This window comes from Tinamus guttatus, unplaced genomic scaffold (assembly GCF_059628265.1).
Source record: "Tinamus guttatus ecotype Peru unplaced genomic scaffold, ASM5962826v1 Tinamus_guttatus_pri_ptg000112l, whole genome shotgun sequence".
Lineage (NCBI taxonomy): Eukaryota > Metazoa > Chordata > Aves > Tinamiformes > Tinamidae > Tinamus > Tinamus guttatus.
The window spans coordinates 1,281,748-1,408,064 of NW_028288646.1; the positions used below are offsets into that span (position 1 = coordinate 1,281,748).

Here is a 126,317-nt window from a genome sequence, read left to right on the forward strand (position 1 = left end):
GTGCCAGCAGCCTGTGCTGCAATCCTGCTGACCATCCAGACCTCCTTGTTCTTCCTCGACCTTTAACCAAATTGATTTAACTCATCATTTTATTACCGAGGAATAAGCCCAGATGATAAAACACAAGTGTTTGCATGTTGTCCTGCGGTTACTTCCATTTATATTTACAAACACGGCCCATTTCCCACACCTCTCTATGTTCGTGATTCTCTGTGTTCTGAACACAGTGAGATTCCTGTAAGGCAGCAGAGTATCCAGCAGTTATTTCAACATAGCAAATATACCTGTCTCCTTCCACCGCACACTGCTGGAAGGTAGAAAAGCTAACACGTGGGGAAAATTCGGTTAGAAGAAATACAAGTTCACACTTAGATAAGAAAGGAAAATGCAGAGACAAAATGGAGAACAAGTGGTTAAAGAGCACTATGTAGAAAACGGTATAATCTGATGCTCAGTAATGCAGCAGATGCTGTTGGAAAAAAAATCCCCAAAACTCAACATGCTATAAAAATACAAGACACATTAAATAATGCTTTTGCCATGGGCAGTGTCTCGGGTGGAGCACCATGTCCAGTTCCATGTGATGCATTTCTGCAGCTGGAAGGATTACAAAGAGCAGTGAGGAGGATGAGGAGGGGGCTCCAAAAAAAGGATCTGCGAGGGAAGGTTGAAAGGAGACTCACTCACTTGGAAGAAAAGAGAGAAGCAAAAGGTAGGCACACAGAGGAAAGGCCCAATCTGTTCCCCATAACAGACCTTAGAACAGACATCCCAAAGATATGGACAGTGAACTGCTAGGAGAGACTGACTGGAATGCTCATGGAGCCTTTGGCATCACAGGCTTTTAAAAACTCTTCAGGCAGTTTCTTATCAGGAGTGGCAGTCTGGATGAGCCTGCCCCAGCAGAGACACAGACTCTCAAGGACTTTTCCAGCCCTTTTTCCACCCCCCAAACTCAGCGACATCTCCTGCTCAGGCTTCTAGTGCACGTCATGATTATCGTCTCACAGTTTCTAAGTTAATAATGGGCTCTGCAGACAACATTCAGGAGAATGGAAAATGAAAGCAGGATTAACAGTAAAAATGCTTGTGGTTGGTAAGTATTTTTGAGGATCTTATTTGGCCTCTTGCATTGGCAAAGCCTTTACAATACCCTAGTTTTGTGGATATAGAACAGGCATGGTGTTGCTCATAGTATTTAGAGGGAAAGTGCAGGCAATATTTAGTTGAAAGAACTAAGGGTAGTCCTAGGCTTTCAGTGGAAAATAGACTCGTACAGCATGAGTTCCCAGTGAGACAATTCCAGTTAATGCAAACCTGTGCTCCAGATGAAATTTTCTGAAAGTGTTGCAATTTCCCAATAGCTCCTAGAAAATTGATTTCCCTTCAATTCTGAGACTCTCTACAGAGATAATGATTTTGGTGTGTCAGGGAAACGCAAGGGCTGTATTTGAGTGAGCAGATGAAAAGCTGATGGAGATTCTTGAACAGCAGGGCAGCGCGGAAGACTTGCAATACTTTCCAAAGGCAGCAGGTGACCTGGAAAGTCGGCCCTTGTCCTCTGACTGTTTGTCAAATAAGGATCACCCACAATTGCTCCACAGAGGCTTTTGCCCAGCACGCCACTGTGGCTAAGCAGGTAGCAACTGGGAGAAACCAGGCCAGCCTGCATGGCAGCAGGTGCAAAACACAGCAAAGCCAACGTGTTTCTGTTTCAGTACATGACAGAAGATTCTTATCTAACCTTTTCCACAACTGGCGATCCAGTGGTGAATGAAGGACAGAGAAATCATTCATTACTCCAAAAACCAGTTGCATGGTGCATACCGTGTGTTTTCTATCACTCCAAGTATACCTCAAATTCCTTACTTGGTCGTACTCAACAGCCTGGGATAACAGGAAGCATCTGCTGGGTGGAATACACATACAAAAGAGCCTCACTCTTTTCCTTCCTGATTTCCAACATTTGATAATTTTCTCAGAGTGTTTATAGCATATTTCATATTAAATCATTACCCAAATGATCTGGCTCTTCTGTTTATTGCAGTCTGGTAAGCCAGGTTTTCCTATCAGCATTTGAATATTGTTTCCTTCTTTTTTTACATTTAAAAATGCACTTTACAAAAATGACGCAAAATGCCACATTTACAGCAGTAGCATCTTTTGCAAACAAAAAGGTTTTGAAAAGATAGGACGCTTTTTAGAGAAATACTTCACTGCTTCACAAGTGTGCTGGTTCACAGCATGTGGACATCAGTGTCCCACAACCAACCCTATTTGGCCAAGACCAGCCCTGGAGGGAGGGGGTGGGTGGAAGCCCCATGCTGTCACTCCATGGGGTGCATTTCCAGCTCCCCGGAGTGTGGGAGCACTTCCCGAAGCAAGGGAGCCCCAGAGGATGGTCTTTAACCACTATGTGCACAGTACTAGGGAAGAGTGGGGAGGTGCATGAGCAAAGAGAGAGCAGTGAGGTGTGCAATACAGATGCCTGATTTTACTCTCCATATACTATATGGAGACAGTACAGCAACTTAAAACGGTGTAGTTAAGGACTAGGTGGGGAAAAGTCACAGCAGGGAATAGACCCCTGTAGCTCAAGCTGGTTTATCTGAAGCAAGCTTATTCAATTAGCTCAGCAAGTCTCTAATCAGCAGGGATCTTAGTTTAACCACTGCCTGCGTCACTGCTGCAGGAAGATAGAGCTCCCAAGCCCTCTGCTCGGACCATGCTCACACAGAGCTGCGTGTCAGCTAAATGCTGCCATCCCCACTCCAAGGATATCAAGTGACAGATTAGTTGTGTGTGAAAAGCATTATAGGCTTATCCAGGCGTTTGCACTGGATACCTGCCCAGAAGAGTTCTAAGAATTTACTTAGGCTGCCGTGGCTTCTGTAGTACTTCTGTGCTGTGATCCCATACAAAAAGTGACACAAGACAGAGCCACCAACAGTACTCAGACCTCCAAAGCGTCCCGTACACACTGCAGGAGGAGGTGCTCAGTGTGCCATCACACATGCAGCACTCTGCAGCAGAAACCAGAATCGAGACTCTTCCTATGGATCAAAGTCATTCTGTGCTTCTGTGCCATGGATTTTGGTTTGCTGTTTTGCATTAGAATCATTGAGAACATTCTTATAAATAATACTCCTGTTCAAAATTGATTTACCCAGCAAGTTCAGCTATACAGCTTCATGATTTTTGCTGCTTAATTCTTTTAAAATGCTTCACATTCATTGCAAAAGACCGAGCTGAATTTATAGAGCAGCTGTGTATATTAAGCTTAGAGACATGGTGTTAATGCAAAGAATTGCACTGTAAAAATAGAAATGTAGGTTCAGAGTTTCTCTGAGCTCATCCAGATTTTACTCAGACAATTCTAGTTTACTGTGGCCACTGAGGCGAGGACTCAAAGACTGCAGTACATAATCATAGAATCACAGAATGTTCAAGGTTGGAAGGGACCTCTAGAGATCATCTAGTCCAACCCCCCTGCACACGCAGGGGCACCTAGAGCACGTGGCACAGGACTGCATCCAAGCGGGTTTTGAAGATCTCCAGAGAAGGAGACTCCACAACCTCCCTGGGCAGCCTGTTCCAGTGCTCTCTCACCCTCACTGTCAAGAAATTTTTCCTTAAGTTCCTGTGGAACTTTTGGTGTTTCAGTTTGTGGCCATTACCTCTAGTTCTGTCGGTGGCCACCAGTGAAAAGAGGCCAGCACCATCCTCCTCACTGCCTCCCTTGAGGTACTTATAGACACTGATTAGATCCCCTCTCAGGCTTCTCCAGGCCGAACAAGCCCAGCTCCCTCAGCCCCTTTTCACTTTTGATGACAGACAGTAGCAGGTTTCCTTCATATTAATGCACTGGGCCATCTTAGCTCCAGTGTGTTTCCATTTTAAAACATTCTCAAGCATTTACTGCTGTGACTGAATGCCAGCTATCCAAGCATACGCTCCACCCCACTCCCAACCTTACTCCATGCTTGAAGAGCTGCTTCCAAATGTGAACTTTAAACGATTCAGGCTTCAGAGAGCACGCAGGAGCTCTGTGCGACAGGTAGAAGTATAATGTATCTCCCTTCTCAGAACTGCATCTCATTTCTGTCTCCTCCTGGTCAGAACCCAGATTTGAAGGCCTGAACTTTTCCCAGAGTAGCACATGACACAGCAACTTTGTTCCAACTTACTAAAGTGGCTTCCAGAGACCTCTCTTGACCAGAGATGGGAGCCAGTGCAAACGGCATGACCTTACTGAGGGTCACTCTGAGCTGGAATATTAAAAAGTAAACCTTCTGCTTACACTTCCACAGTTGCATTAATGGCTTCATGGGTAAATTACTGCAAGTAATATAAATGGAAAAAATACTGCACCTACAAAATAAAAGGATGATCACACATATATATGAAAAAGAATGCAAACTAAAACTGTTTCTATATTTGTAGAGAAAACACAAGGGCCTGTAGCAAATATATCATGATTTTCAGTTGTACAGTGCCGAACATCATCTGTACCTGAATCATGAATACCTTTTTAACATAAACTTTATCTATGGAATACAAACTTACTACACTTAATATTTTCCAGACGTTCAGCTAAAATGCTTTTCCTTGCAAGGCAAGCATCAAAAAAAAAAAAAAAAAAAAGGCAGGAAACCATAGAAAACTGTATTAAGAAATTTTCACATCTTCATTGGTTTGGTTGATTTCCTATTATTATGCTCCATTAACACAAGAATATGTTTGAATTCAGTCAAAATAAAGCCCTGGCATCACTGTTAGAGCACACAAAGTAAAACATTGCATTTTAAACCTCCACCTTTGTCTTTTAAGCTGCATGATGAAATAATTTAACAGCAACACAAAACATTACTCTCTTATCATGCACAGACCAAACCAGAACACAGATATTCCCCATTCCTTACCCTCAGATTTCTACTATTTGCATTAAAAGCATCAAAGCAAGCTGCCCACCAGCACATTCTTGTGAATTATTAAATGCAAACCTATGTGTGCAATACATGCAGTCTGCAGTTTTCATTTTTTAATGTAACAGAATTATGCATGAGGTAACAACATTTAGCATTGGGTGTGCATTAACAGAATTCCTAATTCTATTAATTCTATTTCTAGATCTATGGAGGGTAACAGCATTATCGAAGTATTAGGCTGTCTCTTTCCCCTTTGTATCTCCCAGTAAATCTATGGCTATTCCCAGCCAAAGGTGCATAAGTTAGTAGGACAAACGTCACATCTGCACAGCTGGCTCAGGAGGGGGTGAGCACAGTTCTGAGGTGCTTTGCAATGCACAGCCCTCCTCGCCAGTTCTTTGGGAGAGTCTCATCACATAAACCACACTTGAGGGCTCTTAGTAATGTGTCTTCACAACGCCTCGGTGTGGTCAGACTCTCCTGCGACAGGCCCAATTTATAAATAAAGGGACTGAAACCAGCATATTGGAGCTCAAATTGAGTGTGAAGATCAAGACCTAAACATCACAAGAGGCTTCTACCATCTCTGAGAACCAGACTGCTAGACTTACCGAGACTCCTAAACACAGATTTATAAACTCAGTACTGAACATTATGGAAAGCAGCAGTACTCCAGGAGGGCTGGGGCATGGGACTTCCAGGCTGTCAATCCAAAACATGGCCCTGTGGTTTCAAACTCCTCTTCCAGGGTCAACAGTCTGAAACCTGGCTGCGCAGGCCCAAAAGCCACACTCGGAAAACAGACCTTACAACTCTGAGAAAATGAAACTCTTGCATTCACACCATTGACATTCTTTGTCATGGTAGTATCTCAGGTTCTCATTACCATTGTTGAAAAATCATGTTCCTCTCCATATCTTTGTTTTCCAACCTGTGGAAAAATCGGTTAACAATCTTTCACTATTATATTAAATCAAAAGAGAGGCTATGAATGAAAAAGCATATGTGGTCAGTATAGCTACCAAGTGTAATGGCTATTTCAGGAATGGAGAATATCAGCAGGAATCAAGGAAATGATGAACAGCAATTTCCATGGCCCCGAAAATTAAGTGGTCCACAACAACCAGAAAGCTTTCATGTTTGGGCTTTTCTTGGGAAAGCCTCAAAGATGAATTGCATGTAAAAATCACTGCCTCTGAGCTCCTGCCTGTCTCCACGAAACTTCAATTAGCACAGGCACATTATACCCACAACGTTGTTTTGCCAGAAAAGCTGACCCTCAGGGAAAGAGCTTCCCTGTAAGCCAGCACTGCATACAAAAAGAAAAAAAAAAAAAAAAACACTCTGAAATGAGACCTTTTGTGTGTAGTAGCACAAGGACTGCTCAACAAAGCAAGAGAGCTTTTCTTTCTGTCAGCACCAGTCTAACATGAAGCATGCAAGTGCAGGCCTTGGATAAACGCCAGCTCTTTAAATAGCACTGACTGCCAGCAGAGGAAGCTAAAGACGTAGGTACTAAACTCAGATTAACAGAAGAAATAAAAAAAAAAGTGTACATTTTCATGGCTTGGTCTTAAGCAACTTCTCCCCCTTCCTTTGCCCTACAACAGAAGAGACCTTCACGAGTTTGAAAGCAGAGGCAATTTTTGTTTTGCTCTCCAAGCAAAACTCCGGGCAGCACTGGCACACCAAGCTCCCTCCCGGCTCTAAACAGGGGTCTGCAACACCCACGGTAACAAAAACCAGTTCCTTCAATTCTCTCGGATGTCAAGCACAAAACCACTCATGAAAAACGAGGAAATTCACCAAAAGACAAGCAAGGTACATACATCTGATGTTCAGCATGCTGCATCTGGTGCATATTTTCCTATTTCATATTTATACTGTTGTAGGATCATGCTTTATGATGTAAGAGCACATGCCCCAAGCCTCTTTCTTCTATGTTCTCTTGCTCTCGTATATGTTCATAATTTCAGTGGGATTTCTTCCTGCCCTCCCATCTCCATGGAATATCAATGATTTCTTTTATCAACCCTCACAACAGCTGGATAAACATTTCTAGGCTCATTTCAGGCACAGGGGATGTGGGACAGAAGGGCTGGGTACTCACTGCAGGCACTGAGAAGAGCAGCTGCAAATGCCAATTCCTTTGTCGCCTCCCAGGTACATGTTGTGCTCCTGCCCGCACTTGTTGCTTCAGTTTAAAAACTTCAGCTTTTAAAACTGAAGGACAGCATAACCTTTAAAGAAAAAAAAAAAAAAAAAAAAAAAAAAAGAGAGAGAGAAGTATCAGCCACCATGTGCAGCATAACCATGGTGATTTGCATTTAGAGCAGAAAAATAGGTGGGCTCAGTTTTGGCTGTGGGAGTGTGTCTTTCCCAACTCCTTCATGCTCTCCTTGCTTATGGGCATCTAAACATTTTTAGCTGGAACTGTGTACATATGTGTGGATGGCCCTGACAGGAATTTTGCTGTCATCTGAGGAACCACAGGCAGAGGAGCATGGGACTAGCACATACTACAGAACGGTTCAGAATTTAACGCAGACAGAGGGGATCTGCTGCTACCCAAGAAGAACTTGAAGGGTGGATGTGATTTCTTGGCAGGGCCACTACAAAGTGGCCTGATCTCGCAGCACCTCTGCAATCCTTTACTTATCCAGGGATATCCAACGCTGCCTTGGCTGGGCATCCAGTCAGCAAGGAAGCCAAAGACAGCAAAGGCATCTGACATATATGGGGGTTTGCTTGCTCCTTCAAATGTCAAAACTGTGTCAGAACTATGAGACAGCAAAATTAGGCTGAGAAAAATCCTCGGGACAGCAGCTAATGCGATTAGCATAACTGGGAGCTGGCGAAGCAGAGCGGGCAGAGGTCCTCCCTCACCACAGCTTCCCAGGGTTACTTCAGGCCAACACAGCAGATTTTTCTGCCTCCTCATAGCATTCTTACTTGTCTCCCTTCCCACAAATTCAGATGTCCTTCCCTGCCCCCGCACTTTATTCATAAGCTAGGGAAGGGGATTCAAGGATACAGGAGATTGCTTCCAAACCCAGTACCACTCCAACCCTACAGATCTATGAAGAAGGAGGCACATTTTGTTGGGCTCATATGTGACCCCTGTGCTCTTTGTTGCTTATTTGTTTAGTGACAGCCTCTATTTGGGTTCTTGCAGACAGTAACTCAGTGGTGTCTGTAGGGTGCATGGAATAGGAGATCAAAGCTTCCACCTCAGGCCATGCTCTGCAGCAGATGCATAAAGTGGAAAAATAAAAGGAATAGGTTAAACATGTGGGAATATTTCAGTATTGTAGACCCAACCTCCAGCAGTCCTGGCTGAAGGGCTTTCTCCTGAGCCAGAAGTGCTTAGCAGCCCTTTCGGCATTTTTCCGTGACTCTGTGATTGCTATTGCAATCATCGAGACTTCTGGCATGCAAGACATCCTCAAGCAATAAGTTCTACACACACTGTGTGAAAGGGAACTTCCTCTTGTTTGTTCTGACCTTGTCATCTCATATTTTTTTGATGTTTACATAACTCCTGTAAGCTGAGAGACAGCAAAGTAGAACAAGGCAGCCTGAGGGATAAGAATTTAAGCATGAGACAGAAACCATGGAAATCCACTTCACCATAGGTTATGATCCAGCCCAACTCTACAGCACTCACAAGGGGATGAGAGCAGCCAGGCCGCAGACCCTGTCCCAGTAAATGTCTGTTCTGCAGCCATCGGTGGGAATCTCCATCACTGGGGGGGTTGAGTAACAGGGTGGACAAACACCTCCCTGGAGCTGTGCATGTCTAACTAATCCCCTCGTGTCACAAACACTGACTGATTGACCTCTCAAGGTCTTTACATACCTAAGATTATCTGTCCTCTCTCTCTCTCTCTCTCTCACACACACACACACACACAAAGAAGAAAAAAGCCTTATTTTCCCTGAGCACTTCAGTGGGAGGCATTTGGACAGAACTTCTGCTACAATCCTTCTCTGTTTCACCACATAAAACCAAGCAATCCAAACTCAGAAGCTGGATAATAAATCTTAACCCTCAGAAACGTCCTTTGTCACTCAAGTCCTTTTAATTCTTGCAGAAGTGGGGTGGATAAAGTTGTCAGCAAATCCTTATTAGAAAAAATAATAAATATTACCTGTGCTGGGATCTGGCCTTAAAAAGAACAGCAGGTTTGTTTTGGTGACTGGCAAGTATCATGAGCTTTGGTTACCACACTGCAGCTTAAGGGGCCGTTTTCCAAAATGACATCTCTTAGTGCTGTTGCCTGCCTCCTTGGCAATATTTTGAACAGTGCTTTGCACAGCTGGGAAGCCAAAAAGCTGATACATCTGTTTACTTATAATGACACCTTTATTCCTGCCATTCACCTGCAATATTTGCAGCAAGGTTTCCTTTATAAGCACAACAGAGGGTATTCCTCATTTAGTGCCTACATCTGTTGGCTGCCCTAATTTTAAGGATGACACTGTCACATGCCACATGTTCCGAAGATTATCTTTTCTATTGACGAAACCTCCTGGGGCTCCCACCTTGTTGCAGCAAGCTAGAAAGCACACAGCAACAGATTTAAACTGCAGAACTCAATTTCAGACTTCAAAACTTTTGTGGCACAAATGTCAGTTTGAAAAATGGCCACCACGTGAGTTGAACGTGACAGGATTAGCAATTTTAATGATTAAAAACTCAGAAGACACGTGCTGCTGCTGTGGGAACGCTGATTATCTGGGGAGAATAGAGCTTGTGGGCAGCCCTGGACTGGCCAGGAGCCCAGAAAGGCCATCTCAGTCACACAGGGATGGCACCACGGGAAAGCTCTGGCCTCTCCCAGAAACAGCCTGAGCAGCGTCTGCGCCATCAGCTCCCGTTCTGCCACCTACCGGGGCATCTCCAGGCAGCACAGGCACACAAGCACCCCCGCCGAAAGCTGCGCAGCTGCAGGGCGAGTGTGAAATCTGGGAGGGGATTTTTTTGTCTGTGTGTCTGCCCTACATGCACACTCAGGCCCTTCACTGGTGCCTGCAATGCCCGTGTCTGTCCTTGCACTCACCGATCCCAACCCTGAGCCCATCTTGATGGGGCCCCTGCCTCGTCTCCATGGCCTGGGCCCTGGGTGCTCGGCTGAGCCTGGCCATGGTGCCTGCACCCGCTCTGCTCACCTGGCATGGGATAACATCCAACCGAGAATCACTGGCCATGGGGAATAGGGTTGGGAAGGACCTGCAGCCAGCCTGTCACAGGGCAGCATCCCAAGAGGCTACATCCTCAGGCAGCATCCTTGCATTACAGTTCTTATCTCAGCAGCTTCAGCCCTGTTTTTCCTGAAAAACAGCAGCGACTCCCTCATATGTCCCCCACTGGCAGGGCTCTAGGTGAGCCAGCTAATGAATAGAAGGTCACAGAAACAGTGGGCTTTGGGGTTTGGTTTCTGTTTTTTTGCTACACAGCGACCCCTCTGCCTGCCTGAAGAAGAGCAGTCAGCTCTCCTTAAGTAAGAGCTGTGGGTGTGAAATGACAGAAGCAGCAGGAATCCAGCCACAACAGGAAGAATTGCACACGCTGTAAACAGTGGGGTATCAACATCTACATTTCTCCTGAGGATCAATTTCTAAGCTAAAGACCTTTCTTCCCTTCTGGAAAGTGATGCCTTTGTTTGGGATATTTTTAATCTATCTAATTTGCTTCATTTTTTGTAATTAGCTCAAACCTAAGCTGGCTAGGCAGCGCCACACAGACACACATGCATAAGCTGGTCTCTCAAGCAGGTGGCCTGGACCCTCTAGCCCTTTGGGCAGCAGCTGTCCTGCTCTCTGCCCCACACGTGCCTGGCCCCCAGGCACTTAACCTGCCCACCGGCTAGTCCAGCTGGGTACTCGTCAGCCCTCACAGGAGACGCAGGCACCCATGCTTGCTCCAGGCACAGCCCCTGCGGCCTGACTCCAGGCACCAGCACCAAGGCCCCCGCACATTCAGGCAGAAACAAAAGAGCCCGTCACTTGGGAAAAATACTTAAAACTGGGGTTTAATTTTTAATGACAAGACGGAATTGACTGCGCTGACCAGGCACAGAGCATGGCCAGATGAGCGTACTGATGAGAAGCCTTTCATAGTCAGACAAGCGTAATGACTAGCAATGTTTTCACACATGACCAACTCCTTTTATACCTTATCCTTCCACTTTTCCATGCTGGTTCCCAACCAAACCACCTTGATCCCTCCCTTCCCGCCCCTTTGCTTTGGTTCCTCCCTGGAACACCCCATAAGAGGCCTGGTGCGATCCCCAAGTGCTCCTCCCCTGCGTTCCACAGCCAGTGCCACCCCGCAGGCAGCACCTCCCTCAGTGTGCGAGGTGCTCCTAAACACATCTTCCTAGCGAGAGTCTGCAGACTCATGCCCAGAAAATCCTGCTGAAATGATATTAAAACCTCCCTCTGTCTGGAAATACCTGTGACTTTCACCAGCCCATAGGGATTCACACATCTCAGGGATGAGGTGTGCTGTCAAGAGAACCTGCCACAACATTGAAATGTCAACTGGCATCCCAAACGCCCTCTGCTGCAGAGGAACTACCCTTATAAATAGCCATGTTAGAATGAATTAACCCTGGCTCACTGCAAGAGATGCTTGAAGAGACTGCCTGCACAAAAAGCAGTTGTAGAGCACCACGCTTTTCTTCAAATTATGCTGCTTTCTGAAAAAGATTTTTTTTAGTTTATTTCCAAATCTATCCCTTCACAAGATACATGTCATATAGTTATCCGTTAATATAGCATCACAGGGAATTCTCAGCAACAGTATCTGAGAAGTGCTCCTTGCAAAGCCAAAACCAATTAAAACACATCCAAGATTAGTCCTGGGATTTATTCAGGGTTGTCTGAGTTTAAATCAGCTTGAAAAACAACTCATTAAAGTGGTGCCAAAATTTTACATGTCAACATTCTTAATATCATTTAAACCTTTTTTTAAAACTGGATATTGATTTAGCTGAACTCCAAAGCTAATTAGTGTTCAGACAGGAGCCTTGACCTATTTAACTAACATTTCTAAATCATATCTCTCATTTCACAGCTATAGCTGTGAATACAAAAAAGATCAAAAAGCAAAGCAATTTTAAGGGCCATCTACCTTACCAGTAGTGGCTAAGAGCTTCTGCCCTGAACCCCGGAAGTGGAATCAAACACTGAATTTTTAAGAAATTTCAATATTACCATATATATAGTATATATATATGTATATATATATATATTTCTAGAGCAATCTCTTCAAAATAAAACCAAATGAAGAAAATCTATGAACAGGATGTTTTTACCTGCATATTACAGAAAAAGAGCCAAATGTTCCCCTGTCACTCAACCCACTGCTAAAGATGTAAATTCCTCTTTCTCCACAGTAGAAAGGCTTGTAAGCAGAGAAAATATCTTTTATCAGGCTAGCTGGTACTGCAAAACAATACAAAATGAAAATCCATACGGTTTGGGGCAGAAGCCCCTTCCTCAAGTCTGAAACAGCAGTAACAGTCTTAAAAATGAAACCTTGTAGAGAACTATGCTAATAAATACAATTAGACAACATAGCCAGCTAGATGGTCTGAAAAAAAAAAAGCACTGATACTTATGGAGCAAAGGAGAGGGCAGCAGGGGAGATAGAGATAAAACATTAGCTCCTCTGGCATATACAGAGGAAGCAACAAATAACTTACTGCCAACAAAGAGGTGAGGGACAGGGAATTGGATCCTATTTCCCAATACCACTCTCAGCTCCATTATGTCTTTTGAAGGAATTTAATCAATCTCCCCCAAGAATCAGGGTTCAAGGGAAGACTATATTTATTCCCAAATGTAACAGGCTGTTGCAGAAAAATATGTGGAAAGGGAAGAAAAATAGTTACCTAGGATATTATCTCTTTACTATCCTGCTTGCACCTCAGCCTGATGGCTGGGTTTCTCTCAAATCACTGGAAAAATAAGAGAAATGTGATTTTCTTTCATGCTCCAGTCAGTCCTTCAGCAGGCACAGGAACGGTGCCCCCAAGCACACCCTACTCATTTTACCCGAGGAGCAATACAGGACTCTTGCAGCTTAATTCTTTGTCCTTTAAAAGGTACAATTTGCCTGGGGAAGGCACAAGTCACATCATGACGAATGCACATAATGCCCGTAACTACAAGACACCAGGAACTATTCTGTGTGCCACTCTCCAGGAGAGTGAGAGCACAGGTAACACTGCAATCGTCCTTACAGATGATGGAGCTCACAGGGAGATTCCCTGCAGGTGAGCAGGCAGCAGGTGGAAGCAGCTCAGGGCAGCCAATACATCATGAGGCTGTTAATAGTGTGAACACAGTGGATGACATGGAGGCCTGAGGACACCCCTGGCTGCAGGGGGGTGGGATACAGACCAGCACTTACTAAAAATGCCTGCAAAAGACCCTGAGCCTTTCTCCTTGAGCAGCAAAGTCACGTCAAGGGCAGTAACGAGATTCACGTGCAGATCGATGGAAGATCAGCAAGAGGAAAAAGGTGGTGGCTGCTGCTGTTGCTGTGCAGATTTGCAAGCTGGAGTATATGGAGCCCAGCTACCCTGCTAAACCACCTTCACCTCTCCACGCCAGGCCTTAGACACTGTATAAGCTGGGTGTGCCCTGAACATCACCAACTGCACATGCTGGAGCTGCCTTTGCAGTGTTTATGTTGGCTGCTTACAAGTCTATGCAAAGCAAGTGGTGCATTCTGGCAATTAGTGGGATTCCTGGTAGGTTTCCTTGCTATTTCCCCTCTCCGCCAGCACACGGCGGCACCTCTCCGTTAGAGACGGTCCCACTGACACGTGCAGGAAAAAACCAGCACCTCTCCTTTAGAGATAGGAACGCGGTTCCTGCTAGCAGCGAACTCCCCACCTGCCCAGCGGCGCCTCCGAGGGCAGGCTGGCACCTCACGCAGCGCTGCCCGTTCCACCAGGGAACTCCTTTGTCCGCCAGCCGCCTACACGCGGCAGCCGGAGGAGGGGAAGGCGGAGAGGTGCGGGGGACATAACGCCCGGCTTTCCCGGCCCGCTCGCCCGAGGAAAGCGCCATCTCCACACGGCGCCAGCACCGCTCGTCACCCCCAACGGCCGCCGCCGCCCCTTAACGGTCACCGCCCAACGGCGGCCGCGCGCGCGCGTGACGTCAGAGCGGCGCGGCCGGCGGCGGCGCTGATGACGCGCGGGGCCGCGCCCGCTATATGAGCCGCGCCGGGCGCTGACTCGGCCCTTTCCGCCTCGCTCCCGCCCGCTCTCGGGTCGCTGCGCAGAGACCAGCGCCGCCGCTGCCGCCGCCCCGCGCCGCCGCCGCCATGATCATCTACCGGGACTGCATCAGCCGTAAGGGCGGGCAGGGGGCGCGGGGCGGCGGGGCGGGGAGCAGCGGCGGGGGGGGAAGCAGCTGCGCGGGGCCGGCGCGGCCACCGGGCCTGGCGGCGCCGCCGCGCATGTGCAGTGGGGCGGGGGGGTGGGGGGGAACAGTGCGGCGAGCTGGAGCGCCCGGAGCGGAGCGCGCGGAGCGGAGCGGGGCAGCGCGTCCGGGCGGCCGCAAGAGGCGGGCCTGGAGCGCGGAGCGGGGCCTCACGCGGCGCTCTGTTGTCCCCGCAGAGGACGAGATGTTCTCGGACATCTACAAGATCCGCGAGGTGGCGAACGGCCTGTGCCTCGAAGTGGAGGGCAAGGTGAGTGCGGGCCCGTCCCGCGTCCCGCCTCGGACGGGGCGTCGCGCCCCGCGCAAGGAGGGGCGCCGCGGGCGGGCAGAGCCGTTAAGTGTCTCGATGTCTCCGACTCTAGATGGTCACCAGGACAGAGGGTCAAATTGATGACTCTCTAATTGGTGGCAATGCCTCTGCCGAAGGTCCTGAGGGAGATGGAACAGAAGCCACGGTCATCACCGGCGTCGACATAGTGATCAACCACCACCTCCAGGAAACCAGCTTCACAAAAGAGTCCTACAAGAAGTACATCAAGGACTACATGAAAGCGTAAGTGCTGGTGCGGTGCGGCTTTGGGTTTTTTTGTTTGTTTGTTTGTTCGTTTTCCTTAAACCAGGTTGCAAAATGTCCAGGTCATCAGGACTACTTTTTTAACAACATCTACTGAGGATAAAGTTTACCCGTGCTGTTACCCATTGCCAACCTGGCTGTGAACTTCAGGGGTGTCTTAATACTTGGCAAAACAGCAGCAGTAAAGAGTTGATAGCGGGATATCCAAGTTTGTCTTGGCTGAATTGCAGCACAGGCTTGGTCATGTGCTTTGGGTGTTATTTGTAACCTGGCTGTTGTCTTTCTGATCCCTCCTGTGCCAAGCCCTCCTGTGGAGAGGGATGGGGTAGCAACGAAAGCTACCAGAAATTTGACAGCTTGACACCGAAAGCAACCATGACAATGTCTATGACCGGATGTTTTGGCTAATTCAAAGGATAATTTCTAATGCTCGCCTCTAAATTAGAGTAGGGTGAAGGTACTGTCTTTGTGACCCTGATAGATCAGCACTCTGGCTGGTGTGAAAATGGCTTGCTAAGGTCTGTCCAGCCCAGATCTAAACGTAAAATGAGCCAGATGCGAGTGACAAAGGCTGATCCGCAAGTTCTCTCCAGGCAAAGTTAAATTTTTGGCATCTTACAGGAGTGGGGAGGCATAGCCAGACTGAGCAGTTTCTCTGCTAGCGACTATTTCTGGTACGAAGTGATGCTGCACAGTCAAGTTAACAGACGGATGTTTTCAAACTCTTCTCCTAGAATCAAAGCCAGACTTGAGGAACATAAGCCAGAGAGAGTAAAGCCTTTCATGACGGGAGCTGCAGAACAAATCAAACACATTCTTGCCAACTTCAAAAACTACCAGGTAAAGAAACTTACGTTCACTCACAGCAGTGATATGAGCTGAAATCAGGTTAGTTGTTCAAATAGTTAGTTGACTTTTGAGGGCTCCTGTTATAAGGACATCTAATATACCCTTCCCTTAGAGTATCAGAGTGCTGAAAGATAGGAAAAATATTGAATGGCTTAAAAGTTTCGAGGTTATCTTTCAAATGTATATCTTTAGAATATAAAGTTGAAAAGTTTTGGCAGGCCACGTTGGTCCCTGCCCTCTTTTATTCTGCTATTCACAGCAATGTGGTGCTGACACTTGTTGAAATGGATTTGAGGCTACAAGTTGCAGGAGGCAAAACCCCTGCAGTCGGTCAGGGTGACCTCCCCCTAAACTGAGCTCAGAAACATAGTAGCTTCTGTGTGTGCTGGGCACTGTCTCCTGCAAATAGCTCACTGGATGTGTTAGTAACATGTTTCTTTGAAGTTCTTTGTAGGTGAGAACATGAATCCAGATGGTATGGTGGCTCTCCTGGATTTCCGTGAGGATGGCGTGACCCCATATATGATTTTCTTTAAGGATGGCTTAGAAATAGAGAAATGTGTAAGTACTGACCTAAGTCTAGCTGTGGTCATGACAATGGTTAGCTTTTCAACACATCACTTTGTCTACTATGTTCCTGTTGAATTTTATAGTAGTTACCAGTTTAAGAACATAAAGCTCATGTAAGTACAGCCTGATTGCTGCTGTATGCTTTGCTGTGTAGTGGAAACTTCCCTCCTATACTACAGGATTGTACTAAAGGGGAGACATATTTTCGCTGCAGTGATTCATAGTGATTTAATAGTCAGGAAATGCAGAAAGAGATGCATTGGTGAGATGGGTATTTGGTTTTGAATTGTTAGTTTAAAGACTAAAGTATCCTCTGAATTGAAGCACTTCTATTTTGGAGCCCTCCTGGGTGGGTTATGGAGCACCTTAAATGATGGTTTTCCATCCTCTTTCACTACTTAATCTGATGATGCTCTTATTTTTTTACAGAAGAGCAGTCTGTTAAAATATTGCCCTAAATTTGAGCACACAGTGATACTTGACTGAATGCTTAACCTTATTCTATCTCCAGCTGTCTGCATTGTCTTAATTATTCTGGATTTGCCTGTGGTTGCAATGAAACAGTGTTCAGCTTTTGAACACGTGAATATTTTTGCCTTATTTCTGAGAGCTGTGTGATTCAGTAGTGACTAGCAGTGTGGGGTCACCAGTCTTGCCTTGCCCGGTTATTGCAGACTTATGAAGCCTGTTTATAGCCAGCTAAATTTATCTGTAAAGCCTCTTGCAAGCTTTTTGGTATGCGTGTCATCTAAAGATGAACCAACTTGCAGTTGGGCACAATAAGCCACTAGAGGAACACAATTTTATGGGCAAAAATAGACATAGCAGCTCCTGCAGCCTGACTTGAGTGTGATGTCTGTCATGGTCTCCAGACCAGGCGGTGACCTGGAAGCAGCTCCTCGGAGCAGAGCTTGTGGGCAGACCTTTTGGATGTGTAATGGGAATAATCACATTTGCTTCTGGATGGGTTAATTACCAGTAGGCCATTCCAGGGGGAGAAAAATAAATCTGCCACAGCTTCTTGATTTAAATTATGAGAAGCAGAACATAAGTCATAAGCTGTAATACCAGTGGGGGACATGCTGTTATTAAAGGGGAAATGTGAAACTTTGTGTCAGGCAAGAAGGATGTGAATGAGCCTTCTCTCTGGCTTGGCCAAAGGCTGCTGTTAGTGTCTGCTTGGTGCTCAGCATCCTCTGATAGACCATGAGCAATTTGCCTGTTGCTCTCTGGTTTGCACTGAGATGCAAAAATAACTTCCTTGCGCTTTCTGCCTGCCTGACTGTGTGGCAGCTCAGATTGAATTAGGGAACACACAAATGAAGTTACAGAAGCTGAACATGATTGTCGTGGTCCCCAACTAACAACTGCTGCTCTCGTTACAGTAACGAATCAAACAGTCTGATTTTTGGATCACCCGTCGTCATAGCTGGCTGCTGTTTCTTCTTCATCAGCACAACACCAGGACTCGGCAATGTCTAACAACTGGACTGATGTCATCTTGAGCTTTATTCACTTATTTTGACCCTGATTTGGAGTGGAGGCATTGTTTTAAAAAGAAAACAAAACCAAACATCTGTCATGTAGGTTGTCTAAAATAAAACTCATTTAAACCCATTCTAGGTGATGCCTTTTGGTCTAGTGTGTTTCTTAAGGTGACTTTCCAGGACAGGTTGCTGCAAGATCTTTACCCAAGGATCTGATACTGCCACTAGCATAGCCTGGTCCTGGGTCACTGCGACTTGACTGTCTTCAGATAGACTTCATGCAGTTTCTACATGTGGCACTGGAGTGCAAGAGCAGGCTGAGGTGGATCAGGCAGAGCTCCAAGAAGTGTCATCAGAAGGAAGTGGACCTTCATCTCTCACAATTGTACAGACTTCTGTCTTTGGAAGAGGTATCAAAGCTAATACAAAGAGAAAACCCAAAATGGAATGTGCTATTCAAGCTGAGTGCTGGCTGAGCTTCTTTGTCAGACAAGGATCTTTGAGTCTGTCCTCAGTTACAGGATGGCTTCTTCAATTCTCCTACTTTAATCTTGGAGCAAGAGTCCACCACCAGCACTCTGCCTCTGAGCACAGGTAGTGGGAACACGGTGTGGGAAAATACTGGCTTTTGCACTGCCTAAACCACATGCCTGGTTGTGGTACTAGTTCCTCTGCAGTTGGCAGGTATTCAGGAGTGGATTAAATAAACTCAAAAGTCCTGTAACTTCAACTCTTTCCTTGCTTTTAATTCAGGGAGAGAAATGGCTGAAGAGTATAGGGCTCTCTTGGGATTATTAATTATGTAGAAGGGTCATGTCTGGCTTTAAGGTTTACCTGAGTATTTATGATCTGCTCTTCCAGCTGCGTTCCACCCTGGGCAGTGCATCTATTTGACAGACCTGGAGCAAACATCCGTTGCTCTTCTGGTTCTTGAAGAGATGCAACAGTAACAGGTTCCTTGCGCTTTCTACCTGTCTGGCCTGGTGGCAGCCTGGATTGAATAAAGGAATACAAGTGCTGTTGTAATGCCCAGATGAGGAAGAGGAGGGTTTGCTGCTGGTGCTCGACAAGAAACCCATGGCTGCCTGCCCTGAGCAAAGCTGTGCTTGTTTAAGGAACATTGCCATGAACTCTTATTTGCCACTACAGCGGTAGTGCTACAGGAGATGCAGCTATTTAAAATGGGGAGGGCATGACTCACACATCCTGTGTTGATAGAGGCCTCCAGCCTTAAGATATATTGGATTTTTAGCATCTTGTCAGGCTTGCGTGAGGCATTTGCCCTGCCTGAGGGCTGAGGTACAGGCAGCTGCTCCAGGGGTGAGATAGGCTGGAGGCAGCAGACTGCAATGAGAGCGATACCGTCTGCGGAGGTGGGAGCACAGGGTGCCCGGAAGGGTTATCCCTGGGGTTACCATCTCTTTTAAACATGCCCTATTTTAGTTCTGTGAGGGCATTTCCTGTAGCTGCCACAAGGAAGGGTCTGGAGCCAGCGGCACGTGGGGCCGTGACGCTGTTTTGGCGTAACCTGTGCACGCGGATGAAAGCTGCCCCCTCGGGAAGCAGCGGGAAGGCAGCTGGGAGGGAGTCCAGATAACCCCCCGGGAGTCTGTTCTGGTCCCTTGGAGGAGGCCTGGCTTAACCAGGACGGTTAATTCCTGCCTCCCCTGGCTGCTCGGTGAGTTCTGCCAGGACTGCAAACCATGGGCAAGGCGTCAGGCGAGGGCCTGTGCACGGGGAGCAGGGGCTGCCCTGGCAAGGGGATGCTGAAGAGAGGGGTGTTCGCACCTCACTCTCATGGCAGTATTTAACAGATATATAAACGTGCCTAACAAGCTTGTGAATCTCGCAGTGGGGAAGTGGGAAGTGGTTTTCCTGTTGGCTGCACCGTACTTGCCAAAAATGCAGGGCTGGCTGCCGTCCCTGGAGGAAAGGGGCAAGTGTGGCCGTGGCAGTGCCAGGCCGCGAGTCCCGCTGGACGGAGGGTGGATGGTGCCGCTTTCTGGTCCGCGGAAACCTCTGCTTGCAGGGGTGGGCAGGCCATGCGAGAAGGGGGAGGAAAAAACCCAAGGCCAAGAGAAATCCTGCCCGTTTGGCTGGGCGCTTCTCATGCAGGGACGTGTCGGGGCGCGTGTCCTGCCCGGCCCTGTAGCACCCGCTCGCGGCCTGTCCTCCCGCGGTGCCTGTGCGGCCCAGGGCCTTTCTGCCCCGCCGCGGCTCGGCCTGCCACAAATCCCCCCTTTTCTCCCTCCTTTGCCCTTTTAAAGCCCCCTCGCTGGCCTGCGGCAGTCGGTGCTGTGTGCTTCACTGGGCTACAAGCTAGTGGCCATAAAGGCCGCATGCCCCGTTAGCCCCTTTAGGCACCTGGCTTTGCAACCTGGAGTGTTGAGGACTTCTTTAATTTCATTTTTATTTTATTTTTCACGTGGCTTAGTTCTAGGGCAGGCAGGGCTTACTGTAAACCTAGGAGATGGTGGTTGCTAGAGAAATATATATATATAAATACATATATTTTATATATATATATATATATATGTCTAAAAAATAAAATTTGCTCTCCTCCCATCAGTAAGTCACTGGTGGTTGAGTTGTGGCAGCCCCCTCTCTGTCCGCAGCCACAAATAGACTCTTCTCAAGGCTATTCCTGTCCAAGGACATGGGATACAGATTGCAGGAATCCACACTTGGGTGTATGAGAGTCCCTCATGAGAGCTAAAAAAAAAAAATAAAAGTAAAACCCTTAAATTAGCCCTGTGAAGCCCAAGGTATGGCTGGCATCTGGTTTCACTGATCTTCCAAGGCATGCACATCCCTTCCTATGCTTTTATTGCTTCAAAGTGCACCAATAATGGAATGTTTGCTTTGAAAGTACACCCATTATTTTATTACCATGTGCCTAAGTGACATGCACATCTGTGGGACACGAGAGAAGGCGACAGACGTGCTCTAAAATCTCACTATTTTGTTGGCAGGCTTAATGGAGTACTGGCGCCTTCATCACTGTTTTCTTTACTCTTTTTTTTTTGCCAAAAGTTTAAGAAATAAAGTCACCCCATCCCAGTTCCCCCCTTCCCTTCTCCCCACAAGGGGCTGGACACATGACCCCTGAAATGTGCTTTTGAAAACTGGGAAAACAGAGACATGGAGACATAAAGCAATCTATCTTCCTCAAAACATGGAAACCCAATCGCAAAGTCACAATAAAAGCAAGGTTTTAAAAAGAGTTTTATACCTACCTTATCTAAATCATAACATATTTTTGGTCAATAACATAGATCACCACGTGACCTTACCTTATCTAAATCATAACATATTTTCGGTCAATAACAGAGATCATTACGTGGTACAAATTAAAATACCGCTTTTATTGATATGCTCAAACACAAAACATGGGTAACATTTTAAAAAACAGACAAAAGCTGTATCTGTTCCTTGATGTACCTAATTGACCCACAGTCCATTTATTTTTCTCAGGAATCACATGGAAGAGATCATCTTCCTCACTGACTTCTGTGCCAAACAGCCTTTGTTTTTTTTTTCTTCCCCTTTTTTGTATATGTTGCCCTGTGTTCCCATGAAGCCTGGCAGTGCAATGAGCACCATGGCTGTGGCTATTTTTCCCAAAGCCTGATCCGCAAAGGAGCGTAACGTCCGTGAGGACTCCCAAGCGCCTCCATGGAGCCTGTGGAGGTCGCAGCAGGAGGGAGCGAATAAACTGCTGCCACTGGAATGCAAAACCACAAAGTTTTGGCTTCCTCGGGGACATATTTTCCTTCAGAGTTATCAAGGCTTAAAAAAACACCACAAAGCTATATTAATAAAAAAGTCAAATCAGAACTCAAAAGATCTCCAGTAAAGATAAATCTAATAGCCGTTTATTCTATAAATATTTCTTTTGTTCAAAGACAAACACTTATAGAAACTTCCAAGAAATATTCTTTTAAAAAAATGAAGCTAGAGGAAATTACAAAGTATCAGTTGTTTTAATTTAAAGGTAATCTGGCAGAATTGAGCTGCGCTCAGTCCTGTCTGTAAACCCACATCAGTTTCCTCAGTGCAATCACACTAATCTACAGTTCTCTTTTACTTCATAAACAGTTTCATTAATCGCTCTTATCTTCTCCTTGATAATGTCTGTATTCTGGCTTCAGCTCCCATGTGTTTTTGTGGGTCCCCTTCACATTGTAGATGCCTATTTCTCTCAAAATTTCTTTCAAGTATATCTGAAATAAAACAAAATATGAAATTACAAAGGCAGGTGATTACCGTAGATCTTACTTATAACTTGATTCCACAACATCTGGCAAATCACATTTACTGAATCACAGAATGGTTGAGGTTGGAAGGAACCTCTAGAGATTATCTAGTCCAACCCCCCTGCTCCAGCAGGGTCACCTAGAGCACGTGGCACAGGGTGGCATCCAGGTGGGTTTGGAAGATCTCCAGAGAAGGAGACTCCACAGCCTCTCTGGGCAGCCTGTGCCAGGGCTCTGTCACCCTCACTGGAAAGTTCTTCCTTACATGGAGATGGAACTTCCTGTGTTTCAACTTACACCCGTTACCCCTCATCCTGTCACTGGCCACCACAGAGAAGAGCCTGGCCCCATCCTCCCTACAATCACCCCTCAGGTACTTGAACATGTTGGTCAAATCTCCTCTCAGTCTTCTTTTCTCCAGACTAAAGAGGCCCAGCTCACTTAGTCTTTCCTCATACGATAGATGCTCCAGTCCCTTAATCATCTCCATGGCTCTCCGCTGCACCCTCCAGAAGCTCCATGGCCTTCTTGTCCTGGGGAGCCCAGAACTGCACCCAATACTCCAGGTGCGGCCTCACCAGAGCTGAGCAGAGGGGCAGGATCCCCTCCCTCCACCTGCTGGCAACGCTCCTCCTCATGCAGGCCAGGAGCCCATTGGCCTTCTTGGCCACGAGGGCACACTGCTGACTCGTGGTTATCTTGTTGTCCACCAGGACTCCCAAATCCCTCTCCGTGGAGCTGCTTTCCAGCAGGTCAACCCCTAATCTGTCCTGGTGCCCAGGGTTATTCCTCCCCAGCTGCAGGACCCTGCACTTGTCCTTGTTGAATCTCAGGAGGTTCCTCTCTGCCCAACTCTCCATCCTGTCTAGGTCCCTCTGAATGGCAGCACAGCCCTCAGGAGTGTTGGCCACTCCTCCCGTTTTGGTGTCATCCGCAAACTTGCTGAGGGTGCCCTCTGTGCCCTCGTCCAAATCACTGATGAACAAGTTTAACAGCACTGACCCTTATGGGACATCACTGGCCACAGGCCTCAACCAGGCTCGGCCCCATTTATCACCACCTTCTGGGCTCTGCCCTCCAGCCAGTCCTCAATCCACTTCACTGTCCACTTGTCCAGTCCACACTTCCTAAGATTTCCTATGAGGATGTTATGGGAAACAGTGTTGAAAGCCTTGCTGAAGTCAAGGTATAATTACATCCATGGCTTTCCCATCATCCACCCAGCCGGTCACCTCATTGTAGAAGGCTATCGGGTTCATCAGACACGACTTCCCCTTGGTGAATCCATGCTCCCTACTCCTGATCACCTTCTTTTCCTTCACATACCTGGAGATGGTCTCCAGGACAATCTGCTCCATCACCTTACCAGGGATGGAGGTGAGGCTGACTGGCCTGTAGTCTCCTGGCTCCTCCCTCTTGCCCTTTTTGCAGACTGGAGTGATGCTGGTTTCTTACAGTCCTCAGGCACCTCCCCTGCCCTCTCTAGTACCTCCCCTACCCTCCATGACCTCTCGAAGATGATGGAGAGCGGCTGAGCAATAACCCCCACCAGTTCCCTCAGCACTCTTGGGTGCAGCCCGTCCGGGCCCATAGATTTATGGGTGTCCGGTTTGCCTAAATAATCCCTAACCCAATCCTCCTCAACCATCGGAAAGTCATCCTCTCTCCTGGTTCTCTCTCTTGTCTCTGGGCTCAGTACATGGGGACTGGCCGGAGCACTAAAAACAGAAGCAAAGAAGGCATTTAGTAACTCTGCCTTCTCTGCATCCTCCGCCACCAAGGCACCCATCCTATTCAGCAGCAGGCCCATGTTTTCCCAAGTCTTCCTCTTGAATTTCCTCTGATGTATTTGTAGAAGCCATTCCTGTTGTTCCTACATCTCTCGCTAACTCTAACTCCAAATGGGTCTTGGCCTTCCTCATCACATCCCTGCATTCCTTGGCAATGTTCCTATATTCTTCCCATGTGGTTGGGCCCTTCTTCCACATTATATATACTCTCTTTTTCTCTTTAAGTTTTCCCAAGAGCTCCTTGCACATCCATGCAGGTTTCCTGCCCCTCTTGCTTGACTTCTTTACACTGCTAATGAAAACAGCACCAAAACAACCTGACAGGCAGCAATAACACGTTCCTTGGTACGGCTGAACTGTCAGATTTTCAATCCCCAGACGATGACACAGATTAAAGGAGCACTGGTTTAACAGTGGAGCTGGAGGCCGAGGGGAATGCCCGAGTCCTGGACTGGAGTGCTCGCGCGCTGGCCACGGGCATCCCCGAGCAAGAGGGTCACCAAAAAATGCCCGTTATCTCTCATAAAATCATGGAATCATTTTGGTTGGAATAGACCTTTAAGATCATCAAGTCCAACTGTAAACCATCTCCACCATGCCCACTAAACCATGTCTCTATGTGCCTCATCTACACGTTTCTTGAGCACTGCACCACCATTTCTCTGGACAGCCTGTTCCAACGCTTCATGACTCTTTCCGTGTAGGAATGTTTCCTAATGTCCAACCCAAGCCTTCCCAGCGCCACTTGAGGCCATTTCCTCTTGTGCTATGGGTAGTTATTGCTAACACCTCGCACCGGTGCAGCAGAGCAGCCTCCTCACCTCAGACCTTCTGCACCCTGGGCCTCACTGGCTCCTCTGTGCCCAGCAAGCCCCAGGCTCTCGGCTTTTTGACAGCGTTGCAGTGCTTTAAGCTTCTCATTATTGCCTTGTTTTTAGAGGAATGTTGAGGCGGTGCCAGAGAATCCTCTAATATATTCATATATTCAAGCCCGTGAAGTGAAAAAAGAGGGAAAAAAAAAGCCATGATAACCAGTAGTATAATCTTTGACACGAGACAGCCCACAAATATCACCCTTTATCATAAACACCAGTAATTTGTTTATTTTTTCTTTAAAAGAACCATTTGCCTGTTTGTTTAAATATTAATCAGCAGGGGCTTCAGTGGGTTGCCATGGCAACCGCAGACCACGGTTGGAGAATCTCCAAATTAAATTTATAATTGCTTTACTTTGGGCAATTTAATCCCCTTCGAAAACCTATACTAGACTGGAGCTACTGGAAACTTTGTATTTTCTGTATCTACAATTACACTAAATGGTATTATCAACCTAGCCCAACTCATAGAAAAGCAGTTATTTGTTGATGACATCATGTAAAAAAAAAAGGGGGACAGATTGCCCAAACTCTTCTTTGTACTCTCCTCGTTCTCGCCAAATAGGAATACTGTGAAATAAATATAATTAGAGGAGGGTATGAGTAGGAGGGTATCAGTAAAGAACAAAAAAAAAAAAAAACAGTTTTCTTTTAAAGAACCTCCTGGCTGCTCTAGTCACTCTCTTCTTGCTATAATATCATTTAGACTTGCATAGTGAAACAACTCTTAAATAGCTACCCCATGTCAGAGAGGGCTATTTAAAGACCGCTTTGTCTTTTGCGTGAGGAAAACCAGCAGAGCAGGCTGCATTTCCAGAATGTTTTGCTTTTTATGCTCTTCCCTGAATTCTTCGGCTCCAGCGGCCAGCGCTGGAGCAGAGCAGGGCAGGCGGCGGGTTCATCCTGCGCGGCCAGGACGGCTCCTGGCGCCTTCGACGCCAGCCCCAGCAGGTGGCAGCAGGAGATCAAGACAGAGATGTTCAACACACCTCAGCGCGGCTGCTCTGCCGCTGAGGTGCAAAACGCAAGAAACGGCCCACACGGAAACACCCGAGCAGCTGAGTGGCATTAAGCAGGTCCACACGCAGCTCCCCGGGTGGCCTCACGGACATGGAATCACACAGAACCGTTAAGGCTGGAAGGGACCTTTACAGAGCATCTAGTGCAACCCCCCTGCACCCGCAGGGTCACCAAGCGCGGGAGCGGGACGTCGCGAGTCCTCCCTGCTGTGATGTGGCGGCGGGGCCATGGGCTGGCATGGGGCACGGTGCTGTCCCCACCTCCATCCACTCGCTCGGGCCTCCGAGCCATCCGCGCTGATGAAACACGGCTGCTTCTAACAGGATCCCACTCCTCTCGGGGAGAACCTCCCAATTCCAAGAGTGCCAATGCCCCGGAGTAACGGAACTGACCCAGACGAGCCCAACGCGGAGGGCCACGCGGCGCCTGCGCCCGGGCGAGGGCAGGTCACGGCTGGCCCAGGGCCGCGAGGCGCCGCTCGAGGGCCTGTGCGGGAAGGGCCGCCCTGCGTCGCGTCAGCGGGAACGAGAACGGCCGCGGTGCCCGGACAGCTCCCGCCGGGCACGCTGCTACCCTCGCTGGAGAACAGGGCAACATGGCGGTTTCCTACCGTGGCTTTTCTTCCGGGAAGCAGGAGCTCCACGCGGCCGCGCTCCGCTGCAGCCGCGGCCCTGCCACACTGCACTGCGCTTTTACACGGGGACGTGCAACGAGGGCTGGTCCCTCTGACAGCAGGGACACCTGCAAACCTGAACACGGCAAGCAAGGCTTTGTTTTTTGTTTGTTTTTTTCCCCCCTTTTTTGATTTTTTTTTGCCTGTAATGTCACCATAAGCCATCAGAGGCCAACACTTTGAGGAGCATTTTTGAAGGACGTGCATGAGGGTGTCAAGCTTAACAACACACTTAAGAGTCCGTTTTAAAGACTGATACGGAAACAGTTACAAGTCGGTGAATTCACTGCAGTGTTGCAAGAAAAAGAATAGAGACATATATATGTATGTATACATATATATATATATGCTAGGACAAAGAAAGATGTGTGGGCAACAGACAATGTTTTAAAGAGCATCTTAAAGTATACTGCTCAGTCAGATACTATATATCATCTTTCCATCAAGAGAAACTGTTCATTTCTACTTTCTTCATGGAAATACTGCCTTTTGGGCTCTGGTTAACGTTAAAGAGGGATCCATAATCTCATCTGGGAAAGGGATTCTGTAATATTTATGCATATCATAGAATCATAGAATCATAGAATGCTTAGGGTTGGAAGGGACCTCTAGAGATCATCTAGTCCAACCCCCCTGCATACGCAGGGACACCTAAAGCACGTGGCACAGGACTGCATCCAAGCGGGTTTTGAAGATCTCCAGAGAAGGAGACTCCACAACCTCTCTGGGCAGCCTGTTCCAGTGCTCTGTCACCCTCACTGTTAAGAAGTTTTTCCTTAAGTTCCTATGGAATTTTTGATGTTTCAGTTTCCGGCCATTTCCTCTAGTCCTATCAGTGGCCACCACTGAAAAGAGACCATCCCCGTCCTCTGCACTCCCTCCCTTGAGGTATTTATATACACTGATTAGATCCCCTCTCAGCCTTCTCTTCTCCAGGCTGAACAGGCCCAGCTCACTCAGCCTCTCCTCATAGGGCAGATGTTCCAGGCCCCTGATCATCCTTGTAGCCCTGCGCTGGACTCTCTCCAGCAGCTCCACCTGTATATATATATCCACCTGTATATATACCTGTAAGACAGAAATTAAGTCTGTAGATAATCTGTGGGTATATTTAAGGCATCCTCTGTTCTCCTACACCTCTGCTTATACCATATTTAGGATGACCAAATAGTGAAAGCCTAAATGTAAGAAAAAACTGCAGGCAGACACTATTTTGAAAAGATGCAGTCACATTAGACCACTAGTTCCACTCCTTATAAATATTTGATTACTCACATACAAAAAGAGCATATTCTCAGTCCAATCCAGAATTACTGCCATGGTTTCTATGGAGCTCTCAGCATTTACCTCTGGGCAGGTGACAAGAGATTTGCCTGCTACCACAATTGCTTGTGTTTTTTTTTTTTTGCTAAAAACATACAAAGTCATACAACTTCCCCTAATAAGGTTGTAGTTTGTATGCAGAACAGACTTACTCTGTGATTGCAGGATCTCAAAGGAACAACGGCAGTTCCTTCCTGTGTAACCTTTAGCATATTCTGTAGCAAGGACTTCATTTACTACTTACATTTTCCATTATGCAGGAAGAAAATGCCCTCATTTATTTGTTACTTCACTAACAAGATTTTGTCTTCTTTAAAAAGTGCATTTTAAATATCACTAGCCAGCGGTGTAGGCATCTAGAACTTCACTGTAACGGGGGTTGGAGAGGCAGCAGCAGCATTTTTTTCCCCTTCACTTCTGAAAATAACCTCAATACTCAGAAATTCAGAGGAGAAATTACATACCTAGGAAATCTTAAGACACTATGAGAGAGAAAAAAAAAAAAAGCAGAGAACACTTCAGCAGAGATTAATTAATAGCCAGCCCTGCAGCATGGGGAAAACAAGCCTACTTGACCAATTGGCATTTTATTTTTTTTTATGAAGTATAGCAGCTCTGTGAACAATAATGTCACAGGGGGCATTAGGAGCAGACACTTTGTTCTCAGAAAAGAAAAAAGTTCCACACCAGAGGCTAAAGTCTGCAGCACGAAGAAAACCTGTGAACTGAGTGAAAACTGCAGGAAACTACAGCTAATATTTTTAAATGCAAATGAATACCATTAACAGCTCCTTTTGCAGACATTTTTAAGGGGAACCCAGTTTTATAAATAATGGTAGATTTAGATGAGGGTTAGACGGGTGTATTGAAAGATAATTTTAAATTCACCACCATATTGGCTGTCAAATGACAAAAGAAAGACATCAGGAAGAGGATTTAGTTCATTTATCTTCTCCCAATATCTGATCACAATCAAGAAACTAGAAGGGCATAAACACTTATGGCAAAACACAAACTTCGGGACTTTTAGCCATGGCTACAGACACTCATATAAGAAACAGAGATGCAAAGATATTGCCCAAATAAAACGTAATGTTGGGTCAAATTAGTAAAGGATTTAGTTTTAACATGTCTGAATTACTCTAGTTGTTGAAAGTAACGGTTAGGGTAGCTAAGATGAAAGTACATAAAACAGACCCCACAGCGCTATGGGCAGAATATGGTTATCCAGGAATGTATCATAAAAGTAGCAGTGAGCACACAGATTGGTATAGAAATTCATCATAAATGCAATAAAAGCACTCATGAGGCTTTCTCTAAACACAGAAGACAAAATTACCCTATGTCGTCCAATCCTTCAAAGCAGTGAAGAAGACAGAAGTCTGACTCATTTTGCCCAGCTTTTGGTGCTAAAGAAGAAACTTCTGTCAGAAGCCCTTTTTTTTTTTTTTTTTCCAGGCTCCTTTGAGTGAATTCAGTAAGGCAGGTATATCCAAGAGGCAAATCACATCACAGGAGAAAAAGATCCTTTTATTCCCCTCTGATGGCTTAAGTGGGAGTTGAGGGTGACATTTTTTCTAGCTGGTGGACCTCTGTTATTTTAGATAAGACAAATCTGCACCTACGTACATCAGGATAGTGACTATAACACCTATCTTCTATTAAAAGAACTCCTGGAATTTTCTTGCCATTCTTCCCACATGTTCCTCCTATTCCTTCTTCCTCCTCAGCTTCCATGTCCTACAAGCCTCTCTGCCACACAGATAAGGAGCTGACTCATTAGGTAAGTAAATGAAATAGAAGAAAATAATACATTATTTTACAGTTTATGCTGAAGTACTACAGAAAAGTGGACGTACGAGTATCTGAATTGAGTAGTATCTTTGTGCAGCTTCTCAGACAAATGGATTGCACGTTTTATATAATTCAAATCCTCTGATTTAGAGCCACTTCATCCTTAATATGAATTTGAGTGAAACTAGTAAGTATTTCCATCTTTTTCCTGTCATTTCCAAAGGAATCAGAGGTTCTGTAACCCATTTGTCATTGTTCCTTCATCTGCCTCCCCTCTACTTTGAAATTGCCAGTTAATTTAAACTCAAACATAATTAAGTTTTCTGAAAACCACAGCTGCGTTGTGTGGACAGATATCAAAGTGATTGGTGGAAAAAGCTCAAAAGAAGCAACGATACCAAAACCACAGGAGCAAACAAGCAAGCCCAGCTGCTCTAAGTGCTGTTCAACAGGAGCCAGCTGATCGATAACCACGGGGGCAGTTTCACTCTGGATGCAGGAGCATGGGAAGGGAGCTGGGAGATGAAGGTGGGTAAGGTTTAAGGACTGTAAATCTCTAAATCTTTGGAAAACAGGCTCTGCTAGTCATACAAAAATAGCTGTTTATACAAATACATACATATATATACTGATTCTACAAATTCTGAATTATTCTGTTAGACCTTTGCCTCCTCGGGTGCCCATTTGTGATAAAACAAGCAGAGAGGAGATAAAGACACCGACAAGGAGGTTTCCTGACCTGTCCTCCCACCTCTGCTCCAGGACCACAGCTGCTGCAGCTGCATTTGGCTGGCAAGCAACAAGTGACCCTCTTCACGTGTCACCGCCTGCCCTGCTGCTGCCTGGTCTGCTCCAGGAAAGCAGAGCAGGAAGGACTGGAAAGAGTGGAAAGCTGGAGAGGGAAGGATGGGAAAGAGCTGGGAAATTAGGGTTCACAGCTAAAGGGGGCCTGGAAAGCGCTGCAGGATAACAGACCCATCACAGACCTATCACGTGAGCACATGTGATGCTTTTTCCAGCTCATTTATCAAAACAGTGTTTAAAACCAAAACCACACAATCCCCAAACATCAGATCCCCAAACTTCAACTTCCCAAATCCTTCTATCTGTAAAGGAGATCAATTGCTTTTGGGGGTCTCGGCATGATGCCTGAGCTCCTGGCATGGATAATGGGTGCATTTAATACTCATTTTATGAAATCTGAGGCAACACCAAAGTTTTCCAGACTCACAGACAAGAATAACCCCTCTTCCTGTGCCAAGGCGGAGGTCAGACCCACCTACTTAAGTACCCAGTTGATGACAGCAGGAGAACCAGGTTATTACTTCAGTAAGGACAGGAGTAGCGTCGGAGATACTGGAGCACTAGGGAATTTCAGTTCTACTATTACACAGAACCCCAAAAAGACCTTTTATGTTACTTGAACCTATTTTGCCAAGAGACAGCAAGCTCACTGCAACGAACTAAGTATCCTACCACAGTGCAAAACGTGATGATTTCCATTTGCTGTAATATTTAGAGATCTGTTTCAAGGGCATGAGATATGTATTAAACTACCTGTAAAACATGGAAAATATACAAAATAGTTAACTACTGAAAATAATTGTATTACAAGACTACTAATACATACCACTGGCTGTTTGGTTATGTCCACCAAGTCTTTAATGTTGTAATACTGATGTTTCTCAAAGGCCGAAAAGAGCATGTCCAACACTTGCTGTTTATCAGCTCGAGCCCGTTTTCCATCTTCTTTCTTTTTCTTCTCATATTCAATCTATCAATTAGATACAAAACACGTTTTACAGACATTCAGATGTAACACTGGATAATTCTCAGTGCTGAACATTGAGACACAAAAAAGCTATTTAATAAAACACTACTCAATGACTCAGTGCTTTGCATCTGAAAAATTTTCTCTTGGGCACTCGCATTCTCTTTATGAACATAAACTAAGCATTTTGTGCTCAGCACAATGACCTTTTCAGATAAGTTAAGATCTCTGTTTTAACAAGTTTAAAAAAACAAAAAAAGCAAAACAAAGAACACAGAAACAGAGCCTGCAAAATGTGTCTAAATCTGAAGATAAGACTAACAGCAGTACAGGAATCTGAACTGAGCTGGTGTTTTCATTCCACCTCTCTTGATATCAACTTTGGAAGTACCATCACAAATGCTAAACTAAGCATTTTACAAATTTCCATATTCAGGAAAAGCCACAGCCTGGCCCAGCGCTATCCACAGTCTCCACCGTCACTACCCGAAGCAGTCACGGATCCTGGTGTTGTACAACCCAGCCTGCAGACTCCACCTCATCTGTTCCCTGAGGCAACCACCATCCATACAAACACAGCCCCTACCATGTTCAGCAAACGGGTGTCATCTCTTCAGGAGAAACCTGAGCAGCACGAACTTACTACAGTCCAAGAAGAAAACTCCAAGAAAGAAAGAGAGAAAGAAAGAGAGAAAGAGAGAGCGAGAGAGAAGGAAGGGGGGAAGGGAAAGGGGAAGGGGAAGGGGAAGGGGAAGGAAAGGAAAGGAAAGGAGAAAACTCCAAGCACCTCATTGGCAGATTCCACCCTCTTCTAAAATATATATGAAAAACTATTAAACTACATTTTTGTAAAGCTTTTGTAAAGCTTTTATCTATAAAGCTTTTATTGCCTCCAACAATATTTCTTGCATTTTACCATGCATATCATTAGAGGCAAGGTTTTCACACACAGAAAACAAACCAAACAAACTTCAAGCATGGTAGAGGAACAAATGCAAAATTGCCAATACGTGTCCTTCAATAAATCCCTCAGTAACAGAACTATCAAAACTCCTTGGAACTGACCCCTGTGTCCCAGAATTTAATATATTTAATGTAATCACCAAACGTTTTCAGGGAAACTACATGGGTGGATCCAAAGTAGCTCAGCACAACAGCCACATAGTCAGTAATGGCCTGGTTGTTGGTGGGGTAATATTTTTGTGAAAAAATCATTCTGCCTCTGATGTCTCAAACCTTATCTTCAAGGAAAACCTTCAGAGAAGAAGCCTAGCAAGGAAAACTCATGTTTCTACAGGATGCTAAAAATCTTATTTCTCACAGAGACATTAGTTTTATGGCACAATTTGATTTTTCCCATAGCTCATCTGCAGTTAATGCCCTCCTATGCTCCGAGGGCTGCTAACAGCCTGTCTCCTGGTATTGCTCCAAAGAGGCTAGAAACTATCACCCTTGCTCGTAAGTCCTTGGCCAGCAAACCCCCTCTTCCAAATTCTGGAGGGAAAACAACCGTTCCCAACCTACAGTCTAGTTTGTTCTGCTCACAACGTGAGGATGATCAGCTTGTGTTTCCAAATGCTCTTCTCCCTTTCCAGCTTTACGACAGTGTACCTAACAAAAGACACGACCTCTCTGCACAAATCCACACAACTGACCTTCACCCAGCAACATATTTTTGTGTTTGATTGTATCATAATGATTCTTTACACCTGTAGTTTCTGCATGTCCAAACAGACGTGTGAAACAGAAACTACTATGCAACAAAAACAAACTGCAGCATCAAGTAACAGAGCTTTACGTAGCACCATCTTGGGTGCCATGATCCAGAGCAGAACAACCACTCTGCAGAAACTAGAGTAGAAGCACAAATCTAGGACACTGGCGTTGCTATAAGTAATAGGATATTGAAATGTTTCCTCTCTTCTCCAAGTTCAACTGACGATTCATCAGGACTCTCTGCTGACCTTGAAAACATTTTAGTTGGGAGTTTTAGAAGCCCTGATGTGGGTTCCGTTTCATTTTCTCTACGAGGACTGTCTCACTATTTACCCTTAAAGAAGTACAGTGCAGGTAGACTGTATTGATACATACTGCCTATACATGCAGTATAACTACAATGATGCTCTAAAAAAAATCTGAACAAGGCTATTCTGCCAGAGCCACAAATCCCAAACACGATGAGAACCCACTATTACAGTAGAAAATCCCCGTGCAGATGAAGAGCACAGCACATTTTCCTGACTCTACGCTGAGTTATTTACCAGGCAGCATGGCCGGAGGTGTACTCAGGGCTACCTGCCTTGCAATTTCACCAGCAAAGCACTTGGATAGATCCCTACTGGGTACATTTCCACAGTCATAGAGGTACCGAAGAAGAAAGAAAATTCCCAAATCATCCAAAAGTCTCCTACTGGCTACGTTTGAATAGAGATGAAAGATTTGAGGCTGCAAAATGCATCACTACCAACCTCCTGGTACAGTAACAAGGATTTCTGTATGAAGCAGCCAAAGAAATGATCCAATGACTAGGAAGGAGGAGGAGATTGGCCTGTGATTGCATGAAACATAGGATGAAATGTGAAGCTAAGTGCCAGCTTTTTCTGCTACCTGCAACATAAATGGTACAGCCAATCTCCGGTTGATTGCCAAAAGTTCTTTGCATCTCATTTTCAACTGATCTGACACCAGCCAAAGTTTGCAGTGTTAAAAACATATTTATCTTACACCTGGTTCAAGTGAAAAATTCTTAAGAAGGTCTATGATGAACACTTATTTTTTTTCCTTCGAGAAAAAGCATTTCTCAAGAGCAGTCATCTGCTAATTATCCATTTACCACTGTCATGCTCTAACTCAATACAAAAGTGTAGGGACTTGCTACAAGGACATGGGTGCATCCTGAGCACAACAAAGTATGCAGGCAACTAGAATGCATTTTAAAATTAAATGATAATAATAAAAATAAAATAAAATAGAATAAAATAGAATAAAATAAAATAAAATAAAATAAAATAAAATAAAATAAAATAAAATAAAATAAAATAAAATAAAATAAAATAAAATAAAATAAAATAACATGATTTTGTCACATCTGTATCAGCCTACAGTCTAAAGTTTTTATTACATGCTGTCTTTGGAAAGCACTGATTATATTCTGGAAGTTTTTATTTCTTTTGATACTTCACAACCTAAAAGAGGAATTGCTGTCCTGTAGGATTAATCAAAATAAAACCTGCTGCAGAAATGGATCCACAGAATTTTCTGGCGAAGCGATGAGTCTCTGTCCCAGCTAACAGCACCAAAAGCACCGTCCTGACTTCCCTGTAGCTACCTATTCCATTCAAGACCATGGCTGTGGGACACTGGAGCTCGGGGACATCGGCTTCATAATGGCATTTTTAAACCTATGGACATGCTACTATTTTACAAGAGGAGGAGATGGATTATCTGGCTCTAAGTTGTTGCCGAAAGGCACCTGATGCTTCCGGAAGATAGCGGGGAAGACGATGCCATCTCTGCTTGCAATGTTTGCTGAGCTCTGGCTTCTTGTCAATATTTGAGGTTACTCTTCACTGTTAAGATCTCTATTTTTCTTCTACTACTACTTTTTTTTTTTTTTTTCCCTCTGTCTCTGAGGCTGGTATCTTTCCCTGACTCAAAAATCAAAGTTGAAAGATGTGGTGTGAAAGCTGAAGACAGGCTGCATGACTCTGCCAGGAGGACAGCTAGTATGTCTGTTCTTACCAGCCTTTCTGCAATTCTCTACCTCTCCAAACAACAAAACCAAAATGAACTAGAAGAAGAAAAACAGAAACAGAAACCAACTACAACCTCTTTGGGTGGAAGGTTAAGCCTGAAATGAAGGAAGAAACCAATCTCATCCTTTTTTGCTTTTTGTTTTCTTTTTAAGTAACAAGAACAAGAGGTAAGTGCCAAGGTTATTTATTCTGTATTTGGCACAGCTATCAGAGTAAAGGGTAAGTATAATAGCAAAAGGGGTATAAGTTAAAGTGATTATCACAACAATCTCTGAGAACAATTAAAAAGATCCAAGGTATTTGTACCTCTCCAAATAAGATATAGCAACAAATCTGCTTAGCTAGAACTTACTTCCACATGGAAAAAACAAGCACTTGTATTTCATGTTGATGCTTCCTACACAAAGGAACAAAGCAATGACACCGAAATCCCCCAAATTATCCTCACTGAGGCCAAGTCTCTGACAGGACTGGTTCATGGGTGTCAAAGCCCAATGACCTAAACAATACTCCACTAGAAGAAAAATAAAGTCATTTTAACTGAAACACTGCCTTTATTTGCTAGTAAACCCTAGTGCTCAGCATTCTTCTTTCTCTGTTATTTTAGCAGCTCAGTGAACTCTTCCCAGTAGGACTTTCTATTTTGCATTCTTTGAATTATCTAAAATAACTTGAAGAGGAGTGTTTGCATTCCCTGTATGTCTGCGATGTGAATATTCTAAAATTCAGAAATCATTGGTGTATAAAAACAGCTCACATGAAACTGAAGCGAAGCCCTCCCTTTGTTGAAAGCACGATGTCTGCAATTGGGGGCCCAGTTGCCAATATTTTAATTAGCAACACTACTATTTGCCTCCAACTGCAGCAACAGCTCCCACTGTTGTCTAAAAACAGAGAGCATTGTGAAATGCTCTTTCAAAAAAAGCATGGTATCTGTTGCTTTCTTCTTTTGTCTCGTGAATACGCTGCTCATACCAAGTTACAATGCACCCTCTCATTTTCCTGCTTTCTATTTTCTTTGTAAACAAGATGTTTTATGCAGTAGGCTCAAAATACTTTGAGAGCCACGTTACAAAATGCATGTACACTCAGGACTGATTTAAGTTTACTTAAAACAGTGTAGTTTTTAAATTAAAAAAGCATTACAGTATGATTTCATTTCAAGGAAGGACCACTTTGGAATAAGCTGTCAAGAGTAGAAGTTGCTACTTTATCCCTGCAAGATTTCACACAAAAATCAATTTCTCTTTGTTTACCTCACAGTATGTTGCTAAGCTTGCTGAAAATCTGCCAAAATTGCCTTCGTGAAGGTATCATTAATACAGTAACTATGTACTACACTTCTTTGGCAGACAGTTAATACAAAGGTGATAAAGAAAGCAAGGTAAGTGAAACCGAGATCTGAAGATGTTCAAAAAAAGTATTAAATCATCTTATTTCCCCCCCTCCCCCCAGAATTCCTTGAAATTGGAACTGGGAAGGCAAAGCCTCCTTTCTTTTTTTTTTTTTTAAACCTGTCCCAACAAAAACATTAACCTCACTCTGAAATTCAGAGGACCACCACTGTCAGCAGAATACTCTAAAGACTGACCAAGGTTAGAAAACAAATGTACAACAGCAAACAGTACTGCAGCTCCAGATGTTCATCAGGCCCTCATGAGCTCCATGGGAAAAAAAATCTGCAGAGCTTGGTATATGTCTTCTGGAGATTTCAGGGAAATTGAAAATAACAGTAGATGGCCATAATTTGATTATACATTCCTCCATAGTTTTTTATAATTCTTATTATCGTAGAAGTAATTGGAAATGGTTGGACAAAATCAATTATTTTGTTCCCTTAAGGTCACAAATACTCTGCTCTACACTAATATGATTTAAAAAAAAAAAAGTATGATTATTGCCTGTATATGATCCAGATATTCTGTTTATTTGCTGAGACGTGATCTGAAAGTGATGGCCCAGTTGGGCCCAGAGAAATTTCTGTTGCAGTATGAAACATAATTAAAAAATCGGAAGATTCCAGCTGAAAGAACATTAACATTGCAGCCCTGTAGACATGTGTATCATTTATGGATATATAGAAAACGAAGGCCCCTTTCTCTTACAAGAAAAACTGTTATAATTACAGTATACATTGTGATAGAATTGTAATTTCTGCTAATAAAAAGACAGATTTAATATAATTTTTGAAGAGAAAATACTCACTTTGCTTTTCCTTACTAATGGCAAAATTAGTATTCAAACAAGCTATTGTGATTTCCTACCTACATGGCTAATTCCTTTCCTTCCTTTTATATCTTATCTTCTTTAGGGGCACACGGAACAGTCGCATTTAAACCCCATTTAATATTCTCTCATCTCTGCCTTCAGGAAATTTTATCTCTTTTTGGGTTATCAGGTGCCAATTCCTTCCTCAGAAACCCTCTGGAAGACAACTGAGTATTTTCAGACACCATGTGTGGTTACCTGTACCTTGCTGTTTTCATCTGGTGAAAAGTGTTGTCCCCAACAGAGCTTTCATATAATTAGAAGCATTCCAAATTTGAAAAAACTGCATTTTGAACAAAGCAGCAGCAGCTTCAAAACATCAGAAAAATCAAAAGCTGGTGGAGCTGGTCTCCCAATCTCCTGCCCTTCGAGCCACCTCACCTGAACAGAAGACGTAATAAGAGGAAAGATGCTGGAGGAAGGGGGATGATTCAAGCACTAGCATGTCCTATTAGACTTGCCCACTGAAATGCCTTTAGCCAGCTTCCCCCAAAAACGTGCAATAAATGGACAGCCACATAATCATTAAAAACATTACCATTAGCATGCATAAGCCTCATTTTTTTTTTTAAGGAACCTGGTCACACAGTTATCCTCTGAATCTGAAACAAGACTCCAAATTTTATGAGGCTAACAAGCCATCAGTTGGCAACCAGATTAAAGATTCACAAATTGCCTTCAAGGTACAGTTATACTGCTAGTGTCAACGAAATGAGAGAGATGCCCAGCATAAAGAGAATTTGTGAATCACCATAGCTTATTTTAGAATTCAAGAAGGAAAATAACAATAGCATCACAAAGCATCCTTATATTCATATAAAATTGCATTCACATAGCAGGATATACTGGAGTGACTATTTTGATTAAATGTCATTCCCTTAGCTGATGAATTATATCAGTATGATCATCCATGTATAGATCAGACTTTAAACAGTAACTACTCCAAAGAGTCCCATGAGAGAGAAATGACTATTTTTGGTTCTGTGGCAATAGATTGCCTTTCAGAATAATGCTTAAATATCACACAGTATATTGTCATTTGTTTTATGTAAATAAAATCTTAATAAAAAGTGTAAAAGTTTAAATGACTAACATGGTGACTCATTTTCAGTATGACTTAACATTCCTCACATTTAAACAGCAACAGTGATTATATATGCACACATATAAACTACCCAGGATCTTTAAGAAAAGGGACATTGCAGTTTGTATATACATCAACTGATCTGTAACAGCAGCGTGGGTGTATTATTGACAAAGCTAATGATGCAGGTAACAGGTACTGTGAAGGTATGAAACTGTAAAAAGTTATATCAGTTGTTATTCTTTTCTACTCAGGTCAGTCCCTGCAAAAGACAGGATATTTTTCTAGTCATTTACCCACCTCCACATGATACTTTATTTGGCCCAAAGGACTGCTTGCACATCCCATGGCCCAAAGGCAAAACTGCCTTTCATCTTCAGTTTTTTAAAATGACATTTCCAAAAAAGACAAGAGGAAAAATGTAATAAAGAAATCAAAAAAGGCTGGTGTAAGGGAGGGAGATCTGCCTGCCCTCAGGTAACACGAGAGAGCTAGAATTGGCAGACCTTGGTGATGCAGGTCTTGAGAGAGAAAGAAGATATCCAGAAAACAAACTAAGGAAAAAACAAACAAAATAAACAACAACAAAAAAATCACACAAGAAAACAGATTGTCATGGAACATTTCCATGGATAGCAGCCTGCTCGTCAGTGAAAGGAGCGCAGCAAGTCTGGATAACAGGTCCATGGAGATCCTGAAGCCCCCAGGGACTTGGACTGGCTAAGAGAAAAAGTGCAAATGTTTAAAGTTACTTACATTATATTGATGATTAGCCACAGGTTTATAATTGGTGGTTACAGCTTTGTCTAGTTGCTGGGATAGCCTGACAGGTTTGGAAGATTCTTCTATCTGCAGCCTGCAGAACAGAAGAAAGGGAGAATTAATAGAAGCTCCAGACAAGCACACACACAGAATGAATGCTCAAAATCTGCAAGTCAATCCGGTCCTTATCAAAGGTTGGCTGAAAACAAATAATAAGGTAAAACAAATGCACTTCTATGAATTAATTTTCTTACTCTATTTCTGCTTGAAAGCACCATGGATTATTAGGCCACTGTGTGTTACAACAGATATTGAAATGCTGAAAGCTAAGCACTTGGAAGGGAAGAGAAAGCTTCACCAAAAAAAGCTTTTGAATACAAATTTTATACCCAAAGCCTCCCACTCAGGGGAAAGAGAAGCCCTTGCTCTTAAATAAAGCCCCAAACCAACCCAAACTAAAGAAAGATCTCCCAGATTACTCTATGAAGGGCTCAAAAAAGCTCTCATTTTGCCTCTACAGACCTTCAGGCAACAGTGAACATCAGACTTCACGACTGTTTCTCATATATTTAAATGCAAAACAAAATCCCTAATCTTTCTTTTGGCATTGTCATTCAGCAGTAGAGTCCAGGTTAACTGCTTGAAAAGCACTTAAAAAGAAAAAAAAATGAATAAACAGGACTCCATCCAGGTTCAAAACTACATGCAATCAAGTCTCAAAAGAGTAGTGGCTAAAGCTGACCCTTAGTCCAACTCCTGGTCCAACAGTGAGAAGGTCTGTGGTTGAACAAACGCAACCACCCCACCCCTGTGTAATTTAAATATCACTTAACGATCAGACAGAATTCTCCACTTACTTCAGTTTTGGCACTGAAGAATTACTCTCTGAAATGAAAGCACAAGAACCCTGGCTTTAGAAAGCTGCAGGATAATGTCCCTTCAGAGAGGTCTTCATGACAGATCCTATCGATATTTAGATAAAGCTAAACTGTTTTCATCAAGGAAGGGATTTGGTTTCCAAAGCTATATTTTATAGGCAGAAGAATCAGTTTTCATGAGACGCACTGCAAGGTTTTTACAGAAATAAACGCAGTAATGTTTGGGATTCTTTGGAAAGAAAAATAAATATGATGACACTAATGGAAATAGTAATGAAATGTTTATTAATGTAAATAGAAATCAGGCAATACTTTAATAAAAAGGAGAGAAATGCTAGAGCTCTTTTTATTTCAGCAAAAAACCTAAAGTATCCAAAAGCCTCTATTTAAATTCACTGCACTTGACACTTGAACAACCTAAATAAATCACATCTGAAATAAGTGTTAAATTCAGAAATAGATTCATTGGCCATAGCAACTGGAAATAAAACCAATCTCTCTGAGCTAGTATCTCTGAACAAGAGTTCATTTCTTTTCTTATACATAGGTAAGTATCTGCCTCCCGTTGAGTATTTGTAAAGTTCTGATTTGTTTTATAGTTTTAACTATGCTTAAACAACCCTGTATTCTAAATTTCTAAATCATGAGAAGGGATGTCAGTGCCTTCTCCTGTCCAAAAGGAGCATGGTTTTTCCTAGCTTGACGGAAAATCGATCCCTGGGTAAATGAGCAGCGAGCTCTTTTTACCACTGCTCTAGTAAAGAACGGTAAAAGTTTTTTTATCTCAAGGGTTCCTCTTTTGGCCTTTCATCTAATTAAACAATTTTGCAGATTTTATTGATTTTGTTACTAAAAGCCTCCTGAATGCTTAAGTTTTGCAAAGAAGGAAGCACTGGACATTACAAGAAAGCTGAATCAGTATTTTCTTTCCAAATCTGTGTTTTCCCCGACTACTTCATTGTTTAATCTTCTTTTTTGTTCTCAAAGACATCTTTGAGTTTATTTATTTGTTTTTATAAAAGCCTCATCAAAAAGCTCAGGTTTATATTTTTTATCATCTCCTCTTGCAGTTCTTTCCCCTTTTTTCCTGCTGTTTAGCCCTGGGAGTTTTTGAGTCCTCCCTTTTCTCAACTGCATCAATCTTTCACCTCACTTCTTCCCCCTCACTGTTCTCCTCTCGGGCAGTAAAGCAGGAATAAGTTTCCTGCTAAACCCTTTGGCTGGTATTGCCCTTAGTCACAAAATAGGGGTTCCTGGGGAGGAAGTAGGCATCCAAACCCACCCTGCTCTGAAAGCAAAGGAAAACTGGATGCAGGATCTGCTATGAGGCCACTGGAACCAGCTTCTCTGGAGCTGGGACCCTGCCTTTCGCTGCCCTTGCGGCAGTGGAGGACACAAGCTCTGCTGTTGTCCTAGTGAGCACCAGGACATCGTGGTCCTACCCGCACGGGTTAAGCTGTAAACCCCAGTTATTAATAAACCCTAGTCATTTATTTGCTAGGATTTGTTTTATTTAACACCTATTCATTGGTAACATCCATGGAAGGCTTCACGTTTCTCTTCCGACATGAACTAACGAGGCCTAACGACTGCTCATCCCATGGAGAGTCGCCAAGGCCCGGACAGGCCTCGGTGCCTCGGCCAGGGCAGGATCACAGCCCAAACACGGAAAACACGGGCTGTTCTTGGAAGGAAGAGCTTTGTAGCTGCTACGAGAAACCCCTCCTTCATCTTAACAAACTAGAAATCTTTAACAGACACATAATTGGGAACTCTTAGCCTCGAGGCCTCAAGGCTTCTCTAGCCTTGAGACTCTGCCATGAAATTAGGACCACTGTACGTTAAAGGTCTCTCCCAGTTTTTAAAATTAAAATGCAGGAAACCTCACTGCACATTTCAGTGCATTTTCCATAAATTAACCCCCCCCCCCCTTTTTGCATAAAAGAACATCAGTATTTTTTCTTAACATTTTTCACTCAGAAAGACTTGCTGTGCATGATACACATTCCAGTATCCTTTTTTTTTTTTTTTTACTGCAACCTATAGCTGCTAATTCCCAAAGCAATAGCCAACAAAACATGTAGGAGAATTAACACTTTTACGAGAGATCTTCACAGGTTGATGGCAGCGAAGTTCCCCTGAACACAACACTAAAGCCAAGAAAAACTTCTTGCCTGTTAGGAAGCAGGAGGGAACCCAACTGCAGGGAAATGGAAATCTGAGCTTGCTTGTGAGATGCAGAAAACTTCAGGAACATCTACAGAAACATCAGCTATACTAACAGATATATATCTAACAGAAATATCAGTGCAGGTATCTCTGATGGAGATAGCCACAGATGTCCGTGCTGTAATTTAGTATTTCTTCTCCCTGTGCCAAAGGTTTCCGAACTATGATCTACAGATCTCAGACAGCCTTTAGAAACGTTACTGCTCCTAACTGTTAAATTGCTGTAGAAAGAACTAAAAACACATTTTATCCCCGGTATTACTTCTTAATGGAAGCAATTACAGCAGCCGCCACATGACAACATGGGAATGGAAGCGGGAGGCGCAGGGGCTCGGGAGGCAAACCTTGCTATTGAAATGCATTTATTCCACACATGCACCGTGCTCCTCTTCTCCCTCACGGCTGCCTTTCTCATTTAAATTTTCCGACGTTTCCAGAGGCGCTGGCAGACCATGAGATTGCCTTCCTTCCGTGGGATTTCCTTGCTCCACAGCAGTCACGAGCCCGCGGTCGGAGCAGCCTCTACGCTCGGACTCCCAAGAATGCGCAGACACAAAACGGGAAAGGCCACGACAAATGCAGCACGTGGCCCAAATCAGCTATTTTTTTTACTGGGTGGATAAACACCAAACATGTCCTTAGTGCATTACAGGGTAAAAACGTATAGCCAGTGATCATTTTGCCCAGATTATTTGTTGGTACCAACACTTTCTGCACACCAAATATGCTGTGGAGTTTTTCAAAAGCCTGCCCTAATTCTCCTATATTCCAAAAGCAGCATGTTGGTGGAATATAAGTGTCCTTTTAAACATGTACTGCTGTTGTTTAGAAAAGCTAACAAAATATACATTTACATATCCTAGCAGTTACGCCCTCCAAAATTTCCAACAAAAGCCACGCACTTGGCATTATATCAGCCTGCCAGACTGACGCTTTAAAACGATACAGATATAATTACTTTAACAAGCAATATTCAGCCAAATTACTATGAAGCTTATACGTAAAAATAAGGATTTTATACAGGTTTTTCTCAGAGCAGCTCTGTTGAATCTTAATTGAAACTGTTGGTAGGAATAAAAAAGAAATGAAAAAAATCAATAGACCTTCTGAGTCACTGCTGACACTGATTTAAAGGAGCAGTGGATTTTTACCCTATCGCTTTTTATTATGATTTTCACGAGTGTGACAGTCAAAAGCCTTAGTTATGGATCAGAACTATACAAAAGTCTCTGACGATTTAAATTCTCCACATGACTCTTGTTGAAATAGCTAACGCTATAGTTCGTGCTAATATCTGGCCTGAAATATATTAACAGAATGTAGACTTTCTCCAAAACTGCCAATAAATTAACAACATGAAGCAGGCACCAGCTTGCACACTGTAGTTTTCTCCTCCACCCCCAAGATCAAATATAGCTCTTCTGCCTTGAAACACTGCAAATAACCAGCATGGCATCAAATCTACCACAGTCATTCCCCAGTAAAATACATCTTATATTGCAACCCTGATTTGTCATTATAACTACAGCTTAAAAAGGGGGAAAAAAATCATTGAAGCAGGTTAGAAATAATTGTAGGGTACTTGTCAACACGTGGCAAACTCATAAGAGACAGAGGAAGGCAATATGTATACTCCTATGAAGAGATGCTCATTGGTTTTAAAGATACTAATTTTCCGGCAGCAAAAATTAAAACCGAAAGCTTGAGACTAGCCAATTTCCTCTGATTAATCCACATGAGTTGCAAAGATTGGAAGCAGGTATTAATCAGAAATGTTTATAGAGCTTCAATTTTTGACATTTTTGAAGACACTGTCATAAGACACGACTGAAAAGCTTTACTACCTTGTTTTGGGCTTGGTTTTATTTACACAGGACACCAGTAGATAAGGACCCAGCCTTGTCGATGCAAATCAATGTCAATGTGCTTCTCTTTCAGTGCAACACCCTACTACCAAGCCCCCTGTCATCCCAGCTGAGAAGAGCAGATCTGCAACCCAAAGCTTGGGAGGAGGAAAAACCCAAACTGCCAAGTTCTGCACAATTCTGCAGGTTTTATTTCCGATTCCTCACAGAAGTTGCCAGCACTTTACCAAAGGAGCAATGCTCTTTCAGGCCCCTGTTCCATACTTTGGCACTTGAACCCCACACAGGCTGCATTACATGATGATTCAGGACACCCGCTGAGAGCATCAAAGTCTTTTTAGTTGCCTTTGTATTTTGCTCTGTGGCCCATGCATAAGAGAGGCAGGTATTCAGCTTCCTTTTCCTGCAAAATCACTTCCAAAACAAGCTATTAAATTAAATAACATATGTAACAGTACAGCTTTACACCCACTCCTCACTTAGACTCCCATCGTATCTTTCCTAACTGTTTTCCTGAGCAAGAATATAAAAGCATAAAACACGTGTGCTGATGACAGATGAACACTCCTAAGAGATGCTGAAAATTCCTCAAGTTTTCCTAACTCGGGGATAACTAAGGGACCTTGGTACCCTTCTAAAGCAGCTCTATGAAACATCCCAAAATGTCGAGGAAATGACAAGAACAACTTTAAATGTGAAAATGCAGGTTAGCTAATAACAGTCATGGCAACCTGTTGCTGAAGTACAAAGCACTCCGTCTATGCTATGAAAAGTTACAGCTCGCAACGCGCAAATTGAGCAAGCTTTGTTTTGCTGAGATTAACACCACAGCATATGATTTGCAACTAATTTAAGTCATGAAATCCTGGAATTTCAAGAAAAGTGCTGCAATTACGCTGGGTTCAGGAAACCTCTTAGTTTTTTTCTGAAGTTGGCATCTTGTGTATGTTGAAGGCTGAGCAATGAATCATTGGAATATACAGTATGTTCCGATCTAATGCAGAGACCTAATCCACAGTCATAACTGAAACTCCAATTCTATACACTTTCTCTGATATAACACAAGAGATTAAATGAATGACAATTCAACAGTAAGGAATAATTTCTTATGTATTTTGTTTTGCAGTTTCATAATATGGGAGTAATTGATTAAAACTACTGAAATCCCACTTGGAGAATGCGGAGATAACTAGTGTGAAAATAGCATAGACTTAAACACTCTAGGAGTGACACAGTTGACTGATAACATTCCCCAGTGTTATGCACTTAAGTGACCGCCTAGTGCAGTTAGTGTGAAGAAAATTAAGCGTGCATTGGCATCACGGATATGTTTTATTGAGCTTAGCTGTGTCCAGCGGATACTTCTCTACAAGTGATCCGAAGGTGATGGACTCAAGATACTGGCCCGTGGTGGGGACATAGTGGAGGTGTGTTGTTCAAGGGGGACCTTGGGAAGGAATGATATTCAGAGACATCTTTTATGAAATGTGACCATTCACCTTGGACAGCCAGTAACTCCACAACCTCCTTGCCCTTCCAGGAGGGCCTGGGTCAATCCAGCACAGTCGCTGAGCTCCTTGCACAGTCACCGTGCTGCACCTCTACGGAAAGGCCAATCACTCTTAATCAACCTTAGCACAAAGAAACTAACATTTTCTTGTTGCAATTCACCATTGGAAGGACAGAGGTTTTTTTTCCAGTTCTGCAGTTGTAAACGTCAGGATTTTGCAGTGCTTTACATACTGCAGTCATCATATTCAATCAGCCAATGCCCACAAGGGAAACGAAACCTTTGCATTGGCTTCTACTGTATTTTCAGTATTTTCTTATTAACACGCACAGCACAAATCTCTCTGCTCTGTCAAGCTCTGTCGAGTTTTCAATCTGACACAAATCCCAGCACAAATGAAAAGATCAAATCCAAGAATAAACAAAAATGGAGCGAGAAGGAACAATCTTCTCTGAGACCCCAACCAGGGTGCAGGCTCCACCACACACAGCACTCCTACACACAGCAGCTCATCTGGATTTCTAAGCTGGCAAAACTGGAGGATACACAGTCATATCTACTACCTGGCTAGCTACACTTGTGGCTCATTCCCATGGAAAAAAAAAGAAAAAAAAAACTAAAATCAGGTTTAAAAAAAGATCTGAAAGTACTTCTGTGTTGTCTGGTGCATGCAAGCTATCTTAAGTAGGCACATGAGACACGGCAGAAAACTGGCAGAGTTACAAGAAGAAAAGATTAGGCAAAATGTTAGAAGAAATCAGAACAAAGGCAAAATTTAGGATAGACCTCTGAGGAGCCATAAAAAATATACATGAAGCACTTCATTTTTTCACAGAAAAAAAAACTCTGGAAGGCAGCACAGAAACTGGAAGAGAAGCATGGCCAAACAGGAATCACGGAATAGGACAAGAAGTAGGACATATTCTGCAAAAACAGGAAGGGAAAAGAAGATTGCAAAGTCCTACTTGCCTTTGGGTTTATTCAGTTACGGTTTCCACGCAGGAAGGATCCAGCTAACCAAACCCAGGCCTTTACCTCTGAGTCATCCTACATTTTCTTTACGGCAACCTGCACAACACACGCAGACGTCTGTATCCAGTGTGGGAGGGAAACGGCTTCCTGGCCTGGAAGCACCAGGTCGCTCACAAGAGCACTACGAAAGCTACAGAAGGTAAAGGCTCAAGATCCAGGAAAAGTGAATCATTAGCCATCTAAGCAGCATAGATGTAGCACGGTCCTTTAACTTTAGCACAAAGACTACCCTCTTGGATTAAAACCAGATAAATTCCTTTAGAAAGAATCACACATAATTTAACTGCATACATATGCATGCACCCATATTTTGGCTGTTCCTATAAAAAAGGAGAAAAGATCCTTCAGGAAACAATTATACAATAACACTTTTTCCTCTTTTATGCTACTAGACGATTTAAAAGGTAAGCTAGGGAAAGAAGCAAATGACCTAATGGCTATGGTGAGGAGTTAGACTGCTTGCAAATGCATAAATGATCTCAAGTAATGCAGAGGCAATATTAAGAAAGTGATTTTAAGGGAGCAGAGTAAGAAATACCAAGTCTTATCTGCTCCACTGCTGGCTGCGGACTTTTTTTTGCTTCACAGAGCTATGGTAGGAGAGATCTTATCACTTACTAATGGGCAAGTTTATTTTAAATCTTCAACAAAACGTTGCCAATCGCTTAACCAAGAAGTAAAACGCTCAATACATGTTTTTGACAACTACCGACAAAATTTAGACTGCTAAGCAAAGTCAGTGTAGGTTGAACCCATGGCAGAAAGGGTTAAACCCTGCCCCTGCTGAGCACCTGAGTTTTGCCATGGGGAACAAGCCACGTCGGTGCCCCCAGAGAGGCTGCCAGGCTTCCGGACAGGAAGGTGGGACAAGCCTCTCCGAAGGGCAGCGCTGCTCCTCGCTCCGCGCGGCTCCACAGCACGAGCCCGTGGGCATCCTGCTCTCACGCGGAGAGCACCGAGCAGACGTCCCGGTGTGGCACGGCAGCTCGGAGCGCTGGGAAGAGCGGGCACGCGGCGAGGGGAGCGCACGGGGGCCCGTGAGCTGAGCGGCTCTTGCCCCCTTCTCCATCGGGGTCCCCCCTCCAGCAGCTGAGGAGGCCGCGCTGGGAGCCCTGGCGGGGGGCAGGGTTCAGGTCGGCCTCGGCTACCCCGGTGCGCCCGTCTGCCCCGCTCTGCCCGCGCTGAAACGAGTGCGCCCGTTCTCAGCGCACAGCTCTGAATCGTCTCCTGATTAAGAAAAGCTTCAGCTCAAACAGTTTCTCTGATAACGTAAACCAATTAGTGCCAATGTTGCACTTGGATGCCTGACTAGATAAGAGGGAAGAAAAATCTGACTTCCTAATGTAAAAAGCAAGACAAAATAGATCTTTAAGAATGAAGTATTCAGTATTCACCTACTTTAAGCACTGAAATGACCATTAATGACCACAGTCATCAAATGACAAGGATTTTCGTCCTGTGTACTAGTGACTGAAGAGTGTTCAATGATATCTCAAGCTCATAATTTCCATTTTATTGGCTATGTCATTTATAGAAAAGCATCCTGTCAGGATTCAAGAAAACACAAATGAAGAATCAACATATTCCCACACCTTTCATATTGTATTTTTAAAAGTTTCAGTTTTCAGGGACTTCAATTTTCCTTCGTCTCTGGGTTGCTCTGTAACAAATATATCTTTTATTTGATAGAAATTATGTCAAGCAATTTAGATTTTAGATCAGAAATTTAAAATCCTCAACTATTTATTATTTCTAAAATTAAAACAAACAACCAAAAAAATTTCTCAGTCTCAAAATCATAAAATCTGTATTTTCCTGCCAAAAGTAATCTGCGCTGCTTGTTGTTACTTTGGAAACAATGGCACGAAGTGCCAGGACCACTAAGTCTAGTCACCAAAACCCAAACATTTCTTGTCCGCTCCTGCAGATCCAGAAATCATGTAACATTTTGCTATGGAGAGAGGATAACTTGAGGAAAGAGCATCCTGGACCAACCAGCTGCATCTTTACCCAGTACCAAAAGCCTCGGCTCTGAAGTGATGCTCGAGGGCTAGATGGCTTCCAGGCTTAGCCAATGTGCTCTGCAGCTCCTTCGATGGAATTGCTCGTGTGGCTGAAGATGAGCTGGAAAGCAAGAGGCTGTTGGCTCCAAGTCCCCACATGAAAATAAAATCTGCAGCCTCTTTGCTAGGCTCTCCTTGATGTCCAGGCTCAGCTCTCTGCGCCGTGCTGACCGAACCCCAAAACACTTTTAGGGGTGAGTTCCCCGGCCCCGTGAATCCGGCTCTGCCCTCTCCGGTCTCCGCTCTGCAGCTACCTCCTGGTGGCTCTGCACACAGCAACGGCGGCCGCCTCCCTTGGGCATCTCCCCCTTGAAATCTACCGGGAGCCATTTAAGAGTTTGTGACAATCTGGGACGCAGTCGGAATACTATCCCAGCAAACCTGGCCGGCTCACACTCCTAGGGTTTTCCTCAGCCTCTTCCCTCCGCAGCCTGGAGGCCCGAGAGGTGGGAGCGCAGAAGGCCCTTCCGAGGCACCCGTTCCATTAAACAAACTTGGAAGCCACCAGCAAGAGACGGCTGCAAAGAGACTCGACGTGGTGTTTAGGGAACTCTGAATCCATCCTTAACACAAAGCAAATCAGCGTTAAGTTAAGAAGAAAAGCTCAGCAACTTCAAGCATCCTGCACTGCAAATAGCAGGGCAGACACACAGAAAAAGAAACCCATTTTTCTCCTTGGTGAAAAAGCAGTCTTGCCTCTCCTCCAGCTGGAAAACCCGTCCGGTTCTCCTGCTGGCTGCAGAAACAATGAAATGTAACACAGCAAGACAAAGAGCTGGTGGAAACATGCATGCCGAGGGAGAAAACATTATTTTTTTATGTTTGGTCATCGTATTCACTTTGCCAACCGTACAGCTGTGCTGTATTTGCTCAACTAGTGCAATTGTGTTTTACCCCTGCTTATTTTGCAAAACAAGACGCTTCCCAGCTTATCCCCCCACACGCAGCCCTGCCCAGCCCAAGCCAACCCCACCGGGCTGCGGAGGGAGCCCCGGCTCCGTCCCTGTGGACCTCAGGGCGATGCCTTCCCCCAGGTCTGCTCCTTGAAAGGCTGCTGCAGTGGGAAACCGTCTGTTTCGTGCTCGTTTTCTTTAAAAGCTGGAGTTGCTTTTGTGCATGGTCTCCGGGGCTGATAGCGCTCCTCGCTGGCACGTGGTCCTTACCCATGTGCCGCCCTCACGCAGTATTTTCCCGTTACCTTCAGGGTTCGCATGGGGTGACTCAGGATTCGGCATCAAGCTCTGCTACAACTTCAAACAAACAATTCTTCCTCACAGGCCTTAAAAACCCAAACTTCACCAACACACTCACAGCGATGACCAGAAGGCAGAGCTGGGAGACGGCGACGCTTCAAAACAACTGAGCACAAAGCGCAAGATTTCGTTCTGAATTTTTAAAACGTATTTTTACAGCTAACCAGGCCTTTGTTTTGGAAAATAAAACTGTAACCTTGGTAGCTCAGAATATTCTCTTCTGAATGTCCCCAAGACAGATTATTTGTTAAAAAATAAACTTAGCCCCTTGTTAAAAAATAAACTTAGCCCCATGCGCCTCTGAGTTCTGCTGCATTAGGATTCTCCCCTAATCAGAGTCTCTGTAACTTGTGAATAGGATAAAGCCCACCCAGGCTGTCTGAAGCACTACTTAGCCTGCTATTAAATACTGCCCCCACCCCAAGATTTGATTAGAGAGTCGTCTGGCACCACAAATTCCCCAACCAGTAATGGCTGGAGCACAAATGCTGTCTAGCTTCCCTAACAGGAAGCCCTCTAATTGCGTTTGGCCCTGGGAGCCGTGCGAAAGCCGTCTCCAGGCACGTGCAATTTAGCTGCCTGAGCCCTCCGACAGAAACAAGGCCTCAAAGAAGCTCCAGGATCTTTATATCCTAAAGCCTGCTTCACATAACTTTTCTTAATGACACTCCAGGACGTTTTTCTCGCGCTCCTGTCACTGGTTGCGTACAAAAATACAGAGCATCTCGAGGAGAATGGGCAAAACAAACCATCTTTTGTGGAAGTCACAACATTTGACAACTTTGGAGCTGGTGGACAGGGTTGAAATTGCCTGAGAGAAGATGAATTTTTAAATTCTACCCCTCAGCCCTCAGGAGGAAAGAACCCTGTGGAGAAAGAGCTGGAAAAAAGAATCACTTAAGAATATGCAGCAAATATTTCATTCAGAAATACGGAGAATAGACCAGCAATCACTTGGAAATGTAGGCAGCCTCACAGGTTTCTTCCAAATTGACACACTGGTATCAGGTTATTTCTGCAATATTTTTCAGAGTACTTGCTTTGCTCCGCCACACACTTTAATTTTATTAACTCTACCAGGCTTTGGAGATTCTCACATCCTTCAGTGCAGGAGGAAATTGAATATAAATTGCGTGTCGCCTTCCATCTTTATTGCCTGCAACATCTGGGGCTGCAAGCATTTTTTTGGTTATAGTGGGGAGAAGGAAGCTGCCTCTGAAGCACTTTTCTTAAGTTTTACAGAGACCGAACACTTCTGTGGCCCTTCATCACTTCATCCTAAGCAGCTCCTGTTTTAGCGGCTGAAGAATTAGACTGAACTGGAGGAGGCTGGAGGAGAGAATATATACTGAATATATACTGAATATATACTGAATTCTTTTCTGCATTTGGCTTACCCAAAACAGAACACAAACAGCTCTTGCTGGTTATGATCTTGATTATTTTAGGAAAAGCCCTTCGTTCTGAAAAAAAAAAAAAACAGGACATTCCTTTTTTTACAACGGGAAAAATGCCAAATTAAGAGAATTTCTGTTCTAATTAATTTGAAATTCCTCTCCACTTCCCAAATTAGGAAAGTAATTTGCAATCATTTCTTATCAAGTGCAAATTTTGGTAACGACCGCAGAGGTTTGCAAAAAAAGCTGGCAGTACACAATTTTAAATAAAAAAAAAGAAAAAAGCAAAAAGAAAAAAGAAAAAAAAAGAAAAAAGCAAAAAGAAAAGCAAAAAGCAAGCACCAAAACACGAAGAACACAGCTTTGTGCATTTAAACACCACGCCTTTACAACAGGGTATTTTGGCATGTGATACCCACTGTAACACATGAAATAAACACCTTTCTGCAGTGAAGCACAAAAAACCTGGAATGGGACTTTTCCCTTTGCACATGTTCCTTGACAGACTGGTCTGGAGTGGTATCTGCTGCAAACCAGATCAAATCAGTTTTAGAAACTGAATTCCACCGATAAACAGACTGCACCATCTGCTTCCACCAATGCACATTAAAGAATGTGTATTTTCCATATCTACTTATTTTTGCCAAAATCTAAAGACTACAAAAGAAACAGGTATAGCTTAGTCACTTAGCTTAGAGGCATAGCTTAGACTGACTGAAAAGCATCGACATTTATGGATTTCAAGGGTGTAGATGTCAGGCTACGTGAAGGTCATGTCATGAAGCAATGAAACAAAATTGAGCAAAATAAAACTAGAGATACTATCAGATACTGCAGCGACGAGAGAACACAAATGCAGAAGGACAGACATAAGAAAGTGTCTACTGATAATATGCAGGAAAAAAAAGAGCAAAAAAAAATCTCCTAACTGAAGGGTTAAGTAGAGCTGTCTGCAAATCCAAATTTTTATTGTATGATTTCTGTGCTTTCAGGAAAAAAAAATCTTGAATCAGGAGGTAAGCCAACATTTAAAGTTTTCATGCAACAGAAATCCTTACAAAATTTTGTTTTGGAAAGCCAAACATGATGCTTCCAAAACAAAATATGCTTTCCCAGTATCCTCAGCAGCTGCTGACTGAAATTAATGCAATTCCTGTCATCTCACAACTGCTATTTCAGTGGATTGCTGCAGTGACAGAAAGGATAACACGCAGCCCCGGCGGCAGCCAGCGCTGCCAGGGCTCCTGGCACAGCTCGTCCCTGCAGATCCAGCTGCACGAGCTGCCCTGAAACCCCTCAGATCCCCAGGGACCGACCGTCAGGGCAGCCACTGGCCCAATTCAGAAAACCTGGAAATTCTCACAGAGAAACCATCGTAGGCTGACACACTGCATGGCAACTCACCTGATTTGCTTTGGAATCGCAGAATCCCAGAATGGCTGAGGTTGGAAGGAACCTCTAGAGATCATCTAGTCCAACCCTCCTGCTCCAGCAGGGACACCTAGAGCACGTGGCACAGGGTGGCATCCAGGCAGGTTTGGAAGATCTCCAGAGAAGGAGACTCCACAGCCTCTCTGGGCAGCCTGTTCCAGGGCTCTGTCACCCTCACAGGAAAGAAGTTCTTCCTCACATGGAGATGGAACTTTCTTTGGTAAACAAACCTGATCTAAATGCTTGAATGGCCAGGGTAGATTTCAAACTTATTCTTCTGTTCATTCTCACTGGTGAGGATGTCACAGCCCACAGCTGGTAACTGTAGTTAACTGAACGATCGTTCACCAAAGGACAGCAGTCGTCTCCATAAGCACAGTACAGGAAACAGGACCAAAACATTATTATGCCCCACCACAAACTCGTGGTGCTCCTGCACAATCAGTACAGCTCTGTCTCCCCTTTCCAAATAGGCTATTTTAGAAATAAGATGGTTTTAAGCAGGCCATCAAGAATGAGCAGAGGTACGGGACCGGTTCCATTACAAAGAAAAACAAAGGCTGAAAAAGGGAAAAAACAAGGGATGAAAATCTGGCTGAGGTCGGTGAACTCATTTGATCCGTGAAGAGGGTAAACAAGGAACAATGGTGTGAATGTCCGAACTGACAGGCATTAAATAAAACTAGAAATTATAGGAATTCAGAGCAAATACAGGAAAGGAGTTGTTCACACAACTGTAAATAAACCATGGAGCTTCTTGCTGCAGGATGTTAGAGTTGCTAGAAACTCGTAACGGTTCAAAAGGATAAACTTCTGAAATTATTAAGGGCTATTAAACAGCAAGATATCTCTTCTCTTCTTGAATTACAAACCACGTCCAAAAAGGAGGTTATAGTGTCCAAAAAGAGGATTATGCTGAGGAATTATGTGCAAGGCCTTGCCCTGTTACATCTTCTCCAAGTCCGCCGGTACTGGTGACTCTCGGGTGACAAGATACTTGCCGAGATGGACTTTTGCTCTGACAGAGCAGAGTCATTCTTAAAGGCAGGCCTGCAACATGTTACATCCAGTCACAGGACCATCTGTACTCCAGATCACGTCAAAGTCTGTCGACCCTTTGAAACTGGCACAACCACTGCACGGCCACAACCAAGCGTGCAGGAGACATGAATCTGGGGATGTGCTAAGCGCTTGTTGCAGCTACACAAAACTGGCAAGCCAGCGAGAGGAAATGTCCAGGATGCTGTTGAGATTTCTGCTCACTCTGTTGGAAGGACAGTCCTGAGAAACGTTAACTACTGCTACAGTAAATCAAACGTCATAAACTGCTAAAGTAGATTAGGAAAAAAAAGAGAAAGGGGGGTGGGTGGGACAGAGAGACAGCAGAATTACATATGGCCCATACAGATAGAAAAAAACTGCGAATCAGGTTCTGTATGAAGCTTGAAAACGAAATGGAAGTTCACAGAGATTGTGGCAATGCAGAGGAACAACAACAACTCGCTGCCCAAAGCTGAGCTGCTCAGCTCCTCCACACATCTTGAAAGCACAGGATAACATTAATTCTCTACAGCGCAATGCCCTTCCTGACCCCTGGAGCAGAAACATCTCACAGAGAAGTAATGACCCCCACCGGGCTGTGTCTCGGCCGTGCAGACAGGCAGAGGTGCCTCTCCCGAACAAACCGCAGGCTGAGCCCATGAGGCAAACGGGCAGGAAAGGGGGAAAAATGGGAAACATTCACTGCTGCTGGAAAGTGAAACCGCGGAGAACAAGACGGGCATCCACAATAAGGCGGGTTCTGATACAATAACAAAAGCATGTCACAGAAAAATTGGGAGTTTTTTTGGATTTTTTTTTTTTAACAATCAAGAAGACACAATTCCACAAAAAAGCGGGAATTTCTGCTAAGAGGAGTAATGGAAGGAAACGGAGGAAAAGGAGTATCTGACAAACGTGGAGAGAGAGGGCACACAGAATGCAATCCACAGTTGTTAATGTTCTGTATTCACATAGCCAGCTAGGGACAGCAGACAGGCTTTTGCTCGTGTATTAAGGGTTCTCAGCAGAAACACATCCATCCGCAGGACAGGGAGAGTGAAGCTGCTATTGCCCTTTAAACATAGTATATTCAAGCTATTCCAGTGGCGTACAGAAATTCCTGACGGCATAAAATGTATTTTTTCCTTGTTCTTGCTTGCTTCTTTTAGAGAAATGTATATAGTGGCATTTTCCTTGGACGGGCTACTAGCTGCTTCTTTGAGTCATTCCCTCTGACGGAGATGTTTCTGAAAGGCTCCTCTCGATACAGCCAGAAACTACATTTGAACAAGACGTTGCTCATGTCAGCTGGCATTTGTATAGCTCAACCATCAGAACCTGCCTTTTCTTTCCCTTCTTTATTAATATTACCCAGAACTGGAAGCACTTCTACATCTTCCAAAACCTTAGTGCGTTCAGGTTTTTCCCTTTTAAATTAGGAAGCATTCTGAGCAAAACTAAACTCCCTTTTCATTTGTTATGTTTTTAAGAGTAAAGATGCCGATTCTTTGATTGGAAACCACTGATTTCTCTCTACAGAGGCGACTGGGGATAACCTCCTGGTCTCTGAGAGCTCAGATGAGATGTCTGTGTTGAGCCTCGATTCCTGTTACAGACGATTCCCAGTTCACACTCACAACCAAAGATTAAGGCAGGTTCAATTTACTTCATTGCGACAGTAACCAAGTCCAGGGCACCTGCTTGTGCTCAAGGTGACTAATGAAGGGAGAAGACACACGTGTGGAGCAAACCCAGTGAGCCAGGTTATCTGAAGAGCACTTGGGGCTACAGAGAAACTCTTAATCATCCTGAGTGCAGTGTTACAGGATGGGCGGCCTCAACCTTGCATTGAGTTTCAGAAGGAAAAAAAATAACATATTTATATACACACATACACACACACACAAACACAACAGCAATATCTCACCTGCCTGCATAGCAGAGGAAGGTTAGTGAGAAAAGCCAGAAGTATTAAACAACCACAAAACGCAGCTAAGACATCAGATTCTGCATCACTATTAAATTTAACACAGCTGTGGGAGTCAGTGGGAACCTTCCCACTCGCTTTGGGAGGCTTTAGGATCAGGCACTAAAGGCTCCTGATAACCACTTGCTTGACCTAACACGTCATGACACAGCAGCTAATTCAAAACGTCTCTTAATTTTTGCCTTTTAAATATTGCCACAGAAATATCCTGTCCATGAGTCACTTTTTATCCAGACATACGAATACTTCAAAAGGCCTATCCAGACAGGAGAGCTAGGAAGACTTTGTGCCTGCTGCTAGAGAGGCCAGGGATCTTTCTGAACACGGCAAGGGCTTGCACATTTGCTTTCTGGCAGTCTGTGATGCATACCTGTGAATATTACATCTATTTGTATTTACCACGTTTTCTAAATCCTTATTTGAACTCTCTCTTTATTCTTACATTTGAACGATGGCGTATGAAGCATTTGCACAAGTTCATTTATAATTGTTTCTGGATTATATACAGGGCACTTGTGCTTCACTCATTAGTTTCCGAAATTCCGAAACTATGCACTTCCAAGTTATTTCACACAAAATTAGGCACTTTCCTGTTTTCATTATTCATGTTCCCTTCTATAATATTTCCTCAATGCCGACCATACGACAGCCCAGGTACAGACTGGAAGACACCACCAACCACAAGTGTTTAATTTGGCTGTATTCTTCCACATAAAAAAACATTGTTTTCCAGTGCCTTGTTCCATCCTCATTACCCAGCTGTTCAGGGACCAAGAAATCTCTAAGGTGTATGAAGTCATTGGAATTTACTAACTCTTTCATAAAATAAAACCAGAAGTGAAATATGTACTACATTTACTGTGGGTATTTATATCTAAAACATATCATCCTGTATTCCTAAACCTGGCAACATTATACCTGTGATTCCCTACATACTTTTTGACCATTTTCTATTTAACTATAATGCAAAACACAATGTATCTATATTTTATCAATTTGGAATTTGAAATCTTTGTCAGGAAACATTTTCAATAGATAAATTCATAATTCATCTGCTTTTTTCTCAACAGTTTAGATGAAAAATTGCAGCCCTGCTTAGTCCAAACAGTCTTCACAAACCATACTTTGCTTAATAGATCTTAATTTCTAATATATACACACAAGATAATGATACAATCCAAAAGGAAAAGATACGTTTTCACATTCATTACAAAATGGCTTGAATATGAAAGAACTATTTTGCTAGATTTGTCCTTGCAAAGGTGCTGCAATCCAATTTATTTTGTGGAAAGCATTTTTCCATCAAGAATGAGGAATTGAATATTTATCTGCTTTTATTAAAAAACAACAACAACAAATCCTTAAGTTTTTTGTTTATCCTCAAACTGCCTGGAGTATCTTTCCAGGTCTATACTGCAAAAATAAAGTGTATTTTATGTTGCCTCCGATTTGAGGATAGGGAAAAAGGTTTTAAGCATAAATTTGAATTCTGGTACATGCTTAAGAGTGAAGGCAGATGCTTCCATTACACAACAACTTAACAGAATATATCTGAATGATTCAATTTCACAGGCTGTGTGAATATAAATCCTCCAGGGATTTAATTAGCTGCATTTTATCATAAATCGCATTCCCATAGACAGACGCTGCTACTGCATCATGCTGATTTTAACAAAGACCAACTGACACTTTCAGACACTTTCAGACAATATCTGAAACGTGTTTTCCGAAGACATTAGGTACACTAAAAGAATCATCAAATGCTACCAATTTGACATATGAATGGTTTTCCCAATTCGTTCACCATACCCATTTGCGGGGCAGTTTATTTTATACAGTATAAACAAATCAGACTTCTTCACTTTTTGCTAATCTGCAAACAGCTTTTTTGACTTCTCACACCAAAAACAGCGTGTATGAAAATTCTTAGTTTGCTGTATCCACAGTTGTGCTTTAAGGGAGCCTACATACAAATGCTCATTTGTTTTGAAAAATCATCATTTTGATCTATTAACTGCTTGTCAGCTAAAAGGTCATTTTTGCAATATGACCATTTCTTGGTGCATCAAGCATTTTGATCGCAGATTCCAATCTTTACTAAGGAGGACTGATTCCCTGAGTTTTAGTTCTGAGTAAGAACACCTCCCTTTAAAGGACTTTGTTGAAAAAAAATCCCTTTTCAATGGGAGCCACCAATTGGAAAGCAGTTGAATGATCTTGACTTTTCTAAATAGTTACCAAAGACTACAACAGGAGCCAATGTCTGAGCTGAAATTAGAATTAAAAATTAAACGATGATTGGAAAATTATTGGAAAATTATTCAAGTTTCTTATTTTTGAAAAGCATTGCAAAAATACAGATCCACTGCATATTTAACACTTAGATAATATCACATCTCCAGGTATGTGTCCACATACCAGTGTTGATTTCCATGTTGTCTGCTATTTTTATCATGCATTTTTATACTCCCGCCTACACTCACACTGAAATTGCTCTTTCAAGATGACTTCTCAATTCAAAACATATTCTAGAAAGCTGGGATTTTCTTTTTTTATGTATATATATCTAAAGAAATCTGGCCATGAATCTTTTGGGTTTCCGCTTCTTCTGTCTGTTTTCCAGTTAGTGAAATGGAGGAATCTACAATAATATTCAGCCTTGTAACAGGTTTTGAACATAGGGCTTTTGTTTTTGTAATCCTCCAAGACAGAGCTACAGTTCACACTGCTGGAAAAGGAGGATTCTTTCTTTTCCTCTTGCATACAGGACACAGGAACTTTTCTTGGTGAGCTCAAGACATGTAGTATGTGTCTACTTGCTGCTACCCCAACCAAACAATTTTTACCAAAACGATTTCACAAATTACTTTGTGAAGTAATGCTGCTGCTGCGGCTGCGATGGTTTATGGATTAGCAAGTCAGGAGAAAGATCTGGGTGTCATGGTGGATGATAAGTTGACCATGAGGCAGCAGTGTGCCCTCGTGGCCAAGAAGGCCAATGGGATCCTGGGGTGCATTAAGAAGAGCGTCTCCAGCAGGTGGAGGGAGGTGATCCTGTCCCTCTGCTCAGCCCTGGTGAGGCCACATCTGGAGTATTGTGTCCAGTTCTGGGCTCCACAGTACAAGAGGGATGTGGAGCTGCTGGAGAGAGTCCAGCGCAGGGCTACAAGGATGATCAGGGGCCTGGAACATCTGCCCTATGAGGAGAGGCTGAGGGAGCTGGGCCTGATCAGCCTGGAGAAGAGAAGGCTGAGAGGGGATCTAATCAGTGTCTGTAAGTACCTCAAGGGAGGGAGTGCAAAGGATGGTGCTGGTCTCTTTTCAGTGGTGGCCACTGATAGGACTAGAGGTAATGGCCACAAACTGAAGCACCAAAAGTTCCACAGGAACTTAAGGAAAAATTTCTTAACAGTGAGGGTGACAGAGCACTGGAACAGGCTGTCCAGAGAGGTTGTGGAGTCTCCTTCTCTGGAGATCTTCAAAACCTGCTTGGACGCAGTCCTGTGCCATGTGCTCTAGGTGACCCTGCGTGTACAGGGGGGTTGGACTAGATGACCTCTAGAGGTCCCTTCCAACCCTAAGCATTCTATGATTCTATGATTCATGGGGAGAAGTTAATATCTTGTATTTGTCTATCTTTCATGTTTAGATTCTTCATATATGAACTGTCATGTTTGCACCTTCTTCTAACCAGAGCTACCAGAGTTACAAGTGGTTCTGCACAAAGACAGGAGTCCATCTGCATCTACAGTCTCACAAAGTCAGAGCCATAAGTTACTGATAAAAATGCAGCCTGTAAAACCCCAAACTTCTCTGTGTCTGTTAATGGGAGATCTGTACTCGGAGGCTGAGAACTGAACACGGTCCAAGCGCAGAAGGAGCAGAGGAGAGCTCATTGCTGAGCTGTTTCTTTTCCTAATTCCCAACTCCTCCTTCTTTGATCTTCCCCTTTGGCAAGCTCTCCGCCAGCACTCGAGCACATACACACAATCTGAGGGAACAGCAGGGCAGTAATTCAAACTTGTACTGCATGCTGCAGGGTACAGTTCCTCCTAATTCTGACACCAGCACTGAGAAAGGGCTTAGCTGGGTATTTCTGCAGAAATAACAAAGCATTCACAAACCCAGTGTGGACATTTCATGGGCACCAACTTCGGCCACAACCAGCAAAGGACTCTATTCACACCTCTCTGTTGCTGCCTGAGAGTGTCTGTGAGCAGAAAGGCAGTCCTGTACCTGTTAACCCCTGCCCAGTCTTTCTGCACCTGCAGCAGAGGAATGAATTCTACAAAAAAAAAAAAAACAGCCAGGATGGCTGTACTATATTAAGAAAGCTGGGAGTTTGATCTCTCTGCCATAAATTTGTAAAATAACACCCAAGTTGTCATTAATACCTCATTTGTGTCAAATGCAGTATTGCACTGCTTTGTACTGCGAATTTACAGCCCCTTTTTCTCCTTTTGGTTATCAAGTGCTGTGGGAGAGAGTTTGGAGGAACACCTGTTTCCCACCGGGTATAATGTACAGGCTACACTGCTTCCTGCCCCTGAAAGGTATCTGTGACATGTCTTTATATTTAAATGAAGGCTTAGAAAATACAAAGAGATCGAAAACCATCATTTTTATAGAACTGTTAAATTTGTGCCTGTACACGAATGTATATAAGAAACATATTCTCAACTATAACCCCTTCTATTTTTATTTTGCCGTCTTCAAGCTGTGGAAAGTAACATCCTGAAGAGAAGCTTTTTCTGAAAAATAATACTAAAAAGGATTTGCACTCGATTTTGCAATCCAGAGAAAACCTCTGAGATTTTAAAGTTCACTTACAACTCAGGTACAATTTGCTGACCTCTAATACTGACAGCCTTGTTTTCACTGTCCAGAAAATTCAGGAGGTTGAAATTGGAAGGATGTTACATATATACGGAGATACATATATATATATGGATATATGCAAACATCCATTTGCACGCAAACAAAAGCAACTTACTACTCCATCCTTTTTATAGTGTTCATTTGAATTCAACTCCTAAGCCATTAAAAAAAAATCCAGAAAATATATACATACACACACAAAAAAAGCCAGGCACTGGCACGGGCAAGTGTCTCTCAATATTCTCTCCTTCAGAAAATGTTTCAGGATCATGGCCGAGACCGAGCTGATAGCTGCAGTGCTTCAGTATCTTGCATGGATCCCGGCACATCTAGAGAATGAAAGATTCCCCTTTAAAATGTACTGCTGAGACTGATTTTTAAAGCTGGGATCTTTTCCCTTTAGAGAGCCGACGAGGAGCAGCAGATATCCCCGTGAGCTTCCCCAAATGAAGAGCTGCCCCCGTGCATTTCTAGGAGCTGAGACACCACTGGGACTTTGCCCCTGCTTCAGAAATTAAATCACTCAATGCTCAAAAGGAATAACCTGTGTGACAGGCACTGAGGCTCTATAGATAGATATTATTTCACAAAACAATAGTAATAGTAATAATAGGAATAATTTTTTAAAAATCAGGAATAGAGGAAGGGTGGCCTGTCATTTATGAACTTCATAGAATCATAGAATGCTTAAGGTTGGAAGGGACCTCTAGAGATCATCTAGTCCAACCCCCCTGCACACGCAGGGTCACCTAGAACACGTGGCACAGGGTGGCGTCCAGGTGGGTTTGGAAGATCTCCAGAGAAGGAGACTCCACAGCCTCTCTGGGCAGCCTGTTCCAGGGCTCTGTCACCCTCACTGTTAAAAAATTTTTCCTTAAGTTCCTGTGGAACTTTTGGTGTTTCAGTTTGTGGCCATTACCTCTAGTTCTGTCAGTGGCCACCACTGAAAAGAGACCAGCACCATCCTCCTCACTGCCTCCCTTGAGGTACTTATAGACACTGATCAGGTCCCCTCTCAGCCTTCTCTTCTCCAGGCTGAACAGGCCCAGCTCTCTCAGCCTCTCCTCATAGGGCAGATGTTCCAGGCCCCTGATCATCCTTGTAGCCCTGCGCTGGACTCTCTCCAGCAACTCCACATCCCTCTTGTACTGTGGAGCCCAGAACTGGACACAATACTTGTTCTGAACTTGGCTACAGCCATGCTATATGCTATATGCTGGAAATACACACACCTAGTCACACTTCAGACAACTCAAAGGTCTCCTTTGAACACCAAGGATTTCAGAAATATTTAGATAATCCAGGGAATCACTACCCAACCAGCTGGGCTTGTCCCCTGGTCATTCTCTGATTCTGCATGGCACAACTTTTAACACTCAATGACATTATACAATTTTGGGAGCGACTTGGCAGCCGGATAGCTGTCGGCCGATACGGGTCTGCCCATCTCTCACAAACCACCAATACCATCCATAGCATGTGGACAAAGCTGCTTACAAATAGAAGCTGTGCTGTGGTGGTGACACCCTGCACACTGGGTAACTTAGAGCGAGCGGGTCTGGCGGTGGCCGAAGCGGCTCCGCAGCACGCAGAGCCCCTCAGCACAGCCAGAGCAGCCAGCACGGTGGCTGGAGAAGAAAAACCCCCACGAGCTCTTCTTTGCAATGGGAAGAGGAAGGTCTACCTCTACCCAAACCATGTCACTGATGTGGAGGTGGCCTTGTATCTACCAACTAGCACCCCAGCTCCCCTGACAGGGTCAAGCGTGACGGGAAGCAGAAAGAACCGAGGGTTACAGTGGCTGCCAACAGGGACAAGCCATGACAGCTACACCTGCATCCTCCTCCAGAGGTTTCCACCCCAGGGAATTAGAATATGACCTCCAGATGTTTCAGTAGAAGATGAAATGAATGAATCATGCTCTTCATACGCTGCTGCTGAAGTCATGGGACCAGGAAGGGTGTCCCTAAGTGATGAGCCCAGTCCGTACTAAACAAGCACCGGTTTGAACCCTGGAAGGAACTTTGCCCAAAGACGCATCTTTGTGTGGTAGGGCTGGTACCAGAAAGGCCCTGGTACAGCTCACCTGCACTGTGCAACTCCGGAGACTTCGGTTCTAAGGGCAGGTACCCAGAACTGCCACGAGTGAGGATTTATCTATTTTTATTTCTTTGGAAAAAAAAATGGCTATGACTGGAGCCTGAAGAGACTGCCTATTTTTAACCTCCTACCTTTCAGTAGAGAAAAATGGAGAAACGGATGTTTCTTAGGCTAATTAGCACAACGGCAAACTAGATATCAGATACCTTCACATGTGCAATGCCTCTGAGAGCAGAGGAATGGGAGCAGCACGACCAGTAGAACAGAAATACTGTCTTTTGAAGTATTGGCCAACGAGATGGGGACTCTTGGATTAAAACTGTTGACTTCCTTCCCCAGGAAGGACACAGTCACATAATATTTTCCATAAATCCTTAACTAGGACAACGGGTAACCATGCGCCTGTCCAAGATGCACAGACAGCAGTTGGTGTGACCACCACTCAGGAGCACAACAGCCTCCAGAGGAGAAAACCATCTCTGTGCTATTTGTCCTCCAGAAGAGCAAGGCAGGGAGGGAGGGAGCAGGATGATTCTGGGAGAAACAAATTTCAGTTCTATAAATATATTTTCTCTTATCACAGGATTCCCATTCTGGAGAAACGCAGGTTTGTGCCTCTCACCTGGAAATAATGATATTTAAAGACAGAAAGGTGGCAAATTTCATGCTGTATCATAACAGACACTTTTAAGGTAAAACTAAAAGGGAAGGGCAGGTTATTCAGCAGGAAGCCTGTTTCTCTCATGCTGTCTCCACGCGTTTTCAAGAAGCTTTCAAGAGAAAGGAAACTCAGAGGCAACAATTTATACGTGCAAAACCTAAGAGTATCAGTTTTTCACACTTAATATGATCCATATGCTCGGAAGTATATAGTAAAACAAGGGAAAATTGTTTTTTGTTGTTTGTTTGGGTTTTTTTCCCTTAAAGCAGCCTTTATATGCTTGGCTACTTATAGCTAAAGACACCACGGGAACAAAAGGAGATGTTAATCTTAACCCTTAACCGCAGTTATAAGAAATACAGGATAAACATCTGCTCAATTGCAAATAGCAGCTTATTCATTCTCTATTAGCATTATTATAATGGCCAGAAGCAGTGACCAAAACTAGAACCTTGTTCCCCTCCCTTACTCTATTCCAAAAAATGTGCTATATGGAAGGAGAAACGCAAATGCTGGCCCACATACTACTTTGCTGTTCAGTTGCTCACAAATAAAACGGTATTTGCTTCATTTATATAAACAGATGGAGGCCTGGGAATTTAATGGAGATGTAGAATCTCAACATTAACCCTTACGAACATGGTTGTTATATTATTCTCTGTAAACTGTAGGTTATACTCTGGAAAAATTTAGAAAGGAAATATCTACAACACATGGGAAAATATTTTTTGTACTCCTTGACAAGTCAGTTTAAACCTAGGTAACCTAGTTACTTAAACCCTATCAAATGGCTTTTTATATTATGCTGAAATTTATTTCAAGACAAAGAAATTGATCTTTGATACCTGAAAATCATGGTTGCGCTGAATGACAGCAGATGCAATCTCAGCTGAACATAAAAACAGCCTCCCACTTCAAATGAACTGAGCAGCATTTGTGCAGCATTTTGTGGAAAAACGCAAAAATATAATCACATATTATTATTTTGGAAGAGAAATCATAGTCAGCTGAGCATATTTACGGAAATACGTAAGTAGTGGCAAGACGGTCAAAATATTCATTTTCTTTTGCTAGTAGGGGGCATTTGGAAAAAAACAGCATAATGTTCATTTTCACCAATATACTGAAGTGTCAGTCAGTCAATACTCTCAGTGTATTTTAGAGAATAGGAGCAACCACTGCAAACAGCCTACACCAAATAAGCTTCACGCACCTGCCCTAGACCATCAAATGTCAGGACTTCTACTGGCCTAATTAATATGATTATAAACAAATGTGACTTTGTAAAACGTGGAACTTCATTAATTATTCTAGAGCAGTTTACTACCCAAGTCTATCATGTTTATTTATTCCACCAGCTTTTTCTAAGGGCTTTTAGCAAATTCTCTGTAGAAAACTCTGACAGAAAAAGCAAGAACACACACCAATTTCCTCTGCCTTGTTATGAGCTGTTGTGATGGCAAATACCATTTTCACTAATGATACCTGAAGAGGTATTTTTAAGTAACTTGGGAAAATTAAAGCAGAGTATCAGCCTTAGTCTGGTAAAGATTACAAATATCCAACCTGTCAGATCTTCTAGAAGTCAGCTCCTCTAGGCCTTTGAAATCCTGAAATTTCTCTTTTTTTTTGGTGATGTATGAGCATAGTATGGGAGGGTTTGGTAAATTAGATTACATTTATTTGAGGCAAATTCTCCTCAAATCCATTTCTAAAGCATCAAACACTGCATCCATCGATCTATCAATCTAAAGGACTTAAACTATCAGCTAGAGTCAGAGCTTTGCAGAAGACTTTCCCAGGGATTTTGTTTTAAACTTTTCCTCCAAATGAATTGCAGTTTGAGAACATGTGACACTCGGTGTGCTCAAATTATTTTTGAAGAAGAGACTGCCCAAACAAATGTGTCTCTGAGGAAAGGGAGAAACAGAAGTAAAGAGAATGAGGAAAGGAGGATCAGAAAAGAATGGGCAAGGAGGAGGTTTAGCTACAGTCAGAGGCAAAAGACAGAGGGGGTGAAGCTGAGAGGACCTGCCCAGAAATAGAAACAGGTAATAAGGCCGAGGGGATGAGAGACGGGTCCATGCCAGTCCCCTGTCTTCTCTCTTTAGGGCAAAACAAAAGCCCTTCAGGAATACCAGCATCTTTTTCTCAAGTGGTCTGATGGGACCCTGAGGGGGGTTTGAAGGGGTCCTCTGCTTCTGAGCCCCCTCCTGCCCAGTGCACAAGAGCACCTTGGAGGACCTCCCTCTTCAGGGGGTCCTCAACTCCGAGGGGATTGAGCACCAGGACCAGGAGATGAAGGTGATGGAAATGAAAGTCTCCGAAAATTCAGGGACACATTTTGCCTCCTCGTGGTGGAAAGCCAACAGAGAAAGGGAGAAGATGCTGTATTTTGGAAGAGCCCCTCAGGGTGGATGTGCAGCCTGCTTGAAGGAAGCCAGGTAAGTCAACCTACATAGGTGAGCAGCACGGTGAGGGCACGAGACCACTGCCAAACACAGCATGGGCTCTGTAACCTATAAACCACACACGCAACCCAATCTGTGACACACACCTTCTTCTTATGTGCTGTGGGATGGGGCAAGAAGGGAAGTATCAGCCAGAAAGAGTATCTTCTGTGACCACCACACAGGAAAGTCCGCCACAACCCAGGACACAGGTTCTGTCGGTTTTTTCCACCACAAATTCAAAATATTTTTAAGCAGTGTCATGAAACCCACTCCCACCATGACCAAGAAGACAGAGATTGGGAGAGGTGCCTGGAAATCACATCCTAATTTTCACCTAGCTGCAGTAACGTCACCAGCAGTGACCATAAATGTGTAACTAACCATTAAAGTGTTACAAACAACAAATTTGTCCTTAATAAAAACAATTCCAGGAAATTCAACAATGTGAAGACTCACTCATGCAGGACTGCAGCTGCTCCATGACATTTGTTCCCCCTCGAGGATTTCAAGTTCAGCAAGATGAAAACCAAAATAATAAAAACAACACCCTGCCAACAACAAAAACTTCAAAGTGGAAAGTACTCCAGGAAGGTAGCTGGCCACACACTTGCTCTACCTGTGCGACTCGCTGTCCCTAGACACATTCTTTGTTACCTCTGCTTTGTTCTGGCTATCAGCTGTCCACACAGAATCACAGAATGGCTGACGTTGGAAGGAACCTCTAGAGATCATCTAGTCCAACCCCCCTGCTCCAGCAGGGACAACTAGAGCACGTGGCACAGGGTGGCATCCAAGCGGGTTTGGAAGATCTCCAGAGAAGGAGACTCCACAGCCTCTCTGGGCAGCCTGTTCCAGGGCTCTGCCACCCTCACAGGAAAGAAGTTCTTCCTCATATGGAGATGGAACTTCCTGTGTTTCAATTCGCACTTATTAGCCCTTGTCCTGTCACTGGCCACCACTGAGAAGAGTTTGGCCCCATCCCGCCTACAGTCATGCCTCAGGTACTTGAACATGTTGATAATCTCCTCGCAGCCTTCTCTTCTCCAGACTAAACAGGCCCAGCTCGCTTAGTCTTTCCTCCTACGACAAATGCTCCAGTCTCTTAATGATCTTCTTGGCTCTCTGCTAGACCCTCTCTAGAAGCTCCAAGTCCCCCTTGTCCTGGGGAGCCCAGAACTGCACCCAATACTCCAGGTGCGGCCTCACCAGAGCTGAGCAGAGGGGCAGGATCCCCTCCCTCCACCTGCTGGCAACGCTCCTCCTCATGCAGGCCAGGATCCCATTGGCCTTCTTGGCCACGAGGGCACATTGCTGCCTCATGGTTAACTTGTCAGCCAGGACTCCCAAATCCCTCTCCGCGGATCTGCTTTCCAGCAGCTCGACTCCTAATCTGTCCTGGTGCCTGGGGTTATTCCTCCCCAGGTGCAGGACCCTGCACTTGTCTTTGTTGAGAGTCATGTGGTTCCTCTCTGCCCAACTCTCCATCCTCTCTCCACCTTCCCCATAATCCCACGTTAAGGCTGCTCCTTGGGGAGAAAACCCTACAACCTGCTCCATCTGACATGGCTTTCACCCATAGGCACACACCATCTAATTCCATGCCTTTCTTAGCCACACATAGGCCCACGTAGCACATTTATCTCCCATCCAACTGCTGGCATGATGAGACCATCCCTCTGCTTGCTCATGGGAACAGGAAAATCCAACACAGCGCCGCACCAAGATCTCCACCCACTCCTTGCCCTGGGCCACGTACGCAGCCAGGTACAGGGAATCCGTATGTGCATTTAATACTAGGGAGGCATGTAATTCCTTGTAGTTACTGCCAGCTTCCAGGGAAAAAAAATGAGCACAGTTACTGGAGTGTGCGGCTTAACTTCATTTTCTAGATCTTCAAAGTCTGAGGCAACTGCATTTGTTATTTAATTTTATTTCCTTCCTGAACTCAATTTACTATTATAGCACTTAAAGCCTACACAACAGATTCGCTGTTTTATCAATATTATCAATTCCACCCTTGGAGCATTTCTGTTGTGTAAAGCACAATAGTAAATAAAAAAATGAACTAAAAAGATTTTACATAAAGCCTTTCTATAACTTATGCAGCTTATCTCCAATGTTTTTGCTTATTTTTAAGCACAAACAGACCCTGCAGCACACTGACAGGGGGAGAGCGCCAAGGGAGTGAAGAGAAAAGTTCGATTCTGCTACTCAAACACCAGGAACATTATTTGAGCACTCACCAAATCCTCGGAGGCTGTGATGGCTAGATGTGCTAAATCTCATGCTGATTTCCAGCAGATGAGGAGCTTTTTGTTTGTTTGGGATTTTTTTTTGACTTGACAGTCAAAGATCAAAAGTCCCTACCAAGAGAAGAAGTTAAAATCTAAGCACATACACGACGTGACAGTGCTTCTAAAGCACAGAAGAAAAAACCAGCACTGCTGTCAGTTTTCGGCTCCCCAGCGCTTCCTAACGCAGACCCTGCTTTCATGTCCATATCCCGGTGTGCTCCTCCAGGGGTTCCACCTGACACCACGACGTTCAAGAGGGGCTGCATGTGTCTGTGCATGACAGAGAGCGCTGACAAATTTAAAGTCTGAGTAGACATGCATTAAAATTGGCTCTCCTGTTTTCACCTCCTGCTGCAGCGAAGCCCCGGGAAGCTCCTTGGATCAATTAATCCAAGAAAGCACTCGGATCAGGCAGCTCGTGGTTAAAACAATTACGAACTAAACACACTCTACACACTGTATTCATATATATTTAAATTTGTCAGATTGAAATGACTTCTGTTCTTGTAACATCGCGGTTGGTTCATACTCCATTTCACACTGATGACAAAAATCATGAGAGCAATTATGAAACACAGATTGAAATGAGTTCATTGTACATGAGCAAATATATGGCACTCATTTGCCAGCAGCTATAGCGTAAAGCCTGAAAACTGAATAAACACTATAAAAATATTAGAACAGTTAAAACACAGAGCAGCTTAATAAAATATAAGATATCATAAGCATGGTATAGAAGATAGATCAGGAATTGTGAAAAATCACTTTGCCTTTTCTGCATTTTTCTGGGGAACCAAACACTAGGCTACGTGGCTCGTGATTCCCTTTCTGAAATTTCCTGCCTTGCATTTCGCTATTTACAACAAAGTCATAATGTAAGAGGGTGATTTAATTAAAACAAACATGCTTTTAATGCATAAGTATGTATTTAACATAGTGCACAGCTAAACTCCAAAGCTCATTAATAGAGAGCATCACTAAGTTAATTATCCATACAACACATTAACCACATGTTGGCGTGTGAATGCATCCTTAGGCGCATTGGATGAAATCTTCCAAATATACTAAATGATACTGTTTAATTTATGTTCAGTGGTTTCCACATCCCTTCTGACAATTTCACAAACTCCCTTTTTCAGCAATCCTCCCATTTAGATTTAAGACATTTCTTTAAACTCTTTCCTGTTTTGGCCATTTTAAATGTATTTTCTGAGGGCCTCTTTATCTAGCATGTTGCAATATTTCCTTAAATGTTTAGCAGAACTAAATTTGAGCAATCTGCACAGACACCTATACAAAAATATCTGTCTTACCAAGGCTAAAATAAAACTTTAAGCTCTCTGTAAATTCTGCTTTAATCACACTGGAAGCAGATATGAACAGATGCAATGTGTGCTCCAGCAAGTTACACACCTGATGGAAACTCTCTCTCCTGTCAGTACCAAGGGCAGGTCTAACTCTCCCTCCAGCCTTCACTCCTTCCTTCTGCTAATTCTACCCCAAAAGGATGAACAGTTCCAATCCTATACAAATCCTACATAATACCATGATAATACCAAAGTCATTTCTCCCCAGCAAGATAATAATAAAACCATCAGAATAAGACTCCACATACCCATTCATAATAGAACAGTCCTACCTTTTCAGTTTCATATAATTCTCACTAGCTGCAGGTCTGCACTCAGCCCGTTGTACCACTATTCCTTCGAGGGCAAGTTTGTCTAGAATGGAAAACAAAGCAATACGGCGCATTAAAATAAAATTCATCAACAAAGTCAGCATTTGAATTATTTTTCTCTAATGAAGAGTTTATCAAACATAATGTAAGTTCTCAAATCTCTGCTACTTTGATACTGAAGAGGAGAAGCAGAAAGAAAACACCTGCAGAGGTGGCATCTCCTACGCATCCTCATTTTGCCATCAGATGTTTTACATGTTAGGAATTAATCATAAAGACTAATTTTTAATAATAAGCTAGGAGCCGCGTAGTCCTCCCTTTTTAGTGTTGCATTCTGCTTACCTAGGAACTGTTTTCTAGAAATGTACATTGAATACACCCCATATCTTTGAAAAATAATCTGTAAAGGGCACCCAATCAGGGTACCCAACATCACTGGAAGATAAAATGAGAGCAAGTTTTATTTCTACCCTGTCTGACTTTCGTCAGAAAATATGGTAACCCATTTTTAGTTGTAAAACAATAAAAAATATTCTTCACCAAAGGAGTGTAAAGCAATAAAATAATAACACATATGGTAACACCAGGGAGAAAAAAAATCTTGCAGTTGCTAATCTAGAAGTTGGCCTGCGTAAGAAATTTTAGTTAACACAGTTCCCTGTGCATCCACCTCTGTAACAGCCTCTTTGCAATCTGCTGTCAGCACCTTTTTGCCTAAAGCAACATTGCCTGCCAGAGCAGTGCAACAGCAGCAGCCTCCACTGTAATGCAGGAAAAGCCTAAAAACCAAAGCAGCCTTACATGGAAAACACGCAAAAGTGACCTTGGCTACGCTCCAAGGTCTTTCTCCTGTATGAGTGGGTCGATTCAACGTCCTCCTTGGGGCGCAGACAGCACGGTATGTCCAAACTAAACAGCCCTACAACAGCCCTGGGCAACACAAACGGAGGAGTTTCCCAACGCCAGTGAACTGATTAACTCTTACTACTAAAAATGTCCTTCCGAAAGAATCCCACCTTGCTGCTGGTGTAGGGGACAGCACTGCCAGCTGGCACAGAGGATAATAGAAAACCCGGAAAACTGAGGCAAGCAACCCAGCTCCTTCCATGGGAGAGGATTTTTCCCCGGATTTTTCCAGTGCTTTGCAGACTGAAATCTTATTACATCCACAAATCTAAGACTGCTCTCTTTAAATAATGCAAACAACAACATTTTGTCATCAGGTATTTAAAAATGATTTCACTGGATGTGTTTTGGTTTAGAAATTAACTAATTGCTTTATGGGAAAAACGACATTCTCTTTCTGGCAGTTTTGAACATATCAAAGCAAAACTTTATGAATATACTTCTGCTTTTACAGATTCATAATGATTTAAAGCTGTAAGACAGAACTTAGCCTGCTTGCCTGACCTCCTATGTAGTGCAGAAAATTAAATTTATCCTCTTCTGTGAAAAACCTAATAACTTACCTGTGACTAGGATGGTATTAACATCAGCGTTTAAATTCTAATGTGAATTTGTCTCCAGCTTCTAGGAGTTAGTTCATCCTTCTGTACAGCATTAAAGAGCCTTTTAATACCTGGTATTTTCGCCCTGTGAAAGTACCTATACATTGTAATAATCAGGTCACTTCTCAATCTTCTTTACAATAAATGAAGTAGTTCAAGCTCATGCATTATCTCACCATAAGGCATTTTATACCAAACTTGAATCAGTTTTGTGGTTCTTATACGCACCTTGTTCAACATTTAAATGGTATTTTAAGAACAGAGGCTCCATAAAGTAGATGTAATACTCCTGTAGTAGTCTTATCATAGTGTATAGAAAGGCATAATAATCATACAAAGATAAAATAACAGCTATAGGAGAAGAGTTTTTACATCCAGTTTGGCTTTTATCTCAGCTCCCTTTAACCATCTCAAGGTTATTCAGCAAATTCTCTGAATTCAACAGGGAAAGGAAGGAAGGGAGATGCTGAGGAGACAGCTCTTCAGGATTCAGTGAGTTGCCCTGTGCTGGTGGGTTTTTTCCCCTCCACCGACCGTGCTTCATGTTTAGATGGCAAAAACTGGGTTATCATCAATTCCTCTCTAAAATCAAGCTCAGCGCCTTGGTGAAGCCGACTCTCCACGATGTCCCCCACACACCTATTTGGAGCCCTTTCCACACCATCCATTCTACAGATGTGCATATACCTTTTTCTAGGTATGTAAGTGCCTCTGGCTTGGCGAAAAAGCTTTTTATTTAGGCAGATTCTGTGCACTAAGTGATCCAGGTCACCCTGTAACACTCCTGTCAAAGTTACTCACCGTCTGGCCAGGCGTTCGTGTCAATCATGACACATTTTTATGAGCAGTGACTCTATCTCGCTGCTGGCCCTCTTGCTAATCCTGGAGGAAGCCCTTCAAACTGCTCCTTGCAGATGACTTCCCACTGATAATTACTTTCCAGGAACTGTCAGCCAGGTCCTCAATGCATTCTGTGCTGGCTGATTTTTATTTTAACATAAATCAGAACATCACAAGATCGTGAACTACCATGACATACGAAATGCTAACAGACTGCAACCATGCTGTTCCTTTACCAGGCAAATTTCTCAAAAATAATTAAAATGTTTAATCTTTACCTTAAGTCACATTTGCTAATAGAAATTACATATATGTATATGTAATTTATATTATACATAAATATGTAATGTATATATAAATGTGTCTGTGTGTGTGTGCGTGTGTATTATTTCCTTTCCTATCTCTTGAACTTCATGCCAATTTTTCCATTAGTTTATACAGTAGGTGTATTAGGCTAACTAGCCTATACTCACCTAAGCCATCCATCCTGCTACTCTCTGAAGGCTGATGCGCTGTGAGCTGCAGATTTTGAAAATTATTCCTAAGTTTTAAGGATCAACATCTGTAACCAGCTATCACCTACACCGTTCTCTTAGGAAATTCAGTAACAGTTCTTTCAACCTTTCAGTTAAACATGTTTATCCCTAGTAACACCTTATGACTTACTTCACACCTGTAGTAATACCCTTTTTAAATCACCAACGCTCTGGTCTTCTTGCGTTTAATATTCCGTTACTTCACCAGCGGTTTCAGTGTACAAGGCTGTCCACAGCCTCGGAGATCCTGATGTTCCAGCTAACCTCTCAAAACTTAGCCACTGTCCAGAAGCCCAGGTTCATGTCCCACTTCTCCCGGCCCCTTTTGGGGATTTTAAGACACCCAGAGAGTCTATCAGAACAAACCTATTCTGGCTGGGGCAAACCTATTGCACTAAGCATCCAAATGCAATACTGTAATAGAGGAGACAGCATTTTTCATTGCCTTCACAGCCTAATTAGTCTTCGTTCACCAAAATCATGTATCTATCTATTAACTTCAAGAACCTTTTCACCTGTTGCAGGGGCAGGGCTCCAAAAAAGACATCCCAAATGCTACACATCTGTCTGGATACATGGCCTTTCCACACTCACATTAGTCTCAAACTAAAACGATGAATAAGGCATGGAAGCAGCACCTCCCCAGTAAAACACCTACCTAAAATAAAGCAGGTGGAAACACACAGATGAACAGGCTTGAGTAGGAAAGCTCGAAACATCCAACGATTACAAGAGAAAACAGAGAGACGTTTCCCAGAGCTTCTCAGGCTCTGAACGGTCATTATGTGAGGGGAAGATGCAAGAACAGCTTTGGAGAGACTGGTCTCCACAATCCATGGCTGCATCATAGAATCATAGAATGCTCAAGGTTGGAAGGGACCTCTAGAGCTCATCTAGTCCAACCCCCCTGCACACACAGGGTCACCTAGAGCACGTGGCACAGGACTGCGTCCAAGCGGGTTTTGAAGATCTCCAGAGTAGGAGACTCTGGGCAGCCTGTTCCAGGGCTCTGTCACCCTCACTGTTAAAAAATTTTTCCTTAAGTTCCTGTGGAACTTCTGGTACTTCAGTTTGTAGCCATTACTCTAGTTCTGTCAGTGGCCACCAGGGAAAAGAGGCCAGCACCATCCTCCTCACTGCCTCCCTTGAGGTACTTATAGACACTGATCAGGTCCCCTCTCAGCCTTCTCTTCTCCAGGCTGAACAGGCCCAGCTCCCTCAGCCTCTCCTCATAGGGCAGATGTTCCAGGCCCCTGATCATCCTTGTGGCCCTGCGCTGGACTCTCTCCAGCAGCTCCACATCCCTCTTGTACTGTGGAGCCCAGTCCACTGCTGCCACATGGGCGCTCGCCCCTACATCCCTCCGGGCCGCCCTGTCAGGGCACCGAGGCACCGACCCTGCCAGATGAGGGACATGCGCTGCGCCGCCACCCGCGCCGCCTCCTGCTGACAAACCCCGCCACACGCGCGGAGGGGGCTCAAACGCCAGCGCCATTTTCGCACCGCCACGGGGGGCTGGGCGGCACATGTTACTGAGGGAAAGAAAACGAGGGAGAGAAGGACAGAGATTGTCTAGATTTTCATGTGTTAATTTTCTAGTCTGACTGCACCTCGCTCTAATTTACAGCCACTGAGTCTTGTCAGACCTTTGGCTGCGAAGCTGCAGAGCCTGCTGTAAAAGCTTTCAGCCCATCCAGGCACTTAGGAACTCTCTCCCTTTATCAGCCTAATAAATCATGTTTTCTTCCATTAGGCCTATGTTTTCCAGCTTCTTAACCATTCTCATGGCTCTGAGGAGGTCCACTTTACCAATGCCTCCCGTGAAACGCAGGTCTTACGGTGCGTGGGGCAGGACCCACAGCCTGTGGCCCCCGCCTGTCACGAGAGCCGACGGACGCATGGGATGGAAGAGACGGAGACCCACCTCGGAGGCTGCCATTCCCAGCAGCAGGAAAACGTGGCCAGGAGAGGGTCCCCCAAGGCCCCCCACTATCCCTTGCCCTGGCTGCTGCCCAGGCTCCGGCTGGATGGGGCATCCCCACGGCACCATCTCCTGCCTCATTCACTACATCTTTCCTCTGAACCATCTCCAAACTCTGCCGGTAACCACGTACTTCTTCACTGGCCACAAATAAATAAAAATACAGCAAAGGGCCGAATCACAGCAGCACCTCAGTGCTAATTCTCTGCTTACATCCTCTAGAGCGAGACCTAGCAGATTGCTTTTCCATTGAGCTAAATGAAAGGGAAACTAACACAGTCCAGTACGGTCTAATTCAAAATGACAAACAGGGCCTGTTCACAGATTTATCAGAAAAAAGAACGAATTTCCTCCTTTGATGATCAAATTCATAATATAAGAAAAAAAATATTTCAAATTGAGCCAATCCATTTTCCCTACACCCACCTTGGCAGTTGTTATTATATTACTCTCCCTTAATTTTTAGTTGACCGACCTCCAAGTCAGATTTTTTATTATTTTATATATATTGTCCCTTTTCATTTCAAATACTTGGGTCATCCACTTTACCTTTTAAATACTGGCACAGTGTTTGCTTTTTCAATCTTGCAGAACTGTAATGCCCCAAAATTACTGGAAAAAAAACAGCAGTAACTGTTGATAGAGCTTCTTGGATAGTTCTTCTAAACCTTTTGAATGAGAATTTTTCAGACTTGTTCATTCAAAAATCTTTCATTTTAATTAGTGTGTAGGGCTTGCTTTCAATGGCTGTTAATCAACATCCCTGAGTTATTACCGGAATGAGAACGTCTATGCTACTACTGCTGTGAACCAGAAATTACTTAGCGGTTTAACTGTCCAATGACCTGGCCAATTTTCGGTGTTACAATATTAAATGACTTGCAAATTACTTAGATAACTTATCTAAACATGAGCATAGCTTCTGAATACCCGTCAGGAATTCTACACCTCTTTCAGCTGTAGCTGGCCCTGCTTCCAGAGCAGCAGCTTCAGGAGGACAACGGAGGCGGGAGATGATCCAGAAGCAAGTTAGAAAGGCAGGACAAGGGATCTTTCCTGTTGTCTCTGTAGGAGGTTTGCTTTCCTGTGCAGGGCTCTACTTCCACTACCAGGGCACACGACTGCTCAAAAGTGCCTAGGCTCAACTCCAAGAAATATATACACACTTTTACCAAAACGGACTTTTGGGCAATCAGAGGAAGGGCAGAAAGACAGAGAATGCTCATTCGGGTCTCCCAGGCACAGCAACGCCTGCAGAAACTGAAATAACTCTTCCCTCACTAGAACTAGATGCACCCAAGTACCGCATATATCAAGATGTGTTTATGAAGAATGAGGATTTTTCGAAAAGCTCTCTGTAGCATAGCAAAGAAAGGGGAAAAAAATTCACAAAGACGTTGACAAGTTTAATTTTTTTCCCAAGGATGACTGTCAGCTTCAGGGAAGTAAAGTTGCAGGGGCTTGAAGTGTGGAGATTTCACAAATCTACATTTTTCAAGTCTCAAAGGTTTAAACGCAAATGTTCTGCATCTTCACACAGCACATTTGCTGCATCAAATAAGCATTGAATTTTTTAGCATACGAATAACTTAAATGATTTTGCATGATCTTTAAAAAAATACTTGTTCACGAAATCGGAAAATTTCAACTGGAAGTGTTAGAATATTCAGAAGAAAACGAGTATGTGAAACTAAATGAGTAGATTTAATTCTGAACTGCTGTTCTGTAACTGCTATCTTGCAGTTACAGATAGCTTGCCATGAAAGATTGTAAAATCTCATATCCTTTACTAACCCCAGCTTTCCTTGGAAATCCCTAACTACCTTTGCCAGAACTTTCCCAGCTCATCCTCAAAAACTTTTCATCACGCAAGATCAAAGTGCCATAAAATCCCTTCTCGCAGGGTTTAACAGCCACTAACATGGATCAGCATTGTAGCTATATGCAATCTAAGCATATTGATTTTAAAAAATAAGTAAATTTGAAAAGAAGCCTCCTGTAATCACACACACACAAAAGAAAAATCAACCACATTTAAAACTCTTCAGCTCTTTCATTTTCTTGATCATATACTCAATAACAGTGAAAGGAGTTAATTTTGAAAAGGCCAAAATGTTTTAAAGTTAGAAAATGATAGGAACCTCTTTGAGCGAAGTGATGCTAAATAGAGTGATAGCATCAAAGAGTTAAAATTAAAACCATGACTAATTCCTGATAAATCAAATCTAATGAATAAGATATGCTTAAGATATCACATACGGCAGCAGAAAAAATAGTGTACCTGTGCTGGGGAGGGAGAATAGCAAATCAAAGAAAAAAAAGTGCCTTTATTCTACTAGATTCAGCTAACAAGTAATAGAATATTAGAGTAATGACCAGTACTATTAATAACAATTAGTCTCAAAGGGAGCTGCATGAAGCAAATCTTGACGGAGAGAGCAGAAGAATTTACAGAGGAACAACCCTGTTGTTGCTAACCAGCCAAAGCAAGAGGCATCTACCTGCAGCGTGAGGACTGCATCTCGCCAGGAAAAAAACACGGCACATCCTTCCGAGGCCCCGGAGCAGGTGAGCGGGAACGGGGAAAGACCCGTGGCTTTTAAAAGGCCACGGGAAGGGGCCTGGCATCCCGGCTGCACGGGATTCCAGCTGGATTCCAGCCCGCTGTGCCCGCGGCCCCCCCGGCTGCGCTGCAGTGTCCCTGCTCCGCGGAGGCAGCGCAGGCAGAAGCGTCGGCGCCGCAGGGCAACGCGGCGGTTGCTCCCCCAGGATGGAATAGCCGGGGCTGGGTCACTTCGGCATCATCACCCACGGCCACAGCAGAGAGCTCTCTGCTCTGAACGGGTTTGAACTTGGCACGGGAACAAGCAATCTCGCCCTGCCCGGCGCGGCTGCAGGATTTGCACTGGCAGGGATGTTTCCTCAGCTGCAACTGGGCGCTTTCACCACAGGTTTTTATCTAGGGGGACCAACACGTCCTCCCCAGCATCGCCGGTGAAGTCACTTCTGGGGAAGCATCACGCACACGTGTTCAGCAAAGGGGGAATACATGCACACGTCCTGTAAATGACACCTTTTGGCACAAAAAAGAGCAGTTTGCGCCTGCTATATAAATCAGGTACAATCATCAGCATACACACAAAAAGAAAATCTGAAAAGATGCTCTGCGAAAATTAAAATCTTCCAAACCAAGCCACCCCTTTAACACCATGAACATGAAACAGGATGGACGAGTTGACACTAGGCATTTTAAAGCATTAAGCACACGGTTCCGTTCACAACGGCATCGCTCGTCTCTGTGAGGACCTGGAAACCGACGCAAACCTGCCAGGCCGGAGAGGGAGATTTTGTGCCGTTCTTCCCTCACAGGGTTAAATGCAAATCCTCCCTCGCAGCCACGCTCCTGATGCCGGCTGCATCCACCGGAGACGCCACCCACCGCCGAGCGGAGCGGAGCGGAGCGCGCGCCGGGCAGCGCTTCCACGCCAGAGCTGCAGAGAGGCACCTCGCGGGAAGGAAAATAACACACAAATCTCTTCCCGAGCCTCGGCGAGCCCAGCGAGAGAGGCGTCTTCTATTTCTCCTCCTTGGCGTCGATAATGGATCGAAAAACAAACAGAAGGGAAAAGGAATATGAAGAGAAGCACAGCAACTCGGAGGGCTGTGATGCAGACAAGGACTATAAGACGTCTCTGATCACTCTGAACGTCGGGGGCTATCTGTACATCACACAGAAGCAAACGCTGACCAAGTATCCAGATTCTTTTCTCGAAGGCGTGATAAACGGGAAAATTATGTGCCCGCTGGATACAGATGGGCATTTTTTCATAGACAGAGATGGACTTCTTTTCAGGCACATCCTCAACTTCCTACGAAATGGAGAACTTCTGCTGCCAGAGGGGTTTCGAGAAAACCAACTTCTGGCACAAGAGGCAGAGTTTTTCCAGCTGAAAGTACTATCAGATGCTGTGAAATCCAGATGGGAGAAGGAACAGCTAGCATGCAGGGAGACGACTTTCCTGGAAATCACCGACAGCCACGACCGTTCACAGGGTCTCAGGATCTTTTGTAATGCTCCGGATTTCATAGCCAAAATAAAATCTAGAATAGTTTTGGTGTCCAAGAGCAGGCTGGACGGATTTCCAGAGGAGTTTGCAGTATCTTCAAACATTATCCAATTCAAATACTTCATAAAGTCGGAGAACGGCACACGGCTCGTCCTGAAGGAGGACAACACCTTCGTCTGCACCCTGGAAACTCTCAAGTTTGAGGCTATAATGATGGCTTTAAAATGCGGATTTCGGCTGCTGACCAGCCTGGACTGCTCCAAAGGGTCGATCGTTCACAGCGACGCGCTGCATTTCATCAAGTAACTCCCGAGGCCAAGGAAAAGCAGGAGGCCCCCGGGGCCCGTGCGAGCGAGGCGAGGCGGCGGGACGCACGCCCCCCGGCACCCGCCCCCGGGCCGCCGCGGCTCCGCGCGCCTGAACTCAACACAACCGGCCTGCTGAACGCCGAAAGCGCAGCCTGAACGTTGCTTCGTGCTGTTTGCGATACGTGTTTTCCTCCCGCTGCCTTCCGGCCGGAGCGCCTGCCTCGATTCCTGCGTACTGGTATGCCTAACGTGCACACACCTAACTGCGCTGCTCAACGGCGGCGAGAGCATTTTCATATCGTATGCAAGCTTAAATATGTTCTGCTCATAACGAATTCAGAATGGATTTTAACTGGAATAAATGATCTTGAATGTTCTTTAGTGTTTATGCTAATCTATTGTGCTGGATTTGCAACACCATGAGATTGCAAGAAGGTTTCGAATTAATCAACTTGAATTTAAAGTTAATTAATCAACTTGATTTGATTTAATTCTCAAATTAATCACCTTGATTTTTTAAGACATGATTTATCAGCTCACTTAGTTGAAACCAAGTCTGCAGCTGTATTACTGAATGCCTAACCATTTCTAAATACACCTAAAATAGCAAAATAATGCTGAGGGGGGAATTAGTTCCATTAGTGGAACCGAGTTGAAACTGCATGTTAATTTCTCTAGTTTTTCTTGTATATGTATATGCATTTTATATAAAACGGCTGAGAACAACGTTGGGCATAAAGTTTCATGTAACAGGTTTCCAGGAATGACATCCCGCAGTGCTCCAGTCGCTATTTCCCACTAGTGAGTTTTGATCACAGAGGCAGGCAACTAGCACAGCCCTCACTTTGCACAAAGGTTTGGTTTAAAAGCAAGCAGAACTAGCAGCTTTCAATAGATCACCTGCTGCCAATTAAGATGCATCAGTGTAAGTAGCAGGATAAATAGCTTCTTCCTCCTCATCTTCCTGACATATCCAGCCATTTCACTTGCATTTTAATCAAGTGTTAACATATTCTACGGAACAACCCTAACTAATGTAGCTATAAATATTACAAACCAGGCATTCAGCAAAGGTAGACAGAAAAAAAATATCATAAAAGCTAAAAGGAAGCTTCACCAGTTCTTTCCGAGTTCAGGTTTTGTTTGTTATTGGATCCAAAGTTCAATTACAGCTCAAATGAACACCAAATTCAAGCAAAATGCTATTAAAGGCAGAAAAGCGCCTACCAAGAGATTTCTCAACTTTCTTAAAATGTTAACTTCCTACATAGGGAGAAAGTACTAAGAATGTCAAAATAAAATGCAGCCCTAGCCACGCTAGAAGTGACAACTGAGGAAAACAGCTAACATAAGCAGGCTGAGAACAGTTTTGTCTTGGAACGAGACCTTTGTTTTTTAGGAAAGAACAAACACATTTTTAGTAGTGACCAGGAACACAAACCCAGCGCCCACTAATCCTTCATCGTGGATCTGTACTCACCTGTAGCATGCACTGACTGTTGTTAAGCAGGTCCCTTGCCAGAGATGATTTTACAAAGACAGACAGACTCTAGATCTCCAGACCAGGCAGTAGTAACATGAAAATAAGATTTTATCAAATGGGAAAATCCAACATCTCTAAAACACGGCTTCAAAATTAACACATTGACTTAAAACCATGAACTTTTACATCCACACTCCAAGTTACAGCCTGAAGGATCATAAACCATGTAGTTTTAAATGGAACTTCTCCAAGCTAAACTATTCAAAAAACAGATCACGGTAAATTCCTGATAATCAAAGAAGAGTTTGTGTGTCCCAAAACTTTTCTAAGCTTGTCCAAAATCATTAACTATCTAAAAACAAACAAAAAAAAAAAGCAAAATATAACTCTTTATAAACCCATGTCTTTTACATTCCTATGCCATCCAAGCTAGAAGCCTAATACTATGTAGTGTATGTGTTTTTTCCCAAATAAATTATTTTCACATTCAAAAATGTCTTCAGAAGTATCTTCAAAAAACCTCATTAACCATTAATCTTGTACATATGACAATCTCTAGGACTTTTGTGCAAAGTAGATGTGAAAGCTCACCAGAAAAATTCAAACTCTGCAGGTTTTCTCAGAACTCGAAACACTGCTGCACTGAACAAGTCATGAAAAAAAATCTGTATACTTACTGTACATGAGGTAGAAATACTGACTAGACAATCTAAAAAAAGCTCCACAACTGATCTACGAGTTGGAAAGACGCATGCTCGCAGTGCTGTCAAATACATAACCTATCAAAGCACAAAGTCTGGAGGAGGCTGTTGCTTCTGAGATGTCAAATCATCCATTTTCTCTGAAATGCTTTTGGTTCTAACCTTCAGTTATAATGATTATTTGACTGAGATATAAAATGTTTGTACAGTGTAAAAGAAAAAAAAAGAATAATTACTTTCAATTTCAAATGATCAATAAAATAAACTGTGGTTGTTTGCCTTTTGATTGGACTCTCAGGAGGACACATATCAAGGAACTGCCAGCAGTTTAATATCAAAGAACAGCACCAGATTTTCATCGTGGAATGACTGCACTCACGGAAAAGCAGCAGAGAATTTGATGGTTCTGCATTTGTTACATTTGCCTTTGCAAAAAAGAAATTCATACACACACCGGTAATCTCAGACAATACCCACACTCTCTGAAACACCTTGTAAGAGTACTTTGCAGCTATTCTTCTGAAATTCATTGGAGACCTTTCATTTGCCAGGCCACTGGTTCAGAGTACCTATTCCCCTCTTATTCTCTGAAAAAGAAAAAGCAGTTGAACACCATTCTTTTATCTGTAGTGAAAATGCATATATCTAATTATAAGTAAAAAGGAATTCCTCTGCTGTTGTATTTTTGCCTTTTAAAATACAACAATCATTACATTAAACATCTTCCACTGCAAATTTTTCTATCTCTGTGTCAATTACACTGACATCAATGGCATAGATGTTAATCTGCCATACAGCACCTGCAGCAACACTAACTTCAATCTTGTGTTTCTTTCTCATTTTCATGAGTGCCCATGTTTGTACAAGTGTTAGGATTTGAAAATTTTATGTGCTGTCTCTGGTCGAGGGCACCTCACTCAGCTGCTTCATTTGCACAGCAGAAACAGAAGGCAGATGGGGAACAGGAAAAACTTTCTCTCTGCTATTTACATTGAAAAAAAAAAACCTTGCAAACATGTTGAATCATATCGTATCTGCTACGATCAGATGCTTCAAACTATTTATAAGCTTGAACAATTTTTCAAACCAAGAGGGGATCTTCTTTTGGCATATAAAGAAAGTGACCATGTAGAACTTCCATACTGTGAATACTGAAGTTGCCTTTTCAGTCTGCAGATGCTCACCAACAAATGCATGTTGCATATGATCACTGTTACTTACGTTGATGCTTCTGCTCCACTACTGTAGACTATGCTGGGAAAGGTAACTGGTTACATAGAAGCTAATTTTTCAGTCTTTAAGTTGAAAGTTGCATCCCTGATTCTACTCTGGCAAAGGTAAAGCTGCAGAGTCGAGTGTGAAAGTTAGAAATACCAACATTGTTCTGAATTTACTTGGCAGACGATAAACATGCAAGGTATTCCTATTCCTCTTTCTCTCATTAAGAGTTAGATCACAAAATTGCCCTACAAGTAACAGAAAAGAATTGTAATTTTCGTAATTTCTCCAACGATCTTCAATTGCTCAGGTAAGAGCAGTAAGCAGGGTAGGAGTAACAAGCTGCCCACGCTGGGCCCCCAAGCTAAGACTCAGCTTGATGCCTTGCGCTGGGTCAGCTCCTCCCGCGTGGAAGGAGGGCAGCCCAGGGGGCAGCTCAGGAAAGGCAGCGAGCTGAAGGCGCCACGACACCCACTGTGGACAAAGAATATCCTCGTGTCTCGTGAACGCCCCCAACGGCTGCCTCTAGGAACCAAAACTGACCAACGTGCCGTCGTGCAGCCTCCTCCCACACCTGTAGGCCCAACGTTTCCATGAGCAGAGACGAAGCCGATCCCGCGGCAGCACAGCTGTCACAGCATCACTTATTCGCCTTGTTTCTACCTAAAAGCAAGCATGGGTGCAAGAGGTTCCCAATGTGATTGTGAGCTCTGTCTCCAGCCCCTCGTCCTTCACCCATCTGGTCAGAACGCCCATTCTTGATGCTCTGACCATCACACCGCCCTGCTCATCCCTCTGATCTTGCTTGCCTCCAGCACCACGCATGTTTGCGTTCTTCTTTTCGCAGGGGTTTTGACAGGGCCTGGGCATCATTCTGGCTCCTAAGAAGAGGAATTAGTAACGACATTGGCCAAAGGCAGAGGCCTAAGAACAGGACAAACATGCACGATGCTCCCTCAAGTCTCTTGCTCTCCAATCACTAACTGCCAGGGAGCCAGATGTGGTTCCTGGAGCCAGCCTGGATGCTACAGGATACCCAGGCAGTGCAAAAGGCTGTATTAAAGCTATTGCTGTGTAAAATCAGTGCCTGTCTGCCTGGTGACCAGTGTTCCACAGCATCATAACTGCACCACTGACATTTTCATGCACTTGTGTCTTATTTTCAATTGTATTTTTGCATTTGGGTGGGTGGCAACTGGTCACGTCTTTCTAAAGGTAGCTAAGATGTATTTACACCCAAGAAGCAAAACAACATTACAACATCCTTAGCACCAATGACTGCCATGGGCGCTTCCCCTGTGAGTTAAAAGCTTGACAGATTTTATGTTCAGTAAAATGGGAACAGCTTAAGAAACGTTTCATCCTCCTCTTCTTACCACTAGTACAAGCAGAATGATGGCAGACAACAAATATTACAATTTAATAATGGCAGTGCCACACGCAAGAATTTGTTTATTTGGGTAAAAAGGTCAGACTGCCCTAATTCTGCTGCAAAATAAATCAACAATGGGGAATTAACCTGAGTATCTGAGAAAATACTCTTTTTTGGGGGAGAGGGGGCTGGAAATATTTCAGCTTTGCTAGATAGCTATTATCTATCTGTTTTACAAAGCAAGGCTTACAAATGCTTACATTGACAATAAGTGATGATATTTTTTTTTTTAAAAAAGGTATTTTCTCAGGAGGATACAGGGTTATGTTATTTACTAGGTTTTCTAGGAAAGCAATTGATAAGGCAGCAGAAACCTGAGACCAGTAAGTTAATATCATGGTCTTAAAATTACTTTTGAAATGGACCTTCTGTAAGTACGAGGTATTGGTATGACACACAAAGCTGTCTTAAAATGCTGCCTCTGTAAGTCACCATTTACAATACAATGCCAGAAAATGAGAAGTGAGGCAAGAGGAGGCAGAGGGAAGGGTACGATGACCCCCGAGGAACGGAGGTGTCGGGATGAGCAGGCTGTCTGAAAAGGAAAACGCAGTTGCCTTCCAAAAGAAATCGCACAATATCCTATGGAACTAGCGGGTAGATTTCCCTAAAAACGTGCAGGGTAGCAGCACCACACACCGCTAAAGCAACAGTCTCCAGAAAAAGCCGGTTCTCCCTGCACTGGAGTTTAACATCACCGCCGCTACCATTTAACACCACGTTTGCTCATTTTAGGCTGCGGAAGAGAATGCTGCTCGGCTGCCTCAGAAACCAAACTGTTCGCAGAACCAGCGCAATAATTATAGCAGTAAACAACAGCCACTCACTTAAAACATTATTAGAACACGATGACATTCAGCTTCAACACATTAAGGCTTTAAAACCAAATAATGAGAGGATGACTGTTACAAACCAATCCGTGCTGCAGGTCTGTAGCCTCCTCCTGACTGTGCCAGGAACGACTGCAGCACTGCCTTGCTTTCTGGTGTGCTGCCTTTTGGGGAGATTGAGCGGTTTTCTGGGAGTTCATGAAACCTAGGATTATTTTATATTAAAGGGGGCTCCTCTTCTTTCAGTCCAAGAGCTATTTCAGGTACTTTTACAGCCAGGTAACTAGGTTTTCCCAGGATACATCTATTTTTTTCCCCTTTTTCCCCAGGCAGGTGAAGGTCCTGGGGGTCAGGAGAGGGGCAGGCAGGGCGCAATGCAGCGAGACGTGACAGCAGCTGAGGACGAGGCGACAAGGAGGAGGGCAGAGGGACTCTGTGACAGCGACTGTCACCTTGGGGCCTCTGGGCGAAGGGAGATGCCCACGCACTGCAACACCAAGGCCGTGCGAGGCAAGCGACCGCTCTAATTAACTCAGAACTACTCAGAAAGTCGTCATCCTCTGACTTCTCGTATGACAGATTTCAGAAAGGCAATTTCCTTCTTGTTTTCGTTTCTGCAGAAGTCAGAGGGATGGCAAGATTCACATTTCTTACTCGTTAATGCACAGTCTCGAGCTACAGATCCACCGCTGCGGCTACACAGACAGCTGTTTGCTGTCTTCGGAGCGGTCTGGGGTTTGCACCATGGTGAACAGATGAAGGAAAAGACAGGTCAGAGGCGGGTACAGACTCTCTCAATTAGTAATGAAAAATTAAGTCAACAAACTAGCAACAAACAGACTAAGCATCAAAACCTTGTAAACAGAATAAGCAACTGTAGCACCAAGCCGAGTCATTTATTGCCTCTCTACTACTTAAATAAAGCCTTTGGCAAGCATTAGGAAATAAGGCAGTACATTTTCTCCATGCTGAAATCCGGTAATCTTGTAGAAGACAAATTAAAGGTCCTGCAGGCCAAGTTGATAAAAATCAGCAAGACAGAGAAGCATTCCTGGGGGACTATTCTTACCAGTACCAACTTTATCTAAGGCCTGCAGCACTGCCAAGTCTTGTGATACCGCTAACACATTTCCAAAAACACACAACAAGATGTTCTTTCCCGACGGCGCCCCGATGAGGCGTGTGGGCCGTTCTGCGCCCTCTCGCACGATGATAAATGAACTCTACGCACAACTCTCCCACCGCACGCGCAGAGACGGGGATTTTCGGCCTCGCCGCCACAGCAGGGCCCCATGCGGCTCCTACTCATGCGGCGTCAGGGGTGTCTGCAAGGTGCTGGGCCTGGAAAAGCCCCCGGGCTCGGCGGGAGCAGCAGGAGAGCTCCACAAGGCTGCTCCTCACCTCAAGAGCGCGCCGAGCTCGCGGCCCACAGCGCGGCTCCCGCAACGGTCACGCACCGCCTCAGAAGGCGGCTCTGGCCTTGGCCTCCACTGCTGCTCCCCTCCAAGGTTACCTTCGGGTCAAACCTGCTCCTCCAGGTGGCTAAGGTTACTGGGTTATGCCATGTTTCTTTTTATTAAATTAAGCTAAGTTTTCTTTTTTCCACCAAAAGCACTTTGTGGTGACTGGGGAGAGAATGGAAAAGATTGTTAAGGGCCAAAGCTTATTACTGGCTCCATGTTTTAAAGACACAGATTTTACAGGTTGGGAGGAAAATACGTCATCACAGAACTAGATGAAGTGATGGTACTATTGCAGGGAAAAAGGTCTATAAAAGGTTAAAAAGAAGAAACTTCACTTATCCATGATGCAAGCTAACAACACTACAGAACTGCTACCTAATGAGAGAGAGAAAAGAGGCGAAAAAAAAAAGAGGTGGAAAAATAGAATATGAGAGTAAGGGTCAGACTGCCTTGCCCAGGATCTTATTCCCACCACAGAGGCCAAAAAGGGGTACCCACAGAGAAACCCAAGAGCAGCACAAGCCCAGAGGATTCTCCCGCCGCCGCCGTGTTCGGCCAGCAGCCACGCGCAGCCTGGGCTCCTCGCGCGAGACGCGCTCCCCGCAGCCCAGCGGGGTTTCCTTCCGCACACCCCCCCAGCTCCCCCAGCTCAGGCAAACCCTCAGCATCCGCCACATCTTCTGGCTTGGTGTTCCGCGGTTTAAAAGCATTTTGTGTGCAGGGCTACCCTTGTGTGTGTGCTTTTAAAAACCCTCCTGCTAGCTTCGCATCTGCTACACACCGGTCTTTCACAAGCCAAGGCGGCCGGCGTTGGATCTCCCTGTCCCCTTGGACCCACCATTCAAGACTAAATTAGACCTGGGAAGGCTGATGATGGAATCCACCTACTGTGGGCTATTTATTTATTACTTGTTTTTTAAACTGGATGATATTTGAGATGTATTTTAATTGCAACCGAAAGACAGATTTCTGCAAGCTAAATACATCACAGCCGCTCAGTCCAAAAGATAAATATTAGAAAGTTCACACAATATACTAAAGAGTAGTCCATTAAATACAATACTTCTGTAAGTTTAATGCAAGTTTTTTTTAAAAAAAAAAAAAAAAAAAACACAATACAGCTCTAATCACTGACTAACTCCACGTGGTTTTGGCTGTCCTGTCAGCGCCGCTTCCTCGATTCTCCAAAAAGGTTATTACAGCCAGTATAATAGACTTTGACTGTATATTTCTTAGAGCAGAAATGGGTGCATCTATGTATATTTTAACAGCTACAAATGAAGGTTCATTGCTGAATACCGCTCCTAGAAAACTACTGAAAAGTTCATTATGTAAATTTTTATTGTACTTTTCTGCCAAAGGAAAGCAGTTAAATTTCCATCACAAAAACTCTACAGCTGGGAAACAGCACATTCCATATCTAAATTATTTTCAACACTGAGGCTTGAGCTAATATTTAAACTAGGGATTATTGCTTTACTCCTCTTGATCATTTCCCCCCATCACCATTACTTTTGTTTTTGAAGTATAATTAATATTTTAGTCCCTTACACGGAAGAAAACAAATGTGAGCCTGAGAGCAGTTGTAAGCAGTTCTGTGACACAGAATAAGAACTCTGTGCCTTTTCAAAGAAATTGCAAAATTTACCTCATGTAGTTCAGTGTTTATGGAAGTGCTTATGCTGAATTTCAGATATTTCAAAATGTATAATTCAACACCTGAAAACTTTTAAACAATTATCTTTATTGTAATATCCAAAACTGAGGTAAGTGTGATCTGCAGACAATTCAGGTTTAATATATTTGTGTTCACAAATGTACATTTGCAACTAGTGAAATTTTAATACCAGATTCATGTTATAGTAGCTATGGCACCTAATAATAATTTATTCCTTTTGCCCAAAATCAAATAGGAAATGGTCTCAATATGGCTTTCTGCTCACTAGAATGCATAATATGACTGCCAATGGGTTTAGGAAAAGGGGTGACTAACACCTTCCCCTAAAGCACATTAAGTTTGGATGGCCACTATTTGCTCTGGACTTACACCAGACTCTAACACCTGAAATCTGGATTCAACAGCAGTGCACGTGGCTTCCAGCAGGCCCAGACTCTCCAGTGAGTATGTGTATATAACATTCCCTGATGTACATGCTCCTGAACAAAAAGATCAATCTGTAGTTTGCACACAGAGCTGATAGACACACACATCTAAAAGAAATATTACACTCTCAAAATTACTTCCACGAGGCCAAGGCAACATTATAATCAATTGCTGCCCACGCAGCTTCAATTTACTGCCTTTCCACAAGGACGGTACATCAGCATCAGCACCCCTGCTTGCAGCAGAACATGTTTCTTTAGCAGCACCCCTCTTAGCAGACCATAGAGGCTGCAGGCAGCAACCTCTGTACATTTTTATTTTGCAGAGGAGGAAAATCTACTCATCCCATGAGACCCTTCTCACTATAAAGCATTTCACGGAGATGAAGTGCTCAATGAAGTGCTCATAGAGACAGGCGGAGGGCCCACCCAGAGCCACCCACAACGGAACAGCAGAAGCAGAAGGTACATTTTAGACCTCTTTGGCACTTGCCTTACACAGAGGGCACCTTTAATCGATGAAATGACTTGGTTTTCACAGCTTCTGTCACCGCTGGTAGCACTTAGAGGTATTCACACACAACTTGTCACACTGGTCATGCAAAAGAGACATGCGAACGGGAGTCACACACACATACTTAGCTTAAATTACTCAGCCTCACATAAGAACCAGTAGAGATTATTCTCATTTCATTTTTTCTTTAGCTGACTAACTCACAAGCTTTCTTTTACGCTGAACACCAAACAGCCTCCAAGCACTACACAATGTTGACTGAAGCCCTGAGCACTGTTTATCGGTTTGTACTAATCTAATCAAATAGGATTTCTGCATGTCATCATCAAACAGCCTATGCAAAAGAAAAATAGTTTAGGTAAACCCGTTTCAGATATTTCTTAATTCCTGACCATTTGGATGGTAACCTTATCTAGCAAGTCTTGGATGATGCTACCAGAAGTTTACATGGGTTCAGAAACCAAGAGGAATATACCATAGAAGAAAAATCCATGAGGGCCATTTAAATGAAATTACATCACCTCCAGCTTTGGAGCTCTCCGAGCTGTAAATCATTAAAGGCTGCAAGAAGTGTTTTGGGAAGACATGACTATTTGCTTTGTTTTTTTACTCTTCTCTAAGCATCTGCTATTGACCACCTCTGGAGCCAGATGGATCTTTGGTTTGACCCAGCATCTCTCTCCACGCAGCATCAAACTGGGTGAAAATGTTGGCATCGTCCTGCCTTTGGTTCACAACTGTCCCAGCAATAAATGTGACTAAAAATATCATAGCATTAATGATTAATAACTTAGGGAAAAAAAAAGGAAAATTGACAGTATCCTAATAATCTAGAAAGACTGAGGAACTTCTTAAGAAAGAAAATCCAAAAATTTCTGAAGGTTAGCTGCAGTCTTTTAACATTATAACCGTCTCATTCCTTTTCTTCTCTTTCCCTGTTTTTATTACAGTAATATCTAAAAGCAGTCATTAGGGTCTTATTATCCTAAAAAACTACACAGAGATATAAAGGGTTCATTATTGCCTCAAAAATACTTGCTGTAGGCCAATATAAAGTACATAAATGGTGAAAGGGGACACTCAAGCTGAATTACACAAAGGGTAGTTTGGAAAAGGTCATCTGAGCTCCATGATGGTTTTGAGAGAAAAAGAAATGCAACTGATCATTAATATTTTCCCTTTAAATGACATTAAATCTTCCCTTAAATGCTCATGCTCCTGACTAAAGCAAAATTACAGACAAGACCCAAGAAAACACTTTATTTCTCTGACTTTTCTACGTTCTGCTATTTAGATTGACAAATAAACGTGTGGTTATCTTGCATGATTTAACCAGGACAAGAAAGAGAGCGAAAGAGCAAAAAGCTGACAACTAGTTCAAATAAATAAAAGTCAAACCAAAAATAAGGGAAAACTCCTTCAATTAGAGATTAAGGTGACGTAAACATTACAATTGTGACTTGTACCAGCAGTTAAATTCTCAAGATCTACTTCACAGGTAACATCTCACAGCAGTAAATCTCTGTTTTCTAGTGACATAAAATACTAATCTCTAGAAACCTGGGCTTTATTACCTTAAAGTCACATCAGAATTAAAATATAATCAGAGTACGCAGATCTTAACAAGTAGCTGAAAAACATGTCACACTATAAAATACACCTGGGATGCAGCATGAGTCTACGGGCTATAACATCTCTACCACTAGCCAAAAATCTTTGCCACTATAAGCCACTAGAACCAAAGGCATCTCGATATTAAAAAGAATACATTTCCATCTCAAAAATCTAAAAACAATACTCCTATCTACACACAAAATAAGGATATGCTATTGGCAATCTTGAAGCTGACATGCAACTCAAATAAAACTCAAATATTAGGGAAATAAAAAACAGACATCTCCATATAGTATCTGAAAAAATACATTCCATAAATCACTTCCAAAACCTCCTCGAGTTAGGACTGTGTTCAAGGACACTTCCTTGTGAAAGGTGGGGGTATGGGACGCCTTCCAGGCCATCTACTGTCTCTGCCACTGCTCTTTGTGATTGCCAGCCCAGTGCCAGCTACCCCTAATCTGCACACACCGTAAGAAATCCTTCTACCAACAAGACTGAGATTTGTCTGTGTACTTTGCATCAGCCGTGTGGAGTTTTCCCGGCTCTTGTTAATACTATCACTCATTCATTCTAGGACATAAATGATATTTGTGAAACATCACTTTATTTAATAAAAGCAAAAGTTACTTTCCTTACATACTGCCTGACACTGTAAAATTCTCATGCTGTTAAGCACCTGCATGGGGGAATATCACGTAAGCCCAAAGAATAAATTGGAATGGAACAGAGCAGGCTTGGACCACGCAGCCTTGAGAGAGCTCTACTCAGACTCCTAGGGAACTGCACTCACAGAATCCCAGGATGGTTGAGGTAAGAAAGGACCTCTAGAGATCATCTAGTCCAACCCCCTGCTCCAGCAGGGACTCCCAGAGCACGTGGCACAGGGTGGCATCCAAGTGGGTTTGGAAGATCTCCAGAGAAGGAGACTCCACAGCCTCTCTGGGCAGCCTGTTCCAGGGCTCTGTCACTTGCCTAGACCTGTCTCAGAACAAGCCAGACCCTCTCTGGAGCTCTCTCTCACCTGGCCATAAGAGAAGACCTGGGTACACTGACTCAGACCTGCAAATTATTTAGATTCCAAGCCTACTTGATACAAGCATGCTGTTGATAAAAAAAGATATCTACCTTCTGAAGGCAATATATATTCAACATTCATTTGCTTCTTCCAGTGGTGTAAAATATTTCTGCTGAAGCAGTTAGAGTTGCAGTAACACAGCTGGAATGTATAACAGTACTGAAAGTATCAAGACACTGCTGGACTGACATAACTGGCAAGTGATGTCACCAAACCAACAACTCTTCCTCTTCTCTGACACCACAGAACATAATAATCTTTCACAGGCATTAAGAAACTGAATAAAAATACCAGAACACTATTTTTCTGACTGCAAATGAAAAGCAAAATGAAAACTCTAAACCTTTATAAATCCGCCACAAATTTTCCAGTTAAGAGGGAAGAAGTAAAACTACAAGATGCAAGCAGATAATGAACCTAAAGAGATCAGAAATATGAAACCAAAAGTTTAAAAATGTAATTTTTAGAATCTCTTTTAAAGCCTATCTTCATCATTATATACTTTTTTCATTTAAATAAAACATGAACAATTTAAGCCTTTTGCTGTAGCAATCAGTTTATTAAGTCGTTTCTCAATTTTACGATACTCTACCCCAGAAATAAAACAAAAAAGAAAAACAACAAGAAATTGGTAGATAAAAAAAAAAGAAAAAGAAAACAGAACTGAAAAACCGCAGTCATAGATTGTTTCTTAAGTGTTTCAAATAAAGTGTCCCACACTCACCAGCGCCGCTGCTTTCAGATTTTTCTTCTGGGTGGCTTTCTGGAAAAAAAACAAATGAACAAAAAAGGAAACATAATGTTTCTGTGTTGTTTATTTGAAATTAAATCTATGAAGTGGATTGAAAAACAAAGAAGAAGAAATTATAAAAATCATAATCACTGAGTTCACTGTCTACAAATTTATTTTTTGAAAAATAACCTGCCACAGGATGCTACAGAAATCTCCTTTAGTGCTCAAACTCACAACACATCTTAAATGGGACTCCAACAGACCTCTGATTGAGCTCTGCATGACTGAACTTACATATTTTTATAAAGTCAGAATGAGGGTTACGCTTAAGCAATGAGCAGCACCCATTCATCTCACTAGGCTCTCTGGTCAATTAAAATTATTTTCTATATAATTTAAAAAATCAGGATTCTGAAAAGTGCTTAGAATTAGCATGGCCAACTTGCTAAGTACGAAGAAAAATACAGAATGAGAAATACAACCTATTCAACAGCACAGAGAATCAGAACATGTAAGAAGGAAGGAAGGAAGGAGTGGTCAAGTGACTTGTCAAAAAACCCCCTCGGTTCAATGGCAAAGGCAGAATCCACAAGGAGCTTCCCATGCCAGATCACAACCCAGCCTATAAGAAATGAGAGCTGGGGGGTGCATTTTCACAAACTGAGCCTTAAAAAGTATAGAAGTTCATCAGTCTAAAAACTGACTGCTCCTTAGTTTTACATATCTCCTAAGGTTGAGAATAAAAAGAGCATTTGCACTTATCTGAAATACATTCTACCATTTTCAAAGTGTATTTGTCCTTAGCTTTCAATTCAGACACATCGTAGCTACCGTTACAGCTTGTTTACTTACAGCCCAGAGTGAATTATTGATGTAACTCGGCGAGTAATTTTTGAGTTCAGTTAGTCTGAACCTTTTGTGCTGTTTACAGGCTGGGTACTGCCCGAATTGAAAACGTGACGTATTTTACAAAAGTTTTTTCTTGTCCACTGGTTCTTCCATACCTGGGAACACTTTTCCCATGGAAAAGACTGACAACCTGAGGCCTAATGTAAGTGGAAAAAGCCTCTCACAGATCCCCTTTTCTTGGGCATTCACTGTTGTTAGTCTTAGCAGACGAAGACATGTGTTTACTCGCTGAGAAAACACAGTTATAACACAGGCTCTTCCTGCCCATAAGCATTCCCAAAGTGAGGGAAGATCCTTGGCAATGTTCAAGCCCATTTGCAAGAGGGCCCGCTGCATGAAAAAGATGTACTTTTTCATTCACATTCTTCTTGAGCATTTGGCTCACTTACAGTGTAAGTTATAACTCAAGTAATATCCTAGCTCAGATATAGTGTTCAGAAAAACTCACGAGACACTCAAAAATAAATAAGACTTACTGAAGAAACATAAATTTGGTATGCATACATACTAAGGTAGCAGTCTCTAATTGGATCAACATATAAGCAGTTGGATTTTAAAGCTATTTCTCTAAGCGATTTTTTTTATTATTATTATTTTGGGTTACATATCTCCTTCTTAAAAATCTTCTCAATACAACTGCCAAGAGCAAATTAAATGAAGTAGTATAGTGCTCTGTTTACTTCATATATCTATTCATCCACCCAGATTAAAGCTGCTCAGCCTCCTCCACAGCATGAAAGATTCCCAGATATACATCAACAGGACTTGACATTTTTACTCATACATCGGTGAGACTGTAAAAAGCAAAGAAATGTAAAGTCACCGAAGTAGTCACAAAGCCAATTCCATTCTGATCACAGTGAGTCCATTCTAACATGCCATAAATTTTGTACATTACGTTCCTCTAAACAATTTAAATTCATACAAGAATTAATAAGGTAGAGTTGTAACAACAAAAGTGGAAAAAATAGGAGCTTACCCCTGACAACCAGCTGAACCCACTTTGCAGTAATTTGTTAGTCACACAAAACTCATATGAAGCAGGTAAATAATTAACCTGCCCATTTCTAGAGATGAAGAAGAACGATGATATAAAGAGCTGTGTTTTTTCTTTTTTTAAATGGACTGCATGCCACAGTAATAGTAGTGCAGCTTGACCCACTAAAATACTGCCTGTTTGAGCAACATGATCTGCTCTTCCAACGGGGGGTTGCATCTCCTTCACGATCCTCAGAAATAGGTGGAAACCACAGAACTGAAAGGCTGCTGGTGCTGCCATTCCTCTTGATCAGGGCTGCCATGGGTTCTCCTCTCCTGCTGCTAGCAGGAGAGGCACAACCTCCATGGCCAGACTGCAAGATGCTGCAGCACAACCTCCATGGCCAGACTGCAAGATGCTGCAGCATCTAGAGCAAAAAAGACCTCAGAGCCTTTCAAAGGCTACAGCATTTTGAAGGCTGTTAGTTAACAGCTTCGCAAGTAGAGAAGACTGGAAAGTACTGTAAAAGTAAACAGGTATTTATTAGTAAAATCTCCTCTGCACATTTCATTAAATGGCTGGAGGTATTTGATACTTCAAAGACACGAGCCAATAGTGACAAACTTGAAATACAATTCTGAATATTCATTTTGACTGGAATACAATAATGCAAGTTATACGAAGAATACGATTCATGCATAAACTCTAAAAACAGTTCCTCTCTCACTATGCAATTTGTACTAAAAAAAAATGGAGGTGAGAATATTTGAGGGGAGAGAGAATAAAGAAGCTACTCTAAGGAAAACTCCCAGGAGTATCTACATTATTGAATAGAATTACAGAAACACTGCATTTCTTTAATTGAGATTCTGAAAGAAGAGAAGGAAGAGTCAGGAAAATGGACAAAAATGTAATGTGAAGAACCAGAAATCTTCCGTGACTCTCGAAACAAGGAAACAATCCCCGCACGAACGCCTCTCGGAGAGACAGCTCTGGGAATTCCATTCTGTCACATAATGGAATTCCCAAAATACATTTTACTCATCCATCAGTAAGACGGAACAAGTATGAAGAAATTTAAAGTCACCAAAATAGGCATTAAGGCAATCCCATTTGTGAAGGGGGAGCTGTGAAGATAAACTCAGGAATTCCAATAAAATTAGTCATCTCACCCAACTTTACAGAAATAATTTACACTTGGCTCGTGCCTACAGGGTAACATCTTTCTATCCACCTATCCCTTAAAAGGTTGGGGTGCAATTGCCTGCCAAGGTCTGTATCTTCCCAAGACATGTTAGCAGTACATTCACCAAGCAATATTTCCCAAACTAGCTCTGTAAGAAACTTTGCTCATTGTCTTTAATACAGCTTTTTGTTTTTATTTAGAGACAACAATATTAAACTACCTGCTGGCAGAAAAATGATGCAAGAGGCAATTACAGCAGTAAGCAAACTAGTTCATAACCACAGTGAGCAAAGTTTACTGTTAAATATTTAACAAAAGCACATTCTCATTTCTCCAACAAGGATAGAAACTGTCAAAAAATGTCACTTTCTCCTGCCAGGGTGCCTGCCAGTAGAAAGCTCAGGAAAAGAAATACATACAACCATCAAACTCAGTATCTCCCTTGAAGAATTCTTAGCTATAAATGCATAAGAAAAAATTCATTTTGCTCAAAACAGCACATCAAAATATATGCAAAATGCTCTCTTTTCCTCCCGCCCCAAAAATTACAACTGTGATAACTGATGACAAAGATAAGATAAAATGACTGGAAGCACAAATAGCATTGTTGCATAGCAACTGTTGATGTACATATGGTGATGTTTATGGAACAGACTGTAGTTCATATTTAATGCAAAAAAAAAAAAAAAAAAAAATAAAATCAGCCTAGATGGCAAGACCCTGACAGCAAGAGACAACTGCTACTAGGATCCTTCTGCAAGCCTCAAAAGCCACGTTGCCCCCAAGCTCCCTTACACCTTGGGACCCTCGGGAACTCTGCTGCAGGTCGCCGTGCCTCGCACTCACATCCATGTTTGTGGAGGAAGTGGGGAACAAACACACGGATGCATGAGATCTGGCAGACGAGAGCAGTTTTGGGGAAGCAGGTATTTGTTCCAGCCCTGGATCAAGCTCTTTCCACAATGTGATTTCTTCCAGTTGTCCAGCCAGTAGCTGAACAGGGTATTTGGCACCAAATATTTCTGTAGTCCATAATACTACTCTGCTTTATTTGTTACTGTCATACAGGAACAGGAGGGGAAAAGGTGAATGGTGCAGAACCCCAGAGTGAGTCAATATCGTAAGTGCAGGGTATGAAAACAAGCCTAGACCAGATTTTTTAATGCTATATAGGATAGGATCCACTTTATCTTACTATTAGTTCAGATCTAATACATGTCCTGCAGAATACCAAGAAACAGGGATTAATTAGACCATGGACATGAATGGCACCTCAGAAGTGCTGATTTCTGTCCATCAACTAATGGGGGACCACCCGAGTTGCAGAGGTTTACAACATAAATATCAGCATTTGCTAGAGGTGTCCTCCTCCCCAGCTGCTACCTGTTATCGTCTTCAAAAGCATCCAAGCACCTTACTACCTCGGCACAGATTTACTCCAAAAGGCAGACTTCAATCCAGAAGACAACCCTATATGAAAAACTGAAATAATTTATTGTGACTACAACAATTTGACCAAGTGCTGAACTCGTCAGAATGTGTAAATTCACTGCAGCATCTTCCCTCGTGACCAAAGATTTCAGGGGCAGCTCTGTCACCCCTCATGCATTTTCTGAGCCAAGAAGACGGTTATCACAACATTAGAATCCCAGGATTAGAGGACAGCAGATAGAAAAGATCTTTGCTCTCTGAATATGTTCCAGAAAAAAAAAGGCAAAAAAAGAGGAAAATATATATAATATTAAATATATAGGATATTTAATATTTTATTATATATTTACATATTTATATAAAAGAAACCAAATCATTTTATACAATTTGTTTCTTTTAGGTAAGTTAAGTCCTCAAGATACTGCATGGAAGCAACAACATATGAAACACTTATTAAGCCGTATTTCATTCACATTATTCCTCAAGGTGGTCCCTTCCAGATGCAACATTAGAAATTCCACGTGCAATTCCACACCAGCCTAATCTTTTGCCCACTTTCAGAATCAGCATATCTGTTCTGTCATGCATTTCATAAAAGAAAAAGGCGCAATATCACCAATGCATTTCACAAAAATATACAGACTATAATTAAAAAAAAAAAAGTGGACAAAAGAATTAATGGATTTTTATGTCCCATGACTATCTCTTACTACTGATGTTTAAAGAAAGGCAAGCTTTGAGCATGTCTTTTCCCATGGTTGATCCAATTATGATGGTTCTTTTCCATGTGGGCTCTGGCATCAGATGAGGCTTGAACTTGCACCTCAGCCTTGCTGCTCCCAGAGCAGCTCGTCCCACTCTTCACCCAGCTGCTTTCACACTAACTCACATGCACTGTGACACCTGCTGAAACTGCCATGGAGCTGGGGACATACAGGAGATTTACATTCAAGCACAAGAGCACTGCTGCACGGACACGATTTCCGCAAGAAATTGGGCTGAGACCAAGGATACATGTGTCCCATTTATTTTTACAAAAAAAAAAAAAAAAAAAAAGTCATGCAAGAAAAACACATTCAAAATTTATATTTGCTTGTTTTGCCAATGCCATCCTTAGTACAACAGCAACATCTTTTAGCCACTTTGCATTGATGCAAGTTTCATGCAAACCCCCTGATTACCTGTCATGCTTGCTGATCTCCAGCAAAAGCAATTCTGAAGGTCTGTGATTCCTCAGGGCTTCCCTCCAAACACTTCAGATTTCAGCAATTACTATTTGCCCCTGATTAATATTATAACTTCTGCTTTACAGATACGTGGTCCCCACATAACATTTTGTAGCTGTTACGAAATATCAAATGTTTTAACCGATTAAATGAAAACAGTGCAGCTTTTAAGCAGCTAGCAGTCTCAAGACAATGGAATTACAGATGGTAAAACAGAAATAAATAGGCAACTTCCAGCCAGGGCATAAAGAAGGGAGAAAGGACAAGCTATCAGTGAAATGTTTGTAACTTTTTGAAAAATTGGTCAGCTACAATTCTTTCTCACTCATTGAATAAAACATCACACTCTCACTTCAGCAGTTATTATCAGCCTGAAGATGAGAAGGCTTCAATGGGATGCAAGGTGTACTTCTCCCCAAAAGAAATTCCACTTTGGATGAAACAATGAATACGCAGCCATTTTTAAAAAAATAAATTTAAACAGCACATGCCCTAAATAAAAATAGAAAACATAAATAAGGGCACCCACGAGTTTGTTTCTCCCCTTAAAATCACGTCTGCCATTATGAAGTTCAAAACTAGATGATGTTACAACTGAAAAGAAACACAGCTAAATTCTGACACCACAAAATGGCCCTTTTTATCATTATATTTACTAAAATGCTGTAAAATTTAACAGAGTTAACAGCTTCTTGCTATGGGAGAATCAGGACACACGTGTTTTTGGGTGAGCTGTCACAGTTCTGAATTGAGGACAAAAAGGCAGTTTGCCTTAACTGGTACTATTGCATACATTTATAAGTATCTGCTTTTAAGACACTTTTGACAATGGATCAAACTGTAGAGCTTCCTGCCCCACAGCAGACAGAAATATCACAGATCTGTCTCCTGAGGACACCAAAACCCAGAACTGAGATTTCTTCTATTCTGCTAAGCTCTGCAGCCATCTTACCTTCCTCCCCTCTAACATCCCAAACAAGGCTACGTCATTCCAGTACAAAACCTTACAGCATATATAACACCAGCAGCTACCTTAAGGCTACCATGCACTGTAGGAGACGTAACCTTGATTATGCAACTTGCTGACGATGCACAGCTACCAAACTATACTTAAGGTAGGCCAAAAAACTGGAATTCAGTGAGGAGAATGATGATGACCCTGCTGTTGCACTGTATTATGACCTTGCTAAGCTTAAATTGCAGTTTCACTTTTGCAGAAGAAAAAATCGGTGAACAGATGTTGTGTTTACCACTAAAATGGATCTTTTCAACTGCGTAAGAAGAGAATTGTCATTCTTATGGAACTGAATTCATAGCAGAGACGAGTTCAACAAAAAAAGAGTATTATTTCACCTGAAAAGCATATGGAAACACAAAAGAATTTTTCTACTGAATACTCCTGAAAGGGGAATACACAATGCACCACACTCCGGACTCTTTCCGTATTCTCTTCAACAGACCCACAATGGAAATTACAAGATAACCCTACCTGGAGAACTAAAATCAGTTGCTCAATCAGATGCAGAAAGCAGCAGCCACAATAAAAGAGTAATATGTACGAAGGAAACCACAAAACAAAGATGAAATCTTACTTCTGAAAGTCTTCCAGCCTTTATCACATCCACTTCATTGAAATCATGTACACTGGAATTGTAATAAATAACTTTAATCTTGACTTACCTACTGAGCTTTCTGTGAACACTGTTAAGGTCTGTCCTCCCACACTTTGCAAAAGAAATGGATGTTCCCTGGGTGCACTGACTGAAGCAGGTTTTCCTCCAATATCATTGATGCTTGCAAGCTCTTCATTCAAAGTAAATGACACCTAACGGTCACAATTACCACAATGTTACCAAACACACTAAATTACACAGCTTTTAAGAATTATGGGGAAACAGAAAGAGAGAAAAAACAAGCGGTACAGCACATTGCTATTTTAAAATACAAAAGGTGGGAAAAGAATCTTAATACATCGATCTCTTGTTGAAATGCAGTAGGAAACATTTTACACTACTTTCTCTTGACTTCAAAAGAACAATTTTGTTTTGCTTATGGGGAAAAAAAAAAGTAATTCATAAATGTTTCTCAGAGAGCATTCAGTACAAGTGCTTCGGGGTGTTTCACACAGCCAATTTGGTTCCTGAGTGGCAATGCGTCCCAGCAAGTGCGACCAGCCTGGGAGTCCCAGCAGCAGTTTGGATACAGTTCCTTTGCCATGTTTACAGCAGATGCTCAACCGAAGAGCTGGGGAAGCTCCAGGGATGCTGAGTAACCAACACCCTCAGCCACGGGACAAAGCAAGAATCCTGAGCAGGGTGCACAGCACCTAGTGCAGTGTTTTTCCTGTAAATCCTGTTTAGGATCACCCCACTATCCAACAGGAGCAGCCCTAGGAAGTCATCTGTTTTCACTGGGTTCCTCACCACTCAGCGCTACCAAGTCTGCAAAATGTACGTTTTAGTTTTCATCCACTTCAAGATATTGGTGTGAAGCCATAAAATGAGGAAGACTGGCCCAAAGTGCAGGCTCAAAAAGTCTAACCAAACTTTCAACCTTCAGTGGAAGTTTCTCCTAAAAGAGTTTGGCCAGGTTCAAATGGCCAATACAACTTGCTTCCCTCTGGAGTTTCTCTCCAGTTCAACATGAAAGACCCACCTGGTAATTTAAGTAATTCTAGCTAATGCAACTTCCCTTACCTCCTGTAATATTTAATGGAAACAACAAATTCCAAATATAACATGAAATATTCTCTAAAACTGCACCCCTCCATTTCCAGCTTGTTTTATCATTATCATTCTTTGCTTTAATACAGCCTTTTGCACTAGAGCCCCTCAAAGTATTTAGAGAGGGGGCTGTGACTATCACTGCTGCCTACAGAGGGGTGAACAAACACAGGGAGACAAAGAGGCTTGATGAAAGCCCTGCAGCAAACCTGGGGACAGATCTACAAACAGAATTCTCTCTTCCTGGCTCCCTGGTACTACTTCTTAACAGGTATAACTAGAAAAAAAAAAAGAAAAGAAAAAAAAAACCCACAAAAGAAAAAGGTATCAGAAACCAGCATGTTCTAAACAATTTCAGAATTCAAAATACAACATATTCACCACCTTCGTATTTAGCAATTACTTACTTCTGTTCTTCCTTGATTTCTGCAAAAGAAAATATTTATTGTTTTAGTTTCCATAGTCTATTTCCACAAGTTAGTTCCCTGATAACAAAGTAAAATTAAATTCTAGCATTGTACTCATTTTAGCTCCTCAGCTGCTCAATTTCTCTCGATGCTGATGCCCGAGAATAAATGGGGAAAGTCAGCAGAGGAGACTAGAAGCAACAAAGTAGCACATTTACCAAGTGTAAGGAGATTCTCCAGTTAGATGTGCATATTTCTTGGCTCTATGAAAACAACCATCACATACCAGGATACAGCTGCTCCCCAGTATACTTCCAGATATGGATCTGTTTATTATGTATATATTGAATAAAAACTAGACAGCGGCTGTCTTTCAGTTTTCACAGAAATATGCACACGTTTGCAAGAAACGGGATTATGTAATCTGAGATATGCAACACAATCTACTTTGCTGCAGGTAACTTCCTCTATGTCAACAGTCTAAAAATTGCAACCAGCAAAGGTACAAAAAAGGCTTACTTGGCAATCCTTAGTTTCCCCACTTCACCTCTTCCTGAAGCTTTATTCCACTGCTGTGACAAATATTTGGGGACCTAAAAAAAAAAAAAAAAAAAAAAAAAAGACAACAGATTTCAATAAAGTGTGTACAAAAGCTTATTTTAAATGCTTTCAAACTTACTGTTGCAGCACAGTCTAAATATAGCAGATAATATATTCTATTAGGGAGAGAAACAAGAAAATCGTAGGATAAAAAGAAGCAGATACCGTATGTTGGTCCTAAATGAAGGAAAAATCCTATGTATCTCAAATCTCAAATATGATTAGCTGAACAAAGAGCATCAATGTTGTACTTCTGAACTAAGAAGTACCAGTGATTTTATCCTGGTGGCTTTTTATAGAGGCTGAGCATGGCACATTAATACAACACGAGTGAAATGGGAGCAACTTCTCCCTCCACACACACCACAGATTCAGAAGCTCCATCACACCGAGAAGCCTCATACCTGACTATGGAGAACTGAACCATAGGATTTTCAAGGGAGATGGAAATCAGAGAAACATTTCCTAAAGGAAGCAGCTGAAAGCAGCCTAACAGAAATCAACTTTCTTCCGTAAACTCTTCCTTTCTAAGGAGAAAGTAGCTGTCACTACGAGAACATTATCCCAGAGAAGCAAAGCGGTCTCCATGTCTGGAACAACAGCGGACTGAAAAACCATTTTACTGCTCCAGTGCCATGCACCAAACAGCATTCAGGATTTTGAATCTCTTTTTCTGTATACACTCATGACACATAAGGAAAAATGATTTTTTTTTTTTTTAATCGGGAGCAACAGCTCTCCTGGCACAGGAAAGTTTGTTCTGGCCCACATAGCCCAGAGCTGCTGGAAACACCAATTCCCACTTAGAAAAGCCTCCAGGCAATGCAGCTTGTGAGACACAGCCAGGAAAAATGCATGATAACCAGGCAGCAGCATATTCTTCTGCTTCAAGCACCAAAGCGGAACTTCGTGATCAGATTTTTGTCTGGATTAAAACTAAGTCTTAACTCACCAGTGGGGAGGCTGAGTCTATGACAGAAGAGGTGCTGACAAACAGTAACCTAGTCAGTTGTTATGGCTCAAGTGAACTTAATAATAACCTCATCTTTTTCTGATCTTCATGAAAAACAGATGTCATTTTTGTACTGGTGTTTAGCACTTTCCGTAGTCTCACACTGTCCTTACAAAGTAAGGTGGAATAGCTAGAAAATTCCCCTGTCCTTCCATTACTCAGTGGAAAAAAAAAAAATAGTCCATGTTCCAACTCTTAATATTGGGTCAAAAACGTCTCAAATGAATGACAGAAAGCAATTAATTGGCACAATCTACTGATTTATGGGTTCTCCCTCCCCGCAACAGGTTTTGACACGGCAGCTTTCTCCACATTTCACAGCACACTGGATGCTGCTCTCTCCCCAAAGCCTGCGCCAAGCCAGAACACGGGCTGTGCCATGTGCTCTGCCTCTCAGAGCGGCAACACGACCCCACGCTCGCACCCAACCTGGACGTAACCTTTACAGCCAGCTAATAACACGCACACTCAGCACGCACAAACACCACTGCTTTAGCTAAACATCCCCAAACCACAGGCTAAAATCCACAGCGGCTCCATGCTCACGGCTTAAGCAATCCCAGGAAAGATAAGCAAGGTCTTGCACGCTGCACGCATCCTAAGTGACCGCTTTCTTTTTGCCTTGGCCTGGTAAAAATGTAACCTGCGGAGAACAACTGGTTTTCAGAATCTTAACTGCCCTTGAAATAGTGTAGAGAAAACGAGAGGGCCCTGCTTTCAGAGAGCAAAATGAGTCTGCAAAGACTCTGAGGGCTTTGAAAGCTGCGCACCCACTGAAAGCCCGGCTTGCGGAAAGCACGTAACAAATGCCACAGTTAAAGGCTACTCAACATGCCCAAGACAAGAGGTCTTTCTTCTTGGATAAGTATTACTCTTCAAAAAAAAAAAATTAGTCATATAATAAGAAATCTGTTTTTTACTGCATGCCAAGTAGTCTTTCAGCAATACAGCACATGCTACAAAGAAACTAAATGAGGAAAGGTTTTTCTTGTTCTTTTTTTCCCATTTATTTGTTTTTGAGTAGAACTTACATTGCTCATCCTCAAAACAAACATAAGTGCAGCCCCACTGTCCTAGCTCTGATGATTAAAAGCACCTGTCGCTTGCAAGGTTAGAACCAGGGGAATCCAAAGGACAAAACCCTGCAGGCACCTTGCTATGGTGTATCAGTGCTGGTAACGAACAGGCCAGAAAACCAACAAATCCTAAATGCAGGCCACGAGCATGAACGGTTACACTAACGGAGGGAAGACGGATATTTAAGGGTTGCAGATAGCCCCGTTTTCTCATTAAACCAGGCAGCACCCTGTGCTCACAGGGCAGCATCATCCATTTCAGACACATCTGAAAACTCCTGGCTGGCTTAAAAGGTGACAACTCCCCAAAATGGCAAACCCACGTCAAACTAATGGATATCTGAGTTCAGCATCCCATCCCCAAGGAGGCCAGCAGCAAACGCTTAGGGATAAATAGGGAAACAAGCCAAGAACAGGTATTTTCCCAGCAAGCTGTTCCAATTCTGCTGGGTTTCCTGTGAATGGAAGCAGCTTCCCTTCTCACTACCCTCTTTCCTCGCCCCACTTGGCCTCCTGGCACCTCGAGCAGAGCCCGGGCACCCGCAACACCCCGTGGCAAAACCCCCAGGCTCCAACCGCGTCTTGCGCGGCCCCCTCTGCCCTTCCCGGCCGCGCGGGGCCGCGCGGGGCCTGGGCCTGGGCCCGGCGGGGTGCCCGCGGGCGGCCTCTCACCTTCACGAGCCACATGCCCGTGTTCTGCTTGGCCCCGCTCAGGTCCAGCTCGCCCTTCTCGCTCATGGCGGCGGCGGGAGGGCCGGGGGCGGCCCCGAGCGGCCGGGAAAGGCGGAACGCGGCGCCCGGCGCCTTCCTGCCGCTGCTCCCGCGCCGCCGCCCGGACGCACACGGGGCACGCGCCGCGGAGGGACGGTGGCCGCCGCGGACCAACTTCCTCCGCCCGGCGTGGCACTCGGTGGGGCCGCGGGTTCGAGGCCCCGGGCCGGCGGGGCGGGCTCCGACCTGGGCTCAGGGGACAACTGAAAGGGGCGTAAAAGGTGATAGTGGATATCTGCAACGGGGCGCTTGCGTCAGGGAGCAGCAAAATAGTGGATGGATGGAGTCTCTTACACCACAAAAATGCCTTATATCAGGGCAGATTTGAGCAAACTGCTCCTGCTTTGAGACAGGAGTATTGCCTTTGGGGAGCCTCTGTATTATCCCTTTCAACCTTATTTTGTGTTTCTGTCCCTGTCACCAAGGAAGCTTTCCACATCTCCAGGCTAATTTTCCCAAGTTGCAGCTAAAAATCATAATTTCTCCTTCAGCTCATGGTGGTTGTGGGAAGCGCTTTATTGCCTCCCTTTCTGCAGCTACCCGTGACTGCTCTGACTCTCTTTGGTGTCTCCCCACTGCACTGAAGAAACCTAATTCATTCCATTTTGCCTCATAGACCATATTTTTCTCCACCTCTGGCTGTTCCCACTGCTTTCCGAGCCCTCTGCAGCTCTGCTTTACACCCTGCTCGAAGTGCACTGCCCGGTAATGAAGGACATACCCTGCCCGAGCCTGCACCAGCAGCGGGTAGAGAATAATTGTGATACAAAACGCAGAAACGGCCTCGTTTCTACATCCTGGCATGATAGCCTTGCTTTCTAACCATATGCAAACACCAAGATAACAGAAGAGGGAAAAGGTTTTACCATGCCCCAAACAGAAACGAATAGCAATGAAGTATTCTGATTAGGATTAATTCAATTTCAAAACTTTTTTCTTTTTTTTTTTTTTTTTACATTAGAACTGCACACTGCTAGCGAAGGCAGCGCAGCTGCCTGGCCATGCCTCACTGGAGAAGATGCTCTGTGAGAAATCATCAGTCCTGCTCGAGGCATAAATCACAATAGCGAAAATCGTCTTTAAAAGCCTGGCGCTCCCGAAGGCTCAGCTGGCAAACAGGAGGACGGCGAGATTTCCCTCTCCAGACCCGTTCCCATGGAAACCAAACTTAAAGGGAAGACAAGAAACGAAGGAGGGTTTTCATTAATTCCTCGTTTAAACGCTGGGCCTGACATTGCCGCTGAGACATTCGGTGCCGCGATCTGTGGATGCGGAGAGCGAGAGGCTGTGGCGTAGTCGCCAGCTGTGGGTGGCTTCTGCTCATTGGTTTTAATAATTGCAACCTGCTGGCACTGATCAGAAAGCGCCGCAATGATATTAATGCCAAGTAAAACCCGGAGGCACCAAGGGGCTGGTGCGGTCCCGTTGAGGTCAATGGGAGTTTTGTGTTTCCGAGTTCCCTCAGATGCCAGAGCAGCGCAGGGGCTCCCCAGAGCTGGTGCTGCTCCCACCTGAGCGGTCAGATAAGGGAACCAGGAGATGACTTTAGGTGAAAATGCTTCTCTGGGATATGACAGGAGCTTCCAGAGGGAAGGAAAAAGATTATAGGAAAGAGCAAGACAGCAGAGAAGATGCTTCAACATAGTTCTTGTTCTACTTCTGACACAAAGAAGACAGGGGATGGTGATGGTTCAAAAACATCTTGAGGAAAATCATGATGAAAAGTACATTATTTTATGTTTTTCTTGGTGCAGACATCTCCCTGGGTTAGCGAGGCAGGCTGTGCACCAAAGGAAATAAAACGAAGCACATGCTAATTAGTGTGCTGTGAGCTCATGTGGCATGGAGATCCATAAAGTTCCTTCTGCAGATGGCCCCAAACCTTCCTCATGGGGTAAAATGGCAGATGACCAGCAGCTTTCATATGCCTGATCAAACAGATCAGCTGTAATAACACAACACTGCAAGCGTTCAATCAAATTAAGCAGGTAGGTCTCAGCTTGTATTTCGGCTTACAAACAAGGCAGGGTGCGTGCAGGGAATGTTAACTAGGACAACAGCGCTTCAGCACGCGGGGTGCGTCAGAGCAGAGCAGGAGATCCTTCCTGTGAGAGACGGAAAGATGGAGCCACAGCCCTGCCTGGCTCCACCTCACACTCTGCTCTGAGCCCTATTCCCTTCTCCGTGCCAGGGGAGGTGGCATTGCAAGTTTCTAGCATAAGGGCCATGCAAGGAGGGAGGGACCATGGCTCCTCACTGCTCTCTTGTGACTTTATGGTGGGTATTAAGATGACCATTCCTGCCCGAACGGCTCTTGCTCTGTTCTGAGCTCCCTGGCTGTGGACATGGGACCAAACCAGCACAGCTGTGACAGCCCGCAAGCATCGGGAGATGCGGCAACAGGACGGCTGCTGACCCAGTGATGGGGGAATGTGAGATGGAAGTCCATAAAACCTATGAAGGTCCATGAAGCAAGATGAATAGATCTCAATGCGTGAGGCAGATCTCAGCCTGCAAGGGTGACTGTGAGTCCACAAAATGCTTTGAGGCACAGTCAGTGAACCCCCATGTCTTCCCAGTCCTTCTGTGCCTCGGGAATAGCCCAGGGACATGCAGGAGCGGGAAGGGTTTGGGACTGCCCAGGTCCAAGAGCCTGGAAGCCCTAAAAATCAGGGTTGGCAACAACATGAGGCGGTGGCCTCGTGCACCTCCCTGAGCTTGCAGCTCAGAGAGAGTTATCTAAGACCAAGGGGTTCACTCAGCTAGAAGACCCTGTTTTGGTGACTTCTCACTGCTTCCTCTGAAGTCAGGACTTCAGAGCAATCTCACACTCTGCTCATAGGACAGCAGATGGGCGCTTATTCTGTTTCTACCTGCTGATGCCAAGGATGTTGCAGGACTACCACCTCCGTGGCGGTCATGCTTGCTGCCATCTGATGGGGGACCGTGCCAACAAATGACTGCTGCTAGGTTCAGGATAGTTCCACGTCTGGTTATCCCCACGTTTCCAAAAGGGATTATCCTCACGTTTCCAGAAGGCATTTCAGCAGGACAAGGTGACGATTTCAGCTCCTTTCCCCTGCAGCTGTGGCAAAATCCCTGCCAATGACTACTAGCTTCACCATATCCTGGAGAAGCTGGGTGCTCCTGACATTTGGATGCATCCAGAGCTCATGCACACAGGACTGGTGCTGAACCTCCAAAGAGGGAAAAGTTTGGATTCGGATCTGGAGCTAAACTCTGCTGCCAGCCACAGAGCAGGACCTGGCAGAAGCTGCCTTCCCCCCGGAGCCTTTTGCCAGAAAAGAGGCTGTTGCACCAACTGCTACTGTTCTGGTTTCATTCGCTCCTGCCAGCCAAACTCCTGATCAGCAAATTAAAGTGAACAGAGTGCTCATTTTGGAAGATGGGGAAAACAGAGTGAGACTGAAACAGAGCTTCTCACCTGCATCTCAAAACAAGCAACGGGCAGGTGCCCCCACGTCACAATGCAACCTTACCCCATTGCACAACATAGATCAGCTCTGCCAATGAGCTACAGTCTCTCCTGTAGCCCCAGTGTCTGATTTTGCAGTCAGCAAAGAATCCACTGCTTCAAAAGTCTGCAAGAGTAAAAACATCCATCCAGAACAACCATCGATGCTTGAACCCCCAGGGCACACCCTTTTCCAGCTTCAACCACAATTTGTTATTCCCTTTTCAGTTGATCCGTGTAACCTCAGAAGAGAGAGGAGATAACACAGGAAGAGGTAAAACATCGTTGGGGTAGAGTGTGATGTCTTGCATTAGAATGAGAGAAAAACAAACTCTGAGCAACTAATTCCCAAAACAGAACTTGAGCTTTTGAACTGCACGTCTGTTTCCTTTGGCAATGGAGGTCTTCAGAGGCTACCAAAATATATGTTGCAGCTGTTGAGTTTTCTGGTTGCCTTTGAACAATACATTAGTAACGGCCTGTTCACCCCAGACTGTTCTGTGTCAGACCATGGCAGGGCATCGCACTCACAGCTTGATATCATTGATATTAGGCAGTATAGAAAATTAAGCATTACAAGTCTGTCTGAAAGTTTCTTCAAAAAAGCATTTCTGATCAGGAGGCAATCTTCATTCTGAATCCTTTTTTTGTTCTCTGTTTGTGTTTATACCACATATATTTATGTATGCTATGCTTTTGAAAATAGCCAGGGTTCAGGTGAGTGCAGCTGCAGCTGTGCTTACAGTTGTTTCATCCATATCATGTCTTCCTTCATGTTCATAATGTACAGCGAGTTTGAGTGCAGGCAGCTTGGCCTCTTGCTTCTTCAGATTCTCTCTGTAGCGAGGAAGGAAAAAAAAAAAGGACAAATTGAAAATGCAGCTGCAAATAAGTAAAAGAAACACCTGTCAGAGAATTTGAGAGATCCTTTATCTGAAGCTAATTTAAAATTGTTGCTAAAATAGTGACTATAAAATTGACATTACTGCTTCAAGTCAGGGTCCCTTTTGCCTCTCTCCAATATAAAAGTGTTACCTAGCATTTTTCACCAGCATCTCCCCAAAAAGGATTTTAAATGTGCAATATTATGAGCCAAGTAAGAGAAAAAAAAAGTAATGTAAGCTCTGTGCAGCTTGCTGCTTTCTAAAGTGCTTTTCATTATAGCTGAGAGGCAGGTGCTGTGAAGAACTGAGTCATACCTGTTTTCCAGTCCTTGAGTCCCTATATTTTGTCTGATCCTTGCATATTCTCTAGTGACATACCACCTCAACATGAGAGGTCAGCAATACCTGCAGTCGCTTATCTCCTGGACTTGGTAGCTGCTTGGTGAAGAGGAAGATGTCTTCTGTTTAGCTACCCAAAATAAAAATAAACAAATAAATAAATAATATAATGGGTTTATTTCCCTTGGGTTATAATTAAAAGGCTTTGATAACATGCCAGAAATATTGTCCTAATTATGTAAGTATTAATAGCGTGTTGTTGCCAAGGTATTTTATTGATATACAAACTGCCATTTTGCCGAGGGAGCCATTCAGTGGTCCTTGGATGAGGACGTGTATGGTGTGTGCTCAAACAGCGTCCGTGATCAGAAGAACAAATCTTGATGGCTGCTGAAGAAGAACGGGAAGCTTCTGTCAGGAACCGAGCCAAGCTTTTCTATAGGGGCTGCATCATTTATGCATGGCCATACTGAGCCGGCCGACAAGCTATTGCAGCTGCCCGTGTTTGATAGCACAAGCAGAGCCGTTTTTAGGCAATAAAAATGCCTAGTTAGTGAGTGCTGTTGCTTCAGAAATGGCCACTCCAGTATCGCACATTGCTACCCATGTAAGTGCTATATTTAAGGGAAAACAACCACCGGCGCTTGTGCCTGGCCCCGTATGCCACCCTCGAGCTGGTTGTAAGGTGGACCTAGCACCTTCTCTAACGTGCTCTGAATGAGATAACGCATCTGAAACACCAGAAGTGGCTGCCTCCTCACTCCTGCTAACCCCATGAGATCCCTTCCAAGTCTTTTCGCTTGGGCACCTGTTGACCTTCACTTTCAGTCCTCTTTCCTCCCTAGCGCTGAATGGTCACAGTTTTCTAAAACCATGCTAAAATCTAATAAATATTATTATTTCAAAATGGGTCATCTGCATATTCCATAAGCTAACAATGACATTACTGATCAAAGTGAAATATGTTCATTTTACCAGAACAAATTATTTCCTACTGAAATAAATTGAATAAGGCTGAAACAATAAAAAATGTTACAGATCTACGATCAAATTACATTTTACTGGATTTTGTTGATGAATGAGGTTAGATAAGGCCTGAGATTTTGCCTTCTACTTTGCTGTTATGAATTAAACATGAAAGGAGAGCAGAAATGGCAGTTTAGGCACTGGGACCAAAATAAATACAAGGGAAACAAAGAGAAAAGCAAAGACAAGAAAATCCAGTTAGAAGGTGGGTTCCAAAGGGCAGTGTAAGGGCAGGGACTCTGTCTCACCTCCTGACCTTGGGTCACTTTATTTTCTTTTTCTAACAAAACCCTCTGAACTCAGGGATTGGGGAAAAGAAACTTGGTGATTTGGGGATTGTTGGTCATGAGAGACTATTTCTTCATAGTCTGCTTATTGCCAGAAAACCCAAGCTCCTCATTCAGATCGATTTCTCAAGGATATCCAGTCATTTGGCAATTGCAGCCCTCAAACAGGCAGTTAGAGCGTGAAGGATGCTTCTGTGAACTTCTCCAGAAGTTCACAGATGGTTTCACATACACTTGGCCTTTTCAGAGAGTCACCATGGTCAGGAACTTTTTTTTTTTTTTTTTTTTTAATCATATGTGCTCAAGGGAGAAGTGCAGAAGTGCAGAAATTTTATCTGTCCTAATCTTTATCACCCTCTTGTCTTGATCTTACGGTGTCTCTGGCTGGCACTCACTGCAATCAAGTTCTTGGCCCCAACTATATCACATTATATTTTTATTGCACTGGTTTTAATATGCACTCTCTTAAATAACCTTGCTGTTTGTTAAACCTTTCAAGGCTTGCACGTTACATACTTTGCATTTCTTACACATATATATTTCCATAATGCTCTTCAGGATGGGATGTTCCACCTCTTCCTTCCTTGCTTTATGCTGCAGATGTGATCCATGCCTGCAGCACGTTACCTATTTATTCCCTATAGAACAAATGAAATGTAATCCTTTTAGGGACACCCTGATACAAGCCACTGTGGCTCTCCTGCTTTCAAAATCTCTGCATCTACTGCTTGATAGCCCACTGATTTGCCATTAAAGATTTGCTGTCGTTGCAGACTCTGGCTCAGCTGTCTCGCAGATAAACACCAAAGGGTGCAACTGGGCCCAGCTGAGGTTTTGGTAATCTCACCGTCCCTGCTCTGCCTTGCTGTGCATTACGAGCACTCCCAGTGCTCCAGCTACAGCTGAAATGCTACACGTCTGATCCAGAGTTTGGACCAGCATTAAAACCAGGCATTGCCTTTGTCCTCGGTTGGGGCACGTTATGCTGGGATGTAACAGCTCCCTAAGAACAAGGTGGTTAAATTAACTGAACTGTCTTTGCTCTTGAGGAGATTTCCTAAACAGTGAGAGAATCATCATCCTGGCAGTGCTAGGAGTAGCGAAGTTGGAATTCTTGTCAATTTGTGCCTCGTTTGACTGATTTTGTGTTCTTCCTCTGACTTTAAAAAGCTCCTTCCCTGTCCTGTAAATTGATAGTCCTGTGCGGTCCTTTACCGAGTCCTCTGATTTCTTTTCTCTTATTGATAGACTTCACTGACATTGCTTTATTCAAAGGCATCGAGAACCTAAAAATCTCCAAGATTACTCTCACTGTCAAAGTTTCTATGCTGCTGCTGAAGAAAAGCTGAACAGAGGGAGTCCCCTGTGCTTGCCAGCCCATCATGGGCTTTCTAGCCAAATCCACCACAGAGGGAAATCCCCCACTGCATTAGAAACACAGACAATGTGAAATCATCGTGATCATTGCACACTAAAGCTTGGCTTTTGAAAATCAAGGCAGGTCATGCTAAGTGTCCTCACATCTCAATGAGTCATTTATCTGGCGTGATCTCTATTCTGAGCACTTTCGGGTCATCACATTTTTTTGCTCTTGCTTGATTATTTGATTGAACCACAATTACAGTTTTGACGAGGGACTTTGAAGTGGCTGTTTGAGTAGCAGGCAGAGTCACATGGCAAATGTAGGAAAAATGTGTAGCAATATCCTCTGAACCAGATGGGTGCTTATCTGAGAGGTTGGTGCCTAACAAAAGGTCTGGATATTAAACCACCCATTGCTTCTGCTGAACGACAGTGCAAATTATTACTGACAGCCATTCAGAGGTGCTTCAGTTAAGGCCCAAATCTGTGCAGGTCTTCACTAGAAAATTTCCTAGTATTTTGAAAATATTGTGATACATGCTCAGCCTAAGAAATCATTGCCCCAGTCAAAGATAAATCTCAGCCCTAATAATTGCTCCTCTAACCTCTAGAAAAAAAAAAAAAGTGTTAGATATTCACCTTTCTCTTAGGAATTGTGACATCTGTCGCAGATAATAACATTATTTTTTGAAATTTACAGCAATTGCCCGTTCTGACTTCTCTAGGAACGTAACTTGCGTAAGCTGTTTTTGAGAGTGTAGAGAGCGCGCAGTAGATGATTCCCATTCTTTCACGGTTGCTAGATTGTATTTGTAAAATGTGACCCCAAAATAGAAAGACGAGTGTTGTTTGAACAGCTCGAACTTGGTGTGAAGAAAGCGGCTTCAAAAGTAGGGGCAGATCCTCCAGCCTTTGCTCAAGTGAGTCATCTCTGTGCACACGAGTGGAGCTGCCAGGTTCTATCAGCCGGTAGGCACGAGGCTGGAGGTCCAAGTGCGTGTCGCACGGGGACAAGGACGTGGATGGCTTTGGTGTGGCTGATCCTCCGCATGTTGGCACACGTGTCTATGAGCCTACAGTCAGTCGTGCATGGAGAGGTGCATGTAAAAATGGTAAAAAACAGCAAAACAAGATTAAAAGATGTCTTCTCTCACCTAAATGCACACTCCATCACATGCTATGTTGTGCCCCACAAGGTGCTGTTTTGCTTATTAAAAGGCTTCCCTGAAGAAAATCATTTAAAATTGAAAAGCCATGCAGCCAAAGGTTGAAGGAGGCCAAAATTTAGACTGCCCACACAACATTATTTCTGTACATCTATGTTTCTGCATTATAATGGAACACTGAATGTCATGATTACATAGCATTTAGCTTGCTTTCCTATGGGAAGGAGGCTTATGTGATCATGTTGTCTGTGTAGGTGTATGTCTGCTTGACAGTTGTCCCCTCCCCAGCTTTTGAAACCATCAGCTGGTTTCAGCCAAATTTGAGAGAAGGACAGAAGTCTCAAAAAGAATACATTGCCACAGTTATGAGGAAAGCCAAGGTCTGCTGAGGAAAGAGATCCTAAAAGAGACCCAGTGAGAGAGCACTGGCACTCTGCTGCCAGCCTTTATTAGACATTTCATGTCTCTTATTAGACATCAGCCCTTACTAGACATTTCATGAAGCAACCAGAGGGAGAGGAGCTAAAATACTCCAATTGTGAGAAAAGCCCCATGTTTTATTATACATTTATATACACGTATATATTATACACATATACATGTATTATATTGGGCAAAGTCAAGTTTTATCTCCCATGCAATTTGCCTTTTCTATCCTACAGGCAAACCCCTCGGAAGGGACTAGGACATGAAATCCCTCAGAGAGAGGAGCTGTGGGGAGAAGAGCGATACTGCTGAGTGTGAAGGACCTTGCTGTCTTTAATTTTGTTTTAAGATGGTTGGGTCGGAGGTAGGTGTGAAAAAATGAACATAGATTGCCTTGTGGCTTGTCCCATCTACACCTGCCAGCCGTAAGTTCTGTTCCAGCTCAGCCTGTCACCTCTGGGCCTTGCAACTCTCTCTATCTTCCACAGCAGTTTCTGGTAATTACTTTTTGATCACGTTGGAAGGCTGGAAATGAGCAGAAAGCTGACACCGATGAGGTCAGGGAGATGCTTGTCCTCCAAAGAAAGAGGCAAACAGGAATTTTTTTCCAGGGGAAGAGGCTGAGGGAGGGGCAGAGCTGAACTGGACCAGGAATTGTAACCAGGAACCAATATTGCTAGTCAAAGATGAACCCTGATTTAAAACTATTGCTTAAATGGAATGATATTGTACTAAGCAAAGAGATTCCACATTCCTCGGGTTTCGAACAGTGATTTTCAGACCTAAGTGTGTATTGGGAGCAAGTGTTCTGGGTTTAATTAGATCTGTGTCTGAGCTGGACCATCTGATGGCAATGATGACAGCTGGTACCTATGGACTATAAAGACCATATTGGTGGTTATCTCCTAAGGGGAAAAGAGAGACAGATAATTGGTAGAATAATAGTAGCATAATGGAGCATGGAGGGATTAGTGAGCATGGGGAAATGAGGAGGATTGTAACAGACTCTAAAGCTTTAGTATTCAGAAGAACGAATGCTTTGTAGGTTTTCTTTGCGAACCAGGGTTTAGAGAACAAGAGATGAAAATACTACACTGTGAGATATATGGCCTATTGGAAGCACTTTATGTCAGCTGGCTTATACAGAGAGTTGGAGATTGTATCCCTTGATATGCCGAGAAAAATGATTCTTTTTCCTCAACCTTCATAGCTGCAAAGTTGCGCCCACTGTATTTCAAACTCCTCAGCATTTGGCAGACCTTCAGTATCTCTGCTTAACTGCTAAACCGAGAATTCCTCCTTGTAAAGAGTTTTTACCTCACTTCACAGCCAAAATTGCTCAGCTTCTGATTTAGGGATGTGCAGCAGTCAAAATAGGATGATGCCTCAGCTGCCTGCATCCTTTCCAGCCTCCCTCGTTGCCACACAGATGCTGATGGAGATCTCCATCTTTCCTGTGTGCCAAAAGCCAGCAGATTATAAATCCACTATTGATCAGTGTTCCTGCTCTGGGAAAAGGATGTAGGAGATTTTAAAAGGTATGCAGGAGATCTTAAAGGAGTAAGGTCAAGGTCCATGCTCCCGAAGGCAAAAATCTCTCCTTGGGCTCTACCCACCTTCCTTGCTAAGGAAGATCACCACGAGCACTGTGGCAAGGCAGCTCCTTCCACCCTCAGTTTTCCAGGATTGGATCAGTGTGGTTAGAGATATAGGGATGGGACAGAAACTTCACAGGTTGTCCTAGCTGATGACCAGGCATAATTTTTTCCTAACAGTGACAAGGTGACATACATCTCTCGACATCCTCTGAGATAGCGGGCCGCAAGGTTTCCGCAACCACAACCACCGAGAAGACTGGCAAAGCAGGGCGGACCATCCCCCTGAACACAAACCTGCTCAGCTTGGCATTGCTGCTGCTCTGCCTGCCAAAGGCAGGAGATCTCACCCAGCCCCTTTGCCTGGGGTTGCAGTGCTGCCAGAGAAAGTTTCTTGGAGCTGTTCCTCCAACTCCAACCAGTCCCTCCTCAGCGTGTGTGATCTGAGAGGGTCCAAGACTTGCAAACTGGGGTGGATTTGCCAATAATAAAAGTGCTTCCCTGATAGTGATGAGATGTGCCTTTGCCTCTCCTGAATTTCAATCCATATTCCAAACCACAGCTTCTCAGCAACCCAAGATGGGAATTATTAGCGGTGAGCTTGTTCTATGAAATACTTCAAAAAGAAAAATAATGAGGAGTCTGTAGGTGGATCAGAGATAACCCCTGAGATAGGTTATGCCAGCCGACAGTGTGTTTCAGAAAAGTTATGAACACACGAAAAGGAGGGCATCTCAACAGCCAAGTTTTAGACGACGTTTGTAGCAGATCTCATAGCTCTTTCCCCTTCTGACTCCTGACCACACACAGGTCCTGCCAGACCAGGCCCTGCTGTCGGTGCTGTGCAGCTCCCTCTTCCTGCCCCGTTCATGGACATCGGTGAGAGCACAGCTTGTAGCCATCAGCGCTGTGCTCCTGCAGCAGGCGGTGGTCGTGGTCGCACTGGCTCATGTCCCGAAACATTCACTCTGACACCTGTGTCTCCCTCCAACCCTCTGCAGCCTAGACCTGGGTTAAATGAAGATATTGAGGAGGTGATGCTTGATTAGAGCCAACAGAAGTGCCAGAGGCTCAGATGTGATTCATGAGCTTTGTTGGATGCTCACGTTTGCCTAATAAGTTTCTTGCTTGTGGACAGCATAATAATGACTAAAAGAAATGTATGAAACTTTTTGCATTGATCTTGATTTATCTACCCTTGGAAATACAGTTTTTTGTTGCTTTGTTTTTTAATTTTATTTTTGTGGAAGCCTTTTAAAATAATGCAAACATCGAAGAATTAGTCTTGAAGTGTTGCATTCAGTAGGTGACCGTGAGTGGATCCTCTTGTCTCTCCTGTTTTCATCTTTCACACTGTTTTGAAGAGGCAATTAAAACCTCAATGACATTTGTAGCAGACAGGACAGACATGAACAGCATCTGACCCTTGGGATCTAATGCGTGAATAGATATGTAGTTTTCATTTTAAAGCAACTGAATTCTCCAGCAGTTGCCAAGGACACTGTGCCACTGGCACCACACAAAGTTTTGCAGGCCTTGACTCCCTCATTTCCGCAGAACGCCCCGTGAAGTCCTTGAGGCAGCAGGCACCTGAGCACCCAGTTGGCTCCTTCACACTTTGGTCTTCAGAACCAGGGCTGTGGACTGGGGTACGTTCCCAGGTGCTTGCTTAAGGAGGTGTAAAGTGGAACTGAACTGAACTGCACTGCAAGCAGTGCGATATTATACATTATTAATCAAGCCGCTCTCCATCCTGCCAAGGGTCTAGAATCACGACTCTGTGGACATTTCCTAGAGCAATTTTGGTTTACATGTCTTACCCCTGGTTATACATGAGTCATGAAGGTCCACCCACCATGGCTGACACAGGCAGGTTCTCTCTCAGCGCTCTGTTTGGGTGGCTGAGTCTGGAGGGGTGGAAGGAATGCAGCTGCTATAGAGCAAATGTATCCACGCATGGCATTTAGTGTCCATTTCACTTTCCATCTCAGACCTATTATTTGTATTCTGCTTATGTGCTCTTAAATGGCTGAGTCTCACCTGGATCACAGGAGATGTAAGTTACCCTGGAAACGGCAACAAATCCTTGCTAGTTACTAGACAGCGTCCTCCGAGCCGTGTGTGCTTTGCACACATCAGGAGTCCGGAGGTGTTCTTTCCCTTAAGTTGCTATTTTTCATCATGCCTTTTCTGTCCAGATGTGGACTGATTGCTTTAATTTGCGGTCTCTTGATTCTCCGGGAACACTCTGGGGAGGAAAATGTATCAGGAACAAGCAATGAGAGATTGGCTTGGCCAGCTTCATGCAGCACAGGCATTTCTCTAGGTAAGGGAAAACCTTCATAGACTTAGTAGGGGAGGTACAAAGCAGATGAACAGAAATTAAAAAAAAAAGAAAAGAAAAGAAAAAAGAAAGAAAAAGAAAAAAAGCAGTGGAAAGGATCATTTGTCTTCCATGGCCTCAATGCACATGCACTCCAGGCCTCCTGCATTTAACGTGGTCCAATTAGTATGTTTGAGATGGAGAGGACCCAGCCCCTGCTTCCCTTGCTGAACACATCCCAGCTGCTGTGCCTGATTATGGGGCAAGATGCTCAGCCAGCAAGCCTGCTCGTTGCTCCCAGGGTTATGGAACAGCTCATGCTAAGAGATTTTAGCATATGGCTTGTTCGGGTGGTCCAGTTATATCCCTCTTGTAAAACGTGTCTACCTGGAAGACCTGTAAGGCCACTTTCTCATCCATAACTCCCCCATGCACAGTGCAACAAGAAGAGATAAAAGGCAGGTGGAAGAGAAAGATGCCAAGAAACACAACACAAAACCGTAGTGAAGGTGGTAGCGGGGAAATGCCACCCTTCTTCTTGTCCTACAAACATAGTCTTTTGTTAGCAGTCAGAGCTTCTTTTCCAATAGCAGCCTCTACTGGAATGCTGGAGATCCCACTCCCAAACACATACTGGGCTCTTCAAAATTATAGTATTTTTTAGAAGTCTCCTTCCAAGTGACGAGCGGTGTTCAGGAGCAACCATACTTAGCCTCTCTCTTTCATGTATGCCTAGACAGCCCTATTCGCAGAAAACCATTTCTGGAGGTTTTCATGTGGAGGAGAAGGGATTCAGCAGCAGAGCTTTGAAGAGATATACAGCCTGGGATATGGGCCCCTTCCAGAGTATACCTTGATGTATGCTACAAGCCCCACTCCATGTTAGGGATGTCACTTAGCTGGGGTCTTCCAGGACTTGCCATGACACCTTCTGCACAGAAGGTGCTTTTCCAGCACCATGGGAGCTTCCCAGAGCTCATATAACCTGAGTTCAAGTCAGAAACAGGCCTGGGTCTTGAGTGGCCAGTAACTTCTCCCTCATGGACTGATGAACCAAACTCAGAGACCGGAGTGCCAGACAAGAGATTATGTGGGTAAAACGCTTGCTGGGCTATCTCTGCTCAAAGGGATCATAAAACATTACCCCTAAACACAACAAGATTTGCAAGACAGGAAAAGTAGTAACAGGGAAGGAAAACAGAGGATAAGAAGGAATTGGTGAAATGATTTGACTAGTCTGATAAATGAGACAGCATAGTGAGAGCCCCTCTGGAGCTCTGCAACGTTTAGGTGGCCTGTTCTGAGGAGGCAGATAAAATGAACAGTGGCAGATTTTACATCACTACCCCACAAGCTGGGCTTTCCCACAAAACACCACCTCAACTTTTATAGTGCAATATATAGCTGAAGCTTGGCTCTCCCTGCTCCCTGGGAAGCAGATTCAGTCAATGAAACTGTAGGAAAAAAAAAGGTGAAGCAACTTGCTTCTTCTGGGAGTAAGCCCTGAGTTCAGCAGCAAGGTGGTTAACCTCACATAGACAAACAACACCAGTTTCCATCTCTTGAGCTCCTTCTGAGCAGAAGCGTGGTTGGTCTACCGTGAAAGCCATTGCACTCCTTATGCATTTTTCACCTAAGATAAAGTAGTCCTTATCTGAGGGGGCTACAGAGTCATTACAGATACACTAAGGAATTGAGCTCCTTTGAGTCCAGCAACATTCACCCATGCGCTCAGTGGAGGACTATCTCGTATTCCGGACTTGTTCTAACCCCCCAAAGAGAAAGAACAGAACCTCTGTCACTCTTCCACATGTCTATCATCTCTGAAATGGGGTCAGACCAGAACAAATGATGAATCATAAAACACTGGTCGGAAGAGACTACCGGAGGTTTCTGATCCAAGTTCCTTCTTTGAGAGAAACCATCTCCAACACCAAGTCAGCTCAATTGCTGGTCATTTTTTTCCCAAGGCTAGAAAACCTCTGAGCACCCAAGTTCTCCAGCCTTTCTAGGTGACCTACTGTGGTCAGCACTGCTCTGCCAGTGAAGAACTTCTCCCTCTGTCCTAATGAACCCCCAGGTGACAGCTGGTGGCCATTGCCCCTTGCAGAATGATTTGTCATTACTGAGAGGATTTTGGCGACATCATGGTGACTCATCTCCAGGCACCTGCAGTTAGATCAGCCACAAAGCTCCTCCTTGCCCAAAGGAAGAAGTCCATCATCCTCAAACATTTCTCATAGCTTGTGCACTCAAGACACCTCACCGAATGGGTACTTACCTGCTGGGCCCACCTGCTTCTCTCGACTTCTACTGGAAGCCAGAGAAAAAGGGACTTTGGCTAAAGTTCAGTCTAACAGTGGGGTTAAGGTTAGAGTTAAAGTTAGGGTAGGGCTGAGAGAGAGAGAAAGCCTGAAGCAGAAGCAGCAGTGGGGATGGAAAGGAGCTGCTGAAGGAAGGCACCGGCTGCCAGAAGGACTGTGCTGAGACACCTTTGTCACCAGGACCCAGGCTAGGTGTCCTGACTTCATAAGGGAGCTCAGCTGACCAGGAGGGTTAAGGTTAGTTAGGGCTAGGGCCATGGTGAGGGTTGAGAGAAAGAGAAATTGTGGGGCTGGGTTGTGAGTGGGGCTGGGAAGGGGAGCGGGAGTGTAGCATCATTCATGTCTTATTTTTATGAAATGATTCAATGATTCTGCAAAGTTATTTGTAGCCCTGGAAGCTGCAGGGCTTGGGGGTTATAAAATATGACATTGTCCATCTCCTTTACTGGAGCTGTTTACAGAGCCCAGCTGGGAAATGTCTTCCCCAGCTATAAAGTATTTCCTGTGATGGGAATTTATGAAAGGGTGTATCCCATGGCCTCTTTTAAAAAACATGTGATGAGAGGGTTTCTTTTGGAGGAAAGTGTTTTGCTTTTTAGGCGTTTTTTATTTTCTTTTGTGAGAGTAGACCAGATATTATTGAGATACACTCTAAAAATATCTCCAAGGATATTGAGGACAATATCCACCACCGTATGATGGATGTAGGTTCCCTTGTGGTGTGCAGGAAGAAGAACGTTTGGAATTGGGTAAAACTCATTATGGGGTGGTTTTAAGGGGCTTGGAAGAATGTGAGACTTAATATGGGACATTAGGGAGAGGACTAAGGGTAGGGATCGAGGCGTATTGAGAAGAAGCAGGGGAAAATGGAGGGAAAATGACATGGGGCTGCTCAGTAGACTTGTCTGAGCCCTTGATTGTTTCCATCTAGACTATACTGTCATTAAAACCTGCTCTAGCTCTGTGTGGAGTGGGTGTGCTGTGTGTTCTGAACAGCAGCCAGCGTCGGGCTGGATGCGGCGCCGGTGGCACCTGCCAGCAGGGAAAGTCGTTGCTTTTCCAGAGCAGCCTCTGGTGGGAGAATTTGAAGCTTCATGCAGTATTAGACTGAATGCAATCTCTAGAATATATTTTATAGAATATATTATATTCAAACAGAAAATACTGAGAGCTGCAGATATCTTGTACGCTTGTCACAGGGCTGGAGCAACAGCCTGACCTCAGTCCCAAAGGCTGGTATTTCATACAGACACTGGGAATCGGGAGAATTTCGATCATAGTCTGTACATCCTGCAGCAGCCTCATCAGCTTAAAAGAAGGCCTGGCACAACAGCCAGCATTGCCACATCGTGGCTCCTGAGGAGACATGTTAAGCCCTGGAATTGCAGACACTGGTGGACACCCGTGGCTTGGTGTGTTTGCTCCTTCACCCGTCCACCTCCATCCTGTCCATCCCTGCCCATCTCTGTCACGCTATGATCCCTGTGGCCTCCTTCCTCCCAGGACTGTGTTCCACCTTAGAGTAGAGATGTCTTTACCTCCTGCCTTGGGGAAGCTTTCAGGTGACAATGGGTTCTAGCTTTGCAGACCACAAACTGCAAAAATGGGTTAAATCCAGTTGCTCTCAGGCACCTGGGCAAATTAATCATGATTGTCTTAAACCAATCTTGACAAATCACCTTCATGTTGCACAGTCAGGAACACCTTGGTCCGTTTGGTCCTTCACCCTTGTGCCTCTCTGACCCTTCCTGACTGTTTGCCTCTTCTGGGGGGGTGACCTCTGGGTACCACTAAAATATGTCAGCAGTGACAGGAACAAAAGCCGTGCAAAGATGTGGCCAGCGGGATCCAGATCCCCCATCCTAATCACTTGCAGAGCCATTACAGTTTAAATAACACATTTTTTTCAGTTCATTTTTAACCCATGTGGACAACATACAGGAGAGTCACTAGTGTTTATCTCCCAGTAGTATTCGAAGGGAGCCTTTTCAGCACTGCAAATCACATACATGTATCCTTAGCATCTAATAGCGATATTGCAAATCCAGCCATTTCACTTAGGCAATTCCAAGGCTTACAATATAATAAAAATATAAAGTAATAAGAAAAAATGCTACTTAATGTCCAGTTGGATAGTGCCTGCACGACTCTTCGGTGATGGCACCATCTGATAACACCCATGTAAGTTCAGGTGTTGGTACATGTTGGGAGGGAGGATCGTAGAGGAAGAAACCAGAAGAGACGAAGAAGGAGTATGTGCCTTAAGGTCAGAAAGTTGTCAGCATCCTCAAGTGATGCAATCAGTAGCACTTTCAAGCAGTCTAGGCCAGCCACTCTTTTTCTTTTTTTTTTTTTTTTTCGGAAGATGTCTGCTTTTGAGAATTGCTTTTGAATATTTATGTCTGTGTTGCTTATTTGGAAGAAGCTGCAGCTGCAGCTGTTCCCGCTGGAGCGACAGCAGCCTGGGCTGCTGTCTCCTACAGACCTTCACTTCCCACTCTCCAGGATTTTTTTTTTTTTTTAAGAAGAAGGCCTGATGTGCTGCACTGATTCAAAGCCAGCATGATTAGGAAGCATAATGGGATTTATTGCTGGTTTAAAGGGCAGTGTAAGACAACAGATAGGCAGAGCCCGGAGGAGCGGAGCGGGCTACAAAATAACTACTGATAGGACAAGAGGAAATAGTCCCAAGTGACGCCAGGGGAAGATCAGGTTGCATATTAGGAAAAATTTCTACACCGAAAGAGTAGCCAAGCATTGGAAAGGGCTGCCCAGGGACATGGTGGAGTCACTGTCAGTGTTCAAGAAACGAGTAGATGAGGCGCTTGGGGACATGGTTTGGCAGGCAGGGTGGTGGTGGGTGCACAGTTGGACCTGGTGATCTTGAAGGTCTTTTCCCACCATAATGATTCTCTGATTCCATGATCAAGATGCTGGAGTAGGAGCCTTTGGCAATTGCCGGGCCAGCTCCAGCTGGAGGACCTGGAAGCCTGAGAGGTACCATGAGAAGATGAGCTTTGCGCAGGCAACACCTACATCCTTAAAATTCCACATGTGGAAACTCCTCATTTATACAAATGATTTTGCAAAGTTCCTGCTTCCCTTGGTCCACAGAGCCAGAAGCCTCCAGGAGACAGGTTTTGAGGGAATGAAACGGTGGGGGCCAACACTCTCATTCCTCACTGACTTCTATCTTTGTTAATGAGCACATGAGAAAAAATGAGTTGTTGGCTGAAAGACGTTGGCAACTTCTTTTTCTAAGTGCTTTCTGTATGCTCGTTGAAAGAGATAACTGCTCTTGTAGATACACTGTGCCTCCCCCGCCCCGCACAGCAAAGCTAGAGAAAGGTGACACAAAGAAATACCTATTTTGACAATATTGTTTTTGTGTTACCAACCTGAAAATGTCAGCACCTCAATGCACAGCACATCCATTACTGTAATAGCAGAAACAAAGAATAACTCTACATATGTAGGTGTTTACATCAGCAAAACAAAGGCTTTTGTCTAAGGTGACAGTATTGCTCCACCCAGCAATGTCTAAGATTTTTTTTCTGGAATGAAAATCGTAGTAGTTCAATATTTTGCCTTGAAGATACATGCAAGAAAAAGTCCGTAAGTTTTCATGAAATGTCTTTACTGCCTTTAATTGTGCCTTGGTAACAGCAATTTTTTTTCCTGTTGTTCTTGTCATTAACACATAATATTCCTTAAAAGTCCTCTTAAATATCCCGATTTATCATCTGCCCACCCCATGCTGGCCTTCTTTTTACTGGCTTTTTTGTGAATTGCTTTCCACATCTATCTGATGCTACAGAGGAAGGGGAGCTGGGTCTCAAACGGGAATTATTCCTAACAAATGCATTAATAAATGATCTCTATGTCATCAGCCCCAGCACTTTAATATTGAGGCTAATAGGCTTTCTGCTTCTGCACGGAGGAAAATCCCCTCGGCATTTTGTCACCAAACAGAGTTTCCTGATGTGCCTCGAGCTGACATGTCACTCCAGAGGCTGGCAGCACAGAACAGCAATCAAATGCATTCATTTGGTCGGGAGCTGCTTGAAGAAATGTTACCTAGCAATTACAGCAACAATTTCCTGTGAAATAGATTCTGTTTCTCCAAAGGAGATTCTGAAAAATCCCCCGCTGACATTTCCGCAGAAATGCCTCACAGCTTGTCCAGAGAGGCCAAGCTCTTCCTGTCGCACCAAAGCTTGCAGCGCCTGCAATTTACTGCCTCACTGTTTATTTTAATGACTGTTCTAGGCAGTGGCTTGGCCCTGGCAAGAGGAGATTAGCATGTGTATTAATGTGGCTCCAAAGTTGACTCAATTTGCACAAAGTAATGAAAAGCTTCATTTGAACTCTCCACAAATCTGGTTCCCCCCGCCCCCGACGTTTGCACCACACACTTCATAGAGGCCTCAAGAGGCTGCTTCAGAGCAAGAAGAGATTAAACTGCTCAGAGAAATCGTGTTCCCAACGTGCATGAGGGCTTTCCTGATCCGCGCTGCCTATCCCGCACACCGCGGGGCACTGGCTGGGAAATTATGGGAAGCTGCAGTGGGATGAGGCGCCTGCCGGAGCAACCGGGTTAGGGGAGACCTTCCCTTCAAAGGCGCCTTCGGGAGGGCAGGGGGAAGAGCAGGATGGGGGCCGAAAGGGCAGGAAGGCAAAGCAAGAGGGAGAGATGTGGCAGTCAGCAACCTTGGGCAGGAAGGCAAAGCAAGAGGGAGAGACGTGGCAGTCAGCAACCTTGGGCAGGAAGGCAAAGCAAGAGGGAGAGACGTGGCAGCCAGAAACCTTGGGTGGCCGGTCCTGAACTCGGAGGAGGTGGAGGGACCGAGAATGAAAACGCAGAGGCTGATGGGGAAACCTTCCTGCAAGCAGCCCTCGTTTGTGCAAACGTTCAATTTAAAGATTGTCTGCATGACTGAAGACTCCTCCGTGTGTCTGTGAAATTAAATCTTGAGGCGCAAGGCAACATCTCGTAATAAATCAATTTGCCAAGGCAGTAGGGTTTCCAAAACTGGGCACGAGGAGGACGATTCCAGCATGATGCTTGTTCTGTCACTGCTTTAGTTGCCTAAAAAGAACCATCATGGCTAGATATATTAAATATAAATATATTTCACACATTGCTAATGTTGCCTTTCCACTTAATAAACAACAGGATTTCCACAGAGATATTATTTAACCCCCAGCTGCCGCAGAGCTACTTTTGATCAAAATGGGGAAGGACACGGCTCTGAGTGGCACCTGAGACCTTGTGGAGAAAAGGATGAGAGCCACAAAAGAAGGCTGGGTTGGCAAAAGCAAGAGAAAAAGGCCACGTTCAAACCCTCTTCTCCCCTTGAAACATAAAGCCTGAGAAACTCAAAACCGCCCCCCTCTCCCCCAAACGAGGATGAGACCACTCTTCCCACTCAAGACAGCTGATTTTTCAAACTACGAAACAATTTGCCTGTTAAAACTGGCAGTTTCTTTATGTTAAACGTATTACAGATATGTATTCACTTGTGACACTGAAAATCCTTCCAGACTTTTCAGTCCATGGATGCTGTGCCTCGGTTTGTGCACATATGCAGTAAAATAAACCAACTAAAAGCATCGTCTCAGTGTGACTTGTTGGGTCATTGCTCTGTTCATATAAATGAATGCAGACACAGTCTGTCACGGTAGCGTTTTTTCCCCAAATTGCAGTGAAGCAGATGGTATTTAATATGTAAAGTGTGTGACACTTCCAAACACGCTGCCAGGGTCTGTTGTATAAGACCATCTACATGGGTGGATTGTATTTCATCCCTTTCCAGTAACTCCCTTAAAGGGATGTGAAACGTTACCTGAGAGAAGACAACTGATTAAAGGCCAAGTCTTAACACTGCTCTCCCTGTAGGTGCCACATACGCACACACACATACCAGAACTAAAGAACTGCAAGCAGGGATGTAGCTTTGGAAATAGCAAATTTATTTCCTTCTTGAGACAAAAGAGCCAGCCTGCTCTGCAAAGTAACTGACAAAGTAAGATTTACTATTCTTTGATTTTCACATTGCATTTGCTTAAATGACAGGGGTTTTTTGAGGGATAAGCCTTGCAAATCGACAGCTCTTGTAGATCACCATTTTATAGCTAAACCTCCAAATCTGGGGGTTTTACCACCTCTTGTGCTGACACCAGCTCTCCCTGCTGTAGTACAGAAATGATACTGCACATACACAAGCCCCTAATTGCACAGGCACCCAACTGCTTGTATTTCAGAAATACAGGTGATGGCTGGAAGTGAAAGGTGCCATTTTAGTTTATACTCCCCCAAGGAAACTTCAGCTGAGCAGCATCCTGCCCGCCAGCCTCAGGATGCAGCAAAACAGTCAAGCAGCAAAC

At 43.7% G+C, this 126,317-nt stretch overlaps 3 protein-coding genes and 2 non-coding genes across 6 annotated transcripts; 4 read left to right on the top strand and 1 right to left on the bottom strand.

The window, feature by feature from the left end:
* Positions 1-14,142: 14,142 nt before the first annotated feature.
* On the top strand, positions 14,143-18,003 carry TPT1 (tumor protein, translationally-controlled 1). Its single transcript, XM_088521039.1, has 6 exons — positions 14,143-14,302; positions 14,570-14,643; positions 14,756-14,946; positions 15,702-15,807; positions 16,261-16,377; positions 17,772-18,003. The coding sequence occupies exons 1-6, from the start codon at positions 14,275-14,277 to the stop codon at positions 17,772-17,774; spliced, it is 519 nt and encodes a 172-aa protein (XP_088377165.1). The 5' UTR covers positions 14,143-14,274; the 3' UTR covers positions 17,775-18,003.
* LOC148595352 (small nucleolar RNA SNORA31) lies at positions 17,574-17,705 on the top strand. The gene has a single exon (XR_015913179.1). It is a non-coding gene; the product is annotated as a small nucleolar RNA SNORA31 (small nucleolar RNA).
* Positions 18,004-18,753: 750 nt separating the features above from the next.
* LOC148595353 (small nucleolar RNA SNORA31) lies at positions 18,754-18,889 on the top strand. The gene has a single exon (XR_015913180.1). It is a non-coding gene; the product is annotated as a small nucleolar RNA SNORA31 (small nucleolar RNA).
* A 2,943-nt stretch (positions 18,890-21,832) lies between these two features.
* GTF2F2 (general transcription factor IIF subunit 2) lies at positions 21,833-104,719 on the bottom strand. Of its 2 annotated transcripts, XM_088521036.1 has the most exons (9): positions 104,625-104,719; positions 101,784-101,857; positions 101,265-101,283; positions 99,815-99,959; positions 92,395-92,433; positions 69,956-70,037; positions 39,239-39,338; positions 31,235-31,378; positions 21,833-22,096 (listed from the first exon to the last, which is right to left on the bottom strand). In XM_088521036.1, the coding sequence occupies exons 1-9, from the start codon at positions 104,688-104,690 to the stop codon at positions 21,977-21,979; spliced, it is 789 nt and encodes a 262-aa protein (XP_088377162.1). In that variant the 5' UTR covers positions 104,691-104,719; the 3' UTR covers positions 21,833-21,976. The 2 variants fall into 2 exon arrangements, with proteins under 2 accessions (XP_088377162.1, XP_088377163.1); XM_088521037.1 differs by lacking the exon at positions 92,395-92,433.
* Positions 78,459-79,257, top strand: KCTD4 (potassium channel tetramerization domain containing 4). The gene has a single exon (XM_010215118.2). It carries the CDS (start codon positions 78,459-78,461, stop codon positions 79,230-79,232), a length of 774 nt encoding a protein of 257 aa, XP_010213420.1. The 3' UTR covers positions 79,233-79,257.
* Positions 104,720-126,317: the final 21,598 nt, after the last annotated feature.

Coding starts and splice junctions, on each gene's coding strand:
- GTF2F2 (XM_088521036.1), bottom strand. CDS start 104,690: ATGAGCGAGAAGGGCGAGCTGGACCTGAGCGGGGCCAAGCAGAACACG. Junction 92,434..99,814: donor GTTCACAGAAAGCTCAGTAG/GTAAGTCAAGAT, acceptor TTTTTTTTCCAG/AAAGCCACCCAGAAGAAAAA. Junction 39,339..69,955: donor AATTATATGAAACTGAAAAG/GTAGGACTGTTC, acceptor TCTGTTCTGCAG/GCTGCAGATAGAAGAATCTT.
- TPT1 (XM_088521039.1), top strand. CDS start 14,275: ATGATCATCTACCGGGACTGCATCAGCC. Junction 14,303..14,569: donor CTACCGGGACTGCATCAGCC/GTAAGGGCGGGC, acceptor TTGTCCCCGCAG/AGGACGAGATGTTCTCGGAC. Junction 14,947..15,701: donor ATCAAGGACTACATGAAAGC/GTAAGTGCTGGT, acceptor CTCTTCTCCTAG/AATCAAAGCCAGACTTGAGG.
- KCTD4 (XM_010215118.2), top strand. CDS start 78,459: ATGGATCGAAAAACAAACAGAAGGGAAAAGGAATATGAAGAGAAGCAC.